The sequence below is a fragment of the Corapipo altera genome, unplaced genomic scaffold (assembly GCF_003945725.1).
Source record: "Corapipo altera isolate COAL_440 unplaced genomic scaffold, ASM394572v1 105, whole genome shotgun sequence".
Lineage (NCBI taxonomy): Eukaryota > Metazoa > Chordata > Aves > Passeriformes > Pipridae > Corapipo > Corapipo altera.
The window spans coordinates 39,718-141,240 of NW_020884965.1; the positions used below are offsets into that span (position 1 = coordinate 39,718).

At 48.9% G+C, this 101,523-nt stretch overlaps 1 protein-coding gene and 2 long non-coding RNA genes across 3 annotated transcripts; 1 reads left to right on the forward strand and 2 right to left on the reverse strand.

The window, feature by feature from the left end:
- Positions 1 to 2,858: 2,858 nt before the first annotated feature.
- Positions 2,859 to 62,697, reverse strand: LOC113957328 (polypeptide N-acetylgalactosaminyltransferase 17-like). Its single transcript, XM_027664702.1, has 2 exons — positions 62,555 to 62,697; positions 2,859 to 3,117 (listed from the first exon to the last, which is right to left on the reverse strand). Exons 1-2 carry the CDS (start codon positions 62,660 to 62,662, stop codon positions 2,881 to 2,883), a joined length of 345 nt encoding a protein of 114 aa, XP_027520503.1. The 5' UTR covers positions 62,663 to 62,697; the 3' UTR covers positions 2,859 to 2,880.
- On the reverse strand, positions 7,734 to 13,752 carry LOC113957330. The gene is made up of 4 exons (XR_003531132.1): positions 13,237 to 13,752; positions 12,120 to 12,241; positions 11,466 to 11,582; positions 7,734 to 7,862 (listed from the first exon to the last, which is right to left on the reverse strand). It is a non-coding gene; the product is annotated as an uncharacterized LOC113957330 (long non-coding RNA).
- Positions 57,839 to 62,623, forward strand: LOC113957331. The gene is made up of 3 exons (XR_003531133.1): positions 57,839 to 57,920; positions 60,839 to 60,947; positions 62,543 to 62,623. It is a non-coding gene; the product is annotated as an uncharacterized LOC113957331 (long non-coding RNA).
- Positions 62,698 to 101,523: the final 38,826 nt, after the last annotated feature.

The following is a 101,523-nucleotide window of genomic DNA, read 5'->3' on the forward strand; positions in this document are numbered from 1 at the left end:
GAGACATGGAGGAAGCCACTGCTTGAGCAGATTTAAAAGCAAAGCTGTCCCCGAGGGATAATCCTACAGGAGCTGGGAGCAGGGGCTGGAGAGAGCTGCCCCCCTTTAACCTCTTATTCCATCATGGAATTCGAGGAGCTAATGCAGCAGCAAGGAAGCCAAAGGCACATTGCAGCCCCTTTTCCTCCTTCCTACAGGTGTCTGGGTTTCTACTTTATTTTAGCTCCTGCTCTTGTCTTTGCAGTGATCATTAAATACAACTGGGAAAGCAATTTTCCATTACAATGCTTGTAATGATCTTCTAATGAATTATTCACTCTGAGAAAAGACACCATTTTAATGTGCCACTGGTAGCTCAGAGGTAAAAATAAAGATGATTCAGTGCAGACAGGTAGGACAGGCTGACATCTGAGTGGACAAAATGGGGTGGGACAAAAAATCAGCCAGGCAGCACCTGAAATAGCAGGGCAGGGGTTTGTCTTGGGTTGGAATTCAGTGGCACCACAAAAGAATTCTGTGTATAAAATCCCACCCCAGCAAACGAGGCTGCTCGAAAATTAAATCTGGATTTTTCTGGGTATATAAAATTCTCCAATTGATTTTGGGTTACCCAGACCCACCCCCAGTGCTGATCTGTGTGCTCCTGCCTTTTCCAAGCTCTACAGGACCTGCAGCTTCCCAATGGGTTTTAAGCCCTTCCTGCCCTGCTCTGAAGCTGTTCCTGAGCAGGTTGGTGGTACCTCACCTCTAAACAGGAATCAGGCTGAAGATCAGGATTTAAGATCTCTACTTATGGGCATTTGGGTCTTGAAATCTCTTTTCAGAGATCCCTAAATTCCCTCAGTCCTACCACTCCTCTCCCAAGCACCTGGAGCAGTGCCCATGGCAGGCAGTGCCCTCCTGCAGCTCCCTGGGCAAACAGCTTTTCCTTCCATCTCTATGTAGCTATTTCTTCCTGTTTTTAAACCAACTACCCCAGGACTCCCCAGCACCCCCAGGACGACCAACCTGCAGCACAGGTACCAATTCTGTACAAATTCTGGGACTGCTGTGGCTCCAAATGCCAGGAACTCTCCACAGGTGTAACCTTTCCTCAGGAAGCAGCAGCAGCTCAGATTTTTTAGGCTGTATTGTTTTTCCAGAGGCCCTGGAGCAGTTGCTACCAGCTGAGGATGCTGCTGCAGCACAGCAGGATCAGGATCAGGATCCCAGCAGCTCTTTGCTGAGATCTGCCAAGCAGGAATATTTTGGGGGTTACTTTTAGCACCATGAGGGTGGTTGGAAATAACTGCTCACATGGGCTCTGGACACTCCTGGCAATGGTTTCACCTCACACTTGAGGAGAGCAGCCCAGCCCTCAGTCAGCCCCTGCATGTGGGAGGGCACCCAGAACCCTCATCCCACTCAAAACCTGGAGGGCATCCCTGTCTCCCCACTCCCAGCACCCCTCTGTCCTCCTCTGGCAGGACCAGCAGCAGGACACGGGGTCTGGCCCTGCCAGGGCTGCTCCCAGCGTGCTCCAGGCAGCAGGAGATGCCCTCGGGTTCCAAGATCAGACACAGCCTGCCCGGAGAGCTGAGCCCAGGCAGCAGCTTTGGATCTCCACAAAGCCTTCCTGGAGCCTACAGAGCTTTCCCCAGCAGTGCCAGGCACCACCTCGAGCAGTCCCCATGCAGGATGTGCCTCCAGGCATGGTCATCTTGACCTGCTGGTGGGATCCCATGGTTTTCCATCACGCTGTGACGTGAAGGTTTTACTTCAAAAATAACATATCAGACCTAAGAAAACCTGAGCATTTCTGTGCAGAAATATTTGAACCACCAAAGCTGTTTCAAGAGAGTGTTTTGGGGCACTTGCCCATGGTGCTGCTGGGAGGGGATCTCCTGTGAGCCACCAACCCAGGGTGGTTCAGGCTCTTCTGCACCAAGGGGAACTAAATAAATGCTCTAGAATTCAAGTTTTTAAGAAGCAAAGTGAAAACTCAGGACAAGGTGCCTTGGCTGTGCTGATGCCTAAAATCAGCACTTAAAAGAAAACCCCTAAGACTCAATTTGTGAGTTTTACTATTATTCCTTTTATTATTATGACGCTGGATGCATGAGAATCTTAATTTCTTCCAAAGCCTGACTCCAGAACTACCAAAGCCTCTTGCTTTTATTAATTACCTAATTAACAACTCAAAGCATTACCTAATTAAAAATTCAAAGCACTACCTAGTACGGTTACACCCACTTCCAAAACCTGTCCCTCCCTTAGTACCACCCTCGCCACATCTCCCAAATTTGAGTCAGAGGTCCCAAAACCCCTCATCTTCATCTTCTTCATCTTCCTCCTCATCTCCTCTGACCCTTCTGGGAGGGTTTCAAGGTTCCTGAGCAGTTTTGACTACTTACATCAAGTGTTGTGTCTCATTCTCAGTACATTTTACAGACACCCTTGTCTGTCAAGATCCTTAACAAAGGATGTTAAAAAGAGTTTTTAGGAATTCTGGGAATACCAGCAAGCTGAAGATGCTAGCAAGCTCTCCTAAAACCTATTTCATACAGATTTGAAGGCCTCAGTACCTCCAGGGGCAGGTTCCAGGTGATGTAGAACCGTCTCCCAAACACGTCCCTCCCTTAGTACCACCCTTGACATGCCTCCCGAATTTGAGTCAGAGGTCCCAAACACCCCTTCTTTTCATCTTCTTCATCTTCCTCCTCATCTCCTTTGACCCTTCTGGATGGGTTTCAAGGCTCCTGAGCAGTTTTGACTACTTATACCAAGTGTTGTGTCTCGTTCTCAGTACATTTTACAGACACCCTTGTCTGTCGAGATCCTCAACAAAGGATGTTAAACAGCGTTTTTAGGAATTCTGGGAATACTAGCAAGCTGAAGATGCTAGCAAGCTCTCCTAAAACTTATTTCCCATAGATTTGAAGGCCTCAGTACCTCCAGGGGCAGGTTCCAGGCGATGTAGACGTGCCACTTGTAGTCGTCCATCCACACCTCGGCCACGCGCAGCGCGTTGCGCTTGGTGTAGAACCCGATGTTGTTGTTGTAGGGCTTCTTCTTGCGCTCGATGTGGGCCACCCTGGAGCAGGGCAGGACCTCCATGCTGCCCCCACACAGCCACACCTGCAACACAACCCACAGAACCGTCAGCAGCACGCTCTGGGCAGGGGAAAGGGGCAGCAGTGGTGGGGGTTGAGCAGAGCTGGGAAGGGGAAACCCACGGCCACGTTTGGCCTTTGCTCACCAGGGGGAATCTGTCCCCTCTCCATGGCACAGGGGTTGGAACTAGATGAGCTTTAAGGTCCCTTCCAACCCAAACCACTCTATACTTTACAGGATTACAGAATATGCTGGAAGGGACCACTGAGGATCATCGAGGATAAAAAGGGAGAAAAGGAATGCTAAAAGAAAAAGAAAGAATTAATTTTTTATAGTGTGTTATAACCCTCTCCTCCCACTTCCATTCCCTGCTGGAATGGAGGTGGGCTGAGATGGTCAGGTACATTCAAAAATCATATTTTAAGGAGATGGCACATTAATACCAAGATCTGGTATATCATGAATAGCCTGATGTGGCTGCTTGGCCCTGATCATCTGGGAAAGGTTTTCCAGAGGAAAGAAACCTACAGGTACAGCAACAAAAGTCCTTTCTCTGTTTCAGCAGGATGTGGAGTCTCCTTTGCTTTTTCCTAGAGGTTTCCAAGAGAATTTATTACTTCAGAATGAAGCTGTGTTGGCATTTCCAGCAGGATCACAGAATCACAGAATGTTTTGAGTTGGGAGGGACCCTCAAGGATCATCAGTCCAACCCTCAGCCCTGCACAGGCCCAGCCCCAAGAGTCACCCCCTGTGCCCCAGAGGATCAGCCAAACCCTCCCTGAGCCTTGGGGCTGTGCCCACTGCCCTGGGGAGCCTGGGCAGTGCCCAACCAGCCTCTGGGGGAAGAACCTTTGGCTGAGATCCAACCTGAGCCTGCCCTGACACAGCTCCAGCCATTGCCTGGGTCCTTCGCACCGTGTAGGATCCAGAGCTGAGTTTACAGTGATGCTGCTCCCAAATAAAAAGGGTTAAGCAACTGGAACAGTTCAAACAATTGCAAGATCTCCTCCTGCAGAAGGGATGAGTCAGTGGAACATATGGCAGGGACAGATTTCTCCCACTTGAAAACATTTGTTCATTATTGTTCTTTCACGTGCTCTTTAAAATTCCCTTAAATCACACTTTGCAAGTTATCAGATCTTTAAAGATCTTTTTACCTCACAGAAAAGGGAATTTGCAGGAAGACTTGCCACACCTGGGTTCTTCCCTCCCTGTTTATCACCACTGAGAAGTTATTTACCTTACAGCCAGGTCTGCAGGACACCAGGAAACCATTCCAAACACACATGCCAAGCAGGCCTAATAATGCCAGTGTTCCCTATTCTGCAGCCTGCTCTGCATTAGCATTTTGCACAGTTATTATAACACCCAGTGTTTCTGGGATCTCCTCCAGGCTCACCACCTTTCCTCCCATCTGTGGTCCCGGATTTTTACCGACCCTGCTCCGTTGGCTGCACCAGGAGCCTCCTGCCTGGATCAGCTGCCCTGGGGGCACCTCTGAGGGGGAGTTTTAGCCCCCCCAGTGCGGGGCACGTGCATGTCCCAAGCCCAGGTGACCCAAACAAGGACACCTTCCCTGGTGCTCCTCCTGCTGTTCTCTCTCCTGCTGCAGGAGGAGCCCACATCAAAAATAAGCTCCATTTTATTAGTTTGTGCACGAACCTGAAGCAGAAAACCCCCATCCTGCTCCTGCTCTGCTGTTTGACCTCTCAGAAGACTTTTAAATACAATTTCCTGCCTGCAGAGTGAATTCAGAGCTGAGCTCTTAGAGGGTCATCATCCCTCCCATCCTCCCACACCCCACCTCTGCCCAGCCAAGCCCTCCAGGTCTGCTCCAAGATTTGCAACGGAGCAAACCAGACTGGAACAAAGCAGTTCTAAAGGAAAAAAAATATATATTTATAAAGTTTTATTCCCAAGGCAATAGACAGGAACTGCCTGTGTTTCTTGCCTGCTCAGTTCTTTAGTTTCTCAACCTCTTGGTGAAATCAGAACATTGAATTCTGCCCTTGGGGGCTCCCAAAGGTGCTGGGTTCAACCACAACATTGAATAAAACTGCCAGTCCTGGGTGACCCCAGCACCACCTCTTTCTGTAGGTTTGGGGATTTGTTTGGTTTTATCCTGATCTGAGGTCAGAAGAATTATTTTTAAACTGTAAAATTAATTAAAATGTCATTTTCCAGCAGCCTACCTCCAGTCACACAGTCCCACTGTTGTCCTTCTGTGCTTTAGTTAAGTAATTCATGTCAACTTTCTTAAATTTCTGGAATATCTGGACAAACTACCTGGAAATTCACCTATTGGAGTAACCTGAGTGCCTGTGTACACATCCATGAGTCAGTTCCAGAGAGATCAATACAAATTAAATCCAAAAATTACACAAGGAAAGACGAGACTTCTATCTGCCTGACCTGTCAGCATAAATTTTTAAAAAATCTGGTTTTACGAGGCATTTCTGAAGAGTTCTGCTGTTTTATCCCTGCACTAACCATGACTGAACCCCACAGAAAGGCCCCAGAATTTGAACCAGAAGGACTCAGTGGATCTCCATCCTCACATGCCCTGATGTCCCAGCCTGTAGCTCTCAGACCCTGAGGGCAGAAGGTTCTTTGGGAACCCTCATTTATGTCCCTATTTGTCCCATAAAAGACCTGTAACACAGAGATTATCTTCCTATTAAGGAACCCTACTGGATTTTTCATGTTCATGGCAAATAAACCCACGGTCCCTTCATTTGCTGCAAAGAACAGCATTAACAGGAGCCTGGAGTTTTTCTAATCCTTTGAAGAATTATCTCCTAATGGATAGGTAATCAAGAAATTAGGTAATCAAGAACCAGCACATCAAAACTAACAAAAAAGAATAGGTGTTGTCAAATTAATTAATGTTTAGCCTATTTAACAAGGCAGAGTCTTTATATTGCATCCTACAAAGGATGAAATCATAGAATCACAGGATGGTTTGGGTCAGAAGGGGCCTTAAGGATCATCTAATTCCCACCCCCTGCCATGGGCAGGGACACCTTCCACTAGCCCAGGTTGCTCCAGCCTGGCCTTGGACACTTCCAGGGATGGGGCAGCCACAGCTTCTCTGGGCAACCTGTGCCAGGGCCTCCCCACCCTCACAGGGAAGGATTCCTTCCCAATATCCCATCTAACCCTGTTTTCTTTCAGTATGAAGCCATTCCCCCTTGTCCTATCCCTCCATCCCTTGTCCCAAGTCCCTCTCCATGGCTGGCCCCTAAAGGCACATTTAAGGCTCAAGGGAGATGATGTAACTCAGCAGGTTAAATATGATGAGCAAGTCTCAAGTTTCCCCCTTGTTTTCTGACATTCACATTCCCATATGACCATTAACTTGCCGTTCATTCACCCAGAAAGTGCTGCAGAATTAAAAATAGAATCATCCCCCTCCAGTGAATGAGGGTGACTCAATAATGTCTCCATCACTCCAAACACAGGAGGGATCAAAACCCAAGGAAAGAGGCTGGCATTTACAAATAACCAGTTAACACTGAATTCTAGTGAAGAAATCCCAGGGAAACAAACAGAAAACAAATCCATCACCCAGAGATCTTTGATGTGTTTTGCAGAAAGCTGCTGGGTGAGACACTTGCAATTATTTTCCAAGCAAAATGTCCTAAGAATTCAACGTGGAAAAGGAACCATTTGTCTCAAGCAGTGAAATGTCCGAGTACAGTTGGCACTGCACTGACAATCCACTTTCTGGAAGCTTCTGCAAGTGTGAAAGGGAGCCCTTGGAGGGACGTTTTTGCTCTCTGCAACTCCCTGAAAGGAGTTTTGAGACAGGTGGGGGTCGGGCTCTGCTCCCAGGGAACAAGGGACAGGAGGAGAGGGAACGGCCTCAAGCTGTGCCAGGGGAGGGTCAGGTTGGACATCAGGAGGAATTTCTCCATGGAAAGGGTGGTCAGAGATTAGAAGGGGCTGCCCAGGGAGGTTTGGAGTCCCCACCCCTGGAGATGTCCAAGGAAGGACTGGAGGTGACTCTCAGTGCTCTGGGCTGGGGGACAGGGTGGGGATTGGGCACAGGGTGGACTCCATGGGCTGGGAGGGCTTCTCCAACCCTAATGGTTTTATGACCCTGTGATTCCTTGATTCCAGGAGATGGGTTTGGATGCTCAGATGCTGCTGAGCACAAGGGGCTCCTGCCTTGGCCCCCACCTCAATCCTTCCAGCAGGTCAGAGCTGCTTCCTCCACCCTGTGCTGTCCCCTCTGCCCACCCCTGGGGCTCCCCTGGGTGCAGGGGAGCAGCACTGGAGTCCAACCAGCACCACTGAGCAGCACAGGACACCCACAGGGGAAGGCACAGCCACAGCTCTAACAAAAGAGCAGGAAAAAACCTGGAAAATACAGGTTTAATGCATAAATATTAAGAAAATTTGGTCCCCTCCCCAGGCTCCTGCAGGCAGTGGAGCAGTGCTGTGATGCCCACTGCCAGGGAAGGGGAAGACACAATTATTAACTCCAGGAGAGTGTTTTTATCAGCACACACTGAGGCAGGAGCTGCTTCCCCTGGGATGTCAGCAGAGCTCAAACATCCCCCTTCTCCTCACTGCAAGCCCTGCAAGGGAACTCGGGCTCACAGCTGGATTTTGCACAAGAAAAGATGATGGTGGGGAAAGGGAATTCTGCAAGAGCAGAGGGGAAAATGAGGCTGGTGCCTCTTCCTCCTCCAGCCAGAGCAGTGCCAGGGTGGTGTCCTGTCCCAGCACCTCCAGGGGGAAACCAGAGTGTTGGCACCTGGACTCTGCAGAACAAGAATTATAATAACAATTATAATAGTTATTGTTATTATTATTGGAAGAAGAAGAAGGAGAAGAAGAAGAAGAAGGAGAAGAAGAAGAAGAAGAGGAGGAGGAGGAGAAGCAGAAGAAGAGGAACAGGAAGAGGAAGCAGAAGAAGCAGAAGCAGCAGAAGCAGAAGAAGATGCAGAAGAAGTAGAAGAAAGAAGGGGGAGAAAGAAGGAGAAGGAGAAGGAGAAGGAGAAGGAGAAGGAGAAGGAGAAGGGACAGTGACTCCCTCTTGTCCTGGACATGGAGCTCCAGTTGGAGTGTGCACTGTGACATCTGTGATGAACACTGACAGCTCCCATTAAAGGATCCTGACTTTATTTGTTTATAACTTTGCCAAATTTTAACTATTCCAACTGAAATCCATCCCAGAGCAGCTCCAACCTCCTGCAGATAATGCAAAGAGACAACATGTCTCGTGGTGTCAAGATCTGTCTGCAAGGTAAACTTTTAATCTCTGAATCCATTGTGACAGAAGGAAAGGGGGGGGGGGGGAAAGCCCATTCCAAACTTTCATTGCACCAACTCCAGGCTTTTTCAGCTGATAACTTCATTTCTAAGGTGATTAGCAAAGCCAGGCCTTAATTAGCCATAGATTTCCCATTTAACAGCTTTGCCTTATCTTCACCACCCCCCCCCCCCCTTTCCAAAGTAACTTCCAAAGTTAAGGGAAAAAACACAATTACTCAGGAAAGCTAAAATAATACAGAATGTATCAGAACAAAGAGCTAAATAAGAAAATTGAGAAACAGCAAAAAAAGGCAGAGAAATAATCATTTCTCCATGTGCTCCTTTGTGCAGTTCTGAGAGACAGTATCTCTCCAAATTATTCCTTTTGTCAGAACAAACAACATGCACAGACACATTCCCAGCCTTTCTATCCTTTCTGTTCCCACTTTGCTGTGTCCCATTCCATGTCCTCAGGGCCCAGGTTGTGCTGCTCCTCAATGTGCCAGAGCAGCCAAGGGGTCAGGAATGGGATGAAGGGGTTGCTCCCCCAAACCTCTGTGCTCAGCAATGCCCCAAAACCTTGTGCCCACTCAGCAGGAGGACTTTTATTTCCCTGTCACAAGGCTTGTGGTGACACTCACATCCCCCAGCCAGCCTGTTAAATCCCAATTCTGGTAAATAAACACCTCCAGGTGGTTGGCTGGGGGCTGTTTATGGGTGACAGTCACGTTGCAGAACCCTCAGACCCAGCAGGCTGGCTGATATTTCATGGTTTTATGTATATATTTATATAGAGATGGATGTTGTGTCCTATATCATCACTGAAATGCTCCTCCAGTCTCCTGTAAATGCCACTCTCTCCTGGAACCATCAGAGTGGGGAGCTGAATTAAGGTGAGTTAAGGAACCACACACTCAGCACATTCTGGGATCCTGCTGGAAATCCCAACACAGCTTCATCCTGAACTAATGAATTCCCTTGGAAACCTCTGGGAAAAAGCAAAGCAGATTCCACATCCTGCTGAACAGGAAAAGGACTTTCATTGCTGTACCTGTGGGTTTCTTTTCTCTGTCATGAGCCCCTGGAAAACCTTTCCTGGAGGATCAGGGCCAAATAGCCAAATTGTCACTAAGTCCTTCCAAAATTATCAGGATAATAAAACTCTTTTTAGTGTTAGTGAGCATAAATGACTTTATTCTTGGCCAGGAGGTTTGTGTGTGACCAACAAAATCTTGGCCTCCACACAGACCCTGATGCAAAACTTTTTCACCTCTTTATGCATTTTAGCAAACAAAGTAATTAATGCTCATTGGTTCTGAACTACATAATTCTCGTTCATTAATCAGTACTCTATCCACTATTGGTTATTAATTCCTCACTGTTCATGTCAATTAGTTCATATTTTTAGTCTTTTTAGGATCCTTTTCCTCTGTTAGGGAGTTTCCAACACGAATACTGAGTCTCTTTTTTATCTTTTTGTTTCTGCAAAACATCTTTGTGGTCCATAAGTTCTGCATTCCAGATGTCCAACACTCCATCTTTCCCTCCCAGGCTTTGTTCATTGAAACAGATCAGAGTTAGTTTATCCAAGCTTAAAGTTTCACAACTTTTCCCAAGTTATTTTCCCACAAAATACCTTATGACAACTTTACTAAATTCTGGATAAGAGGAATTAAGAGTAAGCAATTTAAGAATAACACACTATTTATAATTAATAGATATTGGTTATGATTAATTAAAACAATTAATTAAAAGCTGATTAAAACCATTAAGTAAAGTTATTTTAAAAGTTCTATCATTTCCAACAAGATCAGGCAGGGTCATCATGTGCCATCTCCTTAAAATAGGAATTTTGAATGGATCATATCCAAACCTGACCATCTCAGCCCACCCACACTCCAGTAGAGGATGGAAGTGGGAGGAGAGGGTTATAATAGATTTTAAAAAATTCACTCTCTTTCTTCTTTCTGGCATTCCTTTTCTCACTTTTTATCCTTACAGGTGATACTTTGGACAGGCTCCTGTCTGTCTTATGCCAGAGCAATAAGAGAAATGCCCAAATTGTCCCGTGTCCAAATGTCTTACCTTTCCTGCTGAGAGGACTGAATTAATTCCTTACAGAATGACTACTTTAAAATGCCAAAGCAGGTGCACAACCCACTCCACAAACCCCAACCTGCAGCAACACCAGGGAATAACCACTTTTGACCCTCTTAACAAGGACCATAAATAATTTAACATCTGAGGTTTTGCAGAGGTCAGAATAAAGCAAGATTCCCCCCAAGTGCAGAGCAGGAGTGACACCTCCCCAGAGGGGAGTTTGCTCCAGCTGGAGGCTTTTCCAAGGAAAAATTTATGCTGTGCTTCCCCAACAAATGCAACACAACCCCTCCTAAATAGTGCATCACCTACAACACAAGACATGCAATAGGTATGGATTTGACTTTATCACCAGGTAAGATATGTGAGAATGGCCTTGGTGGGAAGTTGGAATGAAAAGACTCTGATCACAAAGCTCAGCATGGGGAGGATTCCTTGGAATGACAAGTGCCCACATCCTCCTGGCTTGGAAAAACAGCTGAAAAGCAGCTTTTTGCTTCCCAGTGCATCGGGATTGGTGCTTTAATTGCTGCAAAATTAAACTGTAGCAGAGCCACTGTAGCTCTGTTGGTTTAGTGCTCCCGAATTTCTTTTTTTTTTTTAAAAAGAGGAACAGAGTATTTTTAAATCCCATCTTGAGAACACTTGGAGAGATGCTCTCACACCTGGACTCCCAGCCTTTGCTGGAGCTGGAGCCAAAAATCTGTCCCCCCCCAGCTGCCACCTGGCTGGGAGCACATCCCTGCAGAGCACAGAGCTCCAGTGCTTTGGAAATACCTTGGGATGGATCTGGGTCTTCCTAATAAGTTTAGAGCTGCAATTCCTCAGTGCTCTGATGTTATCAGGCTTGGCAGCATGACAAGGACCTGATTATGTTGTAACAGTATAATGCAAAGATTATTACAGACTCCTAAAAGACAAGTGCCTTCAAAAGAGCACCAACAATCCCTGTAAGCCCTCAGAAGGAGCAGAACCTGCTGGGCTTTACACACTCCTGGTATAGAAATTACCTCCAGGATCTGACCCTGAACTGCTTGGAGGTTGCTCTTTTTTTTATTATTATTATGTTTCCAGTAATGTACCAAAAGCATCTTGATCTCATCTTCCTATTCCCATTTCTGTCAGAGCTGTAAAAATAAAGCAGCATAAATAGCTCAACAGAATTTTGATCTATTTTTCATGCCCAAAAAGCCTTCAGAGAGAATTATCTGTAGATGGTTCTTTGGACTAACACTATTCCATGTAGGGAGTGGCAGGAGGAAGGGGGAACAATGCCATGGATCATCTGAACCATCAGAGGCAGTTCTGAAGCAGAATTATTTGTGCAGAGACAGCTTGGGGTGTGATGGAGCAGCTCCTGAGCTGACAGGACCCAGCTCCACCAAGCTCCTTCCAGGCCTCTCAACTCCAGCACATCCCAACTGCAGCATTTGGGATCTGGAATCACAGATCTCCTCCCAGCAGAGCCTGATGGGGAAGGGGCTGAAGGGAGCCAAGCTCCTCCAGGGATGTTCCTAGAGGGATGTGAGTGACTCTGACTCAGCCCATCCTCTCTGCAGAACCTGCTCAAACAACTCCTCAAAAGAGCAGCTCGTGAGCTCGGAACTGGAGGAGGCAAAGGCAGAGGGAACATGATTTGGGGTGGGGTCTGTGAGTCCACACACACATGAACACACACACAGAAGGTACTTTGCACCTTCTCAATGCTCAAAGCCAGGCTGACAAAGTTTCCTAAGCTCTCCAATGTTTTGGCCTCAGTCTTCCTCATTCCTTATGCTTGGAAAGGCTGTGGGACAGTGTTGAAATGAGCTGGCAGTTTATCTAAGGCTCTCTACCTTAGTTTTAGATCCTGTTCCTCTTCAGAGGGGTTCAGAGCCCATGGCTGGTGTACAGTGTGCCCTGGGCCTGCTGCCACTGAGGGAGCTGGATATGTCTGACCCAGTGGTACAAATGTGCTTTTGAAAAATCATCCCAGAATTATGGAATGGTTTGAGTTGGAAGGGACCTCAAAGTTTATCCAGTTCCACGGGCAGGGACACCTTTCCACTAGCCCAGGTTGCTCCAACCTGGCCTTGGACATTTCCAGGGATCCAGGGGCAGCCACAGCCTCTCTGGGCAACCTGTGCCAGAGCCTCTGCACCCTCACAGGGAAGAATTCCTTCCCAATATCCCATCCAACCCTGCCCTCTGGCAGTGGGAAGCCATTCCCTCTGTCCTGTCACTTCTAACTCAGCATGTTCTGGGATTCTCTGGTAGGATCATCTTTACCCCACAGGAACACAGAGCTCTGCAGGAAGTTTGCAGAAAGAACAATTCACCACTGCAACTGAAAAAATACACTAAAAAAGTGTTATAATGAGTCACAGAGTCCCAGAATGGTTTGAGTTGGAAAAGACCTTAAAGATGATCCAGTTCCACCCCCTGCCATGGGCAGGGACATCTTTCACCAGACCAGGATGCTCCAGCGTGGCCTGGGACACTTCCAGGGATGGGGCAGCCACAGCTTCTCTGGGCAACCTGTGCCAGGGCCTCCCCACCCTCACAGGGAGGAATCCCTTCCCAATATCCCATCTAACTCTGCCCTCTGGCAGTGGGAAGCCATTCCCCATTGTCCTGTCACTCCAGGCCCTTGTCAAAACTCCCTCTCCAGCTGTTTTGGAGCCTGTTCAGGTAGTGAAAGGCCACAATTAGGTCACCCCAAAGCCTTCTTGTCTCCAGGCTGAACAATCCCAGCTCTCCCAGCCTTTCCTCCCAGCAGAGCTGCTCCATCCCTCTGATCACCTCTGGACTCTCTCCAGCAGCTCCATGTCCTCTCTGTTCTGGGTACCCCAGAGCTGGACACAGCTCCACCCTGAATTTTATTGCTGCACTTTAGTTGGGTCAGGCAGCAGGAAATGCTCAGCCCTGACGTGCAGAAGGGTCAGAGGGAGTCAGAGGGGTCCTGCCAAACCCTGGAGTGACACTGAGCCCTCACCCACTGTCACTGCAGGGGGACCACAGCCAGCTCAGCTGGGGTGGGTGGAATTCAGAACCCCTTGTTACAGAGGGGAACGAGGGTCTGCCCCTGTTTCCCTGAGGTCAGATCCTCATCTGTGGGCTGTTCATGCCCCTGTCCCTTCCCAGCCCCGTGCCTGCTGCCCATGGACCGAGTGTGTGTGAGCTCCAAACATCCACCCGAGGTCCAAACACCCACTAAGGCCCAAACCAGATGGTTGGAGACCAGGGCAGCCCTGTCATGTTTTTGCCATTCGCTCCACCATCTGCTTATTTTCTGTGGCACTGTTAAAATCCCCTCTTTCGTGGTCTGAAATAATGAATACTTTGCAACTCAAAGCAAGGGTGGAAGCTGAAAGCCTGAACCATCATCCCAAACCCCACAGATTGTGGGCTGGCACAGAGCTCCACTGAATGATGTTAAAATTGCAGTGCCTGTGCAGGTAAAGTGTTGTGCAAAGGCCCTCTGGGATGAATAACTGCTGCTCATCTCCTGGCAGGCACCATCAGCTCTTGAACATCACTCCTTCAAGCCAGGCCAACTCCAGGAACATTTCCCATGAGGACAGAGCAGCCTCTGAGATCCACTTCTGATTTTAAATTTGGAAGTCCTGTGTCTGGGGGCAGCATTTAGGGTGATAACTGTGCTGCAGCTGCTTCATCTGTCCCTCAGACACTCCAAGACCATCCCATTGCCCCGGTGGCCCTTCCAGCTGGACTCTCTCTTTCATCTCCAGATGTTTCCAGAGCAAGTGGCCAGGGCTTGAACTCAGCATTAGATGTTGGTTTAATGAAGACCACAGCATTTCCTTTATAGAGCTAAGGCTTTGGGGGATGTTTTCTTGATGTAGACACATTTTGGGGGCTCTTTTTTTGATGTAGACACACTCTGGGTGAATGGTCACTGCCTTCAGAGCCCTTGACTTTGCTCCCAGCAGCCAGAAATTCAACCTTTCCAACAGCACACAAAAAGAACAGTCAGGAGGACTAAGGCTGTGCAATGACTGGGCACAGATTTGGAAGGGGATGGAAGCAAAAATGTGTCTGATGCAAAATAATTCTTCTCTCCTGTTATGCACAGAACTGATTAAAACCAGAGCTGAGTCCTCTTTTCATTAACAACAGCATTAGCACAACCTAATCTTGAGCAAAGCCCTGTTTGGATGTTAATTCCTGCCCTCCCTGAGCCCAACAGCACAATTCCCACTGTCTTTCCCAGAGCCAGGGTTTCAGATCCCTCTCTAAGCAGCAGCAGCTGCTGAACACAGGAAGGATTCCATGGATTTGATGAGGGATGGGGTTGATATTCCTGCACACCCAGGTGTTGTGTCCTCCATGGTACAAAAACAAGATACATGCAAATGTATCTTGGTCAATTCATGCTCTCATGGAGTATTTATAATATTATAATATTATTTATCATAAATAAATTTCTATTTATAATTGTATTTATTATTTATAATTATATTTATGATTTATAATTATATTTATTATTTATAATTATTATTGGATTATTCATCATAATTAAAGCATCACAGGGGCCCTGAAGAAAATACTCCAGGTCTGCTGGCAGAGCAGCTTCATGAGCCCTCCATAAATGTAACTCAACCAAAGCCACTGAGGGCAGAACACATTTAGGATTGCACTGTGTAGGGTGACCCAACCCACTGGAACAAGAGCACCTCTGGTCACAGCTCCTTCAGGAGATCTCAGGTAACTCCAGATGAGCAGCAACCTTTCCCCAGCAGAGCCACAGCCACCTCTGCCACCTCTGCCTGCCACCAACCTGGCCCAGTCCTGCTCCTGTGCCCCACCACTGGGGGAGGGAAGTGTTGGCTGAGCTGATCCTGGGAAAGCTGATCCAAGCCTGAAGCTTGGCCAGCTTGGAGCTGGAAGTGAACTACAACCCTCCAAAAGTCCCTTCCAGCCTGAATTACCCCACAATTCAAGGCAGATGTGTGGAGGTCACCGTGAGGACACCACTGGGCTGAGGCAGAGAGGTGTGAAATCCTGTCCTGGTTCTTCCACTGAGCATCTTGACAGGTAATTTCTGTGCTACCTGCCTTTGTCCTCTCCTTGTACAACCCCTGTAGTCCAACTGAGATAGCATCACATGAGGAGAGGGGCTGTCACAACACCTGGATGGTTCCTACTGCAATGCCCGAGGCCCTTCCAAGATCCTGGAATAGAAGGAATTTTTTCTTACTGCAAGGCCTTTAGAAATGTTTTAAATTTAAATGCTTACTAGAGTGTCTTTCATATATTTGTAATCTTTGAGCCCTGTGAGTTTTTCCAGTTGAGGAGAAGATCCCTTCAGAAATTCTCCAAGTCTGCTCATCCTCCAAGAACTCTTTATTCTTTCCCTCTTCACAGACACTGTAAAATTATTCCTGGACAGCTGGTGTCCACAGGGACCAGACTGAAAAGCAGCTCTGAGGTGTTTCCAGGTTCCTCAGAGCACGGAGGAGATGGGACCATCCATGTGTGATTCCAAGATGGATCAGGGTACATATTCCCTTTGGTCACAGAAGAGCACAAAAGGCCCTGAATGTGGTCAGGGTGTGTAAGAACAACAGGCTGGTGGACAAGGAAAACAAGGTTGGGAATCTTTTAAAGCTCAGTCTCTGCTTCAGCTGATCAAAGGCTTTCAGTGAAGTTCTAACACAGCTGAAGCAGGAGAAGAGAGCTGAGCAAAACAGGCACACTGCCAAGTGTGGAGGGATAAACCTTAAGGAATTCTGACAGGCAATAAAGGCTCCGTTTTCCCGAGCAGTCACATCTCTCGAGTGAATTAAACTGTAAGTATTGGTGTGAACACTCATTTCCCAAAGAGCTGCAGGAGCTTCATCCAAAGGCTTTGGATCAAAGCAAACCAAACCACCTCTGGACAGGTCATGGACTCGAGGATTGGTTCATTTACAAAGTTTAGGAATTGATATCATATATTTTGTATGAAATGGGCAGCACAGGGACAGTGGTAAAAACACAGGAACACTTTCCTGCATTTATCTGACAGGATGCTGTTTATTCATTTGATACACGTGTTACCACTCCTGTGCTTTCCCTCATCATCTTCTGTGTAAAACTCTCACTAAATATGCAATAAATGGTAAGAATTTCAATTCTAAGTCCACAACTGCGCAGTCCCTTGAGATCACCTAATATCCATTTGTTTCTATTTTCATCCTACATCCCTTTCTAAAATCACTAATTAAGAATAAGAAAACCTGTAGAATAACAATGCCCTGAGTCACTGCAAAACAACCCTGGCTAGCAGCACTACATCCCATCAGCTCAGATTGCATTTTCACAACAGCAGCTCGGTCCTTATCTTCTTCCCTGGCTCCTCCTGTCCTTGATCTCCCAGTTAGGGATAAGTGCAGTGGAAGGGATACAAGCCCACAATGCAGATTCAGACTGTCACCCCAACAGTCATTACAGAGCCATAAAATAGCTCATGTGGAATCCTTTCTGTTGATCAAAACAATCCATGTTTTTTGTAGCCAGGAGCATGCACACGCTCAGATATTTTACCCCAGCACAAGGAAAACAGTGACTATTCCCTGTAACTGAGAGCCTCCAAACCCACCAAGAAGTAGGAAAATTGTGATTATCCTCTAATCAGACACTTCCAGGAACATCATTTGTTCAGCTCATCACACATCCTGCTCTGGGCTCAGTGTCCTGTGGGGAAGCCATTTCCTCCATCCCATCCCCTTCCAGCAGCTCCCAGACTGGGGAGGGATAAGTGGAGCTGGCAGGGAAGGAGGCCAGGCTGCTCAGGAGGCGAATTCCTCTCCCATCCCTCAGTTACAGCCAGAGAGCAGAGAGTCCAGGGAAGAGCAGGGATTTCTTAGTCAGGAATTCCCCACCCAGAGAATTCAAGGCCAGGTTGGACCAGGCTCTGAGAAACCTGGTCTAGTGCAAGATGTTCCTGCCCACGGCAGGGGGATGGAACAAACCCATCTTTAAGTTCACTTCCAACCCAAACCATTCCACGTTTCTATGATTTTTCCATGCCAGCAGCTCCCTTCCTAGAGGACTGGTGGATGCAGCTGGGTTTCACTCTGTTCCTCAACAGCTCCTCCACATCATCTGTCGCCAGGGAGCAGCTGAGTTGTGGGCAGTGTGGCTTCATGGAAGAAGAAGAGTGAGAGCTTCCAGATGAAGAAAATACAGGAGGAAAAGGGCAATGAGGAGCCCACGTGGTGTGAGTGCAGCTGGCACAGCACCCCTGGTACAGCACCACCACAGGGAGGTCCTGCTGTGCCTGGCCACGTTCTGAAGCAGTTCAGCAGGACCCCCCAGGCCGTTGGTGATATCAACACCCAAAGGCAACAAGTGCTTTGTTCTGGACTGGGACACAAAGCCAGCAAAAGCTCTGGTGCTGCTCCAGTGCTCCTGGCAGCTCCCAGCAAGGACAGGCTTCCACAGGCAGAAGAGCCTGGATTAACTGTCCCACCCTGTGGGGACAAAATGGCTTAGCCACGTCCTCAAAAAGCAGCAAGTTTAAAGCTCTCCATGATGTCACCCACCCCTCTGGCCAAGTTCCTGGTGCACAACTGCCTAGATGTTCAACAGGTCAGGGCACCACAGCTGCTGAGACAGCCCTGGGCCACCCCTGCACAGCCCTGGCCCCTCTCTCAGCTGGATCAAGATATTGGAAGTCACCTGTTACAACACAGTGGGAAGGAGAAGGGACTTGCTGTGCAGGGCTTTCTGATGGACTTTGGTGAGGCACCAGTGAAGATCTGAAGGACAAGACCAAGTCCCAGAGGAGCCCCCTGCCTTGGTGGGATGGGTGGGAGCTCAGAACACTCCAGAAACTCTGTACCTGGGGAAAAGCTGTGGGAAAAGCCACCCCTGTGATGTAGTAGGAGGGCAGAGGCTGAAGTGAACAATGAGACCAGACTGTTCTCTGTTAGTTTGGTCTGAGAGACTGGACAAGGTGGGAGCTCCTGGTGTCACTGTCACTCAGTTAATCCATTCTGCCACGTTTTCTACCAAGAATATGAGGCATTTCCCAAAGCCATCTGGGTTCTTCTCCCAGAGGCTGGTTGGGCACTGACCAGGTTCCCCAGGGCAGTGGGCACAGCACCAAGGCTGCCAGAGCTCAGGGAACATTCCAAGACAATGGATTGAGTCTCATTTAGAGCTCATCAGAATGTCTGTATTCCTGTGTTTGCATCAAGTTCAAAATTCCCAATAACCAACAATAAAAATGAAAGCTGCGAATGGAGCAAAATTTCAGATTTGGTGCAACAAAAGATCCTCATCAAGTCTGCACTTTTCAACTTCAGTTTTTGGAAATTTTCCACGTTTTCTTGAAATGCATTTCCAAACACAAAGGCTGTAAATGAAGCATCACATACTTACAAACAAGACTGTGGTGGTTACCCAGCCACGTTCCAAATTCAGCCTCCTCTAAAGGAGAGATTCATCTTGCTTTGAGCCGTCTTCAAGCTTTCCTCCTGTCTCTCCAAGCACTCAGTCACTCACACGTCCTGAGCCGACTTTCATTAAATTGAGATTAAAAGGACTCTCTCCACAGACTGAATCATAAAATGGAAAATGTCTCATTTCAGCTTTTGCCTCCAAATCCGAGACTCGCCATTCAAGGGCAGCCCAGCACTAATAACCTTCCTGCTGAAGCAGCTCCTTCTATTTTCTTCCTTTCAAAAGGCATGACAGAGGCTACAAAACCCAGAGCAGCAGCACAGGATGCGTTTTCAAGAACAGATTTACAGCCCACGTGTGCTTGGACCTGAGGGAACGGCTGGAGCTGTGCCAGGGGAGGGGGAGGCTGGATTTTAGGGAAAGGTTCTTCTCCCAGAGGCTGGTTGGGCATTGAACAGGCTGCCCAGGGCAGTGGGCACAGCACCAAGGCTGCCAGAGCTCAGGGAGCATTCCAAGACCATGGATGAGTCTCATTTAGAGCTCATCAGAGTGGAGGATGTCTGTATTCCTGTGTTTGCACTAAGTTCAAAATTCCCAATAACTGACAATAAAAATGAAAGCTGTGAATGGAGCAAAATTTCAGATTTGGTGCAACAAAAGATCCTCATCAAGTCTGCACTTTTCAACTTCAGTTTTTGGAAAATTTTCAGGTTTTTCTGATAGGCATTTCCAAACCCAAATAGAAATAATGAGTTTTGGAAACAGGAATGTACAAAGTGAACAAGGCAGAGGAAAAGAGACCATGAGCAGCTCTGTGTCCTCGGGTCATCCCCAGTTTTGTGAGTCACTCCTCGTTCATTTGTTCAGATTTCAACACCAATCTTTATTAGTCCCTCATTCATCTGTATCCCTGGGCTTGGTACTGGGACAAAATGATAAATATAGATATTTCCTGTGAAAACACAAAGCCAGAAGAGATGGAAACAAAACAGAAATTCAGAAGATCCCTCTTTGCTTTCTCACAGATTGATGTCCCCAAATTTTTTGGCTGGACAAAGTGCCCATTGCTGCAGCCTCAGGGGCTGAGCCTTTGATGCATCTCTCTGTTCCTCCAAGGTTATTCAGAAGGGCTGCTCCAACACTACTCATGGTTTTGCAAGTCATACCAGCATGTTAAGATATTTATTTTATTTTATTTTATTTTATTTTATTTTTTCACCTGTGAGTCACCAGGCAGCCCTAAAGTCACTGCAGCCCTTAAAGCAATGAAAAGCCATCAGCCAAATTCCCTTTAAAATGAAGCCTGGGCCACAGTCTGGCTCCACTTCAAATTACACTTCTAAAGTGTGAGCCAAGTCCTTGAAGGAAAATGGGAATGCTCCCATCCACTCCAACAGGCTTTAAATCAGCTCTAAACATGGTCCCACGTGCCAAACTCAGCAGGGCTTCACCTGAAAGGTGCCTCTGCCATCATCAACACCTCCCAAGGCTGAGGTTTCCAGCAGAAAACGCTGGCAAAACTCGTTTTTTAATTAAAAAGATGCATCCAGGTGCAAAAGGATCTGCTCTTGTGAAGCTCTGGGCCTGCAAAGTCCCTCTCAGCTCTGCTTCATTAGTTTAACGAGAAGCTGCTCATTGATGTCCCCTGTAATGGTGAGCTCTGGCAGTTCCCAGTGATCCACATCCTGCTGGAGGCAGGGATAAATCCTGCTGGATGCTCCCACCTTCCTGACTGCCAAGGACAGCCCAGACAGGGACAGGTTGGGATTCTCCTCCTGCCTTCCTGGCATGTCTGGATGTTTCAAGCTTTCTCTCACAGCAAGACTCCTTCCATCATCCTGTGGTTCCTCTGGATTTTTTAATAAGGACTTTCTTGAAAGCCCCACGATGGAGCAGCTGCACCAGGGCCTGGAGGGGAAACCACCCCAGAAGCTGCTGAGGGCACTTGGAATGTTCAGCTGGAGAAGAGGAGACTGAGGGGAGACCTCAGTGCAGTTCCAAGTGCCTGGGCAGGGGCAGAGGAGGGGCAGGGACTGAGCTCTGCTCTGGGGGGACCAGGGACAGCAGCCAGGGAATGGCTGGAGCTGTGTCAGGGCAGGCTCAGGTTGGATCTCAGGCAAAGGTTCTTCCCCCAGAGGCTGGTTGGGCACTGCCCAGGCTCCCCAGGGCAGTGGGCACAGCCCCAAGGCTGCCAGAGCTCAGGGAGGGTTTGGCTGATCCTCTGGGGCACAGGGGGTGACTCTTGGGGCTGGGCCTGTGCAGGGCTGAGGGTTGGACTGATGATCCTTGGGGGTCCCTTCCACCTCAGCACATCCTGGAATTCTGTGAGACACTGAGGCAATGACAACATTTCCAGGACAATCAGCCCAGTGTTCAAGAACTGGAACTCTGCATGCAAAGTAATGACAAAGTCAGGAGCCAAGGTGGGAGCAGAGCAGTGGCACCCCAGCTCACCTTCATCCTCCCTCACCACAGGACCACTCACTCAGGCCGTGCCCTCTGAGGTGTCCAAGTGGGTGCATCTACAGGGGTTACACAACCAGTAATTCCATCCAAAGCAAGCACTGCCACAGAGTCTGGAGACTCCTTTCTCTCAGGCACAGGGGGTGACTCTTGGGGATGGGCCTGTGCAGAGCTGAGGGTTGGATTCCATGATCTTTGGGGGTCCCTTCCAGCTCAGCACATTCTGAGATCCTGTGGTTTTCATCACTACCTGACCCAGCTCAGAGCTGATGATGCTGCCAAAGCCTCCAGCTCTGCTGGGAAAGGAAGGATCAGCTGTGGTGTCACCAAAGCTGACCCACAGCAGAGAAGCACATTCCAGGGACACTGCACAATGACAACCCTGTATCAGCATCCCACTGATAACAGGGCTTTGTATCTGCTCACAAAGCATTTAATAACTTACCTTGTTCTCATTTGCTCTGTTCTGTCTGTCATGGTTTGGGTGCTTTTAAATGTCTTTAGAGCTATTTAGAATTACTCATCCTTCTGCAGCATGAAATGAGAATCTGAGCTCCAACTGCTGGTACAGAGCTTGTCACTGCTGGTTTTCATCTCGCTATAATTACTCCTGGGACAGATGTCTTCACCAGAGACACATGACTCAGCCTTCCCAGAGACCCACACGCTCTCCAGGTCTCCAACACCCTCCTGCCATAAGAAAATCTTGAGGAAAAAACTTCTCTTTGCCCGGGGAAGCTGTGGCTGCCCCATCCCTGGGAGTGTCCAAGGCCAGGTTGGACAGGGCTTGGAGCAACCTGGGCTAGTGGAAAGTGGTGTCAGGGTTGGAACAAGGTGGGCTTTAAGGTCCCTTTCCCCCCAAAACACTCCAGGATTCTAAGAAGGTGTTTGAGGTCATCCAATTCCTAAATCCCAGCTTTGCCCTGGGCTTTGTGCCAGCCAGGAGTCCAAGCCCAGCCTGAGTCCAGAGAGAAAGGGGCTGGCAGAGAAGGTCCAGCAGAAATCCCAGCAAGAAGACACAGCCCAGTCAGGGTGGACTTGCCAGGTCCTAGGAAGTTCATTTCCATGAACATTTCCAAATTCCTTTTCATTCTCACCAGTTCCAGATAAAGGTACCCTGAAGAAACACAGACCCTGCTCTCCTGGAGCTTCTCAGGTCTGACCAGCCACTGATGTACTGGGAGCATTGGGAGGGGACACACACACCCCATTTAACTGGGGATGCTCCTCCCCAACCCCACACAACCAGCAGTGAACCCCTCCAGCATGGTCAGTGGCAAGCCAGACTAAACCCAGCTGACTTAAGCTCTCCTAAGATCCACACACATAGGAGGGAAGCAGGATTTTACTCCATCTGTGTTAAGATCAGACTTTACTGGGTCACACACATGCTGCACAAAGCTCAGCCCAACCCCTGACGCTGCCAGTGGCATCTTGTGATGATGGCAGAGGGAGCTGGGTCTAGTCCCAGAGCTGTAAAATCCCTTAAAATGAACTAATAGCAGCTGTTAAACAAATGTATGGTTTAAAGGTAGCAATTAATTCCTGCATTGTCAGGGGTCCCGGCCCACACTCTCTGCAGATCCACAATTTAGGGGTGTTCGACTCCCTCCAAAAAGCAGCAACAATTACTCAGGACAATGAAATTGTAGTGGCTGTTTTTCTCCAGAGTGCTTTGCTTTGCCCAAACCCTATTGTTATATTTCATTTTCACACTGGGACTGTTTTCCCTTTTTTTTCATTTCCTAAATGAAAACCAAACCTCTAAGTTTTCACACACCAAAAAAGGAAAAGAAAGCTGTAAACCATTCTTTTCTTGCTTTTCCCCTCCTGCTCTGGAAAGAAAGCACTTTAAACCAAAAGAGGGCAGGGTTAGATGGGATATTGGGAAGGAATTCTTCCCTGGGAGAGAGAGGAGGCCCTGGAATGGATTTCCCAGAGAAGCTGTGGCTGCCCCATCCCTGGAAGTGTCCAAGGCCAGGTTGGAGCAACCTGGGCTAGTGGGAGGTGTCCCTGCCCAGGGCAGGGGTGGGACTGGATGGGTTTTAACATCCCTTCCAACCCAAACCATTCTGGGATTCTGTGAAAAGCTTTTGACAAATCAAATACTTTTGTAACCCGTTCATAGGGTATTTTTAATCTTCTTTTTTTCTGCAAGGATGGCACTGCTCCTCCTCCCAGGCTGGAGGGTCAGGATGCAGTGGAGGCCTGGCAGCACTTGGGAGGGGGTGGCTGGAGCCAACATTGTCACCTGTCCCCTCAGCACAGGACTCACAGACAGATGTGTCCATAGACCAGCTCTGAAGAGGCACAGCTGTGCCCAAAGTCACCCCCTGCTCCCTCCTGGCTGTGACAAGGGCCACAACTGCCTCAACAGCCTAATCTAGTGCTGGGGTTCAGTTAACAGCCTAAACTGGGAGTGTTAACTCTGAAGCAGCCACTGAGCCAACCAGCCCACGTGCCCGCAGTGTCCCCCTGAGGGTAGATCCTTCCCAAAATCCAAGACCAGCTTCTGCTATTCTTATATTTCCAGTCTCTCATCTTATATTTGGGGTTGCATTAAAGTAAAGCAGGAAAAAGACTTCAGCAGGGAGCATCTCTTCCCCTTCCATCACCGAGCCCATCACCTAAATTCCTGCACCCACAAGGAATGAGAGGCACCTCCCCAAAGAACTTCACCCCAGAACATCAGGGTGAGGTGACTCATCCTTCAGAAGGCACTTTCTCCCTCTGATCTCCAGAGATGGCCCAGATGTGGGGCCAGGCACAGAGAGAGCTTTCAGGATAGGTGAGATGGATGTTATAAAATGTTGTAATCCCATCCACACATGGGATTGTTTAGGAAGAGCTTTTGTCAGGGTTGGCATCCCCACACTCTGGACTCTCTGGGGACCGGAGCACTCCTTTGTGTGTGTCTGGTTAAAGCAGCATATTTTATGCCTAAGGCAATGCCTCTCCAAATCAACACAAAATTCCTACAAACCTCACCAGACATTGGATAAGAACTAAAATATTTAGTCACCAGAAAGAAGCTCAAGCTGTTATTAGGTCCTTAATAAGCAGAATAAACAGATTCACCTAAAAAATAGTGAAAAGCTTTTCTCTTTGCAGGCTGGACACAGCCACAGTGTGACTGAGGATGTGAGGGTGGGATCATTCCTGGGATGCAGGAGGGAGCCCCCCAGCCTATATCCCCCTCCTCCTCCCTGCCACCAGGGCAAATTGCTTCAAAAGCAGTGATTTTAAAACAGGTTTTAAGCAAGGCTTGCTTGGGTTTGCTCACAAGAAAGTTCCCTTGTCCTTCATGGTCTCCCTGCTGTCGATGGAGGGGGACAGGCCCTGTCAGAGGATGAGCTGCACCCACAGGAGCTCCTCTCTTGCACTAATTAGGTTAATTAAGACTAAATATTTAATTTCTCCCCAACTCTGTGCAACAAATGCCATGGAAGAGGCTCTGCTCACCCTAAAACCAGGAATTGAGCTGCAAGGGCAGTTTGGCACATGCAGCCCAAGGGCTGGTTTACACCTGCTCTGAACTGCAGGAACAAACCCAAACCCTGCACAGCCACAGCCACAAGGAGATTCCCACTGTCCCAGCCACTGCTGGCCAAAGGATTATACATTTCTGAGCTCATCTATTCAATAAAACCAAGGAAAATCCATAAACCAGCAGGAAACACAGGAAGAAAACAGCTTTGAGGAGAAAAGTGGTGACTCACTCGAGGATCACAAGGGCTGGTAGGAACTGGGCTAATCAGAGGATTAAAAGCCAGAATAATGAGCCCCAAATCTCCCAGGCTGAGCTGTCAGTCCATGACTCACATCCCCGGGGGGGGGTTCCCCCAAGCACCACCCCACTGCTGGCCCTCGCTGGGGTTTGCAGCTCAGAAGGGCAGGTTCAGGGGCACTCCCTGAGGAGCCACCAAAGGCAAGGAGGAATCAGAATCCAGAGCTGGGCAGATCAGATCTGGCATCCTGTGCTCGACCTCATGTGGTTTCACCCTGACTCCTAAACCTCCTGGCTTCAATCCACGGAAAAAAGACACATCCAAAGGAAAGGTACTGTTCTTCCAGGGTTCTGCTGCTGCCATCTGCAAATCATTACTCCTCCTTCAGAAAAACAATTAAGTGCAAATGGCTACAAGAAGAGGAAGAAATTCCTTAGCTCCTTCCAGCAGGAATTTTTACCAGCAGCCAAAAAGGAAGAGAAAAGACGTGGGCAGCAAGTGGCCACTGCAGTGGGGCACCTCCAAAGCTGAGGGGAAAGGACAACAAACACCTCCTGCACCTCACTGCAGGAGCACAACCCACCTGACACCTTCCCAAAGCACTGAGTTAATAAAGAGGAGAGATTTAGGTGGGATATTGGGAAGGAATCCTTCCCTGTGAGGGTGGGGAGGCCCTGGCACAGGTTGCCCAGAGAAGCTGTGGCTGCCCCCAGATCCCTGGAAGTGTCCAAGGCCAGGTTGGACGGGGTTTGGAGCAACCTGGGCTGGTGGAAGGTGTCCCTGCCCGTGGCAGGGGATTGGAACAAGATGAGTTTTAAGGTCCCTTCCAACCCAAACCATTCTGGGATTTTAGGATTGCAAGACTTCTGACACACAGCTCATTCCCACCCAGGGTCCAGTCAGAGCTGGAAAGAGCCAGCAAGAAACCAGGGATGTCTGATCCCCACCCACAGCTTATGGGCTGGTGGGACAACTTGTGTCTTTGGCTTCACTTATCCTGGGAATGAGGGGGGGGGGGAATTCTGGCCCAAGGAAAGCAGCTGTTTGGTGACCACCACATGTGATCTTTTACACCAATTTTTTCCCTTCCCAGTGTGACTCACGAGACCGGAATGAGGGGGATTGTAAAACTAAAGAAGTTATCAGCCTCCCATCACTGGAAACATAAAATCCCTTTTTCTCTCCACTTGCAATTAAGGAGCAACAGCAGATAAATGCTGAGCTGGCTCCTTCCCACCCCCACCTGATCAACAGATAAATATTTCCTCAAACCCCCTCAGAAAAGCTGCTCCTGGTCTGCAGCACAGTGGTCTCTGCAGAAGAGGCTGTTTCCAGAAGAAGGATAAGGACAGAAAGGAAAAAAAAGGAGATAAAGAGGTGGGGAAAATGCTAAAAAAGAGGCAAAAACCTACAAAGCTGTTGCTGAGAAGCAACACAGGAAGGGAGATGAAAGGGACCAATTAACCCCTGTTGCTGGGTTTCAGCTGTACAGCCCCAGTTAACAGGGCTCCTGCTGGGAGTCACACGGGATGGAATCGGCAGCAAATTGGGGATTTGAAGATTAAATCTCAGCTCGTCTGCCACTGCACAGCCAGGCTGGGCTGAGCCTTTACTGTCACAGCTCAGTCCCTCTGAGCTGGGCAGGGCTGTCTGTCTGTCCTGAAGGATCTTATGGCATCCCAGAATGGGCTGGCTTGGAAGGGAACTAAAAGCTCATCTCATTCCAATTCCCCTTTTGACTTGTCAAAAGCTTTTCACAGAATCCCAGAATGGTTTGGGTTGGAAGGGATGTTAAGACCCATCCAGTCCCACCTCTGCCCTGGGCAGGGATACCTTCCACTAGCCCAGGTTGCTCCAACCTGGCCTTGGACACTTCCAGGGATGGGGCAGCCACAGCTTCTCTGGGCAACCTGTGCCAGGGCCTCCCCACCCTCACAGCCAACAATTCCTTCCCAATATCCAATCTACACGTACTCTCTTTTGGTTTGAACCCTTTCCTTCTTGTCCTGTCTCTCCAGTTCCTGGTGAACAGTCCCTCTCCAGCTTCCTTGTAGCCCCCTTCAGACCCTGGAAGGTGCTGTGAGGTCTCCACACAACCCTCTCTTCTCCAGGCTGAACAGCCCCAACTTCCTCAGCCTGCCTCCAGAGAGGAGCTGCTCCAGTCCTCTCATCAACTTTGTGGCTTCCTCTGGACTTGCTCCAACCTTCAGTCAACCTGCAAGTTGCTGCTGAGCAGGGATGGACCACAGATGAGACAGAGCCAGGGTGAGGATTGTGCTGAATTCCCTGTGCAATTCCATGTGTTTGCCCTCAGAAAGCTGGAACAAACACAACCGTGTTGTGACAATATATAACTCCCAGCTCTATATGGACCAGTGGCCCTGATCACAACTGAGCCCAGCACTTCTCCAGTTTGTACCTCATCCATCTGTCCATGGGGGAGTCATGAGAGACAGAGTCCAGACTTTTGCAATATCAGGACAAACATCTCCTCCTGTCCCCCCTCCGCTGAGCCCGACACCTCATCACAGAAGGCTGTTGGGTTGGTCACCTTTGATTTCCCCTTGTGGACTGTTCCTACTTGCCTTTTTGTCCTCCCAATGCTTGGAAAAGGCTTTCAGGATTAGTTGTTCCATCACCTTCCCAGGGATGGAGTTGAGGCTGACTGGCCTTTAATCCCCTGGACCCTCTTTTCTGTCCTTCTGGAAGATGGGGGTGACATTTGCCCTCTTCCAGTCCTCAGGCACCTTTCCCAGTTGCCACAAAGACAACTGAGTGGCCTCTCAGTGCCAGCTCCCTCTGCATCCCTTGGGCCCCCTGGATTTGGGTATGGCCAGTTTGTTTATTTATTCCCCAGCACAATCCTCCTCCAAGTCTTTACTCTGGAGTCAACATAACTTCTCTGAGTCAACATAACTTCTCCAAGTCATCTGTGCTCCAGACTTTCCCTCTGGCCCTGGGGCCCTGGGGTTCTTCAGGGCCAGTCTGACCAAAATGAAGGTGGCATTGAGGCCCTCACCCTTCTCCCATTCCCCTGCCCCTTCCAGCACCAGACCCACACTGTCCCTGCTCTTCCTCCACCATAGATCGAACCCAGAGAAGTTGCCCTCCACATCTTTCACCAGATTTATCTCCAGGTAGGCTTTAGCTTTCCCAATCCCACCCCTGCACACTTGGATAGTGTCTGGATTGCCTCTGGGTGATCTGACTCTGCTTTCACCCTTGCAATGTTTTTTTAACGTGCAGGTTTTGGCAGGAGCTCCTTGTTCACCCACACAAACCTCCTGCCACCTTTCCTTGACTTCCTGCATGTTGCAGTGACCCATGGGCATGATCCTTGAAAATCAACCCATCCACCAGGAAAATCAACCCATCCACTGGGAAAATCAACCCATCCACCCAGGAAAATCAACCCACCCAACTCGACCTCCCTCTAATTTTTGTTCTTTATTATAAAGGAAGGTCAATATAAAGTAACTCAGAGTATGGTCCAGTCTTCCTGGATCTCCTCCCTGAGCTGAGAAGTCTCAGTGAGCTCTACCAAGGCTCCCCTTAGATATCACACTGATAAAATAATATAGATTAGACATCACAGAGAGATGATTTGGGCTTTGTTTTTCTTGAGCATAAAAGTGCTAGAAGCAATTTTCGTCTCTTTTATCCAAACCTGAAACATATTATTGAGCTCTCTAGATTCCATTAAGGCATCAAAGCTGTGTTCCACACCACAGTTCTTTCAAAAAAAAAAATCCAAACTCCGAAGTCTGCTTCCAGTTTGAGCTGTCAAAATATTTTCCATAGGCAGTGCAGGTACACACTCACAACTGCCAGTCATTCCAGATGTCTTCCCTGGGAAGGACAGCTTTACTTTCCTACTTGCTAACTTTGAAATTCATTTTGTGGCCACACTTCTTCTTAATTTTCCAGGAAAGGCAAGTAAACAAGATGAGATTTGCAGGAGGACACCCACGTAAGGCATGTGAGAGACTGCACAGCAGCCACGTCACTGCTGCTCTGACAAGAACAGCCACAACAATTTGGGTAAATAAACACACCAGGTATTAGGACAGCTTTAAAATCTTTGCTAAGTTCCCTCTGAGCCAAAAAAATCTGCTTTAATCAGATTAAAGAGCCTCCCAAGAGCCTCTCCGGTTCATGCCAGCTGCGGTGCTGCCACGTTTCCCTCTGTCCCAGCCATCAGTGTGCTCTCATTCCATCTTTCCCTTCTTCCTGGCTGGTTCCACATGGGGCTCTCCCTTGCCTTTCCATCCCCACACATCATCAAATGAACAGATTAAAGCAACTGGAAGGGTTTTTTATAAACCAACCCAACGTTCTCCAAGGGTTTCCTCTACCTTTCAGTGAGGACTTTGAGTAAGACTTAGACAACTCATGACCAATTCCATTCCTTTGACAGTTTTTATATGGAAAAACCATGTTGAATTGTGGCAAGAAGCATTTGGATGATCCTCTGGGGCACAGGGGGTGACTCTTGGGGCTGGGCCTGTGCAGGGCTGAGGGCTGGACTCCAGGATCCTTGGGGGTCCCTCCCAGCTCAGCACATCCTGGGATTCTGTGACTCTGTGAGCTTGGCCACTCCGAGATCCATTCAAAGCCAGGCAACCCAAGCCCAGCTCACTTAGACAAAGTTTTAGGATTACTAAAGGTTCTTAAGAGAGGAGCTGTTCACATCAGACCCTAAAGCTCATCTCATCCCAACCCCCCTGACACAGGCAGGGGCACCTTCCACTAGGAGCTGGGTGACTGACGTTGGGAATTTGGGTTCTCAGAGCCGGCAGTCTCCAGGTATGGTGTCACCTTGAAGAGAAGCATTTCCTCTTGCCCTCAAAGGTACCCTGGGTTAGTTAACAGTTGTTTGTGCTTGGACAGGGGGTGACAGGGACAGGTACCACCACAAATACCCCGCTGCCTCCACACCCTCTGGGTCTTCTGCCGTGTCAAGGGCACAGCGGGATCCACAACACTCGGCTGCCCAAACCCAAACACTGCACTGTGCTCCTCAAACAAACACCCTGGATCCAACTCCCTTATGCCTCTTTTACAAATTGAGCTGTTTAATTAGTCCAGGGTGAGTTATTGCACATGTTAACTGGAAGCCCATGGATAAGCACCGTGGTGCTGCCTCGTTCGGCAAACGGGCTCCCAGGGCTGCTGTGCAGGAGGGCTCCAGCACCCTGCAAATTAAACTCACTGACAAAATCTTCATTGTTTGGTCTTCATGGGTTTCACTTTTTTATCTTGCTTCTTGCCTGCAAGGGCTTCCCAGCTGATGGTAGCTTGAACAGCTTGCTTTGTCTCTTTTAAAACTGGTCTTGTTCAAAAAATGGGTAGAGAAGGCACTTCACAACATGGTTCACAGAATCCCAAAATGTGCTGAGTTGGAAGGGACCCCCAAGGATCATAAGTCCAACCCTCAGCCCTGCACAGGCCCATCCCCAAGAGTCACCCCCTGTGCCCCAGAGGATCAGCCAAACCCTCCCTGAGCTCTGGCAGCCTTGGGGCTGTGCCCACTGCCCTGGGGAGCCTGGGCAGTGCCCAACCAGCCTCTGGGGGAAGAACCTTTGGCTGAGATCCAACCTGAGCCTGCCCTGACACAGCTCCAGCCATTCCCTCAGGTCCTGTCACTCAGTGGTTGAAGGTTGATCTTGGAGGGCTTTTCCAACCTTAATGATTCTGTGACTGCATGATTTCCTTTAATATCAGTCTGATAACAGTTTAATTTTATTTAATATTTAAAAGTAGACGACAACCAGGCCAAAATACAGCCACGTCAGAGGCTCCCACCACTGCACAGCCATGGCTGTGCTGGGCCATGGTGGCTTTTGGTGCAGCCCTGGCTACTGAGCACTCCAAAAGATCCTCATTCTCAACCTACCTCAAAGCTCAGCCTCAGGAATGTATATCCAAGCTCCTTGTGAATTATATGCTGCTCATTTATCTTATAAACTCACCATGTTTATTGTGTAGGCCCTGCCAGCCCCTTGGCAGGGACTATCCCAGGCTGTCACCGGCAGGACACGGCACCGATCAACCCAGGGTCTCCCCAACATGCCCTTGATGGGCCCTTTGCTGTTGCAGGTGCCACCAAAGGCTCAAGGGGAGGTATTTTTCAGGAAGGTTTGATTTGAAGAGTGAAAGGAGGAGGAAGTTTTTGGCAGGAGGAGCAGCTCCATCCTTGGCAAGAGCACAACCATCACCCACTGTGGCCTCCAGCCAGGATGGAGGGGTGGGAAGCTCAGCAGATCCTCCACACTGGCAGCATCTGGAATCCTAATGAACCTGTCACAATTACATGGTGTTACAACAACCTTGCAGAGCATCACAATGCTCCTTGGGAGTGCCTTCCAGCTTAGGTTATTCCATGATTCCACGACTATCTGATCGTGCCACAGGAAGTAACATGTGCTCTTTATTCTTGCAATTAGTGGCAACTAATTGGGAGCTGGATTTGTTGGGCTCTGTGTCCAAATATATTCTCTGCTGCATAAAAAGGGCACAGCAAAAGGCTTCTTGTTCCCATTTTAAAGCTGGGGAACCAAGGTACAAAACAGTTGCTCAAAATTATAGAAGGAGCCTGGAAACATCTGGAGACTGAGCCAAAATGCAAGTGCTGGTTTTGTGCAAAGGACTGACCTTTCTAATGCACTGGAAATAGGGGAAATCTTACATTTGCTGCAGAAAATAAGTAAAGATGGGAGGAATTAAGGAGGAAAAAAAAAAAAAGGAAAAAAAATTTCCTTTTGCTTATTTATAGCCCCAATCTGTGCTGCAGGAGCAGACTGTGTGCCTGCTCATACCCAGGAGACTGGAAAGAACCACAGCCAGATGGGCAAATTCCCTACAAAAGGCTCTTAAGGGACATGGAAATGGATCTTTTTTCCTGATCAGGAGGCTCAAACTGACAACATTCACTTTGCAGAAAAGTCATTTTCCAGCTTTGAGCCCTGCTCTGCAGCAAAAACGGGAAAATTCATGATATCCCTGGAATGAAATGCAAGCCCAGAGCTGGGTGGGATGTTAAACTGCCTGGAATATCATCAGGCAGGAAAAAAGGCTGGACTTTCAATTTACCCTCTGAATTTATTACAGCTGTGAACAGGAGGGAAACAGAGGAACAATAAGTTATGGTGGGTCAGTGTTTTTGGCAGCAGACTCCCAAATTTCAGCATTTTTAGCTGGTGTAAGGCTTGTTTTATGGAATCATCTTTGAGCAATGCAGGGTATTCACAGAATCACAGAATCCCAAAATGTGCTGAGTTGGAAGGGACCCCCAAGGATCATGGAGTGCAACCCTCAGCCCTGCACAGGCCCAGCCCCAAGAGTCACCCCCTGTGCCCCAGAGGATCAGCCAAACCCTCCCTGAGCTCTGGCAGCCTTGGGGCTGTGCCCACTGCCCTGGGGAGCCTGGGCAGTGCCCAACCAGCCTCTGGGGGAAGAACCTTTGGCTGAGATCCAACCTGAGCCTGCCCTGACACAGCTCCAGCCATTCCCTGGCTGCTGTCCCTGGTCCCCCCAGAGCAGAGCTCAGTCCCTGCCCCTCCTCTACCCCTGCCCAGGAAGGTGGAACTGCACTGAGGTCTCCCCTCAGCCTCCTCTGCTCCAGCTGAACACACCAAGTGCCCTCAGTGTCCTCACACGGCTTCAAATCAAGGCCCTTCCCCATCCTTGTGGCCTCCTTTGGACACTCTCTAACAGCTTACCATCTTTTTAATGTTTACATTTTTACATTTTGTAAATGTGCAGGGCCAGGAGTTGGATTGATGATCCTTGTGGGTCCCTTCCCACTCAGGATATTCCATGACTATGATTCACTGGACAAGAAGGTCCCTTGCTCTGTTTTACACACAGGGAGACTCCCATCTCTTTAAAATAAAAGAGAAAACCATCAAATAGAACACAACAACACAGAACAATTTGCCTGTACCCAGTATTGTAACATTTGCTGTAAAAGTTGGCTTTTATGACTTCCATGACCGTGTGAAAGTCATGAATACAAACCTGTTAAACCCAAGGCAATTCAGTTGGAAATGAAACTCTGAAGTATCCACTGCTTTTGAAGCTCATACTTCAAACATGCCAAATCTGTTAGCACATGGATTTCATTCAAACAGAGATCTTCAAATGGTCATTTCCAGAAAATCCCAGCTCAGACAACCAGCCCCCCTCACCACTGCTGCAGGAATCAGTTGATCCCAACATCTCAGATATGTCCTATCATCTATGTCAGACATGGAAAATATGGATTTCACACCCTCCTGACTCCTGCCACGCTCCACAGGGATTCCTACAGAATCCTTCTGTGCCTTCAGCAGACCAAGGAATGATTTAATCTTGCCTGTTGGCCACTTTACAGGGAAAGTTCTACTTGGAAGAGTTGCACCAGAGGCAGAAAACTATGAAACCTGTGCTGGCACAGGTATGACCCAGCCAACAACGTCCCTTTCTGAACAGTCACCCCAGGATTTTTCTGAAGCAATGAAGAGTTCACAAGATTTTGGAGGCACCCTTAGAGGGCAATGCCAAATGCTGAAGGTGACAAAACCACGGCCAAGCCCTTCGAGTTTGTAAAAGAGCCACACTAACAAGCAAAAATCATAGACTGGAATCCACTCCAACACATCTCCTCCCTGTCAGCCTGAAAACAGAGATAATAAAGGATGTTTAACTCAGAGGTGATTTCATCCAACGTGACAAAACCCTTAAGTCATGTTGGCTTGAGGGAGACAAAGTCAGTCTGAGGCCAAAGCACTGACCTAGTTTTGATTTACTCTTTCTAAGGAACAAAATCTGAGCACTGTGGGCCCAGCTCTGCTCTGTGATATGCAAGAGGGAGGAGGAAGAAGAGGGGGAATGAAGCACTTTGACTTTGCTCCTCTGAACAAAAGGCAGGTCAGGAAACCAGAGGAGCAGCCATGGCCAAAATTGGAGCAAAACTGGTAGGTCATGGCAAGAGCATCCACATGCAGAGTCATCAACCCCAACAGGGAGTTGGCTGCCCCATCCCTGGGAGTGTCCAAGGCCAGGTTGGATGGGGCTTGGAGCAACCTGGGCTAGTGGAAGGTGTCCCTGCCCATGGCAGGGGGTGGGACTGAGTGATCTTTAAGGTGCCTTCCAACCCAAAACATTCCAGGGGTCTATGACCACAAAAGAGTGAAGCAGCAAATCCAACCCCACACCTGCAGCCCCACCTGAGGTGACCAGGGCACAGACAGAGCTGGTTTTAAGGACACTGAACAACTGGGACTCAAATCACCAAAATCTGGGTGATCTACACCCCCATCCTTGGTCACACTTCCAGCTCACCAACACCCTCCTGCCATTTCAGGGATGATCACAGGATCACACCATCATTCAGGTTGGGAAAGCCCTCCCAGCCCATGGAGTCCACCCTGTGCCAAATCCCCCCCTTGTCCCCCAGCCCAGAGCACTGAGTGCCACCTCCAGCCCTTCCTTGGACATCTCCAGGGGTGGGGACTCCAAACATCCCTGGGCAGCCCCCTCCAGTGCCTGACCACCCTTTCCATGGAGAAATTCCTCCTGATGTCCACTCTGACCCTCCCCTGGTACAGCTTGAGGCCGTTCCCTCTCCTCCTGTCCCTTGTTCCCTGGGAGCAGAGCCCGACCCCCCCCAGCTCCCCCCTTCTGTCAGGGGGTTGCAGAGCCAGAAGGTCCCCCCTGAGCCTCCTTTTCTCCAGGCTGAGCCCCCCCAGCTCCCTCAGCTGCTCCTCAGGGGACTTACAATGTGTAGCAGGTAAGGAAGGTCAGGTTGGTCCCACACCTCCTTCTCCTCATCCAGTGTCCCCACGAGCAGCCCTTTGACCACACTGTGTCCTTGCAGATGGCTCCTTGCATGATGGGCTGGAAGATATTTATTCCATGCCAAATCCATGATTTACACCACTATAAAACCAGCAGGTTGGCTGCATCTCCTCTTCCATAGCACTTTGCACCCATCTGAGAGCCCCCAATTCAGGCCAGACCTTTCCTTTGTCCCTGACCACCCTCTCCAAGAGCTCAGTTGGTCAATAGGATGTGCCTCCTTTCCTGGCAAAAACAAGCCTAAGAGTCAACGGGAGTTCAGATCCATAACAACAAAATGATGGAAAAAATAGGAATAGAAAGAGCCAGAAAGCTTTTTTTCTTGGCTGCTGCCTGGGAAGAAATAAATGCTGTTGGCCAGCTCAGCATCACAAGTCAATATTTTCCTGTACTAGTTGAAACTTCATAAAGACAATAAGAGCATTTGCACTGCACAAACATTTCAGCTCTTTTTTGGATTCTTTTATGTGAGGAAAAATAGAAAAAAAAATCGTTTCGATAAAAGTTTGAAAGGAAAACTAAGTTGGAAAAACTAGGAACTCACAGGCAGTTAATGACACCTTTTGTTTGTGCTGGGCAAGATGCCTGGAATGCCTAAAAGTCCCTTTCTTTTCCCTGATCAAGTAGGCAGCCATTCAAGTGCCCCAAAAGCCCAACCCCAGGGGTTGGGAAGTGATTAATCCTGCACCAGCTGACCTGCTGCCATCCTTAATGTGTTTTTCCAGATAAAATTAGAAAACGCTTCATTCTCCCTTTAATTTGTGGGATATTCACCTGCATTTGCGACACTTATTAGAGTAACTCAGCTAAAAAGTGAAGATGAAATTGGGTTTCATTTCCCACACCATGTATCATGTTTTAATTCATTCTCTAACTGCTTATACCTCTTAGAACAGTGCCAAGCTGAGGCTTGTAAGTATATCCGGAATTTCAGGAAAGCTATTCCTGCAAGAGCATTTTGGCAGAGAAGAAGTGTTTTTCCAGGCCCCTGGTTTGGATTGGAATCCGAGGACAGTGGGTGTTGTCCAGATTGGCTGAGTGAGAAGCCAGTCCCACCAAAGCAAAGGAAAAGTGGAAGAGGTTTTCCCAGCTCTCCCAGCTTTGCATTTGTGGCTTTTCCAGAGGCAACAGGAACCCAGACACTGAGGGACACCTTCAGCATCAAACACCTCAGCCCTTGGTCCACTCCAGGAACTCCTCACCCAGCTGGATCCAAATAATCCACATCCATGTGGGTGTTTTGGGGCTGTTACACAGAAAGGGGGTATTTTGTTAGACTTAGAGCTGCTGGGAATTGTTTGACACTTGGAAGGGAAGGGACACAGCCTGTGAAGGCAGCTGGATCCAGCCCCACCTCCGCAGGGAAGAAGCACCAAGAAATTCCCAGGTCCCCTGAGCTGTGGAGTTACCCCCCAAGAGTTTAGGGCACCATAAAAATCCTATCCAATGTTTTCTTTTGAGGCAAGTAATCTATTATGGGCACAGTTTTCCATCAGCTGCGTGAAACCAAGGAAAACATTCCCACAAGGAGAAAGTTTCGGCACTTTCTTCCAAGGAATTTTGCAGCCAACTTGGTGCAAACACGCAGAACTCACACCAGGAGGGCCCTGCCTCCAGCCAGCACGGGCTGTGCCTTCCTTCTTCTTAAATGGGAAAAAAAAATCTTCACTTTCTAAATATGGTTTCCATTTCACAGTCAGGAAAAGAATATTCCACGTGTCCTCTCTCCTCAGTGAAAGTATTGCACGTAATTCCTGCAGCAGCTGGTTTTATTTCGGGAATTTTATGACAAGCAACTGGCACAATGGAGACATGGGATGTGCAGTAAAATGGGGAGAAGTATTTACAGCATGTTTATTCTGACTTCTGGAAAGGTTCACTAAGGTCCAAACTATTCTTCTGGATGGGGAATGTGGCTTTTGCTGCCAGTGGTTTCCCTCTGAATTCAGCCCAGAGACAGAAATACCTCGAAAAACTAAGAGCTTTATATTCACTTCTTTATTGAGCCTTAAATAACCCCGCATTTCTATGCATGGCACAATCCATATTTGAACAAGAGAAGTGGGAAAGCACATGAAATCCAGTGATTTGTAACTGAAGATTGAGAAAAAAGCAGATATTTTATGTGAGGTTTGAGTTTTTTACCGTGAAAGCAGCAGGGGGAGAAAATGCAAATGAATTTATAAGCATGATCTTTCCTTAAATCCTTTCCAGAGAATCAGGAAATAATCAGGTTTGGGAAAAGCTTTGATAAGCAGCTTTCCAGCATGGAAATAATATTTTTTGTGATAATGCTGGCCAGTGGCAGAAGCAAATGGCTGTTTGGGGCACTTTGCCCTACTAGGACAGGAAATTCCTTCTAGCAGGATCTGCTCAAAAAGCTTCATCCAAGCCTGCAAGAACCTGAAGCTCTCCAGCACTTTTCCTCCAAATTCCTGGGATAATCCAAACAGGATTTGGTTACCAATGATGAGTTTTTCCCTGAATTTTCAGATCATAAGCATCAGACGGGTGGAGAAGAGGATGGAGAAGAGGATGCCGATTGCAGAACCACAGCAGCATTTGGGTGGGAAAAGAACTCTGAGATCATCAAGCCCAACAGGTCCCCCAGCACTGCCAAGGCCACCACTGACCCACATCACAGAATAGCAGAATGTGCTGAGCTGGAAGGGACCCCCAAGGATCATGGAGTCCAACCCTCAGCCCTGCACAGGCCCAGCCCCAAGAGTCACCCCCTGTGCCCCAGAGGATCAGCCAAACCCTCCCTGAGCTCTGGCAGCCTTGGGGCTGTGCCCACTGCCCTGGGGAGCCTGGGCAGTGCCCAACCAGCCTCTGGGGGAAGAACCTTTGCCTGAGATCCAACCTGAGCCTGCCCTGACACAGCTCCAGCCATTGCCTGGCTGCTGTCCCTGGTCCCCCCAGAGCAGAGCTCAGTCCCTGCCCCTCCTCTGCCCCTGCCCAGGAAGTTGGAACTGCACTGAGGTCTCCCCTCAGTCTCCTCTTCTCCAGCTGAACACACCAAGTGCCCTCAGTGTCCTCACACGGCTTCAAATCAAGGCCCTTCCCCATCTTCACTGCTCTCCTTTGGATGCTCCCCAAGTACCACATCCACATGGCTTTTAAATCCTTCCAGGGATGAGGATTCTACCACCTCCCTGGGCAGCTGTGCCAGTGCCTGACCACCCTTTCCACGCAGAAACTTTCCCCAACATCCAACTTAAACCTCCCCTGGCACAGCTTGAGGCCGTTCCCTCTCCTCCTGTCCCTTGTTCCCTGGGAGCAGAGCCCGACCCCCCCCAGCTCCCCCCTCCTGTCAGGGGGTTGCAGAGCCAGAAGGTCCCCCCTGAGCCTCCTTTTCTCCAGGCTGAGCCCCCTCAGCTCCCTCAGCTGCTCCTGCTGCTCCAGCCCCTTCCCCAGCTCCACTCCCTTCCCTGCACACGCTCCAGCCCCTCACTGTGGTGAGGGACCAAAACTACCCCCAGGATCTGAGGTGTAGCCTCACCAGTGCCCCACACAAGGCACTGCCCTGATCCTGCTGCAACCCACCCTCCAAAAGATGCCCCTCTTCCAGGAGGTTCCTTTAGCTTTCTAATTTCCCAGGGTGCTAATTCCCAGGGTTAATAACCACTGGCTGCAGCTCTGCTTGTGCAGCATTTCCCACTTCATTCCATGTGGGTCAGAACCCACTCACCGGGGCAAAGCCTCGGATCTGGTGCCCTACATCGAGCAGAGCCAGCCTGCAGCAGCTCTGGGGGCTTACTCCTGGTTTATTGTAAATACAGAGCTCTAAACACAGCCACTTTTGATCTCAAATCAGAGGGAGAATAATAAAATAATCCACTAAAGATGGGAGCTCGGGAAGATGTGGTGACTAAAAGCAGCCTTTGTTGGGAGGCTCAGCTGGCTCTGAACCAGAGAGCTCTGACTGGAGAAGGAGAAAGCAGTTAATTTGTTCTGCTACTAAAACACAGATTAAAGTACAAGGCTAAAGCACAGTAAATAACACCATGTTCCTTATCAAAACCAATCGAATGGTTGTAGAAAACAAACAGAAACATTTTATAATTCAAGTGGAAAAGGGAAGGAGGTTGAATTTGCACAGACAGACCCAGGCACGGGGTTTTTCACAGGATTTTCCTCTCCAGGAGAGGAGCAGCACCAACCTGCCTTCCATTCAGGACACACTCGGCGTGCTGGCAAGTAATCCATCACTTCAAGCTCCTTTTTCTTCCTTCCAGTAATTATTTAGAGTTCACAGTGTATTAATTTAACGGTAGATCTCATCTACATCTCATGCTAAAAACTCACATTCAATCAGAAATCAGCCTTCCTAAGCAGCCCCTTCCCTTGGGCTCTGGAAGTGCTGGGAAGGACAAGGGGCTGTTACCTGCAGGTCCCCAACCCCTGTGACTCCTCTTCAGTGAGTGGTCAGTTCCAACAGCTCATGTGGGGCAGTTTATCCAGTTCAGACAACAATATATCCCACAAGGAAAGAGCTGGAAGAAGGCAGGGTTGGATGGGATATTGGAGAGGAATTGTTCCCTGGGAGGGTGGGGAGGCCCTGGCACAGGTTACCCAGAGAAGCTGTGGCTGCCCCTGGATCCCTGGAAGTGTCCAAGGCCAGGTTGGAGCAACCTGGGCTAGTGGAAGGTGTCCCTGCCCATGGCAGGGGGTGGATGGGCTTTAAGGTCCCTTCCAACCCAAACCATTCTGGGATTCTCTGACAGTAACACAACTGATGCCACACAGTGACAGAAACAAGAGAGTGGGCTGGGGATACAACCAGGGGTCTCTCAGAATTTGTGAATCCCCCACATCCCTTTCCCAAAGAATGGTTCCCTAACAAATGACCCCCCTTCCCTCCCAGACTACTGCAAACCCAAACCTGCCACTTTGCTTTTCATTCGAATCACAAGAGACACTTTAGGGAGTAACAAATTGAAGGGATTCTTGCCCTATATATTTTCCAACAATAATTTGCTTTGCTTTATGCAAAATCTGTCATGAATATGTATTCCAACAGCAGCAGACATAAATCAGGGCTCAGGGTGAATACACAGCATGCAGCTCCTCAATTAGAAACCTGCCTTCCCTGGAGGTTTAAGCAGACTTTGCACAAAAACACCAGGAGCCACCTTGTCCTGGGCAGCAGGAGTTTCAGGAGTGCAGTGCCCTGGGCTCCTCACGCTCCAGGAACCTTCCCCACTGCCAGGTTTCCTGGGCTTCCCTCTCAGAGCTGTGTCACAATGTGCAGTGTTTGCCAGAGCACCCAGTCCCAGCCACTCCCAGGTCACAGAGGTGTCACTTGGGATGCTCATCCTCAGCTAAAAGCACCTGTTTGAAGGAGTTTGGTGATGCTCTCACAGGGATGTGGAGCAAAGGGACCTTTAGGCTGCCCCAGGTTGGAGTAATTCCAGGGAGGGAGAGGCATTTTGAAATGAAGAAGCAATTTTCATTAATGTGGCATATTTTAGACCAGATATAAATGATGCCCCGTGGCTCTGGCACAGGCCAAGGTCACACCAGAAGGGTTTGGCACTGGGACTGTGGACATCAACCCACCCCAGCAAAGCTCCTGTGGCCCAGACTGAGCAAATCCCCGCCTGGAGACTGAGCCTGGCTGCCACAGCATCACCCACAGCTCCTGGAAATGAAATCTCTGCCTGACACGTGTGGTTCTCCCCCTGAGATAACCCCTCTGCCTGCACCTGGGGGCTCACTGGGCTTCTTTTTCTGTCAAAATAACCAGAATTGCATCTTCCCCTGCTTTTAGAAACCTGACCAAACTGGGAGTCTGAGCACAGCAGCAGGGCAGAGGGAGCAGGAGGGCAGGGGAGCCCTGGGATGGGAATGGGAGAGCAGGAGAACAGGGGAGCTCCAGGAGGGAATGGGAGAGGAGGAGAGCTGGGACATCCAGGAGAGAATGGGAGAGAAGAAGGGTAGGGGAGCCTCAGGATGGGGATGGGAGAGCAGGAGGGAAGGGAGCCCCAGGAGGGAATGGGAGAACAGGAGAACAGGAAAACAGGAGAACAAGAGAACAGGAGAACAAGGAAGCCCCAGGAATAGGAGAGCAGGAGGGGAGCCCCAGGATGGGAATGGGAGGGAAGGAGGGCAGGGAAAACCAGGAGAGAATGGGAGAGCAGGGCAGGGGAGCTCCAGGAGGGAATGGTAGAGCAGGTGAACAGGGGAGCTCCAGGATGGGAATGGGAATGGAAGAGAAGAAGGGCAGGGAAGCCTCAGAATGGGGATGGGAGAGCAGGAGAACAGGGAAGCCTCAGGATGGGAATGGGAGAACAGGAGAACAGGGAAGCCCCAGGATGGGAAGAGGAGAGCAGGAGGGGAGCCCCAGGATGGGAATGGGAGAGCAGGAGAACACGGGAGCCCCAGGAAGGGAATGGGAGAGAAGGAGGGCAGGGGACAAAGGCAGCCCCACCCCTCCCCACAGCCCAGATCCTGGGAAACACAGCACTGATGGAGCAGAGCCCAGTCCAACCTCATGGGAACCAGCAGGCACTGGAGCCTTCAGCAGGTGCCAAACCTGAGCTAAATCCCTCATTATATCCAGCTCACAGGCTTGGAAAGGCCTCTCCCATGGAAAGGGGGACTGAGAGCAGAGCAGAGTGTTATTGCAATCCCAGCATCAATCCCACAGTCCAGAGGAAGGTTCAGTTCCACTGGGAATGCTGGTTTGTCTCAGATACCATCCAGGAGCATCACTTCAAAGCAGCAGTAGTTATCCAAACACAAAATTGATGACACACCCACGGAAAATTCATTTTTAAATACTCTACTGAACCACCCCAGAGAAGGGGATTATTTCCTGTATCATCTCCCAGAGGTCCTGATAGCAGAGCAAGGCTGATGTTACCCCACTCAACTGACTGCAAACACTGAGACAACAACCAGTAGAAGGCCAGGACAAGTCTCAGGAGGATGAGCCAACTGGATCACAAAGGACAAGCACATTCCTGTCTGCACATCATTCTGCCGAAGGCATCTAGAAAGGAGAATGCAGGTCCCTGCCCTGGAAGTGATGCTTCTAAACATGTTCTCCATGCTCCCAGGATTTCTTCCACAGTGTGATGTTTGTGTTCCCATGCTTAGGAATTCATCCTGCCTGTGGCTGCTTTTTCATCAGCACCTATTTCATCACCAAGCAGGGTCTCAGCAATAACCTTGGGTTTTCTGGTTCCTGAAATCCAGCAGTACTCTGCTCTGGGGACATGCCAATAATAACAATAAGGATCCCAGAGCTCCAGACATCACAGATATCCACATCCCACTTCAGGAGAAAATTTCTACCTCCTCAGGAAAACATCAGAATAAAACCTGCATTTTTATACCTGCAAAACTCCTAAATCCAGGTAGCTTTACCCTGTTTCATGTTGTAAGATTTCCCCTTAACTAGCACCCAGGAGTTGCCACTTTCTGCCTGCAGGGAATTCGTTCTGGATCAGTTCAAAAAGCAGGAGAGCAGAAAAATGGGCATTTTCTAGGAAGTTTAGTTATTACCTGCTGCCCTGCACATGGGGAAATATGTTAGTTCACTTTTTAAAGATATAATCACGTAACTTCCAGGTCATCTCCAGAATTTAAACAGCAATTCTTATGCAACGTGCAAGGTAAGACGTGGTGAAGTAGGTTTTCTATTTGGACATGCTCAGGAGGAACCTTTGCTGGCTTTAAATAGCATTTCAAAGGAACTGAGATCCAAGAGAAAAAGTAGATAATGACAGTCTGAGAGTGAGACTTTACAGGCAGGGCCTCCCTGTGCATGGGGTGATCCCAAAACCTCACTGGGATCACCAGAACTGGAGATGGATCCCAGAATACCCTGAGCTGGAAGGGACCCACAAGGATCATCCAGTCCAACTCCTGGCCCTTGCACAGGACACCCCAAGAATCAGTTCCAGCACAGGATGTTCCAGCACTGGGTGGGCATTAAAAAGTCAAACTTTTATTGAAATGATAAACAAGGGTGAAGCGACTATCTGGGGTTTTTTTGGATGTGAAGCATCTGGCACTTCCACAGTGTGCCACAAGGATTTGGGATGAGTGGATTGATGGTCTCATTGCTTGCTGGAAGGCAGGAACTGTCTCCCTTTGATAGTTCAGGCTTGTGGTGTCGTGTTTGCTGCCTTCAGACCCTTCATGTGAGGTCACGGAGATGTGTCTTTGCTGACCCAGCCCCAGGCCTGGGAGGTCCCAGCTGTCCCACTTGCCTCCAGCATCCTCAGTATCTTTTCTTTTTCCTTTCTTTAAAACAACATTTCAATTGCTCTTAGAAGAGAAACATCTTTTCTAAGGAGGGGACAATTCCTCAAAGCTGCTTTTCCTGACACTGTAAATGTCTCCTGCAGTCATTTTTTTTTCACCTGGTGCATCAATTCTGCTCATCTCCTTTCTAACCTGCTGCTCATGTGAAAGAACAAATCCTGGCAAGAACAGCAGTGCCAGAAAACGCATTTCAGAGAATCACAGAATATCCTGAGCTGGAAGAGACCCACAAGGATCAGCGAGTCCAACTCTTGACTGCCTTTTTTTTTCGAGCTGTCTGCTCTGTTGGCTGCCTCTCCGCAACTCATCAAGGCAGAGTGCATGTCCCTGCTACCTGGGCCTCAGCTTTCAGATGAGCACAGGCTTTTATGGCCCAGCTAAACCCCCCTGAAGTGACTTCAAATGAAAGTGCTGGTGCATCAGAGCCCGAGTGCCAAGTGCAGTACCCGCAGAAGGAAATGGATTTCATCCTCCAGCATCTCTACCAGTGATGCACAAAGGAAGGGTCAAATGAGGAGCAACAGCAGGAAAAAAAATCAAACACAAAAATCTGGAGCATCTGCCAATCTTGCCTTTTAACTGGCTCAGCTGGGTTGGCAGAGACAGCAGTGAGGAGGAGGAGGAAGAAGAGGAGGAGGAAGTCAGGCCCAGTAATCTGATTACAGGTGATTAAAGGACAGAGATTGAGACAGGAAGGGGGTAAATGGTTAACAGAGACCACACTCCTCAGAGCAGAAGAGAGAACATTGTCTGCCTTGATGATGAAACGAGTGTAGTTTTGACAGATCTGGGGCTGCTGTGCTTAACCTCTCCTGCAAGGAGATTTTGAGCTGATTTACTCTGTCAGAAGAAATCCTTCCCCTCTGTACAAGGATTTGGCTGCAGGCGGGAGCACAAACAACTTGGAAATCACTTGCTGTAAACCTGTGTGCATCTTCTGTGCTTTCTGGCTTTCCCAGAGACGTCCTGCAAACATACAGGAGCTGTGGAGCAGGGCCACAGGGACGGAGGGGAAACCAGGCCTGGGAGATGCAGCTCCTCAGCCGTCCCCAGCACTGGCATCACCCTCAGGCCTCGAGCCAAACTCCCACTGCAGGAGTGAAACTTCAGCAGGATGAATCACTCCAAGTGCCCAACTCTTTCTTCACCTTATAAAGGCACACATTTCCCTCCTCCAGGGTTTTTCCACGAGATTTGGAAGAGGAGACCTTTCAATAAGAAACCCGGAGCATCACACGGACACAACCAGCAGATCCGGGGGGACCCCACTGCAGGAAAACAGGGGGGGAAACAGGTGGGGGGAAGAGACTGAGCAGAAGCAACACCCAGGAGTCCTCCCTTTGCCTTCAGCCCAATTCAGGCCTAGGTTTTTAAGGGAAGTGGAGCTGGATGTGGCCAAGAGCCAGAGTTTGGTGAAGAGAAGGAATGTGCAGTGCTGCTGCCCCAGAGCTCAGTCCCAGTCTTGGGCAGAGATGGGGGTGACACTTGGAGCCACAGGCAGCCTCCTCAAAATTTAATAGCCCTCAGGGGACTTTTCATCCAGTAATTAACCTGTTGAATAAGTGAACTTTTAGCAGCAGCCAAGCTTCCACACACACTGGGAACACCTCCTTCAGTGTTTCCAAACCCCTCTGTGCTCCCAGTGCAAGGGCCAAGGAAAAGCAACTCTGTGTCACTGATTGTGCAGCTTTTCCCACATCCTCCTCCTCCATCCAGCTCCAGACACCCTCTCTGCTGAGCTCTTTCCCATGCAGGAGCCCTTTTTCCCCTCCATCTCTCCCTGCCCTCCTCTGAACCATTTCCAACTCAAAACCCTTTTCCAGACAGAAGTCCTGGAGCGACACAGCCCAGTCAGGGGGTGGGCAGCCAGAGCCGTGTCCTGCTTTTATTCTCAGCTCTTTTCCTGCTAAATCCCTTTGGTTTTGCTGTCACTGACTCAGAGCTGCTGTTTCCAGGAGCTGCCCACGATGAGCCCTGGTGAGCCCAGCCCTCAGCTCAGCGTCCCGTGAGGGTCAGGATGGACATCACAGGGAAATCTGTGGGGGCTGTACAGCCCTACATCAAACAGGGGTCAACCATCACAACACTTCTAACAGAGAAACCTGCACAACTGCATTTTTAAGTCCAGAATCACAGAATATTCTGAACTGGAAGGCACCCCCAAGGATCACAGAGTCCAGCTCTTACGTGAACGGCCTGGACAGGGATTGCCTGTTCACCTCTGAGAGCCACAGACCCTTCCAAGGGATTAGCAAGAGCATTTGTAGCATTTTTTCCATGCCTTTCACAATCAGATATTCTTTGCAGCCTGTTGTATTTACATGAGACACATTTGCCAGGAGCTAAATGCTTTCGATGACAACCATCTACTACGAGCTGCTTATTCAGAACAAAGCTTTCCTCCCTCCCTCCCTCCCTCCCGGTGATGCTTTCCAGGAATGGAAGCAGCCAGTTCCCCAAAATGCCCCAGGATTTACTCTTAACTGGAATGGAAATACGGAAAAAAAAAAATCTCCTTTGCAGTTGTTGAGATGTGCTCAGAAAAGCTCAGCATCATCCCCTGGGTGCACTGCCTGGAGATCTCCAGCCTTGGGTCACGTTTCCTTGTAGCTATAAAAGGATATTGCTCTTCCATAAACCTTCATGGATTTACACCAGCAGGGGAAGTACAACCTGAACATCAGCTCCACCAGACATAACTACTCATTTATGCACAGTTCAAATAATGGACCTGAGGGCTGTATATCTGCTCGGAGAGCACGTGCTCTGCACCACCTCAAATGTTGCCATAAAACAAGGAGTTTTATGAATACCTGTTGTTTAGTTAATCATGGATTTATTTCAGGAAGCTGAATGCTGGAAGTTAGATCAACTTCAGAAGAAAAAGGAAGAGAGATACAGTTTTATGAGAAGATAAAAAAAGAGTTTATTATATATTACTGTTATAGTTCCTCCTTCAGATGTTTCAATGTCTAATGAAATTTAAAGCTCTCTCTGTATCTTCCTCCCTCCTCTGCAGTGATGATTGCCTTTAGATATATACACCAGTTACAGTAATATAACCCAAAATGATGACATGCCACAGGTGTTTTATTATGCATTCAGTTTTTTAGGAATTGGATTCCAACTGCACCGCAGGAGCCTGGTCAGTAAAGCTGAGAGAACTTCTGCAAAGGCAGCAAAAACCGACAATTTCCCATTTCAGATCCCATTTTCAAACATATCTTCCCCTTAAATGTTACAGGGCTTCTAAATTTGATACCAATAAACACATTTTTCCCTTTATATGTGTCACTGAAAGAGCCCAGCAAATCCATTAAACACACTGTTCCCAAACTGAATGAAATCAGAGCAGCCCAGGCAAACTCTTGCTCAGGTTTGAGGTGGATAGTTCTCAATTTTATTGGACATAAAGGTGGGAGGAGGATTCAATGCCTCACCAAAAAAAAAAAAAAAAAGAAAATACAGTTGCTGTAAATGTTTTTAAACACAGCAGAGGTTTCAGAAACAAGAGGCATTTTGCAGCTGCAGTGGAAGCAGAACACACAGCCAAGGGGGAAATTCCTCCCAAGGAGGAGGTTTTGGAGGCATGGAATGAGATGGGGACAGCCCCTACACCTCCCACCACATCCATCCATGGCGTTGCAGAAGCATTTCCATCCCAAGGGAGTTGGGATCTTGTCCACATGACACAGGACACTCCTCACCTTTCCCCAGGGCACGTGGCTCCTGTCCCCTCGTGGGGACACATCTGCAGGTCACCAGGTCCTTACACCAACCACACACCAGGGCAGCAAAACCTGCTCCACAGAGACCCTCAAAATAAGCTGACCCTGCCTCTGGTCCCTCACCTCACTTGGGCACAGCAGAAACCACATTTTGTTCACAGAAACCCCCCTCCACAAGCATGGCCTTGCACTGGGGACCTGTCAATAGCTTCAACTACCAAAATAAACATATAAAATAGGAAAAAACTATATTTAATGGCAGTTTCACCCGAGGTAACAACCCTGTGACTCTTCCTGAGCGTTCTCCTCGTATCATACAGATGATAATCCCTGAACAATTGTTTGCTCCTGCAATATAATCTAAATGGACACCAGAACTCTTCTAGAAATGAGACAGGAGACGTGACAAGACACCATCCCATGTGTTTGACAAGAGCAGCAGATGATGCAAATGAAGGGCTCTGAAAGGCTTTTAAAATGGTTCACTTGGCTGATTTTTGGCTGTCAGCAAAAATTACCACTGAGATGCCCTGCTGGGAAGGGTCTGACTGCTGCTCCTGCTGCTCCAACAACCTGAGCCACGGAGACCTTGGTGGCAGGGATCAAACAGGTCTGTTTTCTGAACCATTTTTAAGTGTTTTGAAGCTTTTGCCTTAGAAGCACATGGAGATGCAGCTCCAGGCAGCACAGGGAGATGTGGGGGTTCAGCAAACCCTTGGCCAGGAGGTCAAGTCCAAGAGCAGCAGATATGGGCAGTGGCAGAGGCTCTACCTACTGGTTGGCAAAGTAAAGCCAGTGGGAGTGATCCCACTGCTCTGGTGGGATGGTGTGGGATGAATGGACAGGTGACAGTGACTTATCACCACAGGACATCAACAGCCCCAAGGCTGGGCAGCAGCTCCTCCCTGTCCAGGCAGCAGAAACACAAGAAAACTCCCAGGGACTCAGTGGCTGTGATGAGCTCGGACTGAAAACGTGGTGGCAGCCCTTGGATAACGTTGGGAACACAAGCTGTAAAGGGAGTTGGGATGGAGAACATGGCTGGTCACCTTTTTGGGTGCTCTGGCAAAACCTGCTGGTCACCAGGTCCCACTCTGCCCCTCACTGGTGGATTTGGCTACAAAAGGGAGCCCTGGGGAACAGGAGGGTTTCTCAGGACAGCCCAGTGTAGGAACTGGTGGGAACAGCAGAAAACTGCAGGTTTTTCCCAGTTCTGGGTTTTTCAAGTGGTATTGAATGAAGACATTTGTGCTGGCCACCAAAGCAGGAACCCCTGGGGCAGCCCCAGGGGTCACCTCCTGGGGCTCTCCACCTCTGAGCACCCACTGGAGATGCCACAGAGCAAGTACAGGAAAGGAGAAAACAAACCTTGCCAAAATCCAGGTTCATCAGGAGATGGTGAGATGTCCCAGGATGTTCAAAAGCTGCAGGAATGCTGGGTTTTGAATGCCCACAGCCAAAGGGTTCCTGATGCTGGAATTACCAACAAGGAACACGAGCCTTGTTGCAGACCCATACAGAGTTTCAAAGCTAAACTGCTGAAGAGAAACCTGATGTAATTCTGTGCACTGAGATGGTTTTAAACCTAAAATCCCAAGAAGGAGAGAGGAAATATTTAACTTCTGGCTGCAAACTTTGTGTTTGTTTGTAGCTCTATGTCTGCAAAGCCAACCAAATCCAACCAAATGGGGGGTGACAGTTGGTTTGGGCCTTACTCTCCCAGAGTTCATGGCTGATTGAAGAGGATGGCAGGAAGGAAATGTGTCCTGCCAGCACAGAGAAAATCACAGAGGGATGTTTCAACCCAGGGATTTGGACCAATTCTCTCCAATCAGAGCTCCAAGGACAAAATAGGCAGGTAGGGGGACATCCAGAGCACGTGGGGTTCATGCTGACCCGTCTGTGCTACATGGAAGGGGGATCTCCACAGTTCCCTCCCTTTGGTGGGTGGATTGACAGCTCTGGATGGAAAAGACCAGGTATAAAGGAGTTCCTTTGCCACCCACAGTGTCTTTGCCAGCACTGTTAACACTAACTCTTCTTAAACAACAAAGGCTCCAGCTCCTTCCCCCAGTCCTGACTCCTCAGTTGATACCCAGCTCAGAGCTCTCATTTGGAAAGCAAATAAAATGCATCCTCACAGAAACCCCCAGGTGCCCTCAGCACAATCAAGACCTGAATGATGCCAAAGCAACAAATCAGAGAACAGACATGCTGCAGAAATGCAGGTCAGCCAGGAGACTATTTACTGCCAAATGTCCTCCTGCAGGAGGTCCCCACCACCCCTGGTTTGGGAGAGGTGCAGGACAGGGATGTGCCAAGCATTTCAAAGCTGAAGAACCACGAGTGAGGCAGCTGGGAGGTGCTGCTCCTCCTGGTGCCCTGGCACTGGCACCCTGAGGATCACCTTCCTCCTGGAGAGAGCACTTGCCATGGGACAAATCCTGTGTCATCTTGGGTACTGTAGGACTGGGGACTTAGAACTCCCATTTTACATCTTAAGGTTGGAGTGAGCTGGGGGAGGCTCAGGTTGGATCTCAGGCAAAGGTTCTTCCCCCAGAGGCTGGTTGGGCACTGCCCAGGCTCCCCAGGGCAGTGGGCACAGCCCCAAGGCTGCCAGAGCTCAGGGAGGGTTTGGCTGATCCTCTGGGGCACAGGGGGTGACTCTTGGGGCTGGGCCTGTGCAGGGCTGAGGGTTGGACTCCATGATCCTTGGGGGTCCCTCCCAGCTCAGCATATTCCATAATTCTATGATTCTATGATATATTTAGTCCCAATGTGAATTTATACCTGATTGTCTCTCTCAATTTAACTCTGTTGCTTTGACAGAATTAAATACCCTTTACAGAAAGAATCTTGGGTTCTTGGTGCCTGAGGCACATCCAGACAGTCATCTCCTCCTTGGGATTGCACAGGAATTTTTCCTTATCATCTGCATCATTTCCAGTGGCTTCTGCAGCCCTGGGAAATTCTGATGCCCTTCATGGCCTGAATACTGAACTTCCAGGCACAGAATTTAAGGAACTACAGTAAGCACAAAGTAATATTTCTCAAGTAAAACCACAAAACCAGGTGATCTTGGCTTGATTGATGCCACTTCATTTGCATATGCCCACTAGCAGCACTTTGGTTAATTAATACATATTTTGTGCCTGTAGGTGAATATGAAATAATGGGTTTGGTACTGAAACTTCAGGGATAAATTTATGCACTGAACAGGTTCACTCACTTCCTGCTGCATTCTCCCAGTATTTTCTGTGCAAATAAGACATAATAACTCTCTAGAAGGTGGTGACACATGACAAAACCCAAGAAGGATGCACTTGTATTTTAAAGCTGGATGAGTTAATTAGCTCATAAAATGGAAGCACTGTTTGGAGGGGGCAAGGATGAGGAACAACCCCTTCTCCCAGAGAAAAATTCAGTCCTGAAAATATTAACCCTTATGGCTCAAGTTCAGCTCCAGAGGCCTCAATCCAGGAATGCACTTAAGGACTCACATTTAAGCAGGTGAAATAGTGCCACAGAAATCAAGAGGGTGGCCCAGGTGCTTCAAAGTTAAGTGCTCTGCTGGATCCTGGCCTGGCTACTCAGAGGTGGAATTGCATTTTATTTTCTAAGCAGGGAGAGCCAGGATGGTGAAAATGTTGCTGAAATCCCAAGTGAGGGAAGAAAACTAATATATATTTTAGTTCCATGGTGTCTAAAAGCTCAGTGGCCGAATTCTTAGGCAAAGCCAAGGAGGTTTGGGTCGGGCACCTCAATTTTGATAGGATTTGAGGAAGGATGTGGCTGAACAGCAGCAGGAGGAGGCAGCCCAGGGTGTGGAGGTAAAGCAGCATTTTCCTTTGCTGAGGGACTCCTGGAAAAAGCCTGAAGTGAAGGAGAGGAATGAGAACTGTGTGTAGAGTTCCTGGGGTCAACCACCTCTTATTCACAGCCATTAGATCATCCATGAGGCAACAGTCTGGCTGGGAATAATGGGAATAATAAATGTACCACAGGGAAAGGTCACGGTGGGAGGGTGTTCAACTCCAGGGAGCTCCAGCTGGGAATGCTGCCCCACAGAGCCTCCATGGAGGATCACAAGGGTTGTGATCCACCAGACTGAGGGATAAATGCCCAAGGAAACATAAATCCTGTGTAACTGTTTCCTCTGTTCCTTGAATGATGCACAGGGCAAGCCTCAGGTGGTGCCACTTGGAGGGACACACACTCAACACCAGGCTCCTGCCACTCACAGAAGGGAAGAGGAGATTTTCCAGGATGGCTGAAGGAGATAAATGATGAGTTCCAACTGCTTTTGGCTGGGAATTTTCTCCTCCTTTTTGAGCAATAACTCAACTACTAAAGAAGCTGTGGAAAAGGGAGCTAACTAATTTGAGAAGATCAAACAAGCTGATGCTGCTTCTCACTGCCATTAATCCTGGAAGAGTCCAGAGATGCCAACACCTCTCCTAAACACAGGACATGCAAAATTCCCAGCCATGCAAAATCTACCTGAATGTGGCAAATCAGGCAAAGAGAACTCAAGCACTCAGGATCACGATGCCAGGGAGTGATGCCATCCTTCCTGAGGGTGGTACAGGAGCTCTGTACCCAGGGCACACTGGAAATGGTGACACCACCGTGCAGGTCATGCCCAGCAACACCACAAGCAAAGGTCAGGAGGGAGCTGACTGGAATACAAACACACTGGGAGGAATTTTTTTGAGGAACAAAGCCCATCAAGCCTGGCCATAAGCTCCCATAAAACACAGTGGTCTCCAGTGATTCCACAGACAAGAATATCTGGCTCAGAAGGATTCGGATGTTCCAGGGGGAATCCAAGAGGGTCCTCCAGAAAAGGGCACGTGCAGGAGGGCAGGGCAGAAAGGTATTCCAGAATTTGGGAGTGAAGCTGCCCCACTACAGAGCTGGGGCAGGATTTGGTCACAAATATTCTTATTGCTATAATTTTCTGCTGACTCAGCAGGGCTGGGATGGTTCTAGGCAGGGAATTGCAGTTGGTCTCTGTTCCTGGCCATCCCCATCCTCCTTGTCCAGGAGGAGTTCAGATGAAAAGGATTCCTCACAGGACACCAAACACACTGGAAGCTGGCTGGGAATTTTTAACTCCAAGCTTTTTGAAAATCACAGGAGTGTCATGCATTGATTCCATTTCACCAGGAACAATTCTCAAGCCTTAGAGAAACCTGTATCAATGAACAGAGAGACTCATCCCTGGAAAAAACAGCTCCCAGTGAGACAGGGCTGCTCCCAGGCCTGAGTTACTGCCCTGCCTGAGTCCCCAGAGGCCAGAAGAGTGACAAAATCAACTCTGTGGCTCTGGATGAGCATCACAAGTTATTCTGCTCATAAGAAAGGTCAGATGAGAAGACAAAAAACCCCCCTCTTGCCTTTGCAGTCCTGACAAACATGGAGCTTCCCAAAGGCTTTCTGAATGCAATGGGATGAACAAACCCCTCAGTTTGTCATCAGCCTCATTTACTGATGTGTAATTCCATGTCACATTTTCTCCTGGCATTTCCCAAGCATGTTTGTTTTTTTTTTTTTTTTTTTTTTTTGTTTTGTTTTGTTTTGTTTTGTTTTGTTTTGGTTTTTTTTTGTGAGAAGACAAAGTTCAGTTTTGCTTGGAGTTGGATTTTAGGAAAACACAAGCCTGTTGGGTTTTTTTGGTTTATAGAGTAATTTATATCCCAGACACTGCAGCACATGCACAGAGCAAATGTGCTGAGCTCACCTTGAACAGTGAAGAGGGAAAGGAGGTCTCAGAGTGATTGTTTCAGACCCCCAGAAACACTTCAGAGGACACTTGTCCTCCAGGGAGTGAGGCCATAAAACCAGCTTTCAGGGGGCCTCACTTTGCTGCATCTCAGCAATTCCTGCCCAAATTGCAGCCTCCAGGCACTGAGGGAGCCAGGATTGCTCCAGCTCATGCATCATCCCCACCTTAATGACATCTCAGTGCTGGCAATGTGACCATGGCCCAGGGATGGGCAGGGGGCTCATAAAGAATGCAGGGGAATATAGGATTTAAGTGATTTATTTCTCTGCAAGACCAGAGAGGGGGAGAGCCTGGCTGTGCCAAGCCTGCTGGAATTCCCCAGGGCAACTCCTGCTGCTCCTTTTGAGTCCTCCCCACAGCAGCAAGGACTGGCTGGAGGCAGGATCTGGGGGCACTGGAGGTATCCCTGGAGTGGGAGATGAAAGGATGCCTGAGTATTCCACCCAGGACTGCCACAGAGCCTCTTCTCCCTGGAAACTACTGACAGCAGGACAGGAGGCCTCAAGCTGTGCCAGGGGAGGGTCAGCTTGGACATCAGGAGGAATTTCTCCATGGAATAGGTGGTCAGGCACTGGAAGGGGCTGCCCAGGGAGGTTTGGAGTCCCCACCCCTGGAGGTGTCCAAGGAAGGACTGGAGGTGGCACTCAGCTCTGGGCTGGGGGACAAGGGGGGCACAGGTTGGACTCTGATCTTGGAAGTCTCTTCCAGCTTCAGTGAATCTGTGAAAACCAAAATCTGTCTTGCAAACACCTGCACAAATCAGACTCACAGAGACTTGGCAGAGTTTGTTTTATTTATGATCCTCACTGGTGGATTTTAGAAAATGGAGCCTAAATCCCTCAGGAGGTCCTGCCAAGCTCAGCTTTGGTTTAACCAGAGCAGGCAGCAGGCATGTCTTATTCCTACAGCCAGAACATCAAATATGGATGGGGAGGCCCCAACCCCACAGCTGGAAGGGCTCAGGAATTCCCACATCAAACCTTGAGGGACCATGGCCAGGGACAAATGAGCCCCTGAGCAGGAAAGGGGGAAAACGCAGCCTCAGGTGCCTCCTCTGGCAGAGGGGGGGAGGTTTCTCCACAGAGGATGGAGAGCTGGAGCTCAGGGGAAGTTCAAGGAATGGATGTCATGCCCAAGAAACACATAAAAATTCAACCTGTCCTGGGGACACTGGAGGTGCCTTTGGTGTCCCCAGCCTGGAGGTGGGAAGGGCTGGGAGCTTGAGGAGCCCCTGGAGCAACCTCAGTAGACAGGGTCAGTGGGGTCCAAATCCCATAGCAGAGGAAATCCAAACCTCCCCAAAATCTAGTGGAAAGAGGCCTGGGGGATCAGTTCTGTTCAGGAGGAGCAGCAGAGTCAGACACGGGATGACCTCCTGAGGGATTCAGGTTTCATTTTCTAAAATCCACTGGTGAAGATCATAAATAAAACAAACTTTGCCAAGTCTCTACAAACCTGCACAGCCACCTGTCCTTGCTCTCCACAGCCCCTTTAGCTGCAGAGATGCTGTGCCTGCTTCCATATCTGTCTTTCTGCACCCAGCCCAAGCCCAGGCTGGACTCTGACCGTGGACCAGAGTCTTAAACCAAGTCCTGACAGGTCCCAAGCACTGATTGCCAGAGAAAATTCTGGGAAAATCACTAAAAAGCTGACACCTGCCAGGGTTTCAAGTGGAGACAAGGCATGGCTGAGTCCTCCCAGGGATTTCTGCATCCACCAGGGAATCTCAGCCTTATTGCACGGGAGGAGCCATCATGTTTCCCAACAAAGATGATCAGGAATAAAAAATCAAGTTGTCAGTGAAAACAGTGGGATTAACTGGGGTGAAAATAGTGCCTTTCCCCTCCTCTACCTGTCCCATCTGTCAGAGGATAACAGTGATGACAAACCATTTGCCACCAAGAGGAAAACGAGCTGGGAGCTGCCATCCCCTTCCCAAGGAGCAACAGCTACAACACCCAGCCCTGAGCTCTCCAGCCCCCAGTGCAGAGCTTACAGCCTGCTTAGAAATAATAAAAACACAGCTCCCTTTCCATGGAGAAGGTTGTGATGAAAAGCATTTTACCAGTTTGGAAAACTGGACTCAAGCTCCCGACAAAGCACCTTTGAGCATCTCCCATGACAAACATGGGCTCTGAGTCCACACTTGTGCTGATTCCTGCACTTAAAATAAATGCAGGCAGTGATTGGATATTGTTCAGTGGTGGAAATGTTGCTTCCAGCCACGCCCCAGTCACTCTGAAGAGCAAAATCTCCTCTACCAGGGATCCAGGTACAAATGAACACACTGGGGCTGCTCACGGAGGTCGAGTATTCCTGGTGTATCACAGTTTCTGAGACCTTTTCCAAGGTCAGTCCTACTCTGCCTCTTATTTTCTTCCAAGTTAACTTGATTTTTATTTGGAAACATCCTTAAGCCTCAATTTTTATGTGGATTTCAGTGCCTGACTGATAAAATACTTGTTAAAAACTGGTCTCGAGTTTGTATCATCGGCAAGTTTGCGTTGTGGGATTTTTGTTTGTTTGTTTTGCTATCTTTTCATGGGGTTTTTCTGATGTTTGCTGAACAGCAGGAGTGTCTGGAGTCCTGGCAAACCATCAGCAGGTCTGTGAGAGGGCATCAAATCCCTCTCCTCCGTGCTAGGGAGGCTCTTTGTGCCTGAAGATGGAGGAGGGAGAGGTGATCCATCCCCACAGAGCTTCACCCTGCAGATCAGGCTTCAGAGAAGGCTCCAGGGAGACCTCAGAGCCTCCTCCAGTGATTGAAGGGGCTCCCAGAGAGCTGGAGAGGGACTTTGGACAAGGGCCTGGGCAGGGGAGAATGGTTTCCCACTGCCAGAGGGCAGGTTAGATGGGATATTGGGAAGGAATTGTTCTCTGGGAGAGTGGGGAGGCCCTGGCACAGGTTACCCAGAGAAGCTGTGGCTACCTCTGGATCCCTGGAAGTGTCCAAGGCCAGACTGGATGGGGCTTGGAGCAACCTGGGCTAGTGGAAGGTGTCCCTGCCCATGGCAGGGGTTGGAACTGCATCATCTTTAAGGCCCCTTCCAATCCAAGCCATTCTGGGATTCCCCTCCTGCCCACAGCCCCACCCAAGCATCCCCCACCACTGGCACTGCATCCCCTACACCTGACCAACTTGGTGAAGCTACATTCTCAGTTAAAATCAGTATAAATTCTCAGGAGTGTCCAAACAGTGGATATTTGAATAGTCCCAGATAATTAACTGATTCCTGGGAATTCCACCCCAAAGCCTTCAGCTCCCCAAAGCTGAACTCTCCTTCCCTGTACCACATGTGCCAAAACCTCCTGCAACCAACCACAGAATAAAGCTTGGGAGGCATCTGTTTGTGCTTCCCAAAGTCCTTCTCTCCCAAATTCAGGCTGATTTGTTCCCACACTTCCCAAAAAACCTTGCAGCATATGTAATTCCATGACTAATTCAGTGCACAAACCGAGGTGCAGATGGGGGAAAAAGCCCCCAAGGAACTGGAGTCATCCCTAACTCCTGCACCTCAGCAAACCCTCAAAGTCTAATAAAGAATAAATTACATGCTTTTCAGCTCCCTGTTTTTCAAAGTGATAAAAAAATGTAACAATGCAGCATCAAGAGATTCCTGGATTCCACCACGCTCTGCATCCCAAACCCTCGGAGTGCGTCACGGGAGAGGTGACAGTCACACCAGGCACTGATGGACAGGGTGCTTAAAAAGGCATTGCAGGGGCTGCCTGCTGTCAGCTGGCTCTGCCCGCACCCAGCCTTTAATATGCTAATCAGAGGAGCAGGGAGGAGACAGACAGAGAGAGGCATTTGAAGAAGATCAAACACAAACCCTCGGCAAACCCTGTCTCCATTAACACGTGGCAGAGGCAGGACGTGACTCCTGGTTTGAGATGTCTGTGTTTGGTTGACATTAAAAAAATAACTGCAGCCTAACCAGGGGTATTTTTTATGTTCTGATGACAGGCACTATTTAGATATTAGGTCCATGCAGGCACTAACCCAGTCAGGACTGGGATTGGTGTGCTCCCCTTCACGCTCACGTCCATCACTCTCTGTGACAGGCACAAGGTCATGGAAAGCCACAGGGTATCCACATGGCAGTCCATGTTCCCAGGCAGGCTGGGCTAGTGGTGTATTTATTTTTACAAAAACAGAGGATTAAAAACCCAAAGTATCTTTCTCAGGACTGGCAGCCCTGCCACCCTTCCTCAGCTCCCACTCACAGGGGATCCTCTGCCTCCCATGGGATACAGGCTGCCCGGCCCTCACCTCACACCCCCCTCACTGTTTGCTCCTTAACAAAAAGATAAAACCATAATTTTACAGAAAATGAATGCAGGAAGAGAAGGATTTCACTTTCTGAATGCAGAAAGAGTCAAGCTCCTGTGTGGAATTTAAATATATCTATTTGATGGCTTTCTTTTTCTTTTTTTTTTTTTGCCTGACCCTCTCAACGTTTCAGCCTGTGAATGATCACACTCATATAAACAAAACAGGCTCCTTCATGGCTGGAACATAGGCAGGAGATTTGTCCCATTGAAGTGCCATTTCATCTCTTTTAAGGGTTTCTGGAAGAGTGAAGGGTACAGAGACATGGCACCCTGGGAAAGGATCCACGTCCCTGCCAGTGCAGGGGGTTAATTTTGTGCCTAAAGTGCTGCAGGGTGAGACTCTGATTATTAAAGAAATCTCCTCTAACAATGATATGCCCTTGTTGTACCCATTTATTTTCAAAGCACCCCTGCTGAGAGGAAAGGCTGAGAGGATCCAGATTGTTCAGCCTGGAGAAGAGAAGCTCTGGGGTGATCTGATTTTTGGCCTTCCAGGACCTGAAGGAACTACAAGAAAGATGGGGAGAAACTACTTACAAGGCCCTGGAGTGGCAGGAAAAGGGCAGTGGCTTCAAACTGTCAGAGGGCAGGGCTAGATGGGATATTGGGAAGGAATTGTTCCCTGGGAGGGTGGGGAGGCCCTGGCACAGGTTGCCCAGAGAAGCTGTGGCTACCCCAGCCCTGGGAGTGTCCAAGGCCAGGTTGGAGCAACCTGGGCTAGTGGAAGGTGTCCCTGCCCATGGCAGGGGGTGGAACTGGGTGATTTTTAAGGTCTCCTCCAACCCAAACCATTCTGGCATTCTATGATTCCACAGAGCCATGCACAGGGAGGGCACTCCATGTGCTCCAGGCACACATCCACTGTCTTGGCAGCACCAGCAATCCAGCCTGTTGGATCCAGAGGACAAATTTAAGGTAAAAAAAGTCTGGGATATTAAGAGGACATGCCAAGCTTTTCTTCTGGAAATAGTTTTAAAAGATCCATCCCAAACTTCAGGCAATTTAACACTGGCAGTAAAAAGCAGCTCGAGCCAGTCATTGAACCTCAAAAGGATCCCTGAGTTGTGCTCATCTTAATGAATCCAGGAATCGATTCCTACTGCACAAATAAGGTGTGGGATGGATCAGCTAATAAGCATTCCCAGTTAATTGCTTTCTTCAAGTGACAATTTGTACAAATGATACCATCAAAGTAGTAATAATATCCCTATTGATTAAATTAATCTCGGAAAGACAACTCAAATAAGTTTAATTAGCAATGCATGACACAAGCACAAAATACTCTGAAAACAACCTTGTAGCCCATCCCAGAGTTTGAAATCACGGCAACAGCCATGCCACAGACTTTTGCATCTTTATTCAAATAGACACCAGCAATTTTATGGACCATCTTTAGGGAATGGCTGTGACTAACCATGAAAACCCATTAAGGCTCCCTGCAGATAAAAAGCGAGACATGGAGCAACTGCAGCCTCCCCACTTAGTCACACACTCACTAAAACCTGGGCCACAAACAGCTTTAAAATAAATGAAACCTTTTCAGCAACAGGAGCTGAGATGGTCAGTGAGGTCTCTGTCCCAAAATACCCACATGGAGCTGGTGGGCACCCACAGCAGAGGCAACACTTTCAAGCCACGAAAACTGGGCACCAGGTCTATCAAATCAGAGGAGAAACCCCTTCCACACAGCAAAGGGTTAAAAGAGTTGGCTCAAAGCTTGGTCAGAGGGAGCAGGTTGTTCTTTCTGAGACCCAGAGCAGGAATTGGGCCTGGAGAAGGGACCACAGCACCCACAGCACCCACAGCACCCACACCCTGCCCAGGACAGGCGGTGGGAGCCTGCAGGAATAGAATCACACAGTCCCAGAATGGTTTGGGTTGGAAGGGACCTTAGAGACCATCTCATCCCACCCCTGCCATGGGCAGGGACACCTTCCCCTAGCCCAGGTTGCTCCAAGCCCCGTCCAACCTTGGACACTTCCAGGGATCCAGAGGCAGCAACATCTCTGGGCAACCTGTGCCAGGGCCTCCCCACCCTCCCAGCCAACAATTCCTTCCCAGTATCCCATCTATCCCTGCCCTCTGGCAGTGGGAAGCCATTCCCCTTGTCCTGTCCCTCCATCCCTTGTCCCCAGTCCCTCTCCAGCTCTCTGGAGCCCCTTTAGGCCCTGCAAGGGGCTGTAAGGTGTCTCCAGAGCCTTCTCTTCTCCAGATGAGCACTCCCAGCTCTCCCAGCCTGTCCCAGAGCAGAGGGGCTCTCCCTGTTCCAGTGTGGAAATTGAGACCAGGCGTGAGATGCCTCCAAACCTGGGCTCCAGCAGCTTCACCAGAATCCCCTGCTCACCAGCTCTTCCCCAAACAGTCTTGGGGGGGGGGAGTTAACACCAGGACAGATCAACCCCTTGCTCCCTGTGGCTGTCAGCACAGCAAGGAAGACCTGGTGCTGTTATGATTTCGTTTCAAGGCACACTTTGTGGGGAGGGAGAAAAAAAGGGCGTTGAAAACCTCTCCGTTGAAATATCAGCCTTCCCTGCTTTGCTTTGCAAACACTTCTCTGCTCTCTGCCAAGGAAAGAGGAATTAGACTCAGTTCTGTCTCAGGAAGTGAAGCAGTGGACACTGGGGACCAGAGGAGTGAGTGAATGAGCACAACCTTCTGGAGACACTCCAGGGGCACAAAAGAAGATCCAATAACCCGGAGAACAGCACGTTCCTGTGTCAGGGCCAAAGACACCCCGCCAGCAGAACAGGGTTGTGCCTGGGGCAACAACATGTTTAATGGCTTTATTATTATTCTCTGAGCAGTCCAGGATGCTCCCAGCACGTGTAGGAGAGCAGAGCCACCCTGGGAATGGGACTAACAGTTTGTTACTGGTTTTTTTAAGTGGCTCCTGCAGGAACTTTCTCATTTTGCTCACTAAATTCAGCAGCTGAAAGAAACATATGGCCCATATATTTCACCACAATAGGTCCAGGACAGCTGATTTTACAGTATTGTGGATTCACTTAGGTTGGAAAAGCCCTCTGAGACCATTGAGTTCAACTGTTCCCCCAGCACTGCCAAGGCCACCACTGACCCAGGTCCCCAAGTGCCACATCCACACATCTGTTAAAACCCTCCAGGGATGTTGATTCCATCACATCGAAGCACATCAATAAAACAAGATTCTTGGACAATATATGGCCCTGGCCATTCCAGGTTAGTCCAGCCCAACCCTCTCAACCATTTATTTCATTTTGTTATTCAGATTATTCGTATTTAATTTACCACAACAGAGTTAAACTTGTGCTTTTGCCTGTAACACTGTCATTTTTCCATGTCCTCCTTGTCGCCTCAATGGGTTTATTATCTCATTTTTGATGATATGGGACAGTTTCCTCCATGAAATATTTAAAAAGGCTCAAATGATTCTCAGAATGATGATGGAATTTGCACCATCATCAAAACAGCAAAGAAATCCTTTCTGCCTTTATTTTCATCCAGGAATCACTGAACCAACTGAGGAGCCACCAAAATACTTTTCTGACTCCAGAGAGGCACTTATCAGGTGAAACAGCAAAAGACCCACAAAAAGTCTTAATAATTCTCTTTTCCTTGATCCTTAAAAGGATTTTATTACTGAAGAGTCCTTCTTTACCAGGATATGGCAGCTACAGCCCCCAGTGTGTCAGCACAGGGGGAAGGGCTGGCAACCTGTACACCAGGACCATCAGACACAGATAAATCCATCTGCCAACTGCTTGAATCCAGAACAACTGTTCCAGATTCCTACTGAATCCAGAACTCTCCGTTTCCTTGGCTAAACTCTTTATAACTGGAATCTTACTGGGAAGTGGAACTCAGACATCTGGCAACCACCATTCCCAGGACCTCCCTACGAGCCTCCTGACCTGCACACAGTGGCCAACATGTATCTGACGTGTTTCTAAGACCTTTTCCAAGGTCACTCCTATTCTGCCTCTTTCTTTCTTCCCAGTTAACTTGATTTTTATCTGGAAACATCCTTAAGCCTCAATTTTTATGTGGGTTTTGGTGCCTAACTGGAAAAATACTGGCCAGTGTTTATCTGGTCAACATGTATCTGGGACTGATGGGTCATGAGCTGTTGGCCACTAACAAGACACTTGCACAGGGGCTGATTTTTGGGGCTCAAGAATCTTTGAAAATCTACTTTCTATGTAGCCTTACAAGGTAGATTTCTAAGGATTTTGGCTCTCAAAATCACCAATGACTTTAAAACCTTGTCCAGAACACGCAGCACGTGAATGGGCAAACATATGGATTAGAAACACAAGCTTGGGAAAGTCACTTGGGGAAGAGAGGGATTATTTGTTCAAAAGGATGTTTTTTAGATATTTCTAAAAAAATCAGCATGTGAAAAAGAAGAGGACATATGCTCATCACTTGTCCCTGAGACATCCATCTGATTGTTCCTGTTGAGAAGCCAAACTTCAACGAAATGCCCCCAAACCCAGCAGATGGGTTGAATTACTAATTGTGAGAAGACTCACTCCACAGTGAGACTGAAAAATCCCACAAACAAACAGTCAAGGAGAGCCACCAGAAGAGCTTGGTTTGGGATCTCTCCAGACACACAATGATGAGCAGTAATTACTCCACATGTAGAGAAGCTCTGTGGCACATTTAAAGCCTTTCATTTCCATTCCCTTGTTTAAGTGAGATTATTGCTCCCCATAGCCGACAAACAATAGATTTCTTAAGTTTCCCCTGGCTTGCCAGCAAAGCAAATATCCTCTGGTAAATCTATGAGCTTGAACAATGATTTTTCATTTTTACAACAGCACAATCAATGCAATTTTCCAGGTATAACTCTCCAGCCTCCCCCTATCAGCTCGTTAACGTACGAGTGCCGCACTCCAAACCGTGCCTGGAAAAATCTCCACAGACTCTGCCAGCCCAGGTTGCTTCTGAACACTGAATTCATTGCTTATGAATCACTTCAGTGTGTGCAAACACTTGAATCACTAAGCCATATCTAATATTGTACATAGTAATCAAGTAATGCTGTCACAGTGGAGTCTGGAAGGATGCTCTGAGGCAGCTCTGCAATCGGGGGGTTTCACTGGGAAAAGCAGGTTTTGTCTGGTTTTGAACGTGTTTTATTTGCAAATGTAAATGCCTGGAAAGTATTTTTGGGCTTTGTGTCTTCTTGAGATATTCACAAGAGTCCCATCAACCCCCCCCCAAGACTGTCACACCACAAAAGTGGCGCTATATTCTTCCTGGTATAACTTTACAGCGACATGTGACAACATGACCAGGGTCTGTTTAAGCTGGAAATGCCATTTCATCTCAGTAGCTTTTTGCCTCAGGTCAGACAGATAAGAATCCAAGGAAAAAAACTCCTCTTACCCCTAAAACCAAGTCATTTTCCCCCTTAAACTGAAATTAAAATGCTACAAATATCCCATCCCTGCTCAGTCCCCCCGAAGCCTTCCAATAACTGCTCATGCCAACTTGTTAAAGTTGTCGCTTTGGGTTCCTTAAATCCTGCTGGGTGAAATTTCTCCTGCAAGTGTGTCACCAACCTTGATGCCCAGCTCGATGTTCTCCCCTCCGTACACGTCCATGCCGGGATCCAGGAGCCCGATCTCCCCAAAGAACTTCCTGTTCACCACGAAGGAGCAGCCGATCATGGCCGGTGTCCTGCACGGAGAGAAACCCCCGGGAAGGCACAGTTAGTGACATTCTCCAATGTTTTAATGGGCTGAGGGATAATTTCTGCAAAGCTCCTGTTGGCTTCAGGTGTCTCCTACCACTGGTTATCCCGGAGAAATCGCGGCAAGGAGTGAGCTCAGAATCCCAGAATGTGCTGAGCTGGAAGGGACCCCCGAGGATCCTGGAGTCCAACCCTCAGCCCTGCACAGGCCCAGCCCCAAGAGTCACCCCCTGTGCCCCAGAGGATCAGCCAAACCCTCCCTGAGCTCTGGCAGCCTTGGGGCTGTGCCCACTGCCCTGGGGAGCCTGGGCAGTGCCCAACCAGCCTCTGGGGGAAGAACCTTTGCCTGAGATCCAACCTGAGCCTGCCCTGACACAGCTCCAGCCATTCCCTGGCTGCTGTCCCTGGTCCCCCCAGAGCAGAGCTCAGTCCCTGCCCCTCCTCTGCCCCTGCCCAGGCACTTGGAACTGCACTGAGGTCTCCCCTCAGCCTCCTCTGCTCCAGCTGAACACACCAAGTGCCCTCAGTGTCCTCACACGGCTTCAAATCAAGGCCCTTCCCCATCCTCGTGGCCTCCTTTGGACACTCTCCAATGGCTCAATCTCTTCCCTACATTGTGTCCCCCCAAACTACCCCAATGTTGCAGGTGAGGCCACCCCAGGACAGAACAGAGTGGGACAATCCTCTCCCTGGTGCCCGAAGGACCTTTGAAGAGGTTATTTTCCCACTGCAATGACATGATCCCAAATTCAAGTTCACGTCACTGTGAACAGGTTGGAGAAAGAGACATCCTGGGGTTAAATTACAGAGAAGCTCTGCTGGAAACACCTTGTGGTGTCCATGGGCAAGGACACGACTCCTTTGGGTTTCCAATGCCCACAGCCCCAAGGCTGCCAGAGCTCAGGGAGGGTTTGGCTGATCCTCTGGGGCACAGGGGGTGACTCTTGGGGCTGGGCCTGTGCAGGGCTGAGGGTTGGACTCTGATCCTTGTGGGTCTCTTCCAACTCAGCATATTCTCATATTCTGTGATAAGTGAAGGAAATGTAAAAATGACATTTCCTTTCCACTTCTGTCTAGTAACAGAGTAAACTTTAGGACAGACAGCAGTTTTTATGGAATCCTGTGAAAGTGGGTTTCCCATTTGGATCTTTATAATACATCACAGAGGAGCCATCACTAAGAGCAATGAGGTCACTGCAAATCCTTTAAAAACTCAAGACAACTGTTTGCAGAACCATCAGCTGGGTCATTTGCCCAGTACCAACAGGGCTCTGGGTTAGAGATGTCACATCCATCCTGCAAAACCTCAAAAAAACCTGAGAGTGCTCAGCTCCACGCTGCAAGAGCAGCCGAGGTTGGGGTCTGGTCAGGGAAATAACAGAGAAAAATGAGAGTGGTACAACACTGACATCAATGAATAGCACAAAGAGTGAGGAAAAATGCAGTGTCAGGGGTTAATTTCTCATAACTGTGCAAGTTTAAGGATGTAATAGATGGTTGTGTTTACAAGGACCCTGGCTGTGTCCCTCCCTCATTACTTGCAAAACACTGGCCCAGTTCTCCAGCTCACCCAGCTACCCTGAGCTCAGGATGCTGTTCTGAGTCACACACACCAAGATCACATTTCAGGGTATTTTTTGAGTGGTTAAACACTCCTGACCCTCTCCATAAAATCCCATTTTTCCACAGAGCACGGCACTGAACAAACCATCTCGTTCCGCTCTGGCTGCTCGGGGACACACTCTGTGTTATGGTGTGGGGAAAGTTTACCCCCTGGGATATTTTCTGTGCTAAATTAGAAATATAAAAGGCTTTCTCCCATTTAACTGCTCGCTTTTGAATCCATGCTGTAAAGAAAAAAGCCAAGGATCCCCTCAGATCAGCAGGGGGGTGACAAGGAATGAATTGAACGGAGCTAAGCTGTGCCAAGGTGCTGCTTTTTTGGGGGAGCTGTGGGACCCCCTGCCCACCCTGACCTCAGAGCTTGGAGCAGGGAGGATGGCCACCACCCCTGCAGGACCTTGTGCTGCCCAGGGAAGACTCACAGGGTGGAACTCGTGTACCTGGGAATCTCACACCACTCACAAATGCCTGTTCTCCAGGGGGATGTTGGTCTTGAGGTAGAAACGGGGCAACAGGATCACGTATTTTAACAGCAACCCCCAAAATCCTGGCTCAAAACCCACTCCATGGCTTGTCCATGCACATTAAAGTATAAACTAAGTTTTGACTTGTAGAGGTAGAAAACACCCCTGAAAATACCCAGACCTGGCTTACAGAAAACAAGGACCAGGCCCAGGCTCAACCTCTCCATCCACACCACACAAAGTGCCCAAATCTGCCAGAGGAGCATTTGGGATCCCCAAGGCACCTCAGGGCTCAGTAACCTCATGGCAGAGGCCAAATTCATCTTGGTGAAACCCCTGAGCTCCTTGGACAAAAGGTTCTGGCCACTTTATTATTATTTAGAGACATTTTAATACTTTGAATAGACTGGTAGAAGAGCTGCCATATTAAATTAGTTGGAATTGGAATCCATCAAAGGGGTTTTTTTTCAATAGATTCCTTCCCCAACAGCAGGCTCAGCCTTCCTTCCACTAAGCAGGATAATGTTTCATGGTTTGCTGCCACTCTAGTACTTAAGATTTCAATTCTATTGCTTTATTTGTAGCAAGTTAACTGCCATTAGCAGAAACAATTCTTTCTGAAATGATAACCACGTTACAGATGCCAAATCTAATAGCTCCATTACCCCAGATTACCTCCTGGAAATAAATAGAAGGGTAAATTGCTCTGGTTTTATACAGAGTATGAACAACCCAGTTCATCTCCTCCACTGGGAATAAGTGTGGTGGAACATGGGAATCTCTGACTTCTCCAGTCAAAATCTGTTAGGTCTGTTTAAAGCACTCAGAGAACAGTTAAAAGCCAGAAAAAGAATCCAGGTGAAAGTTTCAGACAAATAAAACTTCATTTTTGACCCAATAGTGTGGATCATTGGGAACTCACCAGCGGGCAAACAATGTTTTCTGAACTGGAAACGGCTCAAGAGCCAAGAACAGGAGCTGTACCCTGAGAGAGCTGCTTTCATTATTATTTTATGAAATCCCAGAATGGTTTGAGTTTGAAGGGACCTTAAAGCCCATCCAGTCCCAACCCCTGCCATGGGCAGGGACACCTTCCACTACCCCAGGGTGCTCCAACCTGGCCTTGGACACTCCCAGGGCTGGGGCAGCCACAGCTTCTCTGGGCAACCTGTGCCAGGGCCTCCCCACTTGAACAGGGAAAGAAATTCTTCCCAAGACTTTACAATGTGACTTCAATTTATAGAGCAAAGAGTCAGTGATCCTTCCCAAAACACTCTTGGAAGCACAGCCCCAAGGCTGCCAGAGCTCAGGGAGGGTTTGGATGATCCTCTGGGGCACAGGGGGTGACTCTTGGGGCTGGGCCTGTGCAGGGCTGAGGGTTGGACTCCACAATCCTTGTGGGTCCCTTCCAGCTCAGCACATTCTGGGATTCTAACTGAGATTTAGCAACTTCACCTTCAACTTTTCCTCTTCTCCATTTTCCTGCACATCCTGTTTCAGCACAGGACACCACAAAGCTCCCAAGTGGCCCTTGGGTCCCTCAAGCAACACAAATTAAGTGCTTCATTCTTCTTTGCAACAATGCTCCATATTAAATAAATGAGGAATCAAAGAGTGCTCGAGAATTGAAATAAAAACACCATTTGATTTTGTAGTAAATCCTTCAAGTAGGTGGACGTTGACAAGAACAGATTGCTCATCCACAACCAAATAATGGCCTGCAGACAAAGAGCTGATAAAGCCTCTTATTCTTCTGCCCCTTAATTAAAAGCATTAACACAGCTTGTTTTTAAAAATCACACAGCTCAGCTAAATGCATTTTTATTTGTCCCCATAGCTATTCCTCCTTTAATGAGAAAGGAAAAACACAATTTGGCAGGAAGGAAGAGCAGAATTACTGGGTTTGTATCCAGGAGTCCACAGTGTTAGTTCCCCACCATTATTTCGGTTGGTTCCTCTACACAATAACTGATGAAAGGTCAAGAAGAGCAGCTTTTATGAAATATCCTCAGTATGGATCTCTAAATAAAGATGAAGGAGATACAGGGAAAAACGTTTATCCTGGTCTATTAAGTTACTTTAATGGTCTTCCTTTCTTTAGCACACAGTTATCATCTAATGATTAAAAAGTCTCAAGGAGATTGCTTCTTCAATTCAAGGAAATTAATTTCCCTCCACCATTGGATTTGGCTTCCAATTTGATGCTAAAGAACAAGTTATAAAATATGTAGGAAAAAAGATATTAAAAAAATAATCAGTGCTTTGACTGCAAGGAGGCTGAGAACAGACAGAGTGTCCTGTTCCCACCAAACTGCCGTTGTTTTTAATTAACTTGGGTCACAGAGTTCCTCACCTTCCACATGACAACCCTTTGGGAGACACAGCCCCATATTTGCCATGTTTGGGATAGTCCTTTACCTGCCCAGAAAGATGTTCCTTTTCTCTCTCCCAACCTCACAATTCCTAATTTAACATCTTAGAATCCCAGAATGGTTTGGGTTGGAGGGACCTTACAGATCATCCAGTCCCACCCCCTGCCAGGGGCAGGGACACCTTCCACTAGCCCAGGTTGCTCCAACCTGGCCTTGGACACTTCCAGGGATCCAGGGGCAGCCACAGCTTCTCTGAGCAACCTGTGCCAGGGCCTCCCCACCCTCCCAGCCAAGAATTCCTTCCCAATATCCAACCTAAATCTCCCCTCTGTCAGTTTGAACCCGTTCCCCTTGTCCTGTCACTCCAGTTCCTGATATAGAATCTCTCTATGTCCTCCTTATACCCTCTTTAGATCCTGAAAGGTGCTGTGAGGTCTCCACACACCATTTTCCCAGCCTGTCCCCACAGGGAGGCTGCTCCAGTACCTTTATCAACTTTGTGGCCTCCTCTGGACTTGCTCCCTGTCCTTCCTATGTTAGGGGCACCACAACTGTTTGCAGGGCTCCAGGTGGGGTCTGCCCAGAGCAATCCCATTTTCCATGTTGAGTTTGAGGGAAAATTTCAGCTAAATTACCAAATTTAGTCAAATTAAGCCTATGGCTTTAATTAGTGGCCTATCAATGATTTCCCTGATGACAACAGGGTAGGGAAGAACACCACCCTTATTTTTATGTGATATTCTGTGATAAAATACTTGATTTCCTTTTGGCCATAAGAAAATTAAGGACCTGTTTGCAAAGAGAAGCAGCTGTCAGCACCATCCCCTCTGTGCTCAGATGACAGCAAATAAAGCTGGGATGAGTAACACAAATGAGCAGAAATTAAATTGGCATTAAGGACTGACCCCTCTGTCATCAAACAGGGACAGTCAGAGCCTGCCCCAGTCCCAAGCCTGTGCCCCACTGGCAGCATCAGGAATGCCAGGATGGAGTTCTCCTGCTCCAGCAGCCTCCCTGCCCAGTCCAGCCCACTGCAGAACCACACTGGGCCCAGTCTGATCACGGCAGGACTCTGGGGTGGTGGAGGGGCAGCTGAGGCTCCAGGGCCACCCTGGAGCTGCCACCACACCCAAGTGGGATCTGTTCCCAGTCAGTCCACAGCAAAGCCACAGGGGAAACCTCTGGTCCCTCAGGTTTTTGTGGCAGAGAAATGGAAGAGGAGGGGAGCCAGACAAAAAATTAACTGGAAAGCAACCACACTGTTTTTCAGCAGGACTTGGCTTAGTGACCATCCACATGCTTGGGAACTGCCTTATGGAGCCTGAGCTGGCTCCTGCGATCCATGGAGGGGTCAGGCTGTGATGGGAGAGGTCCAGGCATAGCCTGGAGCTGGAAGTGAGTCCATCCTCTGCAGTCAGAGGCCACCAAGGCAGGAGAACTCCCTGCACAGGGGAAATGGGGGGGGCAGGCAGGGCAAAGCAAAGACCCAGAGACCAACCTGGCCCTGCCCAACCTGCCATCATCTCCCTCAGCTTTACTCTACCACCTTCCCCTGCCCTCACAAGAGGTTTGGTCACATCCAGAAGGCACCAGCAAGGATGAGGATGAGGCAGAACACTCCTGCCTGGCCCTGGCCTTCCCAGCCTTCAGCCCATGAGCTCGTCAGCCATGGTCTCACCCCTTCCTTATCCCCTTCCCAGCTTCTCCCAGTGCCAAGCACACCAGGTAGACACGGCCTGGATGCATCCCATGGAGCAGGGTTTGCTTTAGAGGTGATTCAGCCCATGAATTTGAGAACTCTGCAGCAAGGGAAGTGTCCCAGCACCAGGACAGCGTGGGAAGGGGTTCCAGCAGTGCCCCAGGGCAAGAGGGTGATGAGAATAGCCCAAAAACTACTGTCACACACCAAGCACATCTCCGAAGGAGAAACACACCCTGCTCCTGCCTCCTGCAGAGGACATCTCCTTGCAGATGTGGAGTCAGGCTCTGAGCTCCCCCTCACCGCCCCTGTAATGGCTTGGGCAGAGAAAGCTGGATGTGTTTCGCCAGGATGGAATAAAATTTCCATGAAGGAATGGCATTTTAGGCCCCAGCAGAGTACCTTCCTTCCCATTATCTCCAGGATGGCATCTGCAGTAGTTGTTTCCTCACTAATCCTCCCTTCCCTGCCCCAGTGACCTTGGCTAATTGTCTGTTTCCAATGGGTTTATTTTCCCGCTGTTGCCAAGAACGACAGAACCTGAGAAACAAATTAAAAATGAGAGATACCACATAAAAGAGATGCTAGATTGCATTCCTTTGCTGAATTTATTGGAGATTAACACAACTTCAACTTTTAATGGCAAAGAAGCTGTGAAAATGATGTATTTTTTAAAATAGCTATTCCATCTACTCATGGCTGTGACCTTGCTCAAGACTGATTTGACTTTGTGGCTGTCGTGTCCCTGCTCGCTCTGGGACTTCAGGCAAAGCATTTAACTCCTTTGTGCCTCTGTTTCCTCCTCTGGCAGGCGAGTATAAATACCTGGATGCTCAGAGAAAAAGCATTTATAAATTGCTTTAGTGATTTCCCCACAGAGCTGCTCAATTAACTACTGATGTTGTTACGGACCCCTCCGATTTCAGTTTTCTGTGGTGAGAAAAGCACTGGTAGTTAACAACCTCCTAAGCAAGGAATTGCTGTTTTCCAGCCTTGCTGCCAACCCACAGCAGCAACGAAAGCTGGTGCCCACCCTGTGCTAAGACACGGCGTGGAAACCTACTGCAGATTTCTATTTACACCTCCAAGCTCAGCCGCCAAATTTCCCCTCCAGGATAAAAACTGCTGCTGAGGTTGTTGCCTAAAAACATTTCCCTTCCTTGTTTATCCTAAAAACCAAGCACTGAAGATCACTGAGCACCCACCTCCACCCCCCATGCCCTTTTAGGAGTTTCCATGCAGATCTGTGCTGCTCTAGGCTGCCAAAATGCTCCTGAGCAGGTAGCAATCATCTCCAACTCCATGGATTTTTGATCTGAAGTAAAACTCGGCCTTAAAGATCCCCATTCCATGGAGCAGGGCTTACCCCATCCCCACAGTTGCCTGGAAGCAGAAGACCCTCAACTCATGGGCCAACTGCCCATCCATGTCCCACAGCCATCTTGGTGGGACCTCACAAACCTTGAGAAGCCCTTCCAGAGCAGGAGCTGGGACATGGGAGTGAGCTCAGGGCCAGGAGAACATGGAGAAGGTATTTTGGGCTGTTCTCCATGCCTGACCTGAGCCCTGCCACAGCCCAAGGTGACCTTTGGGGGTCCTGTGCTCCCTGGGCACACAGGGAGCAGTGCTGGGTCACGGATTTGAGGGGTGCAGCTCTGAGTGTCAGAGCACAAACCCTGAATAAGTCACCTTGGAGACAGTAAATTTGATAATTACTCTTCAAAAGGGGATTGTTCAGGAATGGTTTTGAGGAAATAGTTGCAATTACAGTGTTTTCCCTTGAGATGTACTTAAAAGATGGCTCTTGATTTGAGCTCATTTCCAGGCAGTTGCAGAGCTGTTGTTGGAGGCAGGGCAGGGACTCAGGGGGATACCCCATCTGTCCCACATGGGGGGACCCCTCAGGCCCACCCAGGTGCCTCCTCAGAGCACAGGGAACTGAGGATCCTTCCCACAACCACTGCAGCACATCTGCAAACATCTGTGTGCCGGGGGCATGACCCTTAATGGGTCCCATTTATTCACACAGGCAGAACTTGGGGAAATAACAACGATCATTCCCAGTGATTTATTAGGGACAGTCCTACAGGAGAGGCAACACAGAGTCTCAGGCTTGGAGCTGAGATAAAGCAGAGCAAGATTTTCACATGAGCCCATGGTGGAAGCCACTGAAAAATGCATAAAAGATGCAAGAAAAACACTTTCCCTGCCTAGAAAGCAAATCAAGAGAAAAAATCAAGAGGGGAAAAAAGGGAGCCCAGATTAACATGGATAAAGAGTGAGGAAGGCTCAGTATCTGGTTAACCTAGTTTTACTTTCCCTGTATGACTGGTCCCCTAAAGGTCTGACCCTCAGGGCAGAGGTGGAAATTGCTGTTACATTTTCCCTGCCCAGGAATGATCCAGCCCGAGCACATCTTGTGATCAACCCCAGGGGCTGAGCCCCAGAGCCTGGGCCCGACTAGGAAAAGAGATTTTCTTCTATCTCATTAATTAAAACATGTTAACCAACGGGAGACAAAATTCAAGCAATGCTAAGTGATTTGAAATTTTAATCTTGAGCTGGGAGGGGAGTAAATCCAAGTGTCTCCACATGCTGTGGATCCCTCCACAGGGAAACTGTGCATCCCTCCACAGGAAGCTGTGCATCCCTCCACAGGGAAGCTGTGGATCTATCCATAGGGATGTTGTACATCCCTCCCCAGGGAAGCTGTGGATCCCTCCCCAGGGAAGCTGCTGTTACAGCACAGGGCAGGTGAGGGGAGCACACACCTTTATTAACCCCCAGTCTCACAGTCTCTGCCCACCATCGACTCTCAGTCACCTCAAGGTCCCTCCTGAACAGTTTATCCAGGGTTTCAATCCCACATGGATTCTCCATTAAACAAGCAGTGCTTGCCTATGTAAATCAGACCTATTTATTCCACACCAGAGATGCACAACTTCTCAGGGCAACTCAGCCACTGGCTTGAGTTTGGCCAGAAGTGGTTTAAAAGCTCATTTGTGTTAATTGAAATGCAGTTCATTGGGCAGCTCACAGCACAATGGGAGGTGCCTCCACCAGTCCCCCCAGATCCTTGGATTTAACACACAGCTGAGCAGCCAGAACCCTTAAACCAGCTCTCAGTTCCTCCAGAAGACAACGGGTTTACAGAATCCTGGATTTAAGGATTTGCATTTGCACCACTTCAAACTCCCTGTGCCATGAGAGTAGGGGAATACTGAGATTCCACCTCTGGGAAGGTGAAACATTTCTTGCCCTTTTATTTCACAGAATGGCTTGGGTTGGAAGGGATCTTAAAGATCATCCTGTTTCAACCCCTCTACCCCAAACCCCTAAAGATGACATGTTAGAGGAACAACACTTATTTCACTACACTTTGGACAAGGGCCTGGAGGGACAGGACAAGGGGGAGTGGCTTCCCACTGACAGAGGGCAGGGTTAGATTGGGAAGAAATTCTTCCCTGGGAGGGTGGAGAGGCCCTGGGAACCATGAGACACAGGTTGCCCAGAGAAGCTGTGGCTGCCCCTAGATCCCTGGAAGTGTCCAAGGCCAGGTTGGACAGGGCTTGGAGCAACCTGGGCTAGTGGAAGGTGTCCCTGCCCATGGCAGGGGGTGGAATGAGATGGTCCTTAAGGTCCCTTCTAACCCAAACCATTCCCTGATCTATGATTCCTTAACACTTGGCACTTGAAGCCCTGACTTACAACAAAATGTTTGATGGAGGAAAAGGGAAAGAAAACAGGGACCAAACATTTTTCCTTAGAAATACCTTGGATGGTGACCAGAGTTTGGGAGTCCAGGACTGCACATGCTCATCTAACCTGGTACCTAACCCTAAACCCACTCCCTCTGCTTTTCAAGTGGGAGCATCCAATTCCTTGTGGACAGAGCAGATATCACTCATGGAAACCCTGTAGCTTTTGGTCCCACCTCTGGGTCTCTGCTGTCCTGGAGGCTTTGGCTCCATGGAGCTGCTCCCCCTCCCCAAGGACCATTCCCAACGGCGACTGCAAGAATTGCTTCACCAGGAACACGACCCTTCTCTCCCTCCCAGCAATAACAGCTCTGTAACTGTAACTTCATCTCCTTCCACTGTTGCCAGACTGCTAATTAAATGATAATTACTTTGAGATGTAATATGTATAACTATCAGGCACTTAACGGGAACGTGTTATTTACTTTTCTTTTTTTAACATGAATATATTTTTTTCTCAAGGGCAGCCAAGCAGTTGACTTTCACTCATGTTCTTCCTCTCCACTGAGCACAAAATCACTGCTAACAAATTTCACAGGTAAACAAAGTTCTCTTTGTCAGACCCACCTCTGAACCCACCCCAGCAACAACTCCAGCACAAAACTGGGGCTGAAGGATCAGGATTGAACCCCCTGATCCTTCACTGAGCTGCCAAAGGCCCCTTGATATCCAAAAAGGGACCCGTTGGTACCTAAAATGGGACTTGGGCAGCGTGTTCTGTCCCAGCTTATACCAATATACTCCTCCAGCTTCTACACTTGCTTCAAGAGACTATCAGATAAAGGAACTACAATAAATTGACTTTTAAAGGTGAAAATGGGCTCCTGAGAGCATCACTCCAGAGCAAACCTGTTCTGTTTTTGGCTGAAACATTGGTTTTAATCTGAGAACACTCAAGCAAACGGCAGAAATCAGGAGAGAAGCCTCTCCTGGTGAATCATTGCCTGTAACAAGGATGCTGCAAGCCAAGGCTGTGCATCTGGGGACAAACACACAGCTGACACCGTGGGCTGAGTTCAAAAGTAATTCTCCTGACAGGTAGGAACAGAGCACAAGTCCCTGTCAGCTCAACTGAGCCCTAAAAAACAACAGGAACAAAAGAACAGAGAAAGACTGGAAGCTGTGAGAGATGCCATGTGAGGCCCAGCTGTGCTTGGGGATGCAGAAAGGCAGCACCTCATCCATGAGAGGGTTATTTTACACAGTCACGTTCAAACCAAGGTGTAACCACAACTCACTGACTGGTCCCAGTTCCCTTCAAACACTCAGCAGCACCTCCCAAATACCAACCCCTCCTAACCACCAATCCCTCTTAAACATCAATCCCTCCTAACAACCAATCCCTCCTAAAACCCAATCCCTCCTAAACATCAATCACTCCTAACCCTCAATCCCTCCTGAATATCAATCCCTCCTAAACACCAATCCCTCCTAAACTCTTGAGGCTGAGGGGAGACCTCACTGCAGTCAAAACTTGCTGGGCAGGGGCAGAGGAGGGGCAGGGACTGAGCTCTGCTCTGGGGGGACCAGGGACAGCAGCCAGGGAATGGCTGGAGCTGTGTCAGGGCAGGCTCAGGTTGGATCTCAGCCAAAAGTTCTTCCCCCAGAGGCTGGTTGGGCACTGCCCAGGCTCCCCAGGGCAGTGGGCACAGCCCCAAGGCTGCCAGAGCTCAGGGAGGGTTTGGCTGATCCTCTGGGGCACAGGGGGTGACTCTTGGGGCTGGGCCTGTGCAGGGCTGAGGGTTGGATTCTGTGATCCTTGGGGGTCCCTTCCAACATTCTGTGACTCTGTGACCTCACACAACCTGCACCACAGTGGGGATGGGCAGGTCCCTCCAAGAGAGGAATCTGTGCCTGTGCCAGCCCTGGGCTGGGGGGAACCAGCCTTCCCTCACCCTCCTCCCTTTTAGTCCTTGTTGCCAAATTGGTTGTGAACAGAATCCCAGAATGTGCTGAGCTGGGAGGGACCCCCAAGGATCCTGGAATCCAACCCTCAGCCCTGCACAGGCCCAGCCCCAAGAGTCACCCCCTGTGCCCCAGAGGATTGGCTCTGGAAAGAAGTCCCTGTGAAGGAACATGCTCACTTCTCTTGTGTGTGTGATGATGTTTTATTCCTTGGGATGACAACTTGGAGGGAAAAAAGGCCCTATTTGCTGCATTTCCTTTGCTCCCTGAGTGCTGGTGGCAAACAAGCTCCCACCATGTGCAGTGTAGAAGTTCAATCCTGGCTCTTCACCAGGGCCAGCTCTCCTTGGGCTGGTGCTGCCTGTGCCCAGGGCTGAGCCAATTCACCCCAGCTAGCACAATCACTTTATTAGCAGGTGCCAGAGCTGCCTGGGGACGGCCCCTGCCATGAACCTGTAGGTCAAACACCTTTTTTTTCTTTTCCTAAATGTTGAAGGTGAACTCTTGGCACTTTTAAAGTTCAGGACTTGCTGAGAGTTTTGTCATTTAGGAGGGCCTTGGATCCAAGACTCCACTGGGAGTTGAGGGCTCCAAAACACTGGAGCCTCTCTGCTCTGAAGCCAGGTTGGGAGAGCTGGGAGCGTTCACCTGGAGAAGAGAAGGCTCCAGGGAGGTCTAAGAGCCCCTTCCAGGGCTGAAAGGGGCTCCAGGAGAGCTGGAGAGGGACTGGGGACAAGGGATGGAGGGACAGCACAAGGGGGAGTGGCTTCAAACTGCCAGAGGGCAGGGATAGATGGGATATTGGGAAGGAATTTTTCCCTGTGAGGGTGGTGGTGAGGCCCTGGCACAGGTTGCCCAGAGAAGCTGTGGCTGCCCCTGGATCCCTGGAAGTGTCCAAGGCCAGGTTGGAAGGGGCTTGGAGCAACCTGGGCTAGTGGAAGGTGTCCCTGCCCATGGCAGAGGGATGGAAATGGGTGATCTCTAAAGTCCCTTCCAACCCAAACCATTCTGGGATTCTCTGAATTAAAAAATCAATGCATTTGGTGATCAAAAAAACTCAAAACCAACAAACCAAACCAAACAAAAAGCCCAACACCACCAGCCCCCATCAAAAAAATTAAAAACCCCACAACAAACTGTCTTAGAGCGGGCTCATGTCGAGGGGGCCCCATTCCTGCAGAAGTCAGTCACTGGCCACACTGGTGCTCAGGCTTTGAGCTTTGTACCAACTTGAAGTCAGCAGAAGATCTACAATAATTGCATTGCTGCACTGGGCTCAGGGGGGCTGCCTTTTCAGAGAGCTCTTGCCAAGCCCAGCCTGTGCAGCTGAGGGAGGAAACACAGCCTTTCACAGGTCTTTTGGTGTGATAAATACCTGGCATGGGATGGGATTTCTGCTTTTGAAGCTCTGCCTTGTCTGACCCTTAAACAGGCAGTTTGGATCAATCCCTTTGCAAATACTGGGCTATCTGACTGTGGGTGGGTAGATCTGCACTAACCCAGAGGGAGGTGGATCCAAACCCACCTCTCCACCCCTGAGCTCCCTTCTCTGGCAATCATCTTTACCAAGCTTTACATTTCACTACAGTTCTTCCCCTTTTCATTTTTATTTTCTCTCTGCTTCACTCAGTGTTCAAACCAAAACAAAGCCCAAGCTCTGAGAAATGAGAGTGACATTTGCTGTTCGACGCTGGAGGCACAAACTGGATCTGTTATATTTCCCAGGAATTGTGTTTTCTGCGCTACGGATGCGTGAAGGGGAAGATAAACCTGGGAGCTGCCCTTCCTGCCAACAGGCTGCTAGCAAGGAGTTGTCAAAATAAATGCATTACTCAGCTCCTTTGAGGTGCTTACAGGGCTGTTTCAGAGCTCCCTCATTTCCCCACAGAGTGAAGCTGCTCCAGCCGTCAATAACCATTCCTGACATCCCTGCTCCCAGGCCCAGACTGTCGTCGATGGAAATGCTCCCATCTAAATTCTGTCTGCAGAAATATCCTGAACTTCTCAATGACTCCAGGCTCCTGGATCTCTAACTTCCAATATCCATGACCACGGGGCTGTGCCAAACCAACTGATGATGTCGTCACCTAACACTGATTTCTGACAGTGCCTTGGATTTCACAGAATCCCAGAATGTGCTGAGTTGGGAGGGATCCCCAAGGATCATGGAGTCCAATCCTCAGCCCTGCACAGGCCCAGCCCCAAGAGTCACCCCCTGTGCCCCAGAAGATCATCCAAACCCTCCTGGAGCTCTGGCAGCCTTGGGGCTGTGACACTTCCCAGGTCTCTCTGCTCTGCAATGTGCTTTTGTAGCCTGATGCATAAAAACTCAGCAGGGAGCAGAGGGAGCTGCTCCCAACTTTCTACAGAAAGGTGACACTTTCCCACAGGGAATCCCAAGTGCTTCACCACTCCAGTTTTGCTAACAAGGCATTTGTCCCACCCATGAGAGGTCTGTGGCCAAAGGCTGACTCCTCTGTTTGTGTTTGGCCTAAAAGTCGAGCAGCACCAGATTCCTTGGGGGAAAGGATGTGCAGTTTGCCCTGGCTGACCTCCAACCCGCTGCAGGCCTTCACAAATCAACTCTGTGATGGATCCACAGGCTGGAGAAGACTGGAGGGAGTGGGTGTCAGTGTGTGAAGTCCTAGAAAAGAAGCTGGATCAGCAGAGAATCTTTGCCAGTGGATCATATGCTGAGTCCTGCACATCCAGAGACTGTTGAACCAAACCAGGAGTTGCCATGAGTCCACACCCTAAGGACATGCTTTCCAATCCAACTGCCCTCTGATTTCTGGATAAACCTTAGTTCTTAAATTAAATTTCATTTTTAATGTCTCTTTGCAGAGGCTTCTTGCTTGTGCAAAAATTAACAGCGGGAAGGAGAGAGAGAAAATGAAGTCACATGCTAGGAATTCACCCCATGGAATAGTAGCAACTGTGCCCTGCTTTTCTGTACAGCACCACATGCCAAAAGAGCCCAAAGCACTTTCACTCCACTTCTGCCTTTAATCAGACAAAACATGTGTTGATTTTAACCGTGTAAGACAGAGCAGGGAGCAGCCCAGGAGACTGGGGAGCTCTGATGTCTGGGAGCCAAAGCCAGGGGCAGGAGGAGGCTGAAATGTTAAGGAGTCAATCAGGGGATGGAACAAAACCCCAACCCCTCCTGAGGCCGTGGGGTGAATGTGTACAGAACCTACAGGGGCCCAGTGCTGTCATGAAAAGGTTCCTGATCCCCCCTGAAACACATCTGAGCACTCCAGGGCTAATTCTGCACTGAAGAACCTTGTTATTGAGGTCCCACTTTGCCAGCCCTGCTTTGAGAGGTGACAGACTGACATTTTAACAGGTGAGAGACTAAATTGGGGCTGGCAAGGGCTCACTGAGGAATTCACTCTGAATTAAGGGAACCATTAAAACCCCTATTGATGGCTTGAGATGCATTTTAGAGATCCTGGCCTGGCAATTTTTAAAACCCACAGAAATACTGTCACACAAGACACTGGATAGATACACATTCTCAGAACTTGCTGCTTCATTCCTGCACTTGGGAAGCACTAAAGGGGAATCAGGGTCAGCAAAGGCACTGGAAACAAGATGTCCTGTGTCAGCATCTCCCAGACTGGAGAAAAACCAGACACACTAAAACTTAGCTCTTAGCAGTGTCACAGAACCATCAAAGAATCATCATCGAATCCCAGAAGGGTTTGGGTTGGAAGGGACCTTAAAGATCATCTTGTTCCACCCCTTGCCATGGGCAGGGACACCTTCCACTAGCCCAGGTTGCTCCAACCTGGCCTTGGACACTTCCAGGGATGGGGCAGCCACAGCTTCTCTGGGCAACCTGGGCCAGGGCCTCCCCACCCTCACAGGGAAGAATTTCTTCCCAATATCCCAACTAACCCTGCCCTCTGGCAGTGGGAAGCCATTCCCCCTTGTCCTGTCGCTCCAGGCCCTTGTAAACAATCTGTCTGCATCTTTCTTGTAGCTCCTTCAGGCACTGCAAGGCCACAATCAGGTCACCCTGAGGCTTCTCTCCTCCAGGCTGTACACACCCAACTCTCTCAGCCTTTCCTCCCAGCAGAGCTCCTCCATCCCTCTGATCAACTTGGTGCCTCCTCTGGATTTGCTCCAACAGCTCCACATCCTTCAGGTGCGTGAGTTATTCGTCCATCCGGCATTTAAAAACACTGCTTGGTAAATTCTGGTCTTGATCTTGCAAACAGCACCCACCTACTTTAACAATTTTCCACAAAAAAATGACTAAGTGAATCCCAAAATGTGTATTTTCCACAGGATCAGTGCTCACTCCTGATCTTCTCAGAGGCTCCAACTCAGCAAAACCCTAAGCACATCCTTGGCATCTACCACGAGCAGCTCCAACAGCTTCAGGTCCCTGATATTCCACCCTTCTCCTGCTCCAGAGCCCCAGCTTTCACAGAGGCCAAACCAGCTTGTTATAATTCACACTGATAAATGAGCTGCCATCCACCTGAAGGGCTGAGGAGCTCCTCCCACCCTCCAACAATGTTTAGGAGACAAGGCAAGTCCATGCACATAAATGATCACATCCCTGACCCACAGTCCCAGAGGCACCAGGAGATTCCAGCCCTTAAAATGGAGCATGTGGGAGCATCCCTTTGTAAGCCAGTTATCCTGGGAATGAGAAAGAAAAGGAAAGGAGGGGAAGAGGGACTCTGACAGCAGAGCATGTGCTGTTGGAGAAGGGGAAGGTCTGAGCTGCCCCTAAAGATCCAAATCAAGGCCACTTTCAGAAGGACAATTTGGGTTCTTAGAGACTGTAAAGCCAGAAGTTCATTTCATCTCCCCTTGGTTCTTCTCCCTGCTTGGAAATGCAATGAGGCAAAGGTAAGCAGCTGGTTGGTGACTGTTCCACCCTTTCCCTTTCTTATTCCCTGCACAAAAACGGGATCTGCACCCATGGGACACGATGGTCCTGCCCTTGGGTGGCTGCACCAGCTCATGCCAGAGCATTTCTGACTGGGGCCACTGGGTCTGGAGCTGTTCTCCATGGCCTGTACTGGCTGCAGAGAAGAAGATGACTCTGAGTGATCTTAGAAAAATCAAATTGCCCCCAAAGAGTCAAATCTCCCAAGCACACACACACTGCTCTGTGCAAGCAGCTGGGTTTCCATCTCCGGCCTTTCCAGGTGGTTTGCTGGAGTGTGGGAGCTGCAGAGGGGAGAGACTCCTCCCTCACACTCACAGCAGCTTCCCAAAATTGTTTTTATACCAATAATGTAGCAAAAAAAGCTCATCTGGCCAATGTAGTCCCTGGAAAACTCCCGTGCACTGCCCACAGCAAATGAACCCCATCACGTGTGCAAAGAACAGGGTTGGATTCCACATCCTGCCTTTCAGAGCTGGATGAAAAATTCAGCTCCCAACTTAAAACACAAAAAATTGCTGCTCTTTTGCCTTTCTGAGTGCCCCAAGTGCCTCCAGAGCTGCTTTTGAACCACACTGAGGATCAGATGCAAGAGCCAAAGCTCTGCAGTGTCAGCCTGGGATTTGGAGCATCTGGGTGGTTGGTTTTTCTCCCCATTAATTTAATTTGACAGAAAAGAGCAGGAAAGCTTCTGGCTCCCGTGTGGGCAAAATGGATAAACAGCAGAAATTGTAAGAGAAGCTGAAACTAAACCAAAAAGCAGGAGGCTGCTGCCCTGGCTAAGAGCCTTCTGTGCTCCCTCTCCCCATCCCAGTCCCTGTGCCCTGTGTGATACAATGAGGATGTTTTCCTGCTTGCCCCTTGTTCCAACCTCACCTCTGTGTTTTATTTAGACCATTTAGAAGGGAAGAACAACCCATCCTGTCCCATGATGGATCCCATGATACAGGAGCACAGGATCAGTGCTTTCTGCTGATCTTCTCAGAGGCTCCAACTCAGCAAAACCCTAAAAACATCCTCGGTGTCGACCACGAGCAGCTCTGACAGCTTCAGGTCCCTGATGTTCCTGATATTCCACCCTTCTCCTGCTCCAGAGCTCCAGATTTCACTGAGGCCAAAACAGCTCTGATAAAGCCCCCTGACTGCCCCCCAAACCCACCCAAATTTAGACTCAAGAGCAGCAAAACCTAATCCTGCTGCTTGGGAAAAATCTGCAGGAGTGAGTAATTCCTGAGTGGGCAGACATTTGTGTAGCTCTGTAGAGTGAGAACTGTGGATTCAGCACCATAATTCTTCTTGCAGGGGAGATCTTCAAATCTTGTTTGTGTTTCTGGTTCCCCTGCAGGGTCTGTGGTGTGGGCAGAGCACACATGGCTCTGTCTTACACCCTCAGCTACTCTGGGTGACACAAAACACCTCTAAGTGCTGATTCCTGACACCACCAGCTGATTTCCACCCCATGGAGCAGCCCCAGGATTGATCCAAACAGGAACATCTCTGGCCTCTCAGCAGCAGAAGCTTTTCCAAGCCACAATCCTTTATTTCTTTGCTCAGCCAAACTGAAATGCAGCCAGATTGGAGGAGGCTTGAGGATTAATCCCAGCCCTGGTTTTGGAGCTCAGTGCTTCCAAGTGGGGAAGGGCCAAGGTGACTTTCTGTGCTGACTGAAAGGGTGTGTGGGAGTTGGAACTTGGATAGATGCAAATGCAACCAGGCAAGTCAGGCTCTTCCTTCTGCAAAGCACATCCCATAGCAAATCTCTCTCAACAATTAGTTACACCAGGCCTAAATCTTATCCCCTCCCTCTGCAATCAGTGGGAAATCTTGGCTCAAGAGGAGGAGGAGTTTTGCAATCAGGATCAGTAGGGGAAGGGGCTTTGCCATCCTCCTGACAGAGGAGTTTGGAACAAAAGCTCAGCCCTGAGTGTCTGCCCCACCTCCTCCAGCTGCAGGATTTCATTAAGGCAGAAACACACGACATTAATTCATAGTCTCAGTTACAAAACCCACCAAGCACCAGCACAACCACCACAAAATTTGGATGGAGCCCAGGGGGAGCGAGCTCAGAGTGTGACCCATCAGCCATAGAAGGGACACGGTAATTCAGAGGATCAGGGAATGTTTGGGTTGGAAGGGACCTTAAAGACCATCCAGTCCCACCCCTGCCATGGGCAGGGACACCTTCCACCAGCCCAGGTTGCTCCAAGCCCCGTCCAACCTGGCCTTGGACGCTTCCAGGGATGGGGCAGCCACAGCTTCTCTGGGTAACCTGTGCCAGGGCCTCCCCACCCTCACAGCCAAGAATTCCTTCCCAATATCAGATTTCCCCTCTGTCAGTTTGAAGCCATTGTCCTCATCCTGTCATTCCAGTTCCTGATGAACAGCCCCTCTCTGATTTTCCTGTAGTCCTGGAACGGGCTGTGAGGTCTCCATTCAACCTTCTCCAGGCTGAACAGCCCTAGCTACTCACAATTTTCTGGAGGTTTATCAGCCACCCACTTTGACAATCTGAACAATCAACAAGACCCTGCTCTGAGAGGTCACAAATGATTTTTAGTTGAAACAGGACGATGCCACAAGAGAAAAAGCCAATTCAGCCATCCTTGTCATGAGGGACAAACCCCACTGAGGGTCAAAGCACAGCCATGGACAGGGACCACAGATGTCCTGTCATCTCTGGTGGCTTTGTGGGAGCATTCAGAGACACCAGAACCCCTCAGAGAGCTGTTGATCAAGTGGTTTGGTTTTATTTTACCCACTGCAATACATCCACTGGTATTGCTTTGTCTCTGGTATTGCTTTGTCTCTCCATCTCCCATCATCTGGTAGCAAACACCTTCTAGTGAAGCCAACAGCAAAAGGCAACCACCAGGTGGGTTTAAGGACAGAGATGGGCAACCACTTTCACCCCTCCAAAAAAGTGTAGTCTGAAAAAATATATTTAGTTCAAGAAAAAGACCCAACTTCTGTAACTTGTCAACTAAAAACGGCCACAGGCAGCTTTCTTAACTATTTTCTCAGACTTTAAAACTTTGGTTTTAGACCAGACTAACCCCCCCAAAAATCCCCAAAGTGACATTTTTTTGTTTCAGATGACATCAGTGCCTGATTGTCCGTCAGCTGCACAAAGACATGGGCTCGTCCTTCCCATCGAACAAGGATGGCAACAAAAATCTCTGACAAACCAAAGTCGCTGAGAACTCAACACCTGGATTGGGAAATGATGCAGGTGTGAAAACTGAGCTGCCAGCAGCAGTTCTCCTGCCCACAGCAATCCACAGAGCCTGGAAAACTAAATTCCACTTGCCCAAAGCAGGGAAACCTGGTCCCAAGGTCACCCACGCCAGGAATCACCTGCCTGGGGGTCTCTCACAAGCATCACTTGGCACAGATTAAGAAGAAAATGAAGTTGGAGGGGATGTCTTTGGGGTTGGGTTATATTTTTCCCCCAACACAGTGAATAATTCATTATGGGAATGGCCAACACAGAAGGATTGTTTTGCAACCAGACACCTTCAATTTGATTTTTAAAATAAGTTCTTTTCATTTATACAAACACGGAACACACTTTGGTGCAGTACTTCAGGTAAATTAAACTTGTGGTGGAAGAGTTGTTTCCATCAACCAAAGAGGATGAGAAAGGGAATAGAATTTATAACACCTTTATTAGTAAAATTTATATAGGTTTCAGATAGTGAGAAGGGCACTTGTGAAAATAACCCCCTAAAGAACCTGAGTGTGCTCCTTTCATTCCACTGTCCAACATCTGCATCTCCCAGGCTCAGGAAAAGGACTTAAAAATGACTTGGAATTTTTCATGGAACATGAGAACTGCCAGCAAATTCCACTGCCTCAGTTCTGTCCTCCCAAGCAACGAAGGAAAGGTGGAAAAAACAGCAGGTCAAATGCAACACTTGGAGATTAAAAGGTTCAGCAGAGAGTGGTTTCTGTAATATTTCTTAGAGAGGAGATGCCAGAAGACAGCAACAAGCCAGGAGGAGTTACAAAAGAAAAGGTTCTTGGAAATAGAAGTGGTGCTGGGGAAGCACTGCCCCAGAGCACAGGGGAAAGCTGAACACTTGGGATTTCTGGAGGGCAAAGCCAGTGGCACATTTTCAGTGCCCAGGTCCAGGCACAAACCAAGACTAAATCCCACGTCACTCATAGCACAGGGCAGGAGGAAAAAGAGCATCCTGGGCTTTTCCCAGGTACCCCATCACCTACTCACAGAGGCTGGACACTGCAGGGGGTTTTCCTTCCTTTAAATATGGTTATTCTTATAAAACTTCATCATTTAGGCAACTAATTTTCTCTGGAATTTTCTCTGTAGTGTTTCCTGCAGTGCCTTGATGCCCCCCCAGTCAATCCATTCACCATTATGGTGGGTCACAACAACACAGGAGCAGCACATTTTCCACTCCTGTCTTCCTGATAAGGTCCTTGCCTTCACTCTCCCTGAAACACAACATTTCAGTGAAACCCAGCACCAAACCTCTGACTTGTGACATTTGCAGGCATTGGAGAGCTCTGTGCTGCTCCACAGCTCACTGCACCCACCAGGGAACACATTCCCAGGAGCCAGGGATCTGCACAAGGGAATTTAGGTAAAATATAGGGAAGGAATTCTTCCCTGAGAGGGTGGTACAGGTTGCCCAGAGAAGCTGTGGCTGCCCCTGGATCCCTGGAAGTGTCCAAGGCCAGGTTGGGTGGGGCTTGGAGCAACCTGGGCTAGTGGAAGGTGTCCCTGCCCATGGCAGGGGATGAATGGAATGATCTTTAAGGTCCCTTCCAACACAAACATTCCATGATTCCATGAATTAGTGTGTCCCTTCTATAGCTGATGGGCCACACCCTGATCTCATTCTGACTGGGCTCATTCTGGATCTGTGCTGGTGTTTGATGGGGTTGTGCAACTGAGAGTATGACTTGGTGTCCTCAGAGCCCCTTCCAGAGCCTAAAGGGGCTCCAAGAGAGCTGGAGAGGGACTGGGGACAAGGGATGGAGGGACAGGACAAGAGGGAATGGCTTCACATTGCCAGAGGGCAGGGTTAGATGGGATATTTGGAAATAATTATTGCCTGGGAGGGTAGGGAGGCCCTGACACAGGTTGCCCAGAGAAGCTGTGGCTACCCCATCCCTGGAAGTGTCCAAGGCCAGGTTGGAGCAACCTGGGCTAGTGGAAGGTGTCCCTGCCCATGGCAGGGGGTGTGATGAGATGGTCTCTAAAGTCCCTTCCAACCCAAACCCTTCTGGGATTCTGTGATTTTCAATAACACTCCTGAGATTAATTCCAGGGGGTAATTCCATCCCAATCACACATCAGTTCTGTGCTCCTTCAACACCGTTACCTGTGTGCTGTCACAGCAGCAATAGCTCCCCTCTGCTGGGTAAAAGCAAGGTACAATCAGGACCTTGAGAGTGAGGAGGCAAAATCTGCAGAATAATTTATCCTCCCTGAAAGCCCCAACCCGGGCAGGGACCCAGGGCCAGGCAGAGTCAATAAATTTCCTACATCCTTGAAAAACAGAGTCCACCATTCCCTTTGTCATCAGGTTCAGGCAAACCAGACCCCAGGATTAACAGAAAACATTATTCACTGTATTGGCAACTGCCAACACAACCTTAGAATAACAAAGCTGCTCACTCCAGACATTTGACCTAAAAATCTTGTCTGCCTTCTTCACAGTCCACTGTGTTTGTGTGAGCACACATTTCATGCCTGTGCCTGACACGGCTGCTTGGCCAAAGTCCAGGATATAAATAGGGCCATCATTTGCTAAGGCCATATGTTGGAAGGATGCACATGGACTTGCTTCACTGAAGGGCCTTCAGAAACCAGTGGTGACAATGATGGGACTGAGCAGATCTCGGATCTGATGCTCTGTGGAGCTTTTTGGTTTGGGGCATTGTTGGCTGGAAAGTGAAATGAACCCTAAATAGCTTTGCTTTGCCCTCTCTGCCAAAGCTCTCCCATGAGGATGGGCAGCTACAGGGGCTGACAGAGCAGGTCAGGGGCTCAGAGTCCCCGTGGAGGACAGAGTTTGGTTCATCAGTCAGGACAGCAGCTGAAAACAACCCTGCTGTGATCCTGGCAGCACAGACCCCCTCACTGCCTAGAGTGGGCTCAAAGTACCTGAAGACCCTGCAAACACCACAGTACTGACTGCCCAGCCCAAGATTTCTTGGTCAACACCGAGATGATTTCTCCAGCAACCACGCCAGGAGCAGCAGTGGCCATCAGAAGGAACTGGGATGGGAGGAAGGGGCCAGCAGAGCTCCAGGAAATGCCAGCCTGGAGCTGCCTCACCCTTTGCAGGGGGACAGGCTGGGGCAGCACAGCTGAGAAGGACCCAGGAGGTGTCCTGGGGGACAGCAGGGCACCCCAACAGGACCCAGGCTGGAGATGAGAGGACTGTTCCCATCACTTGGCACTTGTTAGGCCACATCTGGAAGGTCCTCCAGCATTGGGTCCCCAAGGGGACCAGCCCAGAGGGAACTGAGTTCAGTAGATAGTGCAGGAAAGGCTGTGGGAACAGGGAGGAAATGGGTTTGGGGACACACACCTGCCAACAGGCTCCCAAACCCAGACACAGAGCTCCTTCTCTCCCTCTCCCAGAGCCAGATGTTCAAAGTTACCTCGATTAAATCCTCAGCTCTTCCAGGAGCTCCAGCCAGCTCCTGCTCACAAAGGCAACAGGACATGTGACAGATCGACTCCTTTGTTATTCCTCGGTGGAATCCCCTTCCCTTTCAGTGGCTTTCAGATTTTGCTGTTTCCAATTTCGCTGTTCTGGTTTTTTGGAGCATCAAATATTTCCTGGGTTAAGGTTTTAATAGAGGGAAAATTTTGTGTGCCATATGTGAGGGGGAGCAGAACATGCTGACTGCACAAGTGGGTGGAAAAGTCCAGGGGGAAAAGCAGCAGAAGGAAGGGAAGACACTGCATTAAATATTAGTGTCTGGAAGTTGCTGAGCAAAGGAGGAGGATTATGGCAGCCAGGGCTGAGATCCCCCCTTGCTCCATCACTCCAGTCCCCAAAGGCAAGGGGGGAGTGCAAAGCCTGATGCCCAAAGGTGACCATATGGTGAGGAATTCCGAACTCATCCGTTTTTCTGATGAAAATTCAGGAAGGAGATAAATATGGCACTATTTGTCTGCTCCTTATTATTGCACACGGGGACAAATCCTGCAAGGGGCTGAGCCTCAGCAGCTTTTTGGAGCTGAATCTCCTGGGGGATGAGGATGCTCAGTCCCTCATGTCCATCCCCATCCCAGTTTGGCTACTGGGACAGTTTAGCTCTCCTTGTCCTTGTCAACCTGTGTTTTCAACTTCACTGCCTCCCTTCTGTCGCCCTCTCTCATTGCAGAGGCTGAATATTGAGCAGGACTCAGAAAGACTCTGATGTTGGATGAGAACATATTGATTTCAGTCAGAAAACCAAGGGATGCCACTGAACATTTAGGGGCAGGAGGAGTTGTCTACTGAGAGGTTCATCTTCTATAAAAGTTGTTTTCATTTACAGTGAATGACAGTTACAACAGTTTGCCAAGTTTTGGGTCACAAGGAACAGTAATTGCATCTTAAAACCTCAACTCTTTCACTGAAGCAAATCCCTCAGCAGTGCTGAGGGGTCTCCAGAACCAAAATCCAATTTTCTAAGGTGATTTGGATGCCTACAATCCTGAAGCTCATCGATTTGGGGCAGATCCCTCTTTTCTTTTCCTTCTCTGAGGAAAATGCCTCTGCAATCCCATTGGCTTCCCAATCCTGTAGGAGAGGCTCAACATTACCAGCGAGGTGTTATCACTACAGAGGGACTCCCCTGACTCAGGGGGTGCCCTGGTTACTCTCAGCAATGCAGAGGAAGCTCTTCCACCAAAATACCTGAGGGAATATGGGCAGCACCCTGGATTTTCAGTCCTAAATCCCGAAGTTGTGTTCAACCAGAAGCCAGTCCCAGTTGAGCCAGGACTTTGGAGCCATCATGGGCACAGACCAGTAAGACCCTGCTGTTAGTAAGCAAACATTTATTCCAGAGCCTTTCCAGAGATATATTTCTTTTTAGGGAAGACGGTGCTGCTGTTCTCCCTCCTTCCAAAGCCAGGCTGTACTTGTGGCTGTCCCAGCAGCCTTTGATTTGGGCAAAATTGGTACAAACCCCTTAGACTTTGCCACAACTCCTTGAAATCCCTCCACAACTGGTCTCTCCTTGGTGCCTCTGGGGAACACCAACATCCCTGCAGGCCTGGCAGGAGCATTTGCAGCTGATTGCTACCAGATGGTAACAAAAGCCAGGATGAAATCATGGAGTTGTTTAGGTTGGGAAAGCCCTCTAAGATCATCAAGTCCAACCATTAATCCAGGACTGCCAAGGCCACCACTAACCCACGTCCCCAAGTGTCACATCCACGTGTCTGTTAAACCCCTCCAGGTATGGGGACTCCACCATAGGAAGCTGGGCCGGGGCTGGGCAACTCTTTCCATGAAAAAGTTTCCCAATATCCAACCTGACTCTACCCTGGCACAGCTTGAGGCTGTTCCCTCTCATCCATTGCTCCCTGGGAGCAGACCCCAGCCCTCCCCAGCTCCCCCCTCCTGTCAGGGAGTTGCAGAGCCAGAAGGTCCCCCCTGAGCCTCCTTTTCTCCAGGCTGAGCCCCCCCAGCTCCCTCAGCTGCTCCTGCTGCTCCAGCCCCTTCCCCAGCTTCATTGCCCCTCTTCACACACAGCAATTCTCCCATTCCAGGGAATTTCATTTGCTGATTAATTCCCAGGAAAGCTTTTAGACTCCATTTTTAACTCCCCCCCAGAGAAGCAGAAGGCTGAAGGAAGAGCTTCTCCCACACAAGGTGCTCCTCCCTCATCCACTGCAGGGACACACGTCCCTGCTCTGTCCCTGCTCACCCCACAGCCACAACCCAAACCCACTGAAGGGCTCTGAGCTTGGCTCCAAGCAGGAAAAAGTTCTCCCCACCCTCGTAGCCAAACCAGTGGGACACCTCTTGCCTAAAAAGCCACAGTGTATCCTCGGCCAACACCATGTATGTCATGTTTCCCAGGCAGTCAGTGCTCCTTTCTCTTCTCTTTCTACCCATTGTTCATGGGGTGTTTTGAGGATCTTGAGTGGGGAGAACAGGTTGGAAATCTGGAGGAATTTTTGCATGGAAAGGGTGGTCAGGCACTGGAAGGGGCTGCCCAGGGAGGTGGTGGAGTCCCCACCCCTGGAGGTATCCAAGGATAGACTGGAGATGGCACTCAGTGCTCTGGGCTGGGGGACAAGGGGGGCATCGGGCACTGGGCGGACTTGGTGATCTCAGAGATCTTTTCCAACCTCACTGATTCTGTGATTCTGGTTGGAAAGGACCCACAAAGATCAGCCAGTCCAAGCCCTGACCCTGCACAGGACAACCTCAAAATCCCACCATGTCCCTGAGGGTCTTGTCCAAACCCTCCCTGAGCTCTGGCAGCTTTGCTCCTCAGAGCCAAGCCCTGAACTCTTCTTCATTCCAAGCCCCAACTCGCAAGAGTCTGCTCTGGGGAAAACAAATAAAGAAATAAATAAAATGAAGGTTTCTTTTCCCTCTGCTTGTACACAGCAAGAAAGATAATGCTGGTTTGCTGTAGAATAAAAATGCCACTAGTTATTTATCCAGGTGAAGAATTAGGTACACTGCACCAGCCAGCAAAAGCTCAATGAGAAAGTAAATCCTGAGGATGGAGCACACAGGGGAAAAAAAAAGATTAATTGATTTGTGACTACAAGGAGGTTTATTCAGAACCATATTTATCACTACAGTGTGTTTGAATTCAGTGGAAACTCCACTCAATTTTATTCTGAACCTTTTCTATGCAGGTAAAGGAAATACATCAGCAAGAAGAGAGAAATGACACTTAATTTTAAGGAGCATCACCTTGCTTTGGAAAATAAACTAGACCTGGAGTTGCAGCTCTGGGGTTGCTGCCCATGGTCACATCCAGGTGGGATTTGGCAGAGGCAACATTTCTCACTGACAGAACCCTACAGGGAAGGAACCTGAGATTTACATCCCAATTTGACTCATTTTCACCTCAAGGTGCTGAAGTTGACAAGTTGCTTGAAGTGGAAGACAGGGAAGGAAAAGGGAAGGACAGAGGAAAAGGGAAGATTTTTCTCTCTGTGCCAACTTCTGCCTCCCCCCCCCCCTCAGCAGGAGCACCAGGGGTCCCACTGGTTTTGCAGACCTCAACTAGGAGCAGTTTGTCAGGTCTTCAGAATGCCCTGTGGAGGCTGTGCTACCTCACAGGGCCTCCCAGAGCTGGGAATTCCTCCCATTTCAGTAAACCAGCCCAATTCCCCCTGGGTGTGAGCTCAGCAGCCCGTTGTGTCAGCCCAGTTCCCTTCTGCTCCAACGGGAAGGACCTGTCAGCTCCTTCATTTCTGCCCAGACAGAGGGGTCTCTGCAGAGCAGAGGGGTCTTTAGAGAAGTCCCAGCCAGTGCAACCGCTGTGCACACCCCAAAAGTCACCTCAAACACACGAGAACCCCGTTATACCCATCCCACAATAAAACTGCCCCCAGAAACAGAGATAACTGAGCCGAGGCAGGAGGCAGGGAACTCCCTCCGAGTCTGGCATCAAATCCCCTGAATTTTGTGTCACCATTCCTATATTGCCTGTTCAGATATGCTTTTGCTCCTGTTTACCCACTGTGATGTTAAAATACATAGAGATTTCAGCACTATAAAACCAGGTTAATCATTTATTTATTGTTTGCTTCTTATTTCAGAGGCCCAAATTACACCATCATTACTTGAAGAGAGGCTCTAAAGACCCAAGCTGTTTGTCTAGCAGCCTCATTTATTTTTGCATGGCAAAAAAAAATTATTCCCCCCCCCAAATAAAATTTAAAAAAAAAAATAAAAAATCCCTTTGAGTGCTTCATCCAATTTTAAAGCAAGGGATGTGTTATTCCACACAACAGCGAGCAATTTAATTCTCAATTAAAGGATTAGATCACACAATAACTCTGGATCATTTGGTAGACAGCAAGGAACTTGGAAAGGAACAGGCACCTTGCAAGGACTGGGCTGCCAAAGGGTTGGAAGGAGCAGCCTGAGGGAAAGCTGCTGTGCAGAGCCAGGTTCTCCAGGAGGAAGGGGAAGCCCGGCCAGCCCAGGGGTGTTCCAGCTGCTGGGGAGGCTGGAGAAGGGATCCTGCAGCCCAGGGAAGCAGCCAAGCTCTGTCCCAGCTGTACTTTGGGCCTCCTTCTCCCCACAAAGTCCTTCCAACTCGCAGCCCATGGAGCTCTCCCAGCACAGTCCCAGCCACCCCTCGCTGCAAACGTTTCGACATTTTCCCTTAATTCCCGGGTTTCTCCGCTTCTTCTGGAAAATGAGCCATGACACATGAGCCATTTGCAACGAGCTACAGCTATGACATTGCTTGGATTTCCATGGCAACTCTCCCCCCCTCTCTCCTCAACCTATGGATGTGCATTCCCGGCAGAGTTGGGCTGCAGACGCGGATCATTATATTTAATCTGAACAAGTGTGTACCTGAGTTGACTTTATTTCACGAAACTGCAGAAGGAATTAAATCTCTCTCACTGTTTCCTGCTCTTACATCCCGGTGTCATTACAGGCAGGGCTCTGGCATTTTGCAGCAGTGCATAATGATACAGTATCAGATAATGTTAAGATGCAAAAACCACTCCAAACACCAGACAGCAATTTTCTGCTCAGTTTCCCAATTTAACCTGAATTGATACTACACTGTAAGTCTGGATGAGGTTCAGGGACTACTCTAATTATAATGGCATCTTGGGCAGCAGCAGCCACTTGCATCCTGCTCTTTGGTCCTGGCATTGATGGTGTAATTAAGAGGCAGAAGAGAGAACTTCTTTCCAAGATTTGTCCTAATGAACAGCACGGGGTCCTGATGTTAAACCTCTTCCTTTGATCTGCTGCTGCCTCCAGCCCAACGTGGCTCTCAAGTCCAATGAAATTCATTATGTTTTATAAATACCCACTTCAAATGTACATGTTTAACTTTCTCTTCCAAGAAGAAAGGCCTGTGATGATCCACACACCCCGTGGGGCACCACACCCGCTGCCTCTGCAGCCCCTGCAGAGAGGTTTGTGCAGTTTGTGAGCAATGGCACAGGAGGCCACAGGCACAAACTGATGCCCAGGAAGCTCCAGCTGGACAGGAGGAAGAACTTCTTCCCTGGGCAGTGACCCAGCTCTGAACAGGTTGCCCAGGGAGGGGCTGGAGTCTCCTCATTGGGGATATTCCAGACCCCTCTGGACATGATCCATGTGCTCTGGGCTGGCCCTGCCTGAGCAGGGAGGTGGCACCAATGACCCACTGGGGTCCCTTCCAGCCTGACCCATCCTGGGATCCTGTAGTTCCCCCTCTCTTAACCCCCAGCACTGCACATCTTCTCCTGGTGAGTCAACTCTGGTCCTTCCTTTCCAGCCCAGAGGCCACCAAAAGGAGACATCCAGCAAGTCCCACAGGATGGCAGAACCCAGCTGGGCTATTCCCCCACTGCCCTGAGCACAAGAGGAGTCAACAGCACGTGGACTGGCATAACCAAAAGAAGCTTTTTTTTCCTGAGGAACCACGTGGAAGCTGCGCTGATCCCACCAAGAATTCCCCCTCGACCAGGCAGAAGGACCCTGCCCCACAGCCATGGGATGGCAGCAGGGACTGAGCCCCCAGGGAATGATGGATAAATCCCTCTTCCACATATATCACTAAGAGATCCACCTCATATCCAGTAAAATACTCTCATCAGTCCTCATTCACCTTTTTTCCCCAAAAACCTGTGCAGTAGCTGTGAAAATAGCACGGTTTGGACAATGCTCTGAGGGACATGGTGGAGTTTTTGGGGTCAGCAGGGCCAGGAGTTGGACTTGATGATTCTTGTGGGTCCCTTCCAACTCAGGATATTCCATGCAGTGAGTTCCCACACAGCCCCACTGCATCCATGGGGCTGGACCTGAACCTGAGGTTTTTACAGGAACAACTCAAGCAGCGCAAGAGGAAAACCACTGGGAAGAAATTTCCTAAAGGAAACTTGGCCATGTTCTTCCCTGTTGGAAACCACTGGCAAGAGCTGCCTTCTGTGCAGCTTCGTGGCCAAATGAGAGAAGAAAGCTGGGGGGGGGTTGGCACATGGAAAGTCAGCAGGAAAGCTCCAAACCCAGAGTGATTGAGGGCTTTGTGCTGCCTCCATCTGAACTCAGCTGGGGGGAGTCCTGCAGCCCCAGTAACCCCTTCCAGCTGGTGCCTGTGGATAACACTGCCTGCCTTTTTAGCCAGGTCTATAAAGATCAGAGAAAATAAACCCATCATGCTCAAGTAGAACTGCTCCATCTTGTAGAAATGAAGCCTAAATGAGGCAAAGGCGAAAATTAAATAAACCCAGGAGTTGCCAGTCTAAGAGATGTTATTTCTTTGATGCTGTTGGAAATCTCTCCTCAGAAACGGTTCTCCATGTACACAAAGATGCCAGTGCCAAATGAAAAAATCCCTCTGGAAAACACGGACTTTTAAATTGATGTATTAAAACAAAAAAAGCGCTATTTTGTCCCACTTTGTGTGCTGGGTGAGACAACACACATGGTTGGGACCGTCAGCCACAGGCACGACGTTGTGGTGTGTTATTTATCAGATGTGGGGCAATCTGAGAATCTGAATCCCAGATGTCCCCAGCACAGGCTCAGAAAAATGCCAAACCCCAGCCAGCACAAGGGGCCACGAGGAGAATTTAAGCCGTTACTTCCCAGCACACACAAACACAACACCACACACCCCAAAGTACCAGTTACTGGGGACGGTCAAGAGACAAAACTCTTTCCAAAGAGCAGAAAAAAGAAGGATTTCAGCATTTGCTTCCACTTGACTGGGTGCAGGATGAGCAAATCAGAGAATCCTCAAGGTTGGAAAAGCCCTCCCAGACCATGGAGTCCACCCTGTGCCCGATCCCCACCTTGTCTTTCTTGCATTATCCTGCTTGCTGTGTACAAGCAGAGGGAAAAGAAACCTTCATTTTACTTATTTCTTTATTTGTTTTCCCCAGAGCAGACTCTTGCGAGTTGGGGCTTGGAATGAAGAAGAGTTCAGGGCTTGGCTCTGAGGAGCAAAGCTGCCAGAGCTCAGGGAGGGTTTGGACAAGACCCTCAGGGGCATGGTGGGATTTTGAGGTTGTCCTGTGCAGGGTCAGGGCTTGGACTGGCTGATCTTTGTGGGTCCTTTCCAACCAGAATCACAGAATCAGTGAGGTTGGAAAAGATCTCTGAGATCACCAAGTCCACCCAGTGCCCGATGCCCCCGTTGTCCCCCAGCCCAGAGCACTGAGTGCCATCTCCAGTCTATCCTTGGATACCTCCAGGGGTGGGGACTCCAAACCTCCCTGGGCAGCCCCTTCCAATGCCTGACCACTCTTTCCATGAGGAAATTCCTCCTGATGTCCAACCTGACCCTCCCCTGGCACAGCTTGAGGCCGTGTCCTCAGTGGCCATTCCCAAAGGACAACACCATCCCAGGGAAAACACACTGAGTGTCCTCAAGACCTTTAACCAGGGCAATGCAAAGCAGCAGCTGAATCCAGAACATCCCTGGGAGTGGATCTTGCTCCACACGTATTAGAAGGGCTCCAACCAAAGGCTGGAAGCTCATCCCAAAATGTGGAACATGGACCTGGGACTACCCAAGCTTTGGTTTCCCATTCTTCACGCCCCTGCTCTGCACTGAAGCAGCCTGGGGGTTCAGAGGTCTCCCACCTTTCTAAAAGGCAACTGCTACAGCACCAGCAAAGCTTCATTTTGGAAAAAATGGCCAAAAGAAGGAATTTAACCCAACACTTTCCCACCTGAACACCAGAGGAGCCTCTCAGGTCCCACCACTTGGGCTGAGGGTGAGGCATCACCAGCTCCTTTCTGGGCTTCCAACTTGAACTCCTCTGTTGTTTCATCTCTACAATTTGCCTTTAATAAATCATTTTGCTTTAAAATCAGCTGCTCCAGTGCAATGTTCACTCATGCACAGGAAATTAAGACCTGTTAGAAAACTAATTTATGTGCCCTGTTGGCCATGGAGCCTGTGGAAGGTTCCTCCCTGGACACAAATTAGGGAAGCATTTCCACATTTGATCTGAGTTTTGCTAAACAGTGTTAGAAACATCTGGAAAGTTTTGAACTTTCTTTTTCCAGATTAAAAACTTCCTCAAAATGGGCATTTACACGAGCCTGGGGCAGGGTGGGGGAGGGACCATAAAATATTCCACCCCAAAAAAATCTCACAAGTTCTTCGTTTTTTAATACTGAGGGTGCAAATCAGCCCAATTTCCTTTCACTGGGACTTGTTAGATTGTTCTTGCTTTCCCAGAAAAATTTCACAGGAGAAAAAGAATTCCCAACAAGCTTTAATTTTAATTGATTCCTATTCAATCCAATGAGGTCATGCATGTTTAATTACCATCATCCTTATTACAGACGGAAAATCAACTTCCTCTGATGTTGCTCTGCTAATTATCATCTCATTTGTTTAGCAATGGCAACCAGACAACTGATGGAGATTGCAGCAAACAAAGAGCAAAAAGACCTGTGTGGGAATTGCTGCAAACAGTGGCCAGGACTCAGCAAAGTTCTCTGCCATGGATCACACTCAGCACCACTGAAAGGGTCCTTTTAGTTCTTACAATTCAGAATGTGCTCGTGGATTTTGCCACGTTGCACTTCCAGTCAAATAAAGAGGAAAAGTGGGGAGAAAATCTTATCCCACTCATTGGAGTGCTGGGAATGGAGGTGTGGAGGAATTAAGGATGAGACTCTGAAAGGGACAACACAGTTGGGAAATGCTGCTCAAAAACCAGCTCAGGGGTCTCAGATTGATGGTGAGGAATGAAACAGAGATCAGGGAATGGTTTGGGTTGGAAGGGACCTTAAAGCCCACCCAGTGCCACCCCCTGCCATGGGCAGGAACACCTTCCACTAGCCCAGGTTGCTCCAAACCCCATCCAGCCTGGCCTTGGACACTTCCAGGGATCCAGGGGCAACCACAGCTTCTCTGTGCCAGGGCCTCCCCACCCTCACAGCCCCTGGACAGAATTTTACCCAGTAGCTCAGCAGGCCCCTTTAGACTTTGCCGCCCTGTCCCTTGTGCCTGGGAAGTGCCCAGTTCCCTGCTGGTGGGGGGTGAGTTTTCCTCCTGCCGCTTCCACACTCTTTAAATGTGAGCCAGGGGACAGGTCTGAGAGTAAACAAAGGCAACCAAAAACCTGCCAGGGCACTGAAAATGCTTCTTTTCTTCCTTCTGCTTTACAGGGAAGAGAGGTAAACTTGATGCTAATCTCTGCTCCGAGCAAGTGTAATTCTTTTGCATCCAAATAAATTGTGGCATCGAGAAGTACAGTTATAGCACATTAGTGCAATGATGCATGTGACCCAAAATAAGAACATGAGGACCAGGAGACTGCTCTCCAAAGCAGCTGGGTGTACATATCTTTGAAATGGTTATTAAGTTCGTTTAAGTACCAAATTAAGCAAAGAGTGGGAGGAAAGACTGATGAAACTCTAATCTGATCTCCTGCTCCAAGTTTAACCTTCGCTTGGCAGCACTGTCTGCTTTTGTACTTATTTTTAATTTAGTAATGCTCTGATGATTTATTTCTAGATTAAAGTCTACTTCACAAAAGCTTAAAAAGAAACTACTGTATGAAAAGCAAATGCTCCCTCACAGCTGAAATGAACCCACTTCTCAAGGCACGCAGGGAATTAGTGCTGATTTATGGCCAACTTAGCCAAGAGAAACACTGTTGGCTGGGAAAAAAGGAATGATGCTACATTGTTTCCCTTGCTGAAATGGAAAATGTGCCTGTGCTGCACAGCCCTGACAACTCACAGGTCTGCAAAGCTCCTGGGTTTATGGCAAGACCTCCCTGGAAACCTCAACCAAGAATATTTCACCATGTGCACCATGAAGAGCCCCCCGGGTGGAAGATGTGGAGAGGCCACAACCTGGAGCCACAGCCCAGAAAAACCAGGAATCCTTTCGTGTACTCAGCTTCATGAAATCCCAAGTGATTTGCCCTGGCAAGAACTGCAAATCCCCATCCCAAAATCAGCTGGAACAACCCACCATCTGCTTCCCCCATCGCCTCGTTCCTGCTCCACAAGTAACTACAATCTCTACCATCCCTCCACTTCCCACTTTATTTTTGGAGCATCCTTCAGCCACAGCTCAGTTCCCCATCCTTCATACTGCATCTGTGTGCTTCTCTCTCCTTCCAACCCCATTTTCTTCCAGCAGGAATATTCTAGTGGACACATTACATTTGCTGACCAATGAACAGAGAGCTTTGCGACACAAAGAAACCAAAATATCATATGCATGTTCTGAAATTCACTCTGAGAAAGGTGAAATACCTTCAGCAAACCTTGTCATCTAAAACAAAAGCAGATTTTTAGATGTTCTCCCTCTCAGAAATGGTGACAAACCCACGACTGCCCCCACAAAAGTGCAGCTGCCTGTGGATGCAGGGAAAATACAAAACCCAGGGCTCATGTGGTTTATTTATTCCCAGCCTGCTTGGAGATGATCCTTACACAGCTGTCAACTGAAGGCAAGAGATAAGCCAAACACTGGGCTGATACAGTGGTTATAGTAAGTGTTCATGTCCCTTTCCTTCACCAAAAAAAAGCAGGGAATGCACTGAGACATCCCAAGTCCCTGGGAAAGTCACAGCTGTGCAGAGACAAGAGAGGAATCCTCAGGGAAGCACAGCAGGAAGTTAATGAGGGGACTGGAAGAGCTCCCCTATGGAGACAGGCTGGGAGAGCTGGGAATGTTCAGCCTGGAGAAGAGAAGGTTGTGTGGAGACCCCTCAGAACCTCCCAGAATCTAAAGGGGCTACAAGGAAACCAGAGAGGGACCTTCATCAGGAACTGCAGAGACAGGACAGGGAGCTACAGGTTTAAACTGAAAGAGGGGAAATTTGGGTAGGATATCAGGAAGGAATTCCTGGCTGTGAGGGTGGGGAGGGCCTGGCCCAGGTTGCCCAGAGAAGCTGTGGCTGCCCCTGGATCCCTGGAAGTGTCCAAGGCCAGGTTGGAGCAACCTGGGCTAGTGGAAGGTAACCCTGCCCATGGCAGGGGTGTTTGAACTGGATGAGCTTTAAGGTCCCTTCCAACCCAAACCATTCTGGGATTCTAAGAACTCTCAGCCACCTCATCCTCCATCTTACACTGAATTAACACCTGCTTTTCAAGCCAATATAACAAACACCTCCTATGACCAAACTTTTGAGCCTTCAGCACAGCTTTTAACACACCCCATGTGCTGCATCGGTTCCTCTCTCTGAACAGCCTCATATCAAAATCTGCCTTATTGTCTCTTCCACTGAGCACCAGGGAGCTTCCCAATTCCCTCCAGACTAGGAGCAAAACACATCAATCCGCAGCCCCAAACCTTTCCTCAGTGCCAGCCTTTGCTTCTGCCTCTTTTTTGGCCACAAATGTTCTTGACACGTTTAATGGTTCAACTCCAGGCTCGCTCAGGACTGAAAGTGCCACAGTTTCAAAACTCTGCAGTTCTCCAGCTCTTTAGTCCTGCCTGCATGAAGTTCAGGCCATGAGAAGTTCCTGATGCTGCTCCTTGGCTCCCTTGCCTTAGCAGACTTCCCACACCTAAAGAAACATTTCTGCCATCGCGAAAGGAAAAAAAGAAATAACTTTTTTCTCTTAAAAAAGAAGCCAGAAACGTGAGATCTTGTGGCCATTAAATCCCAGTTGTGGAGAAATTCCACTGGGAAACCTGTCAGCTGCTTTCTTCTCCCAGGGCTGGACTTGACAAGAAGCAACATTAAACAGGGAGTGTGAGAAGGCAATTAGGAGGTGCCCAGTTCTCCCATTCAACCCAGTTTGCTCCAACTACAAACTCTGAGGCAAAGCCACTGACATCTGTTCACCTAAATATTTCATGTCTGCCTATTTTATCCCCCTTCCAAGATATATATTTTTTTTTCCTGAAAGGGAAAGCACACAGAGTGCAGAAAGGGGAAGGAAGGGGAAGGATGTCACATTATCAGTCAGTGCTCGGGGCTGTGTTCGGTGAACAGAGACCAGTCCTACTGCCTAAACACCTGCAAATTTAAAGCCAGGACTAAAAAGGGAGGGGATGGGCTGCAAGGCTCCCTACAGCACAGAAAGCCTGGTGCAAATCCAGCCTCAGCTCTCCCTACAGACACCTGATTCCTTTGCTGCCTCAGGCTTGAGGCAGATCCTTCTCCCTCCAGAAAGGTGAGTCTGCCCTGGCATTAATCAGAGCAAAGTGAGCACTGGTCAGGTCAAGCTGAGAACAACCTCCTTAGTTGTTCTCACAACACCTGCTGGTGTTGTGAGGAGCAGAGCAGCTCCAAGGCACCTGGGACCTGAGCAAAGGGGTTCATTCACCACCACGGGGCCCTGCAGAGAACCACCAGCCTTCCCATCACAGCACAGATCCAGCCTCAGGTTTCCCTGGAACAGGTTTTTGCTCTGCCCAGCTCCTCTTGGGACTGGAAGCACAGCAGGTTTTGACTTGGAGACCTCAGAAATCTCACTGAGCTGTGAGGACTCCTCCCCACCCCATCCTCTCTGCAGGCAGGATTCACAACATGAGCCAAAGCTCTGGAGCTCGAGGTGAGGGAAGTGTGAGCAGAGGTGACCCAGCACCTCAGCAAACCCTGCAGGATCAGCAGGGCTGATGTTCCCCCTTTAGGACCAGCAGCTCACCTGCAGAGCTCCCACAAATGGGGATTTTTGGGTAGGCAGCCTCTCCCCCCACAGGGCAGAGCCAGGCCCCAGGTACCATCCTGCAGAGGCACTGACAAGAGCTGCATTCTGGAGCCTCAAAAAAATGGAACTAAAACATTCTCCTGTGTGTCTTCATTTCCACATGAATGCCAACAATTCCTGGGCACCAACAATTCCTGCCAGCCCTCAGGCTGTCCTGGGAAGGAACCCAGCTCTGTAACTCCATCCAGGGCTGTACAAGGGCCAGTCTAGGCATAGAAAGCAGCAAATATAAACTTTTTGATACACTGAGTTTTCTTCCCCAAACACCAGAAGGTGAGGGCAGAGTGGGGGCACCCCCAGAGATCACAGAATCCCAGAGTGGCTTGGGTTGGAAGGGACTTAAAGATGATCTCTTTCCACCACCTGCCCTGGGCAGAGACACCTTCCCTTAGCCCAGATTGCTCCAAGCCCCGTCCAACCTGGCCTTGGACACTTGCAGGGATCCAGGGGCAGCCACAGCTTCTCTGGGCAACCTGTGCCAGGGCCTCCCCACCCTCCCAGACAACAATTCCTTCCCAATATCCAATCTAAACCCATTCTCTGGCAGTGGGAAGCCATTCCCCCTTGGCCTGTCCCTCCATCCCTTGTCCCCAGTCCCTCTCCAGCTCTCCTGGAGCTCCTTTAGGCCCTGGAAGGGGCTCTCAGGTCTTCCTGGAGCCTTCTCTTCTCCAGGTGAACCCCCCCAGCTCTCCCAGCCCGGCTCCAGAGCAGAGGGGCTCCAGCCCTTGGAGCATCTCCATGGCCTCCTCTGGATCTGCTCTGGAGGCAGCTCTGCAGGTGGGGGTCTCACAAACCATCAGGAACGTGGAAACTGCCCTTCCTCAGCTTTTTCCACTTGCACATTTCCAAACTTCTTTGCCCTGGAGCCCTGGGAGGAGGGATGGCTCTGGCTGCTCCCACCCGTGTGTACACGTGTTACAAACACCATGAGAGCATTTTGAGGTGTAACCTCGACAAGATTTCACTCAGACATCCAGCACAGAGCATCGACTCAGGGCTCTGGGCAGGGACAGAGTGGGATAGTTTGTAAAAGCCTCCCGTGCTCCAGGGCAGAGCCAGCTGGGAGCTCCCAGGGCATCACTTATTGCTCCAGCCCACGAGGATGATAACAAGGATCTATTTTTCCTTTAATTTAATCTCTGCCTATTTATGCACCACTGGCTGCAAAGGACAGTGAATTAAAGTGCACATGAAAGGAAATCATAGCCCTCAGCGCTGGCTCTCAAACACTCTTTAAAGTCTGTTTGATGAGGGGCTGTTTTAGTTTGTCACCGAGGACAATCGGCTGCATTATCACTCCTTTGTTTTGAAAACCCACCTCAAAGTCATTAAATACTTGCTTTCTGATGAGAATAGATTGGCTGTGGCCAATAAATCACTTAAATGCCATCTGCCAAAGGAAAAAAAAATTAAATCAAAAAGCCAAATTCCCCCAACTCCTTCTGGTGTATTTTTTTCCCCTCTGCTTTGAATTTAGAGAGAAAATATGCTTGTATTAACCCACCAGCAGCAGCTTCCTCCTGGGTAAGTGTGAACAGACCACAGGGAACGCTCTGCTGGGCTTTGACTTCCAAAATCACTTCATGGCCCACTCTGAAACACTTCAGGCAGCAGGGTACCAGCTCCATATATTGGTGTTGCCCCAGATTGTTTTGTTTTCATTAATAAGATTATTTCAGTGCAAACAGGCTCTCTGAAGTTTAATTTTCCAAGCAATTGTTAAATAATTCAACACCCATCTTTTCTGTCTCTTTAATGCCTCTGAAAAATCAAACCCCGTCACAAATTAATGGCCAAATCCTGTTTACTCTTTCCTTTTCTAAAACAACTCTGACTGTTTTTGTGACTTGGGCTCAGATTAAAGGTTCTGTCAGTGTATTTTTTTAAAAAGCAGGAGCATGATTTTCTTTTTAATCAAAATAATTCTCTTATGCAAAGATTTAAAAACAAAGAAATGGTTCCAGTGTGACCAGCGTGGGTTTTCTTTACAGAAATGGATTATATTAACATTTTACACCAATATATTATGGTAATAGAATCCATTTCTATAAGTTATGTCTCCCTTCAGGAAGGAGAATTTGCTCCCTTCACCCTGTGGTCTCCTCCTGAAGGGACAATATCCATTGTCCACTCTTTAATGCTCTTCAGGAAGAAGCTCCTCTGAGTGGTGCTTGAAGGAGGACTTAAAGTTTTACTTGGAATAACACCTTGGATTTGGCAAAAAGAGTGGTGGGTTTATAGAATCATAGTCATAGAATATCCTGGGTTGGGAGGGACCCCCAAGGATC

Coding starts and splice junctions, on each gene's coding strand:
- LOC113957328 (XM_027664702.1), bottom strand. CDS start 62,662: ATGATCGGCTGCTCCTTCGTGGTGAACAGGAAGTTCTTTGGGGAGATC. Junction 3,118..62,554: donor ACATCGAGCTGGGCATCAAG/GTTGGTGACACA, acceptor GTTGTGTTGCAG/GTGTGGCTGTGTGGGGGCAG.